Source organism: Podarcis pityusensis, assembly GCF_964106645.2.
Source record: "Podarcis pityusensis genome assembly, chromosome: 5".
Classification (NCBI taxonomy): Eukaryota; Metazoa; Chordata; class Lepidosauria; order Squamata; family Lacertidae; genus Podarcis; species Podarcis pityusensis.
Genome location: NC_138032.1, coordinates 18,221,584 through 18,365,762, shown reverse-complemented (window position 1 = coordinate 18,365,762; position 144,179 = coordinate 18,221,584). Strand labels below are relative to the sequence as shown.

General features: G+C 41.8%; 2 long non-coding RNA genes across 3 annotated transcripts in view; one reads left to right on the top strand and one right to left on the bottom strand.

Annotated features, from left to right (window-relative positions):
• Nucleotides 1-62,332: 62,332 nt before the first annotated feature.
• On the bottom strand, nucleotides 62,333-121,403 carry LOC308478560. Its single transcript, XR_013987153.1, has 5 exons — nucleotides 121,275-121,403; nucleotides 109,898-109,963; nucleotides 102,839-102,881; nucleotides 72,536-72,607; nucleotides 62,333-62,727 (listed from the first exon to the last, which is right to left on the bottom strand). It is a non-coding gene; the product is annotated as an uncharacterized lncRNA (long non-coding RNA).
• Nucleotides 121,404-126,133: 4,730 nt separating this feature from the next.
• Nucleotides 126,134-144,179, top strand: part of LOC308478574 — an 18,311-nt gene continuing 265 nt past the window's right edge. Inside the window, exons 1-3 of one of the 2 annotated variants that reach the window (XR_013987169.1) lie at nucleotides 126,134-126,180; nucleotides 126,275-126,353; nucleotides 126,757-126,919. This is a non-coding gene — a long non-coding RNA (uncharacterized lncRNA). Of the gene's footprint in view, nucleotides 126,181-126,274; nucleotides 126,354-126,756; nucleotides 126,920-143,697; nucleotides 143,791-144,179 lie in introns of those variants that run through there. The other variant, XR_013987168.1, reaches the window with a different exon arrangement.

Sequence of the window (144,179 nt, the reverse complement as noted above, 5' to 3'; positions counted from 1 at the left end):
CTTTATATGTTGTCCCATGACATATATCTAATATCTCTGATCATAACAAAGCAATCATAGAATCTTCCTTGCAGCAGGACAGTGGCAGGGAAACTTTTATTAGTGCAAGATCCACATACCCTTCTGGGAAACTTTCTGGGGGCAAAACTGACCAAAGGAACTAATACCTCTTTTACCTTTGTACAATAAGCTAGTTTCTACATGCACACACCATCTGTCCTCCTCAGACAAGTAAAAGATGAGGGTACATTGAAGCTAAGCAAGAACACCCAAGGAAGGTGCAAAGCAGGGCTTATAAGGGAGAAGAAGGGTCACTGGGGAGGAGGCATGGCCTGCATAGAGTCTCAAGGGCAGGCACCCCCAAACTCAGCCCTCTAGATGTTTTGGACTACAATTCCCATCATCCCTGACCACTGGTCCTGTTAGCTAGGGATGATGGGAGTTGTAGTCCCAAAACAACTGGAGGGCCGAGTTTGGGAATGCCTGCTGAAGGGCAATATAGAAAGACCCTGTGCCTGTTTAGTATATGAAAGTGCCTGTTAAAGCATTTAGTCAGTCAGTCCTCAACCTGCAGGTCTGGAACAGTTCATGCCGGTAACAGAACAGTTATAGACTGCCAGTTGCATGTTTTATCTCTAGGTCTTGCTTCCAGTCACCAAAACCGGCTCTGGATTTTGCTCCTTATGACTGTCAACCTGTTTTGTGTACAAACATGCTCACAGGTGTGATACAATCCTCAAGGTGGCAGCAGCACACAGCTGCAGAAATCTGCAGAAATCTTTCCTGAGAAGGGGGTGCATGCCCTGGTATCCAGGTTGGATTGCTTCAAAGTGCTGGACGTGCCTGACAAACGTGTGTGGAAGATACAATCCTAGTTTCCAGGTTTCTCTGGCAGCGAAAGACATCATGAGAAAGTGCCCTAGAGATGTGCCTCTGCTATTGATACAAGCCAGCAGATCTTCTTCATCCCAGCCTCCCTTCACAAGTTATGTTTTGAAGAAGTGGGGAGATGGGCTGGAAGACTTGGCAGTGGAGCTCATTACCAAAAACAACCAACCCTGCATATTCTTGAAAACTCTCACAGAGAAAGAACAAAAAAACAACAACCCAAAGACCTGCCCTGAAAATCCTTGCAGTATGTTGAGGGGGGACGGTGACTACTACTTATGGTATGAGCTGTGGTGAGCAGCCTCAGTCCAAGACATTTTGTTGCCTGAGGCAAAGGATGATATAGTCCACACATACCCCTTGCATATGCAGAGGCTGACTGAACTAGAGTTGAATCTCACTTCAGCACTGGCAATGGGACAGGTTCCTCCGTTGCCTGTGAGGTTAGCAAGTTAATTTTTTGGTGGCAGGCCATGTGGCACACACAATTCTGATCTCCAACAGAGGGGAATGACTGAAGAGCTCAAAAAGAATAGTGGGTGGTGGAGCTTCTTTCAGTATACAGTGGTACCTCAGGTTAAGTACTTAATTCATTCCGGAGGTCTGTTCTTAATCTGAAACTGTTCTTAACCTGAAGCACCACTTTAGCTAACAGGGCCTCCTGCTGCCACTGTGCTGCCGGAGCACAATTTCTGTTCTCATCCTGAAGCAAAGTTCTTAACCTGAAGCATTAAGTCTGTAACCTGAAGCGTATGTAACCCGAGGTACCACTGTACAAAGCCTGAAGTGAATGCTTCACTGTGCCCAATGGCAGAGCCGGATCAGGCATTGTGGTGGGTTGGAAAACTTTCCCATCTTTGGTAGGCCCTGGCAACATCTGGGGGGTCATGGCTGACCTCCTCCTTAAAAAAGAAGAGAGTCCTGGATTTTCTGACACCTGTCCTTGCTATCTGACCGAACACGGTGCGTATAATAGTAGAGGGGGAGAAAGAAGTTTTTCTCCTTCAGTTCAGGACAGATAAGATACTTCTTCACACACCACAAACTGAAAATTTGTGGGATTCACTGCCACGAATGTGATGGTTGAGCACCTTAGACAGCTTTAAAAGGGGATTAGGCAGATTCATGGAGGACAGGGCTATCAGTTGTCTAATAGCTATTTAGTAACAGAGGGAGGATGCATCTGAATATAAGTTGCTGGGAACACAAGTAGGGAGAGTTAATTTCTCTTATGTTCCACAAGCATTGGGGGAACAAATGCTAACCTAGAAGGGTCTTTGGTATGCAGCAGGCTCTTGTGTTCTTATTTACTGGCCAGAGTAGTAAAATACTGTCTGACTGGCAACCCAGCTTATGGGTTGGGAAGGGGATATTTGTTGAGAGCAGGTATTTGTTATTTGTATTTGTCCTTGAGATTCCAGACACTAAAGTATCTAAGCAAGATGAAGGGAAATTGAACTATCAGCTCTTGACCCTCCCAGCCATACTGACTTGGCTCCTGTCAAATGGGAAATGTTAAGCAATCTTACCTGCAGAGGTTATTGCCATTTCTCCCCCAGTACTAATGAACCATTTCTGGAAAGTGTCTGGCATTCTCAAGTCCCTTAACAGAGGCAGCCCCATGTGTAGAAAAGCGATGGAAATGAGACATTAATGTGTAATTTCATTGATAAAAGGGGAAAATGAACAGTTATTCATTTGAATTGTGAAACGTACATCATGTTCCACAGATGATTAAAAATACATAATGAATACTTACCTGGAGGGGCTTCTAGCTGAGGTCTGAGCAGGAACACATCAAGAGCCTTTATACTGAATGACTTTATAATGGCTACGAGAGAAATTATTGATTAGCTCATCAAATATAATGATGGCATTCATTAAAACCATTATTATGACACATAATTACTACCTCCAACAATGCTGCAGTGAAGCATGACTTCGGAGCTACCAAAATAAAATATTCAAGTAAATGTTTTTTCTTTCCCCCACAAAGAGGCTCAGAAGAAATGGATACTTGCTTTAAAGGAATATTAGGGCTAAGACACAATGTCTCAGAAAAGAATTTTTTGAAGAAAAAAAATCTCATCAGAATTTCTTTTTTGGCAGTCCTTTCTAAACTGCTGCAGAATCCAAGTCTCCCCCCCCCCCAAAAAAAAAACGCTGTTCAGCAGGAAGACCTGCCCAACTTCTCCACCAATATATTCTAAACCCTTATATAGTATTTATGGTAATATTTTGTGATTGGAAGCAAGACCTCACTATTTCAAGGCATCTTTTGAGATCTGCTGGAATCCATAATCAGACACCTGATTAGTCTTTGTCTTCTTCTTCATCATCATCATCATCATCTTCTTCTTCTTCTTCCTTCACTACAATTTATTATTGAAACCATATTGGCAATTATACACAAATTGAAAGACAGAGGTATACCCACAAGCTTATAGACAATGCTCAAAAGTTCAGGAATGTTTAGAGACAGTATCAAATCCTGAGAAGGTATCTGGCTAGTCACTGTTGAAAATAGGATACAGGACTTGAGAGACCTTTGCACTAATTCTGCAGGGTGCATCATATTTTCTTAGGGAGCCAGTCTAGCTTGGTGACTGACAAGATAGAGGCCACATTGCCTAATCATTCTCTACAGTGGGGACAGTGAACTTTTGGTCCACCAGATGTTCCCATCATCCCTAGCCATTGGTCATGCTTGCTGAGGCTGATGGGTTTTGTGGTTTTTTAAATTAGTTTTTCAAATATATAAGAATGTATACACAGACAAAAATGAACAACATTCTCTCTCTCTCTTTCTCTCTCTCTCTCTCTCTCTCTCTCTCTCTCACACACACACACACACACACACAAAAAAAACACACCCCTCAATATCTTCCTAACACAGGATGGGTATAAGGTTTTGGTGAAATCACAATATAGGCACTTTGGGGGAAAGAAGAAAAACAAAGTAAAAAGGACAAAGTCCATTTATGACAGAGGAGAGATAACTTTATGTCATCCAAACCCTGTTGTCCATGACTGAGATGTATTTCTGCATATTTGATGTATTGACATATGAAATAAAGTTCCATAATAGGGAACTGAATGTGATTTTTCTTTCCCTTGTGATAGCTGTATATTATGGGTAATTTTCTCCAGTATTTCAATAGTCCATATATTGCTATTCCCGGCTTTTAGAGACAAATGGTCCAGGTGTTTTCACTGTTCAACTATTATTTGATGGGAGACCTCCAACATCAGGGAGGGGGTGAGGCAAAGGCTCCCCACATGTGCTCTTTAGTAGAAAGAGAAAGAATCGATAAGAGGATAATGGTGATGATTTCTTAACCCTTTTTAAAAACAAGGCACCGTACAATAAATAAAACAGGATAAGATGCAACAGAGACCTTCCGGCAGGATTAAAATCTAAATAGATACACCAAAAATTCAGCAGGCTTACCATCTAAATAGATGCTCCAAAAGCCTATTTTGTTTAATTTCTTTAAACAGTTATCTTCTGTAACAGTTTGTTACATGTTACCCCTGGTGCTAGGAATATGTTATCTTGTAGCTCGGCATGCAAGGTCATAAATTATTTGCATTTATAAGCTCATTTGCAACATATTAGAAAGAATGGTTTAATAGTAGGTGGAAGTATCTGTGCATGTGACAGAGAGTGCCTATATAGTTATAACAAATCACTCTGCAAGTGCAATAGCTGCATTAGCTAGGAAAAGGCAACTCCTTGCTTTGTGGGGGTCAGGCAATGTTCATATGGCAATTGGTGGCAATTGTGAAGTAGTTGGTTAGTAAGAACCTCTTGGCTATCTCTTTCAAGTGATCATGGGAGAAGGGAAGGGAATTCCTGTCTTTACCAGTAGCAGTTAGTGGGGGCAGAGGCAAAGTGCTGTGACTGAGTGGGGAGCCACCACTGGTGAGGTGCAGGCTGCTGACATTAGTAGATTGATAAGCTAGTGTCCATTTCTATATCTGTCTATCATCTATCTATCTAATCTATCATCATCTATCTATTTATCACTTGATTGCATGACAGCCCCAGCCCCCAGGGATCATAAGAAAGGAATAAGGACTCTGACAAAGTTATGGATTTAAAATCAGGCCACAACTTTATTAAACTTCCGAACCTTGGCTTAGGCCTTGGGCGTGTATGCCTCCCAGCACATCACTGGGGCACATCAGGGTAAATGAGATATGGGGGTGCTCTGCTAGACGTAAGTGTAGGCAGGCAGCCAAGCCCATGTCCCCACACGCAGTGTACAGTGGTGCCTCGCAAGACGAAATTAATTCGTTCCGCGAGTTTTGTCATCTTGCGATTTTTTTCGTCTTGTGAAGCACGGTGTCGGGAAAGTTTTGGAAAAGCTTCAAAAATCACCAGTCTTTAAAAACCTCAAAAAAGGCTCCCACAGCGCGTTCTATGAGTTGCTCCTCAAAGTCAAGTCGCAACTGTATTAACGGTGTTAAGAAAAAGGAAACAAACTTGCAAGACGTTCCCGTCTTGCGAAGCAAGCCCATAGGGAAAATCGTCTTGCGAAGCAGCTCAAAAAACAAAAAACCCTTTCGTCTAGCGAGTTTTTTGTCTTGCGAGGCATTCGTCTTGCGAGATACCACTGTAGTTCACTGACAACCTTTCGGTGTATGGCCATATATATAACACCCCTTTAAGAGGAGCACCCTGGAATCACTGCAGCAGGGGGGTGAATCACCACTTCACACAGATACACACACACACACACACACACACACAATTATAGGGAAGAGAAGACTAAAGGATTCCATCCAAGGCCATAACCACCAAAGTTGTGATGGATTGCTATAGGGAAGACAAAACCTGCCAATGCAAGAAAATTTCTTCCCGGTTCTTCAACAGCGATCAGTCAAAGACCACAGCGGCGCCCACTAAATAGGAAGAAAAAGTTAACCTGCAAACAAGAAAACATTAAACAGAGGGAGGGTAGGGAGGGTGAATCTCCAGAGTCGACTGCCTGACTGTTGTTGACTCCACCCCTATTTATAAATGGGGCTGGCCCCACCTCCCAGCAAGAAACTTGATTACTGGGCATGAGCCTCTGAATAATAACACTGAGAAGCAAGCCAGCCCCCTTTTACTACTAAGTTCCCTGAGAACTGGAGTCCCGCGTCCGATCCCGCAAAGGGCACCCACATTATGAAGTGTGAGTGCTCATTGTCAAACAAATCTGGAAGCAGTTTACAAAAATGTAAGATAGAACACTGAGGGCACAAGGAGAAGGGGACGACAGAGGACGAGATGGTTGGACAGTGTTCTCGAAGCTACCAGCATGAGTTTGACCAAACTGCGGGAGGCAGTGGAAGACAGAAGTGCCTGGCGTGCTCTGGTCCATGGGGTCACGAAGAGTCGGACACGACTAAACGACTAAACAACAAAGATAGAACACTAAAATCATGGATAAGAAACATTTAAAACTTGTATTTAGAAATATTCAGAAGATGATTTAAACAAACTATCACCCCAAAGAAATAACACATGTAATGTATTTCCAGTATGGCAAATATGTAACATATTTTCCATATTTCAAAAAGTGAAAATCCAGACACAAAAGTTGCCAACTTTTTTGGTGAAATTGTTGTTGTTGTTGTTTATTTTTCCCCAAAATTGTTTGTGCAAAAAATGTAGTTTTGGAGCTATTTTTAAGGAAATTCGCCAAAATTTACACTTCCCACATGGGTTGGCATATGTGTGGATTTCCCCGGACATTACAGTGATTCCCATCCGGACGCTGTTTCCAACGACCAAATCCCGGCTATGTCTTGGAATTTCTGGACGTATGACAACCCTACGTAACATAGCCATGCCAGGATAGGCTTGTCTAAACAGGTATGTTTTACGCAGGCACCGGAAAGACAACAGCAGAGGCACTTACTGGATGTCAATAGGCAGGGCCTTCCAAAGTGTAGTAGATTCTGCCACATACTTTCATGTTTTAGTTCCAGCTAATCACTGTTTGCATGGTTTCCTCTTGAAAATGAGAAGGATGAAACTGGTGGGGGGTGGGTCAGGTTCCAGGAATTGCTTCTTGTACATTTTGTTTATATAATTCTACCTGAAAAATGATAAGCACATTGCTATCAAAAGAAAGCAGTTCTGAGGAAATTGTACAGTCCCTTGAGAATGATTGAGGAGGGAAAAGGTGTCAGTCTCTTTCACAGCAGAAGAGAAGTTTGATAAACTGGAGATGTCAGCGCGTCACTAGTTGTGTGCACCTGTAGGGTGAATTTTGCATCATCTGTAAAACTGGAATAATAGCTACATTTTTAGAGGCCTGATGAAGAAATAGCAAGATAAAGATTTGCCTATTTACAAAAGAGTTGGAGGGGAAGGTTATACATGAGTTTAATAATAAAGTCACTTGAGAAAATGCAAGCCATTATGAGTATGTAAGTCCTAGCTAATGAGCTCTTGTACGAAAACATTTTGAACTCATTTCAAAGAAAATCTCAGAATGGCTTACATAGCTCTCATGTAAATTGGACTTAATACTAGTCAATTTAAGTTTAGGAAGATGATGATGCAAATTAAAACTGAAGGATGACCTATATCACATGGTTGCAGACTGCAGTGTGAAAATTTGTTATTAGTGTGCAGTCCTGTTTGTAACATTCTTGCTGTGAATATTAATATATCTGCCCAAGGCTATGTGTCCAGCATTGTAACTTAGTCATTTGCATTAATGTTCTACGGTCTGCAATATTACATTAACCCAGGTTTCAAATTACTCCAAAACTGAGTGTGGAATTGTCTTTTGCTCAATAGCTAAGGACAAAGTTATCTACTCAGCGTCTTTCTCCGTACTTTGCTGTTATACAAATAGTCGCAGCAAAGGGCAAATTGAGTGAAGGGGACTTTTGGGGAAGGCCTACAGCTCTGTGGTAAAAAATCTGCTTTGTCTGCAAAAGGTTCCACCCCTAGCATCTCCAGAGAGGGCTGAATAGCGGCTGCCAGTCATTGCAGACTGTACTGAGGGAGATGGATCAGTAGTCTGACTACGTACAAAGCAGCTTCCTATGTTCTTGTGAGTGATGTGCCTAGTCTAGGACTGAGCCAGGTAGGAGAACTGCCCCTAGATTCATACATTCATCACACAACAGGTGGTTTGTAACCAAAACTAAGGAACAATTCATATGGCAAGCATTTTGTATAGTCTTTAGTTACTTATAGGAAAAATTCAAAACTCCTGAATCAAAACATCCACAGCGGTGTAACACCCTTGGGCATTACAGGAGGTTGTACTGGATCAGGCATGGCCAAACTCGGCCCTCCAGGTGTTTTGGGACTACATTTGCCATCATCCCTGACCATTGGTCCGGTTAGCTAGGGATGATAGGAGTTGTAGTCACAGAAACATCTGGAGGGCCAAGTTTGGCCATGCCTGTACTAGATGATGCTTGTGGTCCTGACCAACGCTATAATTCTATGATTCTATGATCAATTATATGCAGACTCAAGGGTTTTTATGTTATTGACACATACACAGATGTTATTGTTGTTGTTTAGTCATTTAGTTGTTTCCGACTCTTGATGACCCCATGGACCAGACCACGCCAGGCGCTCCTGTCTTCCACTGCCTCCCGCAGCTTGGTCAAACTCATGCTGGTAGCTTCGAGAACACTGTCCAACCATCTCGTCCTCTGTCATCCCCTTCTCCTTGTGCCCTCAATCTTTCCCAACATCAGGGTCTTTTCCAGGGAGTCTTCTCTTCTCATGAGGTGGCCAAAGTCTTGGAGTCTCAGCTTCAGGATCTGTCCTTCCACTGAGCACTCAGGGCTGATTTCCTTCAGAATGGATAGGTTTGATCTTCTTGCAGTCCATGGGACTCTCAAGAGTCTCCTCCAGCACCAGAATTCAAAAGCATCCATTCTTCGGTGATGGGGTTGTAGTGCTCATCTCACTTTTCAGGCCGAGGGAGCCAGCATTTGTCCACAGGCAGCTTTCTGGGTCATGCGGCCAGCATGACTAAACTGCTTCTGGCGCAGCAGAACAATGTGACGAAAGCCACAGCACATGGAAATGCTGTTTACCTTCCTGCCACAGCAATGCCTATTTATCTACTTGCACTGGTGTGTTTTTGAACTGCTAAGTTGGCAGGAGCTGGGACACAGCAACAGGAGCTCACTCCATTGTGGGGATTCGAACTGCCAACCTTCTGATTGGCAAGCCCAAAAGGCTCAGTGGTTTAGACCACAGCGCCACTAATAATAATAATAATAATAATAATAATAAAGTTCCTTCTTCCATTTATTTTCAGCATGCCTTTGGCAATAACCCTGGATGAAGCAGAAGAATCATTAGAGTGGCATACACCTGGAAACAGTATATAGACAATATTGGATGTTCACTGGAAGTCTTTAAGCAGAGGTTGGATGGTCATCAGTTATGGATGCTTTAGCCAAGATTCCTGCATTGCAGGGGGTTGGACTTGATGACCCTTAGGGTTCTATTATTCTAAAGTTGTTTAGATCATGTTTGTTTCTCCCCTTTTTGGAATATTGCTGTACTAGTTCAACTCAATTTTTGTTTATGCTATTTTAAACAACAACCCTGCCATGCTATGCACTATTATTTGGAAGCAAATACCACTGGAATTAGTCTTAAGGCGAGGATCAGGCTGTAAAATTGTTTCATTCCTTACAGAAGGTAGTTTTTGCCTCCTTCATGGAATCTGCAACGGCTCTGCATAATTCAGGAAGGAGAGCCTTTAGAATCGCTTTTGCTTCATTCATTTCACTTACCTACTACAAGAATTCAACGTCTGCTGCCTGATAATGAAAGGCTTTTCATGATTTAGGAACCACAAAATGAACTAGGCAGCGCCATTGCAGATTTCATTAACACAGCAATATCTTGCTTATTCATTGAATGTTTGAAATCTCACAATTTATTTTTTAAAATGTGAAGCCAACCGTAAGGAGCAAGAAATCATCCTTCAAAAAGAATTTGTGTTGTTGCACTTTAAGTCTTTAAAAAACGAAACTATATCCACCACCTTTTTATTAGCAACCGAGATTAGCCACCAAACGGCCCTTTTTATCTTTGACAGTCTCTGCACATACACCCTTTCAAAGTCACGCTGGCATCACGGACAGTGGAAGGTCCATTTCAGAGAAGATGATTGGATAAAAGCTCTTAAAGAATTGACAACTATTTTCATTAAAATTTTATATACTTAAGTCTCTGCATTTGAGGGGGGTGGGAAGTGACTTTGGCATCCTAATTCTAAAATTATCATTGCCACAAGACAGATATTTCTAAAAATAAAACCCTCAGCATTACAGAGCCAGGAAGACTTTCTTAATCAGAGCCGAAACTGTTTGGGGACATTGCAAAGGCATTTTGGACTGCTAGCTTTTACCACTTAATTTTTTTCCGCATTCCTGAGCCTTGGGGTATCTTCATTTTTTTGTTGATTGGACGTAGGTGGGGGAGAAACACATTCCCTGTCATCTATCAACTAGTTTGCACACTAAATGGGGGAGAGAAGACAATGGGATGCCCTTCAGATGTTGTTGAGCAGCAATTCTGCTTGGGTCCAGCCATCATGGTCTAGACATTATTACTAGTTAGTGCAAATAATAGTTTGTATGAGGGTTGCAATATTGTGGAATGTGAGTGGTTTATGTACGAGTGGTTGATAGAGGCAATGTTTTAGGTAATCAATGATTGTAGTGCTTGTGTAAAATGGAAGATCAGTGAGATTGGGTGAGTGATTGCATGTATGTATGTTGATTGAAATTTTTATATTATACTATCTTCTAGTGCTTTCTTATTTATTTATTTATTTATGTTTGTCATTATATAAATGCATATTCCTCATGTATTTTTTTATGTGAATCATTTGACATGGTTTTATTGTACTTATTGTGTATACACACACACACACACATTTATGTTTATCTGTTTTAATCTTTGAGGTTTTTTCAGGCAGTAATCAGTCTATAAATAATAAATAAATATAAATAAATAAAATTATTTTATTTATACTTTTTCTATCCAACTTAATATATAAAAGATTGCTAAAATGTGTACAGCAGATTAAAAAAAGCAAATATTATGAAAAATATGCAATACATCATTAATACAAATACAAACTTGGACAGTACCAATGAATCCATATTGATTTCAGCACCATAACTGAGTACAGATGTTAACCTGTTCTCCTAACTCATTTCCCTACTCAGCACCTCTCAGTGAGATCAGCCCAAAATCTCTCACAGCATTGAAGGTCCCTTGAGCATGCTGCCTTCTTCTTCTTAGTCAATGGTAGCTGACATGGTGCTCTCCAGATGTTGTTGAACTGCAACATCCATCAGTCCCAGCCAACATAGTCAATGGTCAGGGATGATGGGCACTGTAGTCCAGCAATGTCTGAAGGTGCCCAGTTAGCTATCTATAGGGTTTGTGGGTTGGCAACAAGGTCTGATGGAGCTGCCTCAGGCTGCCCACAGGTGTGTCCCATTCGGAAATCAATCACACACCCAGTGCTAGGCTTCAGTGGGCTTAGTGGGTTTCCTATGGTCACCAAATGATAACAAAAGGGGCTCCCTGCACTCAGAATACTTTTTCTGACCTCTGTGTGCCTCTTCTCTTCCAGCTGAATACAGGAAGTCCAAGAGAGTTCACTGTTCTTCTTCAATAGTTAAAATTGCTCAGAAGCTCACAGTCTAATGAGGCCCCTCAGAGATTTGGTTTATGTTATGTTTACGCTTATGATTTTTGAAATGTCCTCCATATAAATATAAAATGCGACTGTATCAAAGAAATGTTTGGAAAGACATGTATTGCATATGCATGCCCGTCAGATAACTCTGATTGCCTGTGATTCCCTTTTGAATGTAAATGCAGTGCAGACCCTAGGCTTGTTGCTGTACAATGTGTGAGAAAGCCTAAAGAGTGACTTGAAAATGAAATGCATGTTGGAAAAAAGCTCAAATCATTATTCATTATTTTCATGACAGTATTAGGCTGCTGTTTGAAAACCACAACACACACACACACTCTCTCTGTGTGGGTGTACACCGATCACAACAAAATGACTTGTATAAGAACATAAAACAAAACAAACCTGCTGGACCAGGCCAATGGTCTATCTAGTTCATTTTTAAAAAATATATTTTTTTAAAAAACTATTTTTTTCTTTTGCAACAATACATACAAATAAACAAACCCGCAAATAAGAACAAATCGACTTCCTGCCCCACCCCATCCATGGTTCCTTCAATTTTATCTCTACTTCTACATACCCACAGAATTCCTTAATTATTTATGTTCTCCAAAATTTCCTTAAATATTCTTTACTCCTTGTTTTAAATTAACCCTGCTAATGTTTTAAGTTGTTTACAATAAATGCTTCCCGATCTTTATTCTTTGTTTTTTTATCTTCCTGATTTCTTATTCTTCCTGTAAGCTTGGCCATGTCTGCACAGTCCATCAATTTTTATCTGCCGGCCCTCCTTGGTTGGATCTGTTCCTTCTTTCCATTTCTGTGCATATATCATCCTGGCAGCCATCGTTGCATATATAAATCGTCTTTTTCTGATCTTTGGGTTCCTCTTGACCTATAATTCCTAGAAGAAAAGCTTCTGGTCTCTTTATAAAAAAATATCAGCAGCATATATTTTTTTCACCTAATGGTCTCTTTAGTTCAGTGTCCTGTTCTCACAGCAGCCAACAACATACCTGTAGGAAGCCTGAAAAGACATGAACACAATAGCATCTTCCCACCTGTGACCCTCTAGCAACTGGAACACAAACCACAAGGCCTCCAACAGTGGAGGCAAAAGATATCCATCATGGCCAGCAGCTGTTAGTAGCCTCGTGAATCCATCCAATCCCAGCTATGCAAGCTGATAGCAAGCCCTGCTTCCTGTGTGAGTGAGTTCCATAGCTCAACAATAGGCTGTTTGACTAAGTACTTTCATCTGTCCTGAATCTTCCAGCATTCCACTTCATCAGATGTCCATGAGTTATGAGAGAAGGGGGAGACCAATTTTCTCTACTCACTTTCTCCATGCCATGCCTAATTTTATAAACGTCTATCGTGGCACCTCTTACTCGTCTACTAGTCAAAGGGAAAGAATGCCAGTCTGGTCTCAACGTAACGTAAAAGCTGAGAAAGGAATGAAAGAAGAATGGCAGACAAAATTAATGGACTATGCAGAATTGGACAAAATGACAGGAAGGATTTGAAACCTGCGGGACCGGAGATTCACAGAAGATTGGAAGAAGTACATGAACTAATTGAAGAGCAATTGTAATCAACAAATTACGCTAGTAGGACTAACAGAAGTTTTGTAAGGAGAAATCTATGAAACGTTACAAATTAGAAAAAGAATAGAGATATTAGTTATGAATTTAAATGTAATAGGGAAAGTAAGAAATGTATACTAAGAGATTAGATTGGAAAATTTTCAGATGAGTTTGATGGAAGTAAAAAAAATTGTATAAGACGTAAAAGTATGTTTAATTACTGTTGAAAATGGTATGTTAAAAAACTAATAAAAATTATATAAAAAAAGAGAAAGGAAGGAGACAGGTGAACATACAATGAGAGACATGTGGGGCTGGGAAGTGGGGGGGGGGTAAAAAACCTAAAAGATAAAGCCTTCTCCACTTAGAGACCCTTGATAAGCAAATTCTGTCTGAAAAGGGGAGGCTAAGTCATGATACCTCCGGAACACCTGTGTGTACTTAGCTGGAGGAAAACTGAGCTTTGGAACTCCTAGCTAAAAGGAAAAAGCTATGGCAAAGAATTTGGCAATTTTCAAAGGTGGATTAGGTATCAGTAGAAAATGATGCTAGTAGTTGCCAGATCGATTGTGCCAAATACTCTATCTGCCACTGCAGCATATTTTTGTGATTGCGGAGTGATGTTCTTCTTTCTCAGCGTTCTACCCCTGGGGGTAGAAAGTTTGAGAAGACCTGGTTTAGCACAAGTCCCCAGCACCATCTTTTGAGACTGGAAGAACCGCACAATACCTATTTCCCCCTCCTTTTCTCATAGGAGCTCAAACCTCCACCCTCCTCTGAACCCTTTTGCCTACATCATTCTTAAAGTGCAGCACCCAGAACTGACTGCAGTATTCCAGAGGAGGTCTGACAACTCTAGAATAAAATGAAGTCATTATTCATTTGCCTTGTAAACTATGGTGGTTTACATCTTACGAGCTTCTTCTAGCCAGTCATTCATGCCACACTGCTGACTCATTGTTAGCCTGTGTTCAGCTACAGCTCTGAGGACCATTTCTGCATGTCTTGCTGCCAAGCCAGGTATTCCCCAGCCTATACCTGTGGAGATTATGAGGATTCTTAAATAAACGGCTGAATTTCATTCTGCTAGTTTCAGCCAAGTATTCCATTCTGCCAAGGCAGTTGATAGTTCACTTTTGCTCTAGTTATATCAATCAGAGTATTATATCCTTCTTAAATAGGACTTTTCCCCATCAATTTACCTAGGAGTGAGGTTAGGCTGACAGGTTTTAATTACCTGGATACTCTCTGCATCCCTCTCTCTTAAAAGAAGTTACATCATCTATCTTCCAAATCCTCCAGTTCTTTACTACATGATCACAGCAATGCAGATTCTTCCAAATCCCTTGAAGTGTGGATTAAGCATTAAGGAAGTTCAAATTCTAAAAATAGCTGCAAGCTTCCTATTTAGGACATTATCCCCATATACATCCCCAGTCTTTATAATTAATTTATGATGAGTATACTATAATTATTTTAATAGCATATTTTAAAATTTTTATTTGGCTTTTTCTTTGAGCATTGAAATGAACACCCCACCCCTCTGCAATTTCTCTGATTTGCTGTTGATTTCACACCTGGCCTTCTGTTTGCTGGAACCAAACTGTTTTGTCCAGTTGGCAAAAGCTTTGCTCAGGCAGAAGCCCAGTTACAGTCACAATCCCCAAAGAAAAGGACTCAATCCTTCTCAATAAATCACTGGTGCACACAGACTAGCAGTATGCAAAGCTCGGAGTATCCAGGTGATGGGTAATAGTGAGTCCCTGACTTGTTTTTCTCTTTGGCACCATTGTAGTTATTTCTAGACTCCATGAATTCCCCAAAGTCTATATTGCAAAGCTGGTGAGAAAAAGAGCACTTAACAACTGTAATACATATGCTGTGTGTGCGGACCTTTGGCAATAATGAGAAATGTGACCAGGGCTGGCAACATTGTGTTGTGGAATTTCCCACAAGAATATTCCCACCACACATTTGGTAAATTGAAGGGGGAGGTTGGTGCCAATGGAAGGCCAGCTTCTCCAAGAGAGCCGGGGGCAGAAATCACTGCACTTAAGCCAACCTCTACTACCACCTGGTGCATGGAGTGGTTAGGTTGTTCTGTAAAATATCAGTTAATAGTCACATTCATTTCACTCCAGGAACACTTCCTGTTCCTCCAGGGAACAGGAAACTCCCTTATTCCAATTCAAACAGCCCTATACAGTGGTACCTCGGGTTACATACACTTCAGGTTACATATGCTTCAGGTTACAGACTCCGCTAACCCAGAAATAATACCTCAGGTTAAGAGCTTTGCTTCAGGATGAGAACAGAAATCGTGCGGCGGCGGCACAGCGGCGGCGAGAGGCCCCATTAGCTAAAGTGATACCTCAGGTTAAGAACAGTTTCAGGTTAAGAACGGACCTCCGGAACGAATTAAGTTCCTAACCAGAGGTACCACTGTATAGAGGTGACAAGAACTGAAGCTGAAACATTCTGTATGCACAAAATATGCTCTGTCAATGAGCTACTGTCTACAATGATACAAAGATCAATAAGGAAATAAAGAAAATATCATCATGTGAGGTGTGCAGTGGTGAAGATCATGTTTGTGGCATCAAACACCCTTCCGCCACCAAGATTCAAACGTGAGGCACAATATTTAGATAGAGGTCAAGCCATCTCCCAAAGCTCCTTTTATTCCAGTATAATTTTTTTTGATTAGACGGTAGAAAATGTGTAACGCCTGGTTTTGTATATGAAGTATAGGAAATCATTAGTTATAGAATGGCAATTGCATCACTGTTTATCGTTAAAATTTTGTATGGGCAGAATGTGCAATTGAATTGCAAAGGAGTTGGCAGCACAAAGAGAAGGTATTCCTTCAGTGGCTAATTAAAACCACCACAAATCCCTCAATGGTATCCAAACACGAAGCGAATCCATTGATTTTTCTCCCACATTTTTACTCACCTCCTTAGGTTGCTTTCATTTTAGACTCTTCCTTTCCCCATATTAATTACTGATAAGTCTTCCTCAGCCTTGCATTTGATTAAGAAAGTATTTTGAAAGTTATGGCTTTAGGCATTAATGTGATGCAGCCTCCATCTTTTCCTTTGACCTTAACTCGTCTGATATCTTTTTTTTGCCCACAATCCCACTGTGCATTTCCAGCGACTTTGGCAACCCCGTCCTTTTAAATTTGTGGACTTTCCCAAAGTTCTTGTTCAAAGATACAGCCTGAGATACAGAAACATCTGAAAGCAGGATTATGTGTGGACCTTAGCTGATCAGTCACATAAGGATTGCCCCAACGCTGGATGAAAGAGAGTCTAGCATGGAATTCATTTTTCCCTTGAATGCTGAAAATGTACAAAACTTTTGCAGCGGAAGAACATTTTAACTAGACACATTTGAACTCTGGTGGCATGAAAAGAGTCACAAGAAGCTTCTCAGCTTTCGCTACACGGAAGCTTGGAAGAAGGAAAGGTTTGATGGGCACCTTGCAAAGCTGTAAAAACACATTATCTGATAAAATGACTCTCTGTGGTACATTGTGCTTAAAAAAACCCTACAGCAATCTGTCTCCATTAGAGAATAAAGAAAGGCCAAACTAAAGCAAGAATCCTGTATATTTTTTAAAAGTTTCTTTTAAAAACTATTCTCCATCAATTAATGACCAAAAAAAATAAAATCACATTTGAAAATTATCAAAGGAGAGAGGATGTTTTGGTAGAATTCTCTTGCTTTTTGCTGCATTTATCTTCTTGTGAGATGGCCAAGGAATGATTTTGAGTGTACTTTCTTTCATTCTACAACTAATCTCTCTGGTGGTCTACACTTTGCAGCTTTTTCAGATGCTCGTAATGCCTGAAACCCACATGGTGTCCATGATTGTGCTCTCCTGTTATTGCAGGAAGCCAAGAAGACAGTCTACCATACTCCTGACAGCTATTTATAAAACAGTATTTTTGCTTTAAAAGAATAAGTGCAGGAAAGGTGAAGAAGCACTAGTCAATGTGGTACCCTTCAGATGTTGTAGAACACAACTTCTATCACCCCTGTCTGTTAGCCATGGGAGCTGGGCTGATGGGAGTTGGAGTACAAAACCGGTGGTGCTACCAAATATTGTCTGGATGGGAAATGAGTATTATTTCCCCAAATTATAAGAAAGGAGATAGGAAAGATCCACAAAACTATTGGCCAATTAGCTTGATACATTTCTGCTCAAAGCTATATGCACAGTATCTCCTTCAAAAGTTATAAGATTGCTTGCAAAATAACAACATTGTTCATGAAGAACAAGCAGGATTCGGAGGAGGACAAAGTACCATTGATCAATGTTTTACTCTGAACCATCTAAAGAAATACAGTAAGAGCACTGAGAATAATCTTTATGTAGCCTTTCTGTTGCATTTGGGTCTATTAATTGAAAGAGGCTGTAGGAGAAATCTCAAATTGCTAACATCAACTGCAGACTTCTGCTATTGATCCAAGAATTATGCAGCAATACAGAAATGAGGGTCGGAGTAGCTTTAAATGGTAGCAAGACTGATGCATTAAAAATGTCACAAGGAATGAAGCACAGTTGCATTCTGGCTCCCACTATTTTTAACTTTTATATTCTTGTCTTGGTTTCATATTTAGCCAATGCAAACGCCCTGTCTCCAGTAATTAGCAACAGCAAGATCTCAATCTTGATGTATGCAGAAATCTCTTGAAGGTGTTCATCACATACTATAAACAGGAAAGTCTATCTATAAAGTAGCGTAAGACCAATATTATGTTTTCCCCCAAACACAATCCTAGGTATAAATGGTGCTTAGATCAGCAAGCTATAGAACCTACTCGCTCATTTAGATAGATTCTGTAGTGAAATCCTCTCTTGGAAGTGTCATATGGAAGCAGTGAAAGTCAAAGCACAGAAAACCATAGGGGCACTGGTGAACGTCTATTACACTATGGGAGGGCAGCTGGTTGAAACTGTCATAAATATAATTGGTAGGAAAGTGTTTTCTCAACTGCTCTGTGATGTTGAAATCTGTGGATCTGATCTGAACTCCATTAAAGTCTTGGTAACTGCAGATCCCCACCACCACCAAAGCTATATTCTCTGCCATCAGGAATATCAGAAGTTCTTCATCATACATAATCCAGGTGGCCAACAATTAAGGCAAGAGTGGACTGTGCTCAGTTAAAGGATATTTTAAAAATTGTGACTATGCCTATTGAGCATTTTCCTGCACTGTGGTATATGGAACTGGGTGATAACCCAACTCTAGAAAGCAGCTTGTCAAGGTGTTTCAGTCTATTATTAGAACTAAGCTCTGCTTTGACCTTGAATAAGTATCAACCATGGGATTGACTCTTCTGGATAGAATCCAGAAGGGACCTACAACTAATTAGAAACACCCAATTTCCTGCTTGGTACCCGCTCTTGAGAACAGAGTATGTTAGATTTAGTTTCTCACCAGTTTCCTTAAGAAATGTCTTTATTGAGCTGTGTTTCCAAGTGATGCCCACTGCAGTCTTGGATGGCAAGGTCCCTTATGCAACAAGTCCCATATACAACAAGGTCCCATATTCAGATTTTGTGGTCAATCTCATGTGGAAGACATCATTCATTATCTGTTAGACCCCTTATATAGAGGTCCAAGAGATCACTTTCTGAAACCTTTGTTCACACAAGCAAGCAGGCATACCCCAGCAGAATTGGTTTGGATTCTTTTGAGTGACAACAATCCCTTCATAACACCTGGAGTGGCCTTCTGTGTACTGCTGGGGGGTGGGGGAATCAAGAAAAAGGAGTTAGATAAAATCACAATAAAATGTGGTGATTTGGAGGTTTAATCTGAAATCAAGCTGGATTTCAGTTTGTTGGTGTCTGTGGTAACTTCTCTATCTTACATCACGGGCATTGGAAAATTGGATTTTAAAAAGGCAAAATAATATTGTGGTCAGAATTCACCTCTACACCCAGCGGCAAAGCTGCATGCTCCGGCACTGGGGGCAGAGAGCAGGCGGGGGCATGTCTGGTGCGTGTCCCGGGGGCGTGGCATGTCTCCCATGGGGGCATGGCATGCTGCCCGCGGGGGCGTGGTGCCCGACGTGGTGGGGGGTGCGCAGAGCATGCCTCAGGGGGCTGTGATGGTACCCCCTTCCCCGATGGTGCCAGGGGTAGTACGCTCCCCCACCCCCCCATTCCTCTGCCAGTGTCTACACCACCTTATTTGTTATCCAGGTGAGAAACAACCACCTTTTGAGGAAGCCAGAGAACCAAGGCAACTATTTACAACTCCAGCATGCAGATTTAGGGACCCAGCATGCAATAGGACAGACCTCACTCAACTCAACGTGCCAGTTGAGAAGATCTGCCCCGGGGCACTTCAGAACAAAAGTTTATTAGTAGTTCAGAGACAGCAAACAAAGAGTCATAAGACATCTTCACATACATCAGGAATGGTTATAGGTCATGAGAAGTAAATCACACATGGCTCCATACTTCACCTCCCCCCATCACCTTAGAGTGGCCTCAATGTGCCCAGGCCATTTGGCCATTTTTTGTCTCAGATGTCCAGCATTACCCCGACAACCTAGCCTTCAGTGAGGGAAGAGCATCATAAAATCCTCTTCCTGGGTCTCAGATAGCTTCAAGGATAGCAGATTTACACTTTGGTGCTAAAACGTCCTGCCATTTGTACCACTTTCAGGGGTAGATAAGGAGAGATGGAATGCAGCGTCGGAGGGGGGAAACTCACAAATGCAGAACACACAAAAATCAAGCCTAATACATTCTAGAAGGTTAAATACAATTAAAGTGAAACATTATTAAAATAATAAAAAATATACGCCTGGGGTCTCTAATTCTTATATCAATATTAGAATAGCAGCTGTCAGAGGTGCACAAGGGAAAGTGTGTTTTAATGCTCAGGAACTTGGCAAAGTCTTTTATATTATGGATTTTCATATTATGGATGTATATTATTAATAATAATTATTAATACTATTGCCTAATACAAGTCTGTCATGGCCTTTGGCTAGAACAATAAACTTATGAACCTGAACTGAAATTTCACCCCAGAGTGATGCAGTTGACATAGCTTTGAGTGGAATGTGAACTGAAGCATCAGAAAGCCAACAGTGCTGAATGAGAAGAATACACAGAATGGAAAGCAATGTCACATTCCCATCATGCCCCCCCCCTCAACCAGTTAGGCCCCTTTCCCTCATTTATTATGATTGCCAGTGTGGCATAGTGCTTAGAATGTCATAACAGGTCTGAGAGAACCAGGTTCAAATCCTCATTAAGCCATGAAGCTCACTGGGTAACCCTGGAGTCTTGGATTATTCTCTGTCATCCTGACCTACCTCACAGGGTTGATGTGAGCATAGAAGGGGAGCCATGTCTGCATCTTTGAGCTCCTTGAAGGAAAGGCAGTATACAATAAATAAATATTTCTGTGTGCAGGCACACAGCTGTTTTCTGGCTTTGGTGAGTATGGCTGCTTCTGATATAGGAGCACTAAGTTCCTCCACTGGGCTCTTGGCACTTATGTTCATTCGATTGTATTTATAACCAGTTTATTTCCCCCCCCCCCCGGCACATAGAATTGGGTCCTACAGGGCATCACATACCATATGGAACTTACATCTAGGGTAATGAGAAATTGTCTTCAAGGAGGACATCAATGATGGGAAAACGTGGATGGGGTGGAAACAGCACCAAATAGCAGAACTCCTGTATAATGGTTCCCACTTCAAGAATCAAGATCAGGTGTTTTGTTTTGGCTTCTTGTCCCATCCCCTGCCCCCCAAAACTGCTAATGCTGGCTGCTTTTTCTTCTTTTCTTTCAGATCTAATGATGCCCTGCTTACATGCAACACATGCCCCTTCCTCGTAATGTGCTATGTTGTTTGGGGATATCACACCATCTATGATTCATAAAATTAGCCTGGAGATACAAGACAGACCTTGTGTACAGATCAGGAGAGATTTTGTGTGTCCTGATCAGCCACCATGAACAGCAATTGCTACGTATGTGGGGGTAGGCAAACATGATAATCCTGTGTCTGCAATGACCAGAATACAAAGTTGTCTTATACCAAGTCAGCCCATTGGCCTAAGTCAATATTGTCTGCTTTGAATGATAGTGGCTCTTTGAAATTTCAGAGACAGGCCCTTCCTAGATCTATCTGAAGATACCAGGGTTTGAATCTGGGACCTTCTGCATAAACTTCTGCTCACAAGGAGGAAAAGACAGCCAATGAGTTTTATCCATGATGGCTATGTTTTACTTCTACCAGTGGTGCATTTTCTTACATTCTTATGAGTTATGACCCTTCCATAAGTGCAATATTAGCTTCCATTTTGTATATGATTTGAGCAGCCCAAGCGCTCAAAAAAGTTGGCCAGAGGTTTTATCGCCTTACTTTAGTGGCATGAAAAAAAATTACGGTGTTGTTTAAATGTCGTTATTATGTATTTACTGTTTTTTATATTGCGATTTTACACTGTGAACCACCCTGAGATCTACAGGTATATGGCTGTATACAAATTTCAACAACAACAACAAATGGGCAGGAAAACTATTGCCCCTCCCGTCAGTGATTTTTATTTTTATTTATTTTTATTTTACAACAGACCAAACAGAGAGAGACATTTCTTGGATTCAGGTCTTTCCTAAAAAGGCAGTCAATGCACACGGATCCCACAGATTTAGAGCATTGGTCTTCAAGTGGGCTACATCCCAGCTTCAGCTGATCCCCACCTGCAGAAGGACCCAAAGCATTTGTTGTCCATTAAGCGTGTTCTCCTTCATGGAGAGCACGTGTTGCGGTGGGGGCCGCCAGGACACTCCAGAGTTGGGGGCGGGCTAATTGATCATTGATGCGATTGGGGCTTCCCTTGTTGTTGGGAAGAAGTTAATGTTGCCATTTGTGGATTGACAGCCAGAAATGCTAAAACTCCTTGCATGAGGCTAGGGCTTCCTCTTTTTGCCCGTGCATCGGATTGCCTGTCCCCCCTCCCTAGAATTAGGGTTGTTAGCTTTGACCTTGCTATGCCTGTCATGGGGTCGTCTGCTCTTGGGGCAGGGGCCTAGTAGGAATTTTGTCCATCTGGCTGATTGGCTGGGGCCATTTGGTTTTTGCCTACTGCGTAGCAAATCGTCACAACTTGTAAGGTTCGCGGTTAGGCATTGGTTTATGGTTTGGTTGGTTGAGGGGCATGGATTGGCTGTGCCTGCCCCTCTAATGCAGCAGCTGCTGCAAGGGATTCTGTTAAAGGAATCAGGGGCTAACTATTGCTTGTGCACTCTGTCAAGGAGGCTCGGGCCATGCAAAAACTCCTGGTTGCATTTGGGGAGGGCTGAGGGCAGCTTCCCTGCTCCGTCGCTACCCCAAGTGTATTCCCCTTTTCTGACTTTTGCATCGTGCGGAATGTCAGTCTGTCCCCCATGGTGGGGGCAGATAGTCGCAACCAATGCCTAAGCAACCACTCACATTTTTGTATTTTAATAAAGTTGTGGCCAAAATTATGCCAAAAACAAACAAAAATTCTGTGTGATGTGTGAGTTATTGGGGTGGCCCTGGGGACCTCGACACACAACACATTTTCAAGAGAAGGAGAGCATTGGAAACAGACAGGTGGTCAGCAAAAAGGAGAAAGACAGGCATAGATGAGGAAATATTGAAGTGGGTCTCATATTGCTTGGTTGGATTTACTTCCAAGCTGGAAAAAGAATAGCAGTGGCCTAAATAATTTGTGATTCGGTTAACAGAGCAGACTGCAACTATGTATGTTGGCCCAATAGGCACACCTGTTGCTTTTAGAGAACTCTAAAAATAGGTTCTCCCTTCCACAGGCTCTTAGAACAGAGGGGGGGGGGGGGTGCCAAGCAAATGAAAGGCCACATTTCATGGCATTTGGCTTGGTCCGCCACAACATGAGCAAGTAAGGACTAGTTTCTTGATAATGAATGTTGTGAGGTATTTGCATTTGAATTTCTTCCCCTGACCCTTTCTGTCACCTTCGCCTAAATTCTCAGAACGGACTCCTTCCTTAAGAGTTTGATTGACATGTATGTCAATACTTTGTGTGCTGCAACCCCACTCACCCCGAATGCACTGACAACTTGATGGACGTTGACTAATCAGAGTGATGACACTGGTTTCCTCCATTTTGAATCCTCCTGAGCAGGGATGCCTCTTCCTCCTGGTGATCTGAATCCTTCCAAAGGTATTTGATTGCCTGGGAGATTCTGTTTTCTTTAGAAAAGGCTTCAAGCCTCTATTAAAGCTCCCAGAATATTGCAGTTCTGCTTCAGGGCTTCATAAGAGAATATATTATGTTGAGGGACTGTCAATAAAGAATCAGACCGTGCTCTTGTGACACTTTCTGGGGGAACAGGAGCAGTGCTGCTGCTCTCGGCCAGATAAAAAATAAGAAATGTGAAGACACTGTACGTTTTAATGAAAGTTTTAGAGTGGAAGGCATTAATGCACATGTAACATTGCTGTAAATGCTTCTTATTATTTGACATTCCTGTCAGTCTTAATAAATAATAAAGGAAGTCATTGGCCTCATAGAATCATAGAATTGGAATAGACCCTTAGGATAATCTAGTCCAACCCCCTGCAATGCAGAACTATGCAGTTTATGGAGATCAGCCTTGACATTATCAGCACCATGCTCTAACCAACTGAGCTGCTCCAAGCTAAAAATGATTGCAGGGTCCAGGTAAATTCTTCTGGAGAGAGGTGGTCCTTGAGGTATTGTAGTCCTATACCGCTTAAGGCTTTAGAGGTCTAAACCAGTGCTTTGAACTGAGCCCAGAAAGTCATTGGCAGCCAGTGCAGTTGGGCCAAGATTGGTGTTATATGCTCAAACCATATAGCAATCTTGCTCCTGAATTCTGCACCACCTGAAGTTTCCAAACCAAGCTTCCTCAACCTCGTCCCTCCAGATGTTTTGAGACTACAATTCCCATCATCCCTGACCACTGGCCCTGCTAGCTAGGGATCATGGGAGTTGTAGGCCAAAAACATCTGGAGGGCTGAGGTCGAGGAAGCCTGTTCCAAACCAACTTCAGAGGCATCTCCGCATAAAATGAATTGCTGTAATTAACCTAGAGGTTCCCAGTGGATAAACAAAAAGTTAGCCTATCCCTTTCAGCCAACAGATGAAACAAACAGAAGGCACTCCATGCATGCTACCAAGGCCACCTGAGCCTCAAACATCAGCAGTTAATCCAGAAGAACTCCTAAGTTACATACTTGCGCCTTCAAGTGGCCACCTCCCATCCCTCCAGTCTAGGGAACCACCCACTAACAGTACCTCAAACTTATCTGGATTGAGCTTCAGTTTATTGGCTCTCATCCAGTTCATTACCAAGGCAAGACAACACAACACAACCACTGCCACAGCTACAGATGTAAAGAAAAGTTGTCAGCGTATTTCTCCAAAACTCCAGATGACCCACTCAGAGGTTTCATGTAGATGTTGAACAGCACTGGGGATAAAATTGAACCTTGAGGAACCCCATGCTGAATTCTCCATGGGGCGGAAGAGCAGTCCACAACAGCCAATAACTATTAGTTCTAATAGCAGGCAGGGCAATGAGTCATCATTCTAGCAGAACTTCCAGCCCAGGACTGGGGGTTTTGAGCTGAAGATGTTGGAACCACACCCCAATTTCAGCTGTTTCCTATCAACTTAATTTTCACCAGAAGTCTCCTGAGAGAAGGGTGTCAATCTCAAGGAGATTTTTAGTATGAGGAGTAATTGTCTTCAGTCAGGTGCCTCTTTGGATTGGCCATTGGGTTATTAAAGCCCGTTTCCCCCAAGCTTCAGGTGCATTCACCCTTGATGTCAGAGGCTGAACTCCTCCTGGATCTGGACAGCTGGATGTGTTCCTTGGTCTTTTTGCAGTATTGTGGCTCCTTGTCCAGAGACGGAGTCAGACCCAAAGTTTGGTATAAGGCTGGAACCTTCTGGGCCTCCTCTGATGAGGATCTCACACACCTCTGGATGAGACATGACATGGGTCTACACAACATGATTGGCATAAAAATGCCAGCCTGATCCCACCATTTAATCCAGAATCTCTCCAGTACCATAAAGCTAATTCTCCACAAGGTAGCTCACTACTTCTAGGTCTGTTGTTGTTGGTTATTGAATTTATATACCGTCCTATACCTGCAGGTCTCAGGGTGGTTGACAGAATAAAATCAGAATATAAAACTACAAGATACATAATCAAAATAACAACAACAACCCAATAACCCCCTGGAACCCAATAACCAATCACCTGGAACCTGTTGTAGGTGACTAAGCAGAAAGGAAAATACACAGAGTTGTGTGCATCTGTTGTGCATGTATGTATATACATTATATTCCCCCAATGGTTCTGCACTTTTAGAAATTGTTCTTAACTGGCCTCCTTATTTCAGGAGAGGATTTTCAGCTTTTCATGGCTACTGTTGGGGGCAGGGGAAACCCAAAACTAACACTATGTTCAAAGCTTCAAATAGCAGGAGAAAAGGTAGTTTTCCAAGAGAAACTGGAGAATGACTTTGTGAGAGCTGTAATAAGAAACAGACTTCCAGCTTCATAAATTCACAGTGAGTATTGATGTAGAGCCTACCTCAAGACATGCCATCTCCTGAAGTGCTAAGCAACTCTCCAAGACTATCCTCTGGGATTGACCATATAGATTGTACATGGGTCTTTAATAACCGGCAGACTAGAGTGCACTGTGGCTTCAAGATCTACTGTTCTGGGATCACTCCAGTTATGGAACTGAGAGCCACATTATGCTATCAGGAAAATCAAGTGGAAATATTTCCCTAGCCATTACTGTTTCAGACCGAAGGCAGAGAGTTGCATGTGTGAATAATTTACCACACACAAAAGAAAATCTCCCATGCGCATGTTGGGGGGGAAAAAGCACCTAGATGATCATGAAGAAAGTTTTTGTGTGGGCTTCCATAAAATTTATTTTATTGAGAAAACTTTCTGAGAATTTTTCTTGGGTTAGGGAGAGTGGGGAAAAGGACAGAGGGCTATTTGCCAAATATTATCCACCTTTTGGGCGGGGTGGAAACATGTATTTTCTCCCACAGTACCCTGTAATGCACTGTAAAGTAGGTAAAAGGCAAAAGACCCCTGGACGGTTAAGTCCAGTCAAAGGTGACTTTCAGGTCGAGGGAGCTGGCGTTTGTCCACAGACAGTTTTCCTGGTCATGTGGCCAGCATAACTAAACTGCTTCTGGCACAATGGAACATTGTGACAGATACCAGAGTGCACAGAAATGCCGTTTACCTTCTCACCGCAGTGGTACCTATTTATCTACTTGCACTGGTGTGCTTTCGAACTGCTAGGTTGGTAGGAGCTGGGACAGAGCAACGGGAGCTCACCCCATCATGGAGATTTGAACCGCCAATCTTCTAATCAGCAAAGCCCAAGAAGCGCAGTGGTTTAGACCACAGCGCCACCCGCGTCCCTTTAAGGACTGCCAGCATACAGTCCCTGTAAAGACTGGCACTTTAAAGAGTGCCAGCATAGTGGCTGCTTCTGCTGCCTCGAAGGAAGGAAGGAAATAATACAATAAAGTAAGAAGCTGTGTCACTGCCAAAAGTAAGCCCTGCCCTATAAGAAACTGCTAGACCAATTTCTCCTCCCTGGATAATATATGGGAAAGGGCTTCCAGATTTGTCTGGCAGCTCTGACTTGCTCCGTGGTTGCAATTTCTGGCTTGTCCCATGGCTTCTGGTTCCTGGCTAACCCCAGACTACTGCTTTCCGCCTAGCCCTGACACAATCACACAGTATGCACCTGTGAACCTTGAAGTGGAGAAGCTGGGGAGCCTTCTAGGTGGAATTAATGCTGGCATGGACTGTTTAAAATGTGCGGCTATGTACTGCATTATCATATGCATAAAGGTGATTATTGGTGCATTGATCATTGGCTTCTTATTCATCAAAATAGATGGTGAGGTTAGTTACCTTTGGATCTCTTGAAAAGTACACAAAACTCAAGGAGGAAGTTGGAAGAATGATGCTCTTTCAGTTCCACAAATGCAAAGTGTATTTACTAGTATTGCATATAAACTTAGCTCAGTGTTATGCCCTCACAGCCCAGAACCTACTATAAATGCATGAAAAGCATTGCACTATTTTTTTTTAAACTCTAAACTCATAATCTCCTGGCAGATATACATATTTCTCACTAATGAGTCATCCCAGCAATGCTTTCTGTCTGCTGTTTTTCAGTCTACCTATTCTACATATTATCCAGAGCCCCATTTTCTCTTGGATGCTCTGAATATAGATATTTCTTCTGTCCTTGCAGTTTCTCACATGCATTTCAACAGTTCCTTCCAAGTTCTATGTCTGTGTCCAATCAGGACATTTAATCAATTGAAATTCCATTTGTTTTTGGAGCTTCATTTCACATGCATTGCGTAACTAAATATATGTGCCTAATTTTTATGTCCTAATTTTATGCAATGCCTTGAAATTAATCTCCTTTAATATTGGAGAATTTACTAAGCTATAACTCATAATATTAGCTGGCACTCCAGCAGAGAGCAAGCCAAGCTACAGACACAATGGCAAGTTCTCAGCTTTGGTTTCCTTAATTTTCATTTTATGAAATGATTAGATGTTGCTTACATTAAACGGATTTCCAGTCCAAGGGAACGGTCCTAAGTATACTTACCCAATTCATACTTCCTGAAAAACTACAAACCAAAGCACAGCCACCCTTTGATTTAGTATATGGGTAAAAATTGTAGGGGACAGAAACAACTGTGACCTTACTGTGGGTGTTTGGTATAGAACTACAAACAATACTGAAGTGAAGGGTTATACCTTTCGAGTTCAGATTACCAAACATTCAAAATGAGAGATATAGTAGTTGTGGGAATGTTAAAGATAGTAGGAGAGGATATGTTGATTAAATATTATCCTTCCTTCTCTCATGCTAGTGAGTCATGTAGCAGAGCAGATTCCCCGCAATACAGCAGCAAGCTAGTTTGCAGATTCGTTTGAATCTCTTTAGTTAAGCAATCAAGTCTGGCTTGATCAGACTGGATTATTCCTGGTGACCCCTTTTATTCCCTCTTAAAAGAATAAAGACACAAGGGTCTTTCCTTAAAAGTAACACGAGGTTTGCTCACATTCACTTCACAGTATGATGAGTTAATCTCATATGGGGATTGAGCCCGTGTGCTGCTGGCTAAGAGCCAGCAGACAGAAAAATCCATTAAGAGAATGGCATCAAGAGAACAAAATGGCTGCAGGAGAGCAGCATGGCATCAAGAGAAGATGGTTGCGTGACTCTGCTCTTTCATGGAGTCAGCTAGGGTCACGCCCATCTCCCTGGTCACATGCAGGGGGAGGACGCTCCTGGCCAGTAGAACAGGAAGTTATACTGACTGGAGTAACACCCCCCTGCCTGTGTCCACTCTAGGGAAACAAGGAATGTTGTATTTGACTGTTCCAATGCATTACATCCCACAGCAGTCATGGAGAATTCAACTACCCCTACATCTGTTGGAACTCAAAGTGATTTTAAAAAGCTCCAGTGCTGTGAGCATTCCAGCATCTGGTGAAACAGAAGATAGGGAAGGTGAAGTAATAATTGGAATGTAAAGCATCATCAATGAATGAAATTAAGTCACAGGTTCATCACTAGGCCATTCTAAGTACTGAGGTAGGGAGAGCAATGTGAACCTCTCTTTCACAATAATGTTACACAATTAATGTTATCAAGTTCAGTTCATCGTATCTCATTTTTGCTGGAGAAAAAGGAGCTTTACGTTTGTTTCAACAGCAGCCACAATATCAACAGTACTTAACAGCATGCTTAAGGCTAACAATACCATGTCAAAACTACCACCACCACCACACATGATTTAAAGATTCATTGATGGCTTTGGGTTGCAGGGTCTTTTTAAAAGGACAGAAGCATTGCTGAAACATCGTTTATATTCACTAATTAGAATTCCTAATTATGGCTGTGGTATTGCATTTGCACGAATGGTCAGATTAGTTTTGAAGCCAAGTTGAAAGATAAAGGGTGGATTTCAGGGTCACACTCTCCCAATTGTTTCATCCTTGCAAGCATTCCTGTTTGCCAAATGGAATGATTCCCCCTCTCCTCCCCCTGTGTGCTGTTCTGGGGGTTGTCCAGCCCCGCCCCACAATGAAATTTGGTGAGCATGGAGCACATAGTGGGAGGAAAGGGGCGAAATTGTGCAAGTGAAGTGAATCCAGCTGAAAGAGTTGAAGCTAAAAAATACCATTTGCACCTTGGTCAAATCAATTTATGCCTTGAACCATGTTGCCAAACTGATATGCTCTGCCGTTTAAAACCACTTCTTTGGTTCCAACACAGAGCTCTTGTAGCCTGTCGACATCTATAATTTTTCTCCAAGGACAAGTGGCAATGGCTTCTGATGAAAATGAAATCAGTTTAAGGTGGAAGCAGCACCATTATCTATATTAAGGGTTGACCAAAGTCAAGACTTCAGCTGAGAAGATAGAGAGGAAAAGAAGAAATTATTCACATACTAAGTGCAGCTTTACATGGAATTAGATCAAGTGATATCTGGTCCAGCTGGAAGCATTCTCCAAAGTCCCTGGCACTGGTCTAAGTCCCCCACTACTTGCTTTATGCCAGCTTCATGTGCACAGGATTTGCCCCCAAATTCTTCCATGACTTTGACTAACACAGAAATGGATTACTGATGCGGAGCTCAAAATTTAAAACAAAAAATGTACAAAACAGGTGGATGAGTTTGATATTTGAACCCTGATATATCCTAGAAAGCTGCTTAAATAATTTTGGGCACTGTGTGTGGGAGTGATGGTGGGACAATTATTTGAAAGATAAGCACTGCAGCATGACTCATTGTCCATTTATCTTGCAAACAGGTTTTTCCGGCTCCTTTTTTATTTTTTAGCTAGGATGGGGGATTACAGCCTCAATTTTCAACTTTGTTACACACAGTTATTATGTTGTAGGAAATGGGGGGGCAGTGTTCTTTCTTTTGATTAAAGCAACTGCATCATGCATTTCACAACAATAGTTAAGAATTTGACTGATTTGCTAAGTCCCAGCAAGTCCCTGGATGAGGTCTGCCAACTTTTATATGAAAGGATCATTTCAGAATTTGCAACTCATCTTGGTAACCAAGGGTAGCTTTAAAGCCATTTCAGGCAACGAGTTTAATCAGTATGAAGCAATTTAAATAGTTTGCACATCCGGCCCATCGTGTAAAATATAATGAAGCAGCTACAAAGAACTTGAATTATTTTATAAGTTCACACAAACACCTCAATTTTTGAGGCAGTGGAGATTAAATTCTCAGGGCATAATTGGGAACATGATAGGGACAAAATAATTTCCCCCATGAGCCACCAAACCCCTTTCTCCAGTTTTCACCTGTACCAGATAACCAACAGACCTTGCAATGAGAAGAGCTGGAATTGGGGCCTCCTAGTCAGCAACTAGGGACGCGGGTGGTGCTGAGGGTTAAACCACAGAGCCTAGTGCTTGCTGATCAGAAGGTCAGCGGTTTGAATCCCTGCGACGGGGTGAGCTCCCGTTGCTCGGTCCCAGCTCCTGCCAACCTAGCAGTTCGAAAGCACGTCAAAGTGCAAGTAGATAAATAGGTACTGCTCCGGCGGGAAGGTAAACGGCGTTTCCGTGTGCTGCTCTGGTTCGCCAGAAGTGGCTTAGTCATGCTGGCCACATGACCTGGAAGCTGTACGCAGGGCTCCCTCAGCCAATAAAGTGAGATGAGCGCCGCAACCCCAGAGTCGGCCACGACTGGACCTAATGGTCCCATTACCCTTTACCCTGTATCAAGAATGCTGCCATAGCTGCTGACTCCTTAAATAATTATCCTAGGAAAATTATATTTCCCATTGATCCTGAAGCCCAGGACACTACTGAGATTGTTCACAACAACAGACTGAGTGTCAGGACTAGTTCTATAGAGAAACCTGACTGTTTTGTTTTGTTTTGTTTTGTTTTGCTTTGTTTGTGAAAAACTTTGATCCCTGCAAAAGAGGAGAGTGTATTTCTCTCCCTCTTTCACAGTTGTGGGGGGTGGGGATTCAGTGGCAGAGCTTCATGCTCTGGCACTGTGGGGTGGAGACCGGGAGTGGGGGTGGCTGGCACATGTCCCGGGGGCATGATGCGCACCTGCAGGGGCGTGGCACCCAGCACAGGCAGGGGGACCCGCCGCGATGGCACCCCACCAGGATCGCGCTGCCGGGGGTGGTGCACTCCTCCCGCCCCCCTCTTCCTCCGCCAGTGGGGGGATTTCCAATGACTTTTTGAGGAATGGGGCTGTGGAGCTGTTCTTAAGTGGTTGAGGGCTCTTTTCATTTAGCACAAACATTTTGAAAAGCACCCCGCACTCTCTAAGAGCAGTTCCTACTCTTTGGAGACAAGATTCCAAACTGGCAGAACTTTCTGTATTGAGATAGCATAGAAATATTCCACAGTGTGTTCCCCATACCAATTTACATTTCTTTCCAACTAATTATGCTGCTCAAGCGTTAGCTAAATAAGGAAAATGTGGACATACTCAGCAAAGTTTCTCAATCCTACCCTTCAGAAGCCGATGGATACGCCCTGATTAAGGCACCATCATGTAGCTTCAATTCTGCTAAAGGGAGAGTTCATTCTTCCTTTTGATAAAACAAGTCAGGAAACATTTTTAGTGCACATATAGGTTACAAGGATAATATTTTAATAAATGTTAATGGTTTTGAACATCATGATTTTTTTTCCCTGCAAGGGAACCTAATATAGTTCATGGGGTCTGTTTATAGCACACTATAAAATTCAAGATTTAGTGCAATGGGATTTCCCTTCCTGGCATTCTTTTCTCAGATCTGTTCCAGAGGGTTGGGAGGACCCTCAGAAAAGATATAGGGGGGCCCTGAGAGGAGGAGAAGAGGAGAATAGGAGAATATAATGTTGCACAAGGAGAAATTCCTGCTCTGACAGAATCACCTTAATGAATGAAACCCACTCTGTCGTCAAGATTCAGCCATTCCATCCAGGATATATTGTAAAATAGGAAACAGTGCAGAAAAAAATAGTGAGCAAAATCATCAGGGAACTGGGGCACTTTCCCTACAAGGAAAGATGAATGTGTTAAGGGGCCATCCATCACGGGGGGGGGGGGGGGAGATGACTGAAGAGAAATATGATAGAGCTTTATAAAATTATGCAGGCATCAGAAGTGTATAAAAATACATTCTCCCCACCCTCCCATCATCCAAATACTAGTATTCACAATCATCCAGTGAAATGAATTCTGGACAGACAAAATAAAGTGCTTCTCATAAAACATAATTAATTTTATGGGATTTGCTGCCACAAGCTGTGCTGATGGCCAGTGGCTTAGATGGTTTTAAAAATGGATTATACATATTCATGGTGAATAAGTCTATCAGTGGTCTTTTAATCAGCATTGCTGCAATGGATTTCCAGGTCCGGAGGCAGTCTGCCTCTGGATACACAGTCGCTGGGACTTAAAGAGTCGGAACAGGCTTAAGCCTTCATCTCTTGCCCATGGGCATCCTGGAGGCATTTGGCTGGCCACTATGGATACCAGGATGTGAACTTTATTGACCTTCAGTCTGATCCAGTGGTGCTTTCCTTATGTTCTTCACATCTGAACAGCGCTTGTGTGTGCTTTTTTGTTTCAATTAAGCAAATAATGATATTGAATTGTGGACTGAGATAATCTCTTTGCAGTTCATTATTCCCCCCGCCCAATTTGACTCATACAAAGGCTTCTTACCAGTCTCCCAAAAGCCGACTGCATCTTTCCCAAGCGCACCATTTCCCAAGCAAATCATGTGAGATAAGGATGAAGAAAGGGTGGCATGTTTCATCTAGACAAAAGGTGACAGGTTGGGAGTTTTAAAAGCTTATTGGATTGTCAGGAAGGAAAGAGGGACAATATTCAGTGGCTTGTAACAAGATGCAATGATTGTTTAGTTAGGTACATTACAGCTAAGTATCAGAAATAACTTTGATGTTTTAAAGATGATATAGATATAGATGATATAGATACACACATATACATATATATATTATTGTAAACTTCCTCCAAGAACTTTATTTTCATTGAACTTGGGAACTAGGAAGAGGTCATATCTTAGTGGTAGAGCATCTGCTTTGCATGCAGAAAGTCCCTGGCATCTCCAGGTAGGAGTGGGGAAAGACCCCTCCTTGAAAACCTTGAGGGTCACTTCCAGTCAGTGTAGACAACACTGAGCTAGATGGACGCAGCATTCCGAGAGGTTAATAATAATAATTATACCTTTATTGTCATTGTACAACCTGTGTACAATGAAATTAAATGAGCCTCCCCCCAAAAAACTCTCAATCTCTTATCAAACAACACACCACCTCACAAGTCAATTTTGCTATGTTATTTTCCGTTCAACAGCCTAACAGCCCACAGTCCATTTTTAGCCTCTTGGTACAGCTGATTATACTTCTATATCTCCTGCCCGGGGGTAGAAGATTAAAGAGGTGATGGCTGGGGTGTGAGTCATCCCTGATTCCTAAACATCCGGTCTGGGTACCATGACCTAATGTGTTGAATACTATGTGATGAGCAACTGAATGGTGAATTGCAACATCTGCTTAGGCAACTTATCATTTGGAGGCCAGGGACTCATCCATCCTGGTGCTTGCTGCTCATTAGATCCACCTGGATCCACCTCATTGGATCCACCTGTTTCAGTGATGGGGCTAGTCTTGCATGATAATCAAAGCTGGGAAGGCTTGACTTGCTGTCTATGCCGAAACCAAAGCCATGGCTTAGATAGGGTGGGGTGCCTGGAACTTTAATAGGGAGCAAGATCCATTGCTGTGAGCCCTTCTATCTTATGCTCAGGTTGTATATATGTGGAAATAAAACTGTATATCAAAAATACCTTCTTTCACAGGAAACCAAACCTGAGGTAAGTGATGGCACCCCTGAACAGTGCCGAATTTATGAATAAGCTAAACAAGCTATAGCTTAGGGTCCAGCTCTCCTGGGGGCCCAAGAAAAAAATTAAAGAAAAAAAACTGATGTACATTTCCAAAATATAAGATAAAAAACAAATAAAGTAAAACCTACATACAGCAACAGTGTTTTGTGTTGTGTAGGCTCCTATGGCAACATGTGCAAATGGCTTTAGATACCTGTTAGGTCCATAAATTACCATTTGGCATATATTCAACTCAAAAAACAGCGACAATTTGTTGTTGACAAAGGACAGCTGGACATATAAAGGGCCCCATTACCTTCAGTAGCTTAGGACCTCATCAAACCTAAATCCGGCCCTGCCCCTGAAGTCTCACATTGCTCAAGGTTTAGGGTGTGCATTAACATTACATTTTATATCACTAGATGTTATTCAGGGGAGGGGAGGAAAGGAGATGTGGAGTGCTGAGTTGCATCTGTGCATGAGTTGTGATATCTGCTTCAGCTTCTGGTGTGCCTCTAGAGGACAGCAACTCCTTGTCTATCAAGGTGTGCACATGCAAAAAAAAGGACTTGAAGGGACAAAGAGAAATCACATGCCTATTTTACATGCTGTTTGGGTTGTCTTCTACTCAATTTCTGAAGCAGAGGACTTGTTTCAAATAGAAAATATTTGCTATAGCTGTGAGGGGTGGGGTGAGGGGAATAGCCAGAAAGTTCTTACATTTCCACAGCACTTCCAGATGAACTGAGTAATAAAGCAAGGATAATAAACCAGTTGCCTATAATAGGCCAACTGTTTAAGAAGAGAAAAAAATTACTATTTGTGATAAGAAGGCATCAGAAGGGAATAGGATTGCTAAATTAGGGGAAGATTTGATAACATCTCATTGCGATTCCATTTTATGGCTATCACAGAGACAGTAATATGCCATCTGGACCATACAGTTAAAAAGCAAGCTTACTGGCAACAAAGTAGTAAACTTGGAAATGGGATATGGGGTAAGCCTGTCTTGCAGTTTTTCAAATGCCACCTTGTTTATGTGATAAGACAAGGTCTTTTCAGATCATTTACTTTTCTGCACCAGCTTGTCTACTATGGAGCACGGAAAACCTTCCACTAAATAAATGTTGTCTTCCTTTCCTACAGACTGGGCAGATTAGAGATTCTTGCAATGCAACCTGATGCCTTCACCAAGACGTATTTTAAAATTGAAAAGGGCAGCATAGTGAGATCCGATGTGAGGCCTACTTAATCAACTCTTTTTCCCCCCTTACCAGATGTGTGGAAAAGATACATCTGAAATAGAAATATCAAAAAGATTAACATACCCAGTTTTCTTCTCTCTGAACCACCACTGCAGTTTCATCCCCAGACCCAATCTGAAAACCAGCATTATCTCTAATACACAATCCTCTGGTTTAACTACAGAGTTATGGACTGGTGTGGTTTGCTGTGATTATATCCTGGCATTTACTCCAATGTGGTTGTTGGTCATGTCAAAAATATATGTGCTGCATTTCTGGGAAGAGTCATAAAGATTCGTTTTAAAACACTATGTAACACTTCCTTTGATTGCTACAGAACCTTGTGAGCATACTAAATTGTATGGCAAACATTGGTTGTGCTCTATAAGAGCCCCCCCCCCCCTCAGATTTGTTAGCTTTTTTCTGATTCATAATTGGGAAAGATATTCTGGGGGCTTAAAATGTTTGTTTGTACAATAACAGTAAGGAACATAAAGATCAGATTGGTTATGGCAGTTTCCTTTTGTTGTGGTTTATTTGTCCAGCTTTTTCTGAAATTAAACATCAGACTATGAAAACTTTCTCATGTAACAACCATCAATGGTGTTAGTTGGCCCACCTACATCATCCTGAGTTTTTACAGGCTAATATAGTCGTGAGGTCCACTTAGAACATCAGACAAAGCAGATATAGACCCAAATGGTAGGAGGAAGAGGAGGGAAAGATACATAACGCAATCAGAATCTAAGCAGAGATAGGAACACCTCGATTGACCCACAAGGAGGTCCAATTTAGCCCAACAGGTCATATTCCCGAAGCCATGCTCACCTAGCCATCAGATTTCATCAACAATGTCATCAGCTGATGGACAAGAGGACACAATTTAGCTGTGATTGGCTGTACCACCCTGTTGTCACCAGGAATAGGACCATGCAGCCTAGGCAGAAGGATTAAATCTTTGCTCATCAGCTGAGCACCTGAGGGGTGTGTTAGATGTGGCTTGCACTTTCTATTCTTCACACTTATCGGAAAGGTTTCTGCCACATCCCCTCCCCAAATGAGGAGAAAACACCAGAAGCCTACTTTTATACCTCTAGAAGAAGCACAGCAAAAACAAGTCACTGGTGCTCTCTGTCCACCCTTTTCTTCCCAGGCTTATTATCTTCCGATCTGAAACAGCTTAGAAGTGCAGAATAGCTTCTTCTTCACTGAGGTGTCTTACAAGGTCCAGAGATCCATCCGACAATCTTCTTGTTGGCGTTTTTCATCTTGTCACATGGGTGTCTGAAGTCCTGTTCTGATCATCAATAAGAGTCCTGCTCTTGTTTTATATACCTGCATTTTAGCATGCATTTGCATATTTAGACAGGGGAAATAGAGCTTATGATAAATAATGGGATTAAAATAATATAATATATTGCTGTTTCTTCATATAACTTATTAGGGCAAAGCCAAAGCCATGCATCTTACGGTGTCAGCCACAAGAGGGAAAGCATAATATAATTTGTCAAAAGACATTATACATTATTCATAATAATGTGTTTTGTGGATCAGGGTCATTTTTCTAACTTCTCTGAAAGGAGATTTCCCCACTACTTGGTATGAGTGCAGATATACTGCAATTCTCTCTGTGTGTGTCCAACATAACTGTGTTTTCATGTAGATTTGTGCTTCCTTTTGTGTTTGTGAACTATAGAAGGCTTACTGCAATGACTAGTTCATACAGGGAGCAATCCCATGCACAAGAAGCTGGTAGGAAGCCAGCCAGGGCAGGTTCAGCTGATATAAAGTTACACCACATCCAAGCTCCATTAAGCAGTGGCGCTGCTGCTCCTATTCTGCCTAAGCCTGGCAGAGGAAATTAAACCTCTTAAATAGTGTTCTAGGCTGGGTTGCCAGGTCACATAACTGAACTGAATGGGCTTAGGATCCAGTCGAGGTTCTGCCCCCTGGTCCCACCCCCACCGCATCCCCATAATGCCCCCTTTGGGGGAATAAGATAGACTGCTGTATCTTTGGCTGAGCCAGGGTTGGCAGCTTAATGCAAGTGGAATCCAGCTGAGCCAGGAATTAGCTGATTCCATGATCTGTTGCACCTTAATTGCTCATTCCAGTGGATCTTACTGTAGGATTGCCTCCACAGTATTTGTTATATTTTTCTCTTTCTCTTTCTCTAAGAACCTTAATGGAGTTTTCCAGGTTAACCCCCATCTTAGGTAAGTCCTAGAACTTCCAGATTCAGAAGGCTCTATCAGGCATCAAACATTCACACCAGGTCATGTTCACAGTGCTTGTGCCAGCATACAAAGCCCGCAGTAACCTTGGCCCACTATACTTTAAGGATCACTTTACCATGTACACCCCAAGTCAGTCACTGATACCATCTGAGGGTGTACTGTTTCCTCCACAGGCCAGAAGCACAACTCATGCCAATGAGAAGTTGTGCCTATAGCTTTCTGGGCCCAGCTCTGTGGAACTCCCTCCCAACAGATGTTAGAAAGGCGCTGTCCCTGCGGAGTTTCAGACAGGTGGTTAAAATTGTTTTATTTCCAGAAACCTTTGCAGGGGACTCAAGTGGACACTTCTCATGTGTTTGCATGCACCAACGTCCCCACTGTCTCACCCCTTCCCTCCTCTTTCCTCCTAAACAACAATGGTCAGGAGAGTGCCACTATCCCACCGCAATGTCTGCTACTTGAGAGGAATTGTTATCCCCAGCCCCCTCCAACAAGAACAATTGCAAGAGTGATAGGGAGATAAAATCAGGTTCCTGAAACTGTTGCCATGGATGTGTAAGGCATCCCCCCATAATTGAATTTTCAGAATAGGCACTAAAGTTATTAAAATTTCAGTGGCCCTATAAAATGATAGTAATACTTGCGGATCCCAATATGGAAGAACTATTTCGGCTCAGCTGCTCGCAATCTGGTACTCTATATTGCAAGCCCAGTTAAATTCTTCTCATTCATTTACTACTTCATTGGTGGTCCTTTATTTACTCACCGTTTTCAGCTCTGCTTTTTCCTCCTGTCCTTTGCCTTCCTTCCAGAGAGCTTACCTGCATTGCCTTCAAATAAAGAAGCAGCACAAATCCCTTTACTCCTTTCTCTTTCACCCTTAAAACAGCTTCTTCTGTTTAAAGCAGTTTTCTGCTTGAGATTTTGTCACAGACTCAAAATTAGTGGGTGACTGAAAACACGAGCATTTTTCTGTTGAGACAGGAACTGTCTCCATTCCATTTCTTCACCTTTGTTTTATGGTTGTAAACAACTGATTTGTATCAAATAATTGTCCAGTTTGTCTAACCTCTCTGCTCTTTTGTAATCTATGAGTGATGATGGGTGCCACTACCACTTCATCTGTTGAAACATTGATGTTTCTATCCTCCACCATTTACCTGGGGGTAAACTCAGTTGAATTCACTGAATAAGCATGCTTAGGGTTCTGCTCCTAGTTCTCTGTTTCCTCCTCATTTGGACACAGACTAAAATATTCATATGAAGTGTGTTGTGTTTAATTTAGTTCTGTGTTGGAAACCTGCCCTCTAATTTCTCAAATGAGTTCTTTTTCAGAGAAAGAGGCATTCATTTTTTTTCTCTCTCATTCTCAGAGCACTTTCAAATTTTATCAGAATTTTGGAGAGGGTTTATTGTTGCAAGATGGTCATGGGTTCTGTATGTTCCTCCACTTTTTCTCCAGCACTCTCAAGCCTTTAATTCCTGATCTGAAAAAGCCCCACAGGAGAGGTTATTTCATGATGTCTTCCCTTGAGTTTTCATTTAACCGGGGGAAACCAGAGAGGCTGTCTAACAAATGCCTAATTTGCATTGCTGATTTTGTTTTAGGTTCTTCCTTTTAGAGTGCCACACTGATTTCTTTAAAAGAAAGAGAACTCACTTAAAAAAATAGCAATGGCTAGTTTCCAGGGAAACAGTAGGCAACCTTCTAGGAAAGCCTGGATGAGAATGTCATGGGGTTTTCAAGAAAGGTGAGAAGGCAGAGAACCAGGGAGACTGAAAGGAAAGACACTCACACTCACCCCTCAGTTGCCTTGAAGGCAATATAAATGCAAAAAATTCCCACATCTCACCCATGAGAATTTCTCCAAATTTCTCTCTCTTCCTTGATCATTTTTGAACACAATTTCTTTTCTCATTAATCAATGGAGAATAGTCAGAGGAGATGCATGTATCACCTATATTAAGGTGTGCTTTGGTTTACCCTGCTGATCAAGTTGTTTTCATCCAATGGCGAGATGCATACATTCACCAGTTAAGTGCATGCCCAGTCTACAACAGGGATGTGAAGTCCATGCCCCACCAGATCTTGCTGGACTACAGCTACCATCACTTCAGACCACTGGCTATGCTGGCTGTATCTGATGGGAGATGGAGCCAGATCCTTCTGTAGTTGTTTGGCTCTCCTTTGAAACTTCTCCTGTAGTTGTTTGACTCTTGCATTAACTTATCTGGAGGACTCAAAATGAGGAGGAGCAGACTGTTGCACTCTTGTAGAACATACTTTCCTGTAAGAAGAAAGTTCCGCCCCCCCCCATCCTAAAACTTGTTGGGAGAATTTTCCGTCCTTCCAGAGAATATTTGGTGAACCTTCCCTTGTAACTTCACAAGCCAGAAATGTTAGGAAGAATTTTGGAGAGGTCATTTCCACACATCCCTAGTTGCTTTTATTTCATTGGAAAGATTTCACCCATGTTGTCTTGCATTTCTCGATCTGCCTCTTCATGTATTTCTTAGGGAGATAAACTATATCAGGGGCTGGTGTTTTGGTGTTTTTTGGGTCTATAGTTTTATTATTCCTTTTAAAAATAAACATTTAATATCAAATTTATTCATGTAAGTTTGCAGTTTATTCCCATAATGGCCTTTAATTCTCATTTCCTCCTCTGAAGTGACATAATGCAAGATTGGGTGGATTTTTAATTTTAGTTTAGATGTTCTTCTATTAAAGCTTCATATGCTATTTTCCTCCTGAAGGTTTCTGAGGACCTGTATATCACCCTGAGAAGTCATTGATTCAACAGATTTGTTTTGCTTAATAGAGTTCCACTACATTATACTCTGTAATTCTGCAGGAAGAGTGGAATATTTACCGCTGGCTTGTTCTTTTTGCATGCTGCAATATATATTTCTTATGCCCAAGAAGTAACTTTTTGTGACAGGTTTATTCTTTTAAAAGATATTTGTTTAGGAAGTGAGAAGAATTACATAGTGATCGAGATCTGTTTGATGGATGTAAAAGAATCCTTTCAGGCTCCAGTGGAAAATGTACATTTGCAAGTTTTGACAGAGTTAAATGATTTGTGGCATGCAGAGGGACCTCAAAATGCACTTGATCCCAGCATTCAGTTGGTTTCTAATGACATGGATAGGGTGACTGGGATTGCTTCTGCTTCCCACTTGCCTCCATGAATTCAAGTGTACGATTTGAACACAGGCTACAAATCAACACCCGGGCATGTGTAAAACCAAGGCTTCTGAAACATATGAACTTACATGTGTTCATACGGTCCTTAGAAATATATACCTGTGGCAGCCAGCAGAGGCATACTCCCTGCACCATGGCTATATATAAGAAGAGGAGGGTGGTAGCGAGACCAGCAGGAAATGCTGGGTAGGATTTGAACTAAAATGAGCTTTGGAATCATGGATATCTCAATAACAGTCACAGTTGGGTGCTTGTAGCATGGCAGTGCCCTCTTACTCAGCAGACCAGGGAGACAAAGGAACAGAGAGTGGTGAGTTATGGAAGTAAAGGAGACCATTTAGGATGGTGGTGCCCACTTCTTTAAAGCCAGGAGAGTGGTGTCAACAAAGATCTCCAGGAAGGGCAGATTCTGACAGAGGACAACCCAGCGGGGAGGCAGATAAAGAGGGAAGAAATAAAAAGAGGGCAAAAAGGAAGTGGAATTTACACTACAAATAAAAACCCTGTCCAAGAATTCCAGTCATGAGAAGGGTTCCCAAGCTCCTGTGGTAAAGAACCCATCTGCTAGACCAGATGGACCAAGGGTCTGATCCAGCAGCATTTTTTATGTTCTTAATTACCATTTTTCTCTCCCCCCCCACCATCAATGCTTTTTAAAAGTGCATTCCTGTCAAAGAATTATACCCAGTAAAGCTTTTCCCATCACTGCAACTCCAAGTTGAGGGAAAAAACAGCTTCTGTTGCATCCCTCCTGTGAGGCAGATCTTCAAAGTCTGAGTCCTGAGTCAGGAGGGGGGATACCTCTTGCTGTTTGAAATAAATCCACATGAAGGCAGCTCCACCAGATGATTTGGCAGAGTGAAAATACCTGAAACAATGGAGGGAGCAGCTTCCTCTGAATAGCTTACCTCAGGAGCTTGCCGCTAGGCAGTTCTGTTTGAGGCCGCTGATAGGCTGCAATTTGCGCAGAGCCACCCAAAGACGTTTTGTTACCCCAAGCAAAGGACAAGATGTTGACTGTCCCCATTCCTTGTACAGAAGACCACTTGCCTGGCACAGGAACACAAAAAGAGCCAGACCATTGTCCAAGAGTTCAGTAGGTAAAGGTAAAGGACCCATGGATGGTTAAGTCCAGTCAAAGGCAACTATGGGGTTGCGGCACTCATCTCGCTTTCAGGCCGAGTGAACCCATGTTTGTCCACAGACAGCTTTCCAGGTCCTGTGGCCACATGACTAAACTTCTTCTGGTGCAAAGGAACACCGTGACGGAAACCAGAGTGCACAGAAATGCCGTTTACCTTACCGCTGCAGTGATACCTATTTATCTACTTGCACTGGTGTACTTTCAAACTGCTAGGTTGAAAGGAGTTGGGATAGAGCAATGGGAGCTCACCCCATCACAGGGATTTGAACCATCAACCTTCTGATTGACAAACCCGAGAGGCTCAGTGGAATTAGGGAATACGGGTATTGACTCTCCAGGTTTTCAGATAGAGGTCATTCCTAGCCCTACCTGGAGATGCTGTGACTGAAACTAGGGCTTTCTGCAGGCAAAGAAGATGTTCTCCCACTTGAGCTACTGTCCTTCCCTTGTTCTTCAGCAACGGAACATTGCACAATCTTCCACTGCGCCTGAGGAATGCAGACTAGCTTGAGAGCCTCCGTGCAGAAATAATGACCAGGAGCAAAGCCACAACTGAGGCACTGGCTGACAAGGCTGGGAATGAGCAAGAGCTCAAGGGGGGAAGCCAGGAAGCACTCACCTCTCACTGTCTACCACCTGAGGCAGCTCTCTCACCCTAACACATGGTAGGGCCAGCACTGAAGGAACACTTTTTCATATGACTGACATTTTGCATATGCATGGGTTTGGGATAGATATAAAATTTGGTTTTAATCCATGAACCCACACTGACATTTGTTATATTAAGAGGTATTTATTTATTTATTTGTTTGTTTGTTTGTTTGTTTGTTTTAAAAGCCAGTACATTTTGAAGTCCCAGCACACACTGTGAAATTTCTATACAGACTCTACCCCTTCATTTAACTGTATGATAGACTTATTTTCTTCACATAAATTGCCTTCTGGAGTCAAGGAAACCATGCAAGCTGTGAGCAGCGTCTGAGAATATTGATTCCTATCGATGTTGATAGGATGTGATGCTTCTCTTTCTAAGCAAGTCACCGGAGTATTAGAACTACTCTTAAGTAGGCTCTGTGAGATATCCCTGGTGATGTATAGCACTGCTGGAGAGGAAGAATATTAGAAAAACACTAAGATATGAAAAACAGAAGTTTCCTTTCTGATCAGGCAGGTTTTTCGGGGGTAGAAATTGATATGTACAGCTGGTTGGCATCAAGGAGACAAAACCTATCCCCATCCCTAATTTCCATGTATCCAAGGGTCCAATTTACACAGAGCAGGGATGGGGGAAGCTATTGCCCTCCAGACATCATGCTACAGCTTCCATCATCTCTGACCACCAGCCATGCTGGATATACATTATGTAGGATCCTGTGCAAACAACTCGGTAAAAGCTAGGGGTGCCGCCACCTCTGCCAAATACTGAATGAAACAGGCTTTTGATCGAGTAAAACAGGTGTAGTTTTGATAGAATTCTGCCGGTTTATAAATGCATCAGAAAAAGGTGGTAGAATGCTGAGGTGGTAGAGTGGACTGTGACCACTTCAGTCTGCTGGTGGGATGTGGCATTTTTTAAAGCTTAAAGTAAAGGTAAGGGACCCCTGACTCTTAGGTCCAGTCGTGACCGACTCTGGGGTTGCAGCGCTCATCTCGCTTTATTGGCCAAGGGAGCCGGCGTACAGCTTCCGGGTCATGTGGTCAGCATGACTAAGCCACTTCTGGCGAACTAGAGCAGCGCACAGAAACGCCGTTTACCTTCCCGCTGGAGTGGTACCTATTTTTCTACTTGCACTTTGATGTGCTTTCAAAATGCTAGGTTGGCAGGAGCTGGGACCGAAAAGCGGGAGCTCACCCCATCATGGGGATTCGAACCGCCGGCCTTCTGATCAGCAAGTCCTAGGCTCTGTGGTTTAACCCACAGCGCCACCTGCGTCCCAGTAATTTTTAATGCTTACCTTGGGGTAAATCACCACCCCACATCACCCACAGTTGGAAGTGGTACAGGTCATTCTCCCATTACAGAATTACACTACCAAGGTCCTACACATTCTGCTGCACATGAAGGTCAAGACTTAGTGTTTTTAGAGGACTGGGTGGTAATTCTGCAACCAATGGATTTCCTTAGTGCTGCTCTTCTCAGGTCGAGTTACTGGAAACCATTTTGAGAGCTGCTGCTCTCATTAGGGATTTCGTAGCCACATACCTTCCTGAGAAATGAAGCATGTGCTATACATTTAGGAATGAAATATTTGAATTTCTTTGAGTAAGGCTTGTAAATTGTGCAATATACCCTGACAGGTATATAAGTACAATAATTCATATGGAGGTTTAGATTGTTGAAAAATGTCTGGCTGTGGTGATTCAGAGATGAAATACATAAAACAGATTAATACAGAGAATGTAAACGAGCTCAAGTTATGTGGTTTGATCAAACTACAAACACATACATACAAGCTTTTTGGAAGCAATCAGGGCAGAGAATGCAATTTTGAGAATCAGATATCAGGGCATTGATGGAAAAAACCCAAGTTTGATTATCTGTGGGAAGCCTGCAAGCAGGTGCCTCTAGAAAGGCCAGTAGTTGTGTGGTATAGTGTGTATTAGAAGATCCAGACATCTTTGGCTAACTTGGTTCATCTTCTGTTAAAACATGAAATTTAATCCCTATGTCATTATATCCTTAGAGCACATGTATGCTTATTTGTTGCATTATCAATAAAGAGGGAATATATGTCAAGAGTGGAGAGCCTCTCCAGATGTTGTTGGACACCATCTCCCATCAGCCCCAGTGAATATGACCAATGGTAAGGGGTTCCCTTAAACCCTGTATGTAAATGGCCCCCTTGGCTCTTTCTATCGGCCCATATGGGACCAGCATGGGTGACCAGCCTGGTGAATATTTAATATTCCTACCTTCATGGCTGTGATTTGTGGGTTGGCCACTTAATTTTATTCTGGTTTTATTGTGATTTTGAGCTGTGTTTTCATCAATTGTTTGATTTTTGTGTTTTTAATGTATTATATATTTGGGGCTAGCTGCCCTGAGCCCAGCCTTGGCTGGGGAGGGCGGAGTATAAATCAATTTATTATTATTATTATTATTATTATTATTGGAGATATAGTTCCAGAAGCTTTGGAGGGCCATAGGTGTTCCATCCTTGACATATGCACTATTAGGGTTTGGAGTTAATATTAATTATTTTCTCATTATTTGCATGTTTGGCAACATGACATTTTGAAACATGCATTTCCTCTGCCATTTTTCTTTGTCCTTTCCTATTTATACATGAGTGCATCAGGATTCTCTAATAAATGCTGGCTTTCGCCATTTCAGAAGTCTTCACATACGATTTCAAACAATCAGGTTAAAATTGATTTTTAGCTATTCCCCCCCCCCCTTTGAGATTTACCTACTTTCATCATGTGCTATGGGTCTTTCAGTTTTGAGAGGAATAATTTAAAAGTTCCGTTGAATGTCAATGTTAAAAATAAGTTTTGCCCTGATATCTGTTGATTCAATGTTTGAGAGCTGCATATGTATTTTTGCACAGCATTATGCGAACCTTAACAAGTGAGTCTGCAGTTCTAGAGGAAGAATCCCCCAACCATTTTCTTTGGGGTTTTGATATTTAAGTCTTCCAGTTCAAGGTTACTGGGGAGAAAGGTAAAATATTTGTCTATGCTCTCTTTTTGTACAGTCGGTTCAGGTTAAGAATTTCAGTTGCCAAGTCAAATCTTCAGTGATCTCTGCATGAAAAATTCTTGCCTAGAGGTGTCTATAAGCTGTGCTGAGTTTTTTTCCTGCTAAACATGCAGGTTTCATTTAAAAAAAAAAAAAAAAGAATGCAACTTGGGAATACAACATTAAGGCACCAAATATTCTGCTCTTTTCTGATTCACTGCCAGGGTTTGGTAGTTGACTCATTGTTGGAAAATATAACAAATCTTGCGGCGAGAGAGAGAGTTGTAATGGCTAAAATGCTGCCAGAGAAATGGCAACATTCATCTCCATAGAACAGAGATATGACAATTATTCCTTCTTTTCTTCCCAGCTGCACATGGCTGCCTGTAAAAAACAACAACAAAACGTCCTAGCTTTGAGCAGCATCAAGCATTTGTGGCCTCAAGCTGGGTGAAAGAATAATAGCTTTACATCAGCCCTAACAACCTAGGGACATTCAAACTCCAATAGATAAAGGTTACCAGGATACATTGGTCAAACCATGACAAGTCCAAGAGACCCAGTTCTCTTTACAGTCCACTTTCTCTGCTGCTTTATGTGCTCAGGGCAGCTTTGGAAGCCCTGCCACAAATCCTTGTTTCTGTCACCAGGTCAATTTTGGAAAGAGGAGAGTAGCAGGGGAGTTTCTCTTGGCCACAATATGCTTCTGAGTACATCTCTAGGAACACAAGGGGCTTAGGCTCAGAACACACATGCATTTTAATGATTTAATTCCTCACATCCAGCAAACGCAAGGCAAATGAAATACTTCTACCCAAACCCATCCCAAATTGGATGGTGGGACTTTGTAAATCACTACTCTCAAGATCCACCAACACCAGCCACAACATTTGAACCAACTTTGCAGAGTGGCAGACAGCAGATGCAAGCTGTGTGGGCAGTGGGAACTTCAGAAACAGGAATTTCATAGAAGATACATATAATTAGAATCTTTGCCAGGAATACTAGAAAGGCACTGCTGGTCTGTGTAGATGAATGACGGGAAAACTGTATGACTCTCTAGATGTTGTCAACTGCCAATATCCATGACCACTGGCCATGCTGCCTGAAGCTGATGGGATATGGAGACCAGCAACATCTGAGGGGGGTTACAAATTCTTCATGCCAGAGACAATACTGAGCTAGATGGACCAAAGGTCAAATTTGGTATAAGGCAGCCTCCCATTTTCCTAACAGAGCTGTCGTATGGCAGTAATTAATAAATTCCTGAGGTGTTTTCCCTCATATATTCAAACTCACCTTCAGTTCTTCAAGAGGATTGTTTGTGACAGTTTCTTTTGCTCAAACTTCCACCCACAAGTAGCAAATATCTGAAACTGAAGCCTATGAAGTATGACTATACCAACTATACCAACTAATGATATCATCATTCCTTTACTAAACATTGTCAGGTGCAAACAGAAAAGGTCCTTATATTCAAGAATCTTCTCCCTTGCAAGGCCGGGTCTTTTAAGGGGAAAAAAATCTCAATTGAGTGAAGAATGAGTTTACATTATTTGCTATACAACTTGTCTGTTGACTCTATTGAATGATAATTACTTCTATAAACTCCCCAGCTGTTTTCTAGTTAATAGCTGCATGTGAAATTCAGGTGGTTCTCAATATGTTTGCTTGGCTGACTCCACTCCACCTGGCTAATGAAAGAGCTCTTGTGTAGGAGAGATAACTCAGCTAGAATATGAAAAAATTGATCATTTCAATAGCAATTAGATTTGCCACAGAGACTCCTATGACACAAATTCACAGTACAGTACTTCTTAGGCTGAAACGCTTTCAAAGGGGAAATAGTGAGTAATTGTGAATTTATGCTCCATTAATGCAATCAGAAATATTGTACCAAACCACAATCTCAAATATTCTGTACCGGGAGAGGGTGAAGAAGGTACAACATCTACAAACACTGAATGTTGGAGCTGGTTTCTAAAGAGTACGTCATGATGAAATTGAGATTTTCATCTGTATACCCGCCCCCCTCCATCTTATTTTGTTCTTGAAGTTCATTTTACATAGCACAAGATCACACTATTATATTCAGAGATGAAGGTTGAATCAACAGGTCTAAAATAAATCCAAAACTTCTAAATAAGTCAACTTTCCCCCTTGTTCTTAGCAGGAGATTTTAATTGTTGTGAAATAGATGAGTTTAAACCAGGCATGGGCAAGCTCAGCCCGCCAGATGTATTTGGACTACAACTCCCATCATCCCTGACCACTGGTCCTGTTAGCTAGGGATGATGGGAATTGTAGTCCCCAAAATCTGGAGGGCCGGAGTTTGCCTATGCCTGATCTGGACACACACACACACACACCCTTTGTGGCAAATTAGATGAGAAATATTGTGCATAGTTTGGCCTTCGAGGTGGCAGTGTTGAAGCCAAATCTGTGATTGGCGTAAAAAAGAAGTGTGTGTACAAACAAACGCCAAACCCCAAATTAAGCTTGATGTGGACCTAATGAAAATTCCACTCTCTGCTGTCCATTTTCGTGCAATTTTCTGAAGATTGCAAGAGCTTGCCAGGAGGCTATAGCACTTTCATCACAAGTGCACAACTTCCCAAGAGTTGAGTCTCAGCAGTTTGTGAAACATCCACACGTGAGTGTGTAAGACCAAGATTGTCCTTTCTACCTCTGCATATTTCCCAGTAATTTATTAGTATACAAGGGGCAAGGGACGGCTGCAGACTCAGATGGATTTTGAAACGTATTTTAGCAGGAGAGGGGCAAAATGCAAAGCAGAATGTGCTGGTGGAAGATAGTAAAATAAATTGAAGTCACTGAGGTACAAAACCTCAGTGAAGTATTTAATTTCACACTATAAAAGGCTGTACTTAAGTGTTACCACTAAGCTAAATTAGCTGAAATGTACAATCTGCCTTTTTTGTGCTGATGAAACATTTAGCTTTACTCTGACACTCTCATCAGTCTACATATAGAAGAGCAACTTGCCTCATTGTTGATCATAATAAAAGACCAATGTTGCTCCTTTATGATGGAAAATCACTTCCTTTATATAAGGAGTGTTTGCAATTAGGGACTGGAAGGTGTTTTTTATATTATCAAAAGAGCCAAGTTTCAACAAGCTGCACAAATAAGGAATGGTATTTGATGGTGTTCATTCCAGTAACGGAAGATCTCTGTCAGAAAAACTAAGAGGGACGTGACTTTGGGTGAGTCTCTCTGCCCTGCAGGCACCATCTGCTCCAAGGCTGTGAGGAGCTCTCCAGAGCAGATTTGGGTGGGGAGCATTGGGCAGAGGAATTGCTGGAAACTGTATATCCATTCTGCTTTCTATCAATGGAAGTTGCAGCATTGGGCACACAACACATTTCTCATGGAAGTGGTAAACGTACATAGGATTTTAGGTTGCAGACCGAGATGGCTGCATGGTCCACCAGTGGCAATAACACCACCGGATATTTCCCATTTCTCACTGAAGTTATCAAGCTGTATACCAATGTAGGCTTTGAGGACTTATACGTACAGTGCTACCTTGGGTTACAGACGCTTCAGGTTACAGATGCTTCAGGTTACAGACTCTGCTAACCCAGAAATAGTACCTCAGGTTAAGAACTTTGCTTCAGGATGAGAAGAGAAATCATGCGGTGGCAGTGCGGCGGCAGCAGGAGGCCCCATTAGCTAAAGTGGCACCTCAGGTTAAGAACAGTTTCAGGTTAAGAACGGACCTCCAGAACGAATTAAGTTCTTAACCTGAGGTACCACTGTATACGTTCAAGCTGTTTCATTTTGCCAGGAACTACCCGTCTTCTCTGAGATCTGTAACTGATAAAACAATTCTTGCTTATTTTAGCGGAGGAGGCAGGGGGCTAATGCCCCCTTCTAGGGGCGGTGCTCGGGCTCCCGCCCACAACCACTCCCCTCTCTTCCAGGGAGGAGAGTCTTTGTGGAAATTTTGGAAGATACCATTTTAAAAAGTTCATTAGTGTATTTTCATGTGCGCCAGAACACACTCATTCCTTTTCTTTATACTCCCCATGACTAGATAGCACATGCTGAAGAATGTTTTTGAATTTCTGCTCTTCTATAGCACGTACAACCAGATTCATTGTGATAGTAAACATTCTAATGTTTTATGAAGAGTGAGGTCTCTTTTGCAGTGCCATTTATCTCCATCTAAATGTGTGTGTATGGAGAGATATTCAGAGGCTTTCATGGGTGCATATAAAGACATTTCTTCTTATCTTTTTAAATATGAGGTGGCCAAGGATTTTTCTCCATTTGTTTGTTTTGGTTTTTTATTTTTGTCACACTGCATTACTATTCCTGGGACAGAATGCCTCTGGCAACTCTGCTAATTCAGATTACTGAGCAGGTTGTTGCAGCATTAATGAATAAGTATATCGCAGGCAGAAGGACAACTTCAGCCATGTGTAATGTGTGTGGCAGTGAGGCTCTGATAGTGATTGTTAGTGTGAAAAGCAGGAGTGTAGAATGCTGGCAGATGTTCACGATATAGAAGAGTCTCTCCACATCAAATACTAGATGTCAGGAAGAATTGTTCTAGCGTAGATTTCTCCCTGATATGCTATTCTTCCAAGCACAAGGATTTCACTGGTGTGCATAAAATAGTGTGCCTTGGACAGCAAAATTGGTTCAGCCTCTCTGTATCCTTGTTTAAAGGACTTAACTCACCTTCATTGGCAGATATTTCTCCATACTTGACATGTGCTTGCTTCTGAATATTGAAACCACCCCTTTAGACAGTATATTCCCCCTTCATCTGTTAAAGGTCCATAACAAATTCCAGTTTCATATAACTTTTAATAGATGCTGCTGCTGGTGTGTTTATTTTTAAAGGAGAAGTTTATAGTTGGGTATTCACATGGGCAGTCTTTAAATGTCATGGAGAAAAACAAAATAATGTTTTTCTACTATGAAAAGCAAGCAATGTTATCTTGATTTTTTTAAGGCAAATGTGGTTTAATTCAAAAATATACTTTGTATAGTGTTTCTTTAAAGATTAACACACAGAGAGAGACAAAAGGTTGGCTCTCATCACGAAATGATCTGCATTGTTAAGTAGTGCAGCTGATTTCGATGCTCTGTAAGTATTAGTTCCTATTTGGATCATAGAAATATAGCCACGTTTTCATTTTACGGGAAACTTTATTTGACACTGACATCCGCCAGATAAAAGGAAAATCGAGAGTGCACATTTTAAATCTGTTTAAAATGATATGTCTTTCAAGGAGATCTAGGGAAACTGTCCTGCAATAGAATTTTTATAAAGATATTTTCACCAAAGTGATATGGAAGGCAAGCGGGAGTAGAAATTAGCATTTAGATTGAGACATATTGAGGAATAGGGAATATAGCAATCCTGGAGCACTCTTCTTTGTCATTGCGTAGATGCAGAGACTTCCCTGATGAAGGTATGATGGCTGCCTCTTTAGACATAAGCAAGACAAAGTAAGCAAAGTGAAACATTTTATAGGGTGTGCATCTTTTAGCAGGTGTCGGCAAGCCTCTTGAAACTCTCCTTTAAAGAGCTATAAAGTGGGAATTGAACTTAATGTCGGCTAGATATATCTTATGAATCCAGGAAAAACACAAACAGGGGGAAAACTAATAATCAGTGCCAAGGAAATAGGAAAATGGGGGCTAGAGAACAATATTTGTTACTCCTTAAGAAGAATTAACACAGGATCTTGTAGCAACTTAAATACCGATGTTTTGGAAGACGATAATCAGGACCTACGATGTTTTCATGGTATACATTTTCATAGGCGAGAGTTTATTTTGGCAGATATATGAAATGATAGCCAGTGGCAGACTTTGGGCTCTGAAATTTCAGCGGCAACCTGTGTGACGCTCAAATTTGATTCTTCTCCACGTCTTGTGCTTTGTTCTACAGCATTGTTGTGGCAACCCCTGCAATTTGGTGCCCACTGCAACCACACTGGTCATGCTACCTTAAAACCGCCTCTGTGATCACCTCAATTGTCAGAATGTTGACATGTAATAGTGTTGAACAACATGTGGCCTTTCAGATGTTGTTGGACTCCAATTCCAATCAAGCCCCAGCCAGCACAGCCAAGAGTTGAGGATGGTGGGAGTTTCAGTCAAGCAACATTTGGATGGCCACAGGTTCCCTACTCTTGAAATATACGTTAATTGGATGAGTGGCAGCTGGGAACAATGGAGAGTCTGAAGGAAATGAAATACAAAAGTTAGTAGTAAGTGTGAGACATTTGACACTTGAAAGCTTATTTCTGGAATTCAGGGATATTTAGTTGCCAATAGTTTTATGTATGATTAGCACAACCCAAAGCTTCAACCCTCTTGCCACTGTATTGGCAAGAACTCTTTTGCTTCATAACAAGAAGGTGGCTGAGATACCTGACCTTTGCATAAATCAATGAGATAATTCTTTGTACAAAGAAACTCTCTCTCCAAGGTTACATTTCGTAAAGTTTCCTCCATGAACAAGGAAACCCTCCATTTTTAATAAAGTTTTTGCGTAGTGCATTTTTTTCAAAGGCAGAGGGTAATTTTAGCAACTGTAAGATATCTTTCTTTTCTTTTACTTTCGGAAGAGTAGTCCATAACTGAGGTTTCATGCACATTAGTTGAGAAGAGCTATCTACATTTGCTCTGAAACCATCCAGATACTTGTATGCAGGTGTTACACTCCTCCTGTTTGTCAATTTGTTGGCACGCATAATAAAATTATATCAGACTGCAGTGGAAATGACAGTGTGCTTCTCCCCCTCCCCACCCCTTTTCAATACCCTGAACTTCTCTGTCAGTGCAATTTGCCATAATTTGGCTCAAGGCATTTTTTTCAAAACCATCATTATTCTGTGTACCACCTGCTAAACTTGAGAAACTCAAGAGTCCTATTTGACTGGATGCTGCCTTTTCTCCATGCCAACCTCTCCCCCAGATCATAACATGAAATGCCTCATTTTGAAAATGTTTTTGTCTTTGTTTGATCTGGTGAGGCTCTGCTGTAGCCTGCCAGGAGCTCATGCCGTTTGTCAGCAAAAGAAGGGTTGCACTCTCATCTATAAGTAAATGAAATGGTTTTTAGGCAAGTAGGTTAGTAAGAAAACCTACTAACCAGTAGGTTACTAACCAGTAGGTTAGTAAGAAAATATAGGTTTACTAGGGGCTGTGTCCACCCCCTCACTAAAGCCACCCCTCCCTTTACACCTCACCAAAACCACACTCTTACTTCTCCCCTTGTTGTTTAGTCGTCTTAGTCGTGTTCGACTCTCCGTGACCCCATGAACCAGAGCATGCATTGGAAACTCTCACTTTCTTCTCAAATCTTCTCCTTTTTTATGTCCATGGAGTTTTCTTGGCAAAATACTGGAGTGGATTGCCAGTTCCTTCTCCAGGTGGATTGCATTTAGTCTAAACTCTCAGCTATGACCTGTCCGTCTTGGGTGGTCCTGCATGGCATAGCTCATAGCTTCTCTGAGTTATTCAAGCCCCTTTGCCATGACAAGGCAGTGATCCATGAAGGGGACTTCTCCCCTTAGACCTCACCAAACCTCTGCTTGCTAATGTGCTTGGGCCACACACTCACTCACTGATGTCAACTACCTGCCTGCCTCTGTCTCCAGTTCTTTCCTCTTCACTCTCTGACATTACTGTCACGCTGTAGTTTATAGCGCCACATGCTGGTGGCCACGTGAACTGTGGTATGACGACATCCTTAGGAAAATATGTATTAGGAGATAATCTGATTTCAGTGCCACTACTATTTCTGATGTTGCTTTTGAATCATTAATGAATCTTAAATCAAAAACCTGGGTTTAAGTAACAAGCCTTTAATTGAATGATTTCGCCCATGCTTCCTGTTTTGCCTTATGAAACTGCTAGGGGGTCTGCCCCTCTCTCTTTTAAATTTCTAATATCTGTATCTGCTCATGTATAAATTACATGAGACCTCTCAGTGGGCCAACCTCAAAAGGAAGGCAGAAGCTAAAGAGCCTGTATGTCACAGTGTAAAAGAGGAAAATGTTCTTGGTGGCTTGTCCTTCCATTTTATTGTTTAATCAAGTCCCATATAAAATCACTATATAACTTTTTAAGCCTTAGCCTCACATGTTCACTCTCTGCCTTTTTTCTGTTTTTCAACTCTTTAAATCTTTCATTTGATGTAGTGTATTCCATCTTTGTAGGTTACTTTCCAGACAAAGTGTTTTGCTACAAATAGTATTAGCAGTAGTACTAGTACAGAATACTTCAAATATTGTGAGTTGTGGATACACAATAATTATAAATATGCCCAAACCTTTTGAATTACATTTGGAAATCTCAAACTAAAATGCAACCTGCCTGAAATTCTTTCACACTATTACTTTTTCATTCTGGATACAAGATGCTCTGCATATTTTATATAGGAGCTATGAAATGCCATTCTAGGAGCATTATTTGGGGAAAGGCACAATATAAATGTAAATTGAGGTTATTCTGACTTTTCAGAACTCTGTTAGGCCTTCATTAAAAGGTCTACTGTGGTAATCCTTCATAAATTGCTTGATTTTCTTTCCCGAATCCTTAGTTTCATTGATCTGAATCTTTGTCCTCTGTGTGGTTTAGTTAATAATAACCCTTCTAAACTGAGTTTTCAAAGGCTCAGTTATATTAGCAGGGCATATATTTTGACAGTTGATAGAGAAGGGGAAAGCAAATCAGTTCATTTCCAATTTGTTGTAAAGACTTAGGCTGATTCTTCAAAAAGTCTGGTTTAGAGTAGAACACAGTATACAGGGATATGACATATTCAGAAACGTTTACGCTTTGCCACTCTACCTCCAGCCTGATACCAGTGGTAAAATGATGCACGCTAAGGGGCTGTACCTGCACAGGAGAGTCATGTGCATGTATTCTGGGATCTCCAAGTAGGACTGGAAATGACTCTCATCTGAAAGCCTGGACAGTTGCTGCCAGTTATTACAGTATAAGCAATACTGATCTAGATGGACCAATGGCCTCAGTATAAGGTAGCTTTCTGTGCCATCCTACCACCGTGATGGTTACTATGTTTATTTTATTTCCATCTTTCTTTCTCTCTCTCTCTCTCTCTCTCTCTCTCTCTCTCTCTCTCTCCCACCATTCACCATATAGGTTCCAAAGTGGCTTGCAACAGTAAAATATACAAACAGTAAAACATAAATTAAAACTCCTGAAATAAAAGTACCTGTCTAACTTTTTAGAGAAGGGAGTTCCATAGAGTTGGGCCCCCAACACTGAAAGCTCTGCTCCTTATCAACTTGAGTTGTGCTTCTGGGCCATAGGGAGCCACAAATAGTTCTCCCTCAATGACCTCAACATGACCTGTACAGGGTAAATCAGTCCTTAGGGCGTTCCAGACTTTCCAAGTGTCCCTATCTTCCAGGGACAGTCCTGGATTTACAGAATCCACCCTGGTTTCTGATTTGATCCTGGAATGTCCTGCTTTTCCTTAGGACGTCCCTACTGTCAATGAACAGTATGGAGTTATGTGACCCCTGAGTCAAGGACATAAGTAACCATACAACCTTTAGAAGACATCTGAAGGCAGCCTTGTATAGGGAAGTTTTTCAATGTATTGCTAGATTTCAGTTCTCAGTCTAGCCTCAGCATTCTGCACTAGCTGAAGCTTCCAGCCAAGATTCAAGGACAGGCCCACATAGTGCACATTATAATAATATTGTCATGAGATTACCAGTGCATGAAATACAGTGCTCAGGTTATCTCTGTCCACAAATGGTCATAACTGATGTACTAGCCAAAGCCAACAAAAGGCAGTTTTAGCCACAGAGGCCACCTGAGCCTCAAGGGACAATGATGGTTCAAGGAGTATACCCAAGTTATCTGTCTGTTTCTTCAGGAAGACCACAACTCCATCCAGAGCAGGCAACACACCTATCTCTTGGGTCAGAGAACCACCCACCCACAAAGCCTCAGCTTTCCCATTGTTCAGTGGTGGACTGGCCCTCATCCAGTCCACCACTGCATCCAGACACTAATCCTGGTCTTTTACAGTCTCTCCTGAATCAGTTGTAATGGAGAACTAGAGCCGGCTATCATCAGTATACTAATGACATCTTGCCCGCAATCTGCTCCAAACAGTTCATGTTGGGGCAAAACAGTTCCCTGCAAGACACCATTACATAATTGTCATAGTCCCAAGAAACAGTCTCCGAGTGCTACTCTGTGGACATGACCCTGAAAATAGGAAAGGAACCACTGTAAAACAGTGCCCCCAATACCCATTGCATGGAGCTGGTACAGCAGGATACATTGGTCAATGGTCTCAAAAGCTGCCAATAAATCAAGGAAGAGATGTAGGGTAGCACTTCCCATGTCTATTACCCCAATAAAGGTTATCCCTCAGGGTGACCAAGTCTCATTTAGTCTCAAAGCCATGTCTGAAAGCAGATTGAAATGGAGCTAGATAATCCATCTCTTCCAGAAACATCTTTATTACCTTACCCCAAAATGGTGTGTTAGCAACTAATTGTTGTAGGCCAGACATGTTCAACCGGTCGACCATGATGAACAGTTAGATTCCCGGGTGATCCTGGTTGATTGTGTGATTCTTATTGATCGTGCGATTAAAAAAAGGGGGGATGAATGTCTCCGCCCCTCCCCCCTCTCTCTGTTCCTCTGTCATGTCCAGTGGGTGGTCGTTTGGCATTTGTTGATGTTGCTTGGGAATACGATGATTGGCTTTAGCACTGCGTGCGTTTGTTAGCTGTGGATTTTTCGGTGAGCGATGTATGGCATTTCCCCTTAAAAAAAGCTCAAGAACCCAGTTCTATCCTCCCCTAAAAAGCTCAATGACTCTGGTCAGTCCTCCCCTTCCACACATTCACCCCACACACGCTCCTTCTACCCCTAATGAGAATGCGTAGATCACTGCCAGTTATTTTATACTGGGAGTAGATTGCAGTCTCTCGGGAGTTTGGACGTGCCTGTTGTAGGCCACTGGGTTCATGGTTGGCTTTTGGGGGAGTGGACACATTACCACCTCTTCTAGGACAGAAAGCACCACCCCATCCCACAATGAAGGGTCTACCATACCCTGAACCCAACTAGTCACACCAACCCACTGGTTTTCACCAGCCATGATGGGCAGGGATCAAGGAGGCTTATGGTCAGACACAAAGCCACAAGTATCCTGTCCAGATCATCAGGCCGCATAAACTGAAAATGATCCCACAAGACAGAGGGAGTGCTTCAATTTTCTTCACATTGCCACTGCCTGACACACAGCGTGAGTCTGTCCCAGAGAAGCAAACTTCTTATTTCTTGCACATAAATTCATAATGTATAAAGGAGAACTCTTTTCTTATGAAAAGAAAGTATATCCATAGACGAACGGAAAGAGTAGCTGCTGAAGAGAAGCAATGCATTTTGGCTACAGCTTGACGTCTTTTCAAAGCTGGAACAGTGAGCTTAAAACGATCCCAAGATTGAGTTGAAATTTCAAGCAGTTCCTGAGGTATTGGCATTTAAGGAGACATCAGCATTTTTTGAAGAAAGGGAAATTGAGTTACAGATGGCATACTTTGAAATGCGCTAAGCTGGGAGAGATGGAGATTACTGAGGACCCATGCAAGCAAATTGAAAACTATAAAATCTTTAAAGAGCCTAAGATCCCCTTTCACTCTGGAGAGAATGTGTGAGATTACTCTGAATGTGTCACAGAGTTTTGTGTATAATTCACACTGCATACATGACCACTTACTTTCAAGTGGGATTCATTCTGCACCTGCAAAATAAAATGAATGCCAAGGAGCCAGTTAAAGAGGTGGTGAACCTTCTTTATGAGCGTGAGCCCATAAGACACTCTTTGTGCAAGCTGAAGGATTTAATTGACCATTTAAATGTTTCGTGAAAAGGAAAGGAAAAAGAGAAAAAGTTAGCATTTGGTCAAATGTAAATTATTGCCGTTCCTTTATGAAAACACTGTGGAGATTTGGGTTTGTTTATATAACTCAGGAAACAATATATAATAGAGAGCAAAATAACCAATATTCATCTTCTTATATGTATTTGAAGATTGGACTTCTCTGATGCATTATCTGGTTATTTGCCCTTGAAAAGCACATGGACATTTTATACTTTATATCTATTTATTATTTTATTTTATTAGAAGATTTATGACATGTACAGATGAAATTGGACATAAAGCACAGCTAAAATCCATGGCCCAATTAAAAACAAATATACAGAATACCATCACCATTAAATAAAAATAAAAATTGCTTCTTGGGCTGTGAGCAGTGTAAGTGTGGGGTTTGGTGCCGGCCACAAAATTCACCATCCTGAAAATAGAAGCATGTCTACAGCCCTTATGACTCATCATATAGGCTTGAAAGTATGTGGGTGATGTCTGCAATTATAAGCTGATATCTCTAGCAGAATTCTTTAGGCATATATCTTATGGGAACTATTCAAGTGATATATATCCCGGATAATGTAGCTACCTCTTGATCATTGTAAAGCTCTGACTTTTCTTTTCTTTGGTGGATAAATTGAATTGTAAGCCTCTTCCTACAGACAAAAGCCTTGAAAGTATAAACCTATTAGCTATGATGAAAAGAAAACGTACAGCTTGATTTCCAGGCTAACAACAGAGAACTAAAAAGCCTTCTTATTCTTTAAAAAGAATCCCTTCACCCAGTAATTTTCCTTAAACTATTTAGCACAACATATTTCCTAATATTACCAATATAAATATCTTCATATGCCAATGCTTTCATCATCGGGTTAGGCCCAATATCATCCAAAATGTGCATCTGGATACATTGCACTCAAAACACAGGATGAAAATATCAAATCACCTCGATTTCAATGCATTCTTCTCTTTGACCGCACTAATAATACATATAGAATCATTTTGTTCAGCAATATGACAGAGTTGTTGAGGTTCCACCACAGAGCAATCCATCAGTGGAATGATACATGATACTGCATTGGTTGGTTTGTATTGGTCTGTTGTGGAACTTCATAAGCCAATAAGAGGAATCATTGGAGGATGCAGCAAAGTTACTGTGCAACCCAGCCAATGTCTGCTGCCATAAATTTCCACATCATGTATGAGATTTCTCCAAAACACCTTCCTTCATGACATGACAGTCATTAGTGATCTCCTAGGGTTCCTACAGAGTTCTTCAGAGAAGTATGGCTTTTTTTGTAATACGAGTACATTTGCAAGTATATACAGACCAAAGAGAAGAGATAAAGCAGACACTACTAATATTTAAGGTAGCATTACTTCATTCTTTTTAATGTAGGTTGGAGCATGCCAAGCAAACTCTGCTGCCCTCTAGCAGAAGTTCACGAGATCAGGCCTTTTATGTGGTGGCCCCCCATTTGTGGAATGCTCTCTCCAAGAAAAAATAAAGTGCGAGACTGGCTCCATTATTTTCAGATAATGGAGGCATTTAAATTGGCTTCCAGGTGGAAAGATCAAAATTAGAAACTGAACTGTTAGAACCCAAAACTAAGAATTTGTCAAGAATGTATAACTTGCTGCTGAAATGGAATACTCAGGATGAAACAGTAAAATCGGCTATGATTAAATGGGCACAGGACGTTGGACATAACATTATGTTCGCTGACTGGGAACAGTTGTGGACCACAGGTATGAAATTTACGGCATGTAATGCCTTAAGAGAGAATATTATGAAAATGATATACAGGTGGTACATAACCCCAGTCAAGCTTGCAAAAATCTATCATTTGCCCGATAATAAATGTTGGAAATGTAAAGAAACTGAAGGTACATTTTTTCACCTTTGGTGGACGTGTCCAAAGATTAAGGCTTTCTGGGAAATGATATATAATGAATTATAAAAGGTATTTAAATATACCTTCCCTAAGAAACCAGAGGCCTTTCTCCTGGGCATAGTCGGCCAAATGGTGTTAAAAAAGGATAGAACTTTCTTTATGTATGCAACAACAGCAGCAAGAATACTCATCGCAAAGTATTGGAAGACACAAGAACTTCCCACGCTGGAGGAATGGCAGATGAAACTGATGGACTATATGGAACTGGCGGAAATGACTGGCAGAATCCTTGACCAGGGAGAAGAGGCAATGGAAGAAAATTGGAAGAAATTCAAAGACTACCTACAGAAACATTGCAAAATTAAAGAATGTTAGAGTGATGTTGGATTGAAAATAAGTGGTTTCCAGCTGTACAGGATAAAATTATAAAACAGACTAAGATTAAAGATTAGGATTAAAGAAGTTTAAGGAAATGGAAATTTGGTACTTAAGAGGTAAAATTTTAATGCTATATTACATCAAGATTAAAGATTAGGAGTAAAGAAGTTAAAGGAGGGAAATTTGGTACTTAAGAGGTAAAATTTTAATGCTATATTACACTAAGATTAAAGACTGGGATTAAAAAAGTGGAAAAGAAATTGCTGGATAAACAATTTGGACTGGAATACAAAAGAGGGAGGTATGAGGAAGTCCAGAAAATAAGTAAATTCAAAAAAGGAAATGAAAAGGTGATATTGATTTTAATTGTTCTGTTTCTTTTTCTGTTGTTTTTTGTTTTTGTTTTCCTTTTCTGGGATTTGTATTGCGTATTTGTGTATTTCTTCTTTATGTTTTTTCTGTTCAATTTTTTATTGAAACCTTAATAAAAATTATTATTATTATTTTTTAAAAAAGGAATGCTCTCTCCAAGGAGGCTCGCTTGACACCTTTGTTACATATCTTTAGGTGCCAGGGAAAATATTCCTCTTTTCCAGGGGTTTGGCAAATTAAGCAATCTGTGGCCTTTTAAACGGGGGGGGGGGGGAGTATTGTTTTATGATAACACTCGTGGCCACCTCAGAAACACCAGGTTAGTTGGACCCCACATCCACCAAAATTCTAAATAAATTCTAAAGCAAATGAGGCAGCAAAATGGAAACCTCTTTCACAATGAAAGAAAACCTATGAGTACAGTGGTACCTCGGGTTAAGTACTTAATTCGTTCTGGAGGTCCGTTCTTAACCTGAAACTGTTCTTAACCTGAAGCACCACTTTAGCTAATGGGGCCTCCCGCTGCCGCTGCGCCGCCGGAGCACGAATTCTGTTCTCATCCTGAAGCAAAGTTCTTAACCCGAGGTACTATTTCTGGGTTAGTGGACTCTGTAACCTGAAGCGTATGTAACCTGAAGCGTATGTAACCAAGGTACCACTGTATTGCTCACCGAAAAATCCACAGCTAACAAATGCACACAGCGCTAAAGCCAATCATCGTATCCCCAAGCGACATCAACAAACGGCAAACGACCACACACTATTTCTGGGTTAGTGCAGTCTGTAACCTGAAGTGTCTGTAACCTGAAGCGTATGTAACCCGAGGTACCACTGTATAGGTTTTGACACAAACCTCTCCAAAGCCATGGGGCAGTGGAGGGAAAGGGGCTGCCATCTCACTCTGGGAAACAATTCATTATTTGTTCTTGCTTAATTACATGTCCTTGAATGGTGTGACTAAGGCCTCAATCCAAGGCACAAGCTTCAGCGCACTAAACTGAAAGCAGTGGAACTTACTTCTGAGTAAACATGCTAAAGTTTGTGATGAGCAACTTCTTCTTTTGTAACTAAAACAGATGAAGTTAATGTAGCACTCAAAAGTGAACAAGGGGTTTTATTACTTTTATTGACTTTGTGGAAGGCGTTACTTTATTTCAAAGAAATAACATGATATCCACTTGATCAAACTACAGGGAAATTCTTCTTGGCTATTTTTAATTGCAATGATCATTATAGCAATCTTAACAGGACACCTTCTACCTGTAAATCAGAATTTGAAAGTCAGTTTTTTTACTTAAGGGCACTTCAGAAACCCTAAACCTGAGAAGCGTTCTGCGAAATTAACTTTTGTCTGCTTGCATTGACACAGCTTCTATAGAGGGGCTGAAGCCCACAGAAGACAATTAAGGCAAATCCCTTTCTTCAGAATAAACATGGTTCAGTTGTTTTTCTGCCCTGTTGAAAGTGAGTGGGATGGAAGCAAATGGATGTAAATCTGAACTCCAGTTTTCTTGCATTGGACTGCTCTTTTATTCTCCGTCTTGGACTGGGGTTATTTCCATTTCAAGCATTAGCAATAACAGAAGGCAGTATGGGGTGGTGGTGCTCACTTGACCTCCAGTCATCTGCATCACTGCTGCATTCAAGGACAGAGGTGGGAGGGGCAAGGTCATTGTTACATCAGTGTGGTGCAAACCTTCTACATGTGTGGTGATTTCCTGCTTAGGTATAAAGCCTGAGTAGCACTCAGCTGAGCTGACTGAAAAACCTTGTGTTTGAAGTAATGATTGAAGTAATGATTGTGGTCTTATCTTTGTGATAGTTCATGCACTCAACTATCACCCCATGTTGCAGTCATCAAGCACTGGAAATGTATGTGTGCATGGATGATCAGCCTGTTTTTCTGGTCTGCATCAAGTTCTCCATATGTTCAGTCCTAAATCCATTCCATCCTGACTTTTCATCAAACTGCTTTTACTTTTCTTTTTACAAAATAAAAATAAAAGTATCTCCCCCCAAATTGTGTATAAATATGTACTGTTGAACATATTGCTATAAAATATGCATATCTAGATGCATTTTATCCTGAAATATTTATTTATTCATTCACTTTAGATACTATTAATCAACAAAAACCCCCTCTAAGCTGTTCACATAAAGCGATATAAAATATTCATCAAAAACACTGATAAAATCAAATTTAAGCCATGCATTTCAAAATGCACATATCAGTGAACAACCACATCACAAAATTCAGAGTGGTGTAGGATAGCTGTGCGCTGATCTGCACTTGAGTTCAGGAGGTGCCGACTGGGTCAGTTCATATTGGAATTTGCAAAGAATGACTTTTTTCCAAGCATCCCTACTGTGAACCAGCTCTGAGAAATCAGGAGATGTGCATTCATATGTGAACCAGTCACTAGTAGTGACACAAAGTCATACCAATATACCTTCAAAGTAAGATACAGCCTGTAAAATCAAAACAAAAAAAAAGATCAGTCACTTGTACACCCGGGATTCATCCTTTCATCCCTGAAGCATATTGTACAAAATACCAAGGAGAAAAACAAATGTCTACTACATACAGTATATCCATATTTTTGGTACATGAGTTTATCCTTGAATTACTTGCACATTTTACTTATATTTATCATGCCCAAAAGCAATCAATTTAAGACAATTTCCCCCTGTCAATGTGGGTTGACTTAGCCATGCAACCATGGCCACATGCCTCTTTCAATAAATACTGAACTGTGTGTGAATCAGGTTGGCAGTGCCCCATTTTGATCATGCCCATCTGCCTGAATCAAGCCAATGTGAGTAGCACATGCAGTTTAGATGGGCTCCTTTAAGCTTGAGCATGTGTCTATTTGGGGTAGGGAGTGATGTGGCTCTCAGCCTCAGCCTCTAAGAACATCCACAGTCTGTGGTGGATCAGAATTTTGGGCTGTTAATTTTTCATCTCATACACATTGCTCAGTACATTATAAACCATCAGTATTCCTTTCATGTTATTGGTTGCACAATATGGTCCTGAGCACACTAAAGAAAACATGGTTTTCTAACAACCTCAGGAAAGATGTGACCTTTATGGTTATTTTACAAGTTTGGTTTATTGATGTTTCCTTTTGCACACTGAAAAGTTTACTCACTTGTTGCAAGTCATTTCTTCCTTTATTTTTAAATCTACCATTATTAAGCAAGATGATCTAGCTGAATTGTTAAATATTAACAACTGAACATTGGATCTAAAGTTTGTGCCTAAAATTCTCCATCCAATTTGTAGGTGAAGATGGAATAGAGGAACACTTTACTGGACATTCTACTGGGGAGATGAAATGCACCATTGGTTTGGGGATTGCAGTTGTAATTCCCAGAAACTGGGATACATATTGTCTACCACACTGGAGATGGTAGATAGCCTTCATAACTAGCATACATTAAGGATGTTAGCCTCCAAGAATGTGTTGAATCCACTTTTAAAGTCATCCATGTTGACGGTCATTGCTACATATTATTTGCTCTGTCTGAAGAATTTTTTTCTTTTGTCTGCCTTGAATCTTCCAACATTCAGCTTCACACATGTTTGAAAAGCAGCCACCTCGAAACCTTTCTCAAAAGGAAATGGATAAACAGAGATCTGGCCATCTGTGGACATTCTTTTACATGCTATAGACCAGGCATAGGCAAACTCAGCCCTCCATATGTTTTGGGACTACAACTCCCATCATCCCTAGCTAACAGGACCAGTGGTCAGGGGTGATGGGAGTTGTAGTCCCAAAACATCTGGAGGGCTGAGTTTGCCTATGCCTGCTATAGACACCCTCTCTCTTTGGTGCCTATACTAAGCTGGGGGGCGGTGGACAAGGATACTGGGAGAAATGGGGGTACTGTCCCTGTGGACCTAGCACCACTCTCTCCACTGATCATTTCCATTTTGGTTCCCGTTTAAATGGCAGCAAGTTGCTTTGGTTTCTTTTAAAAAGTAATCACTTGCATTAAATGAGTAAGCTCTGCAATGTGCAGAAGGAAAACATCAATAAACTATACTTGTAAAGTAGCCATAAAGGTCACACTTTCCCTGGGGAACTTAGAAAACAATGTTTCCTTTAGTAAGCTCAAGAGAGCCATGTCTACGTGCCTGTGGTGTGTGCGGTTGCTAACCAATAAAGTGAAAGGAAATGCTGACGGTTTCAAGTTTGTGGTCCTGAGCACTGGCCCATAAAGTATAATGAAAAACCAAGGGAACATGAGCACAGAATTATTCAGTGAATCATAGATGACAAGTAAAACAACTAAATTGCTTTTATGAGGAGGGGGGAGGCTGGCAAAATATATTCCAATGTTTCTCCCCCCCTCACCACCCTAATTAAAAGAAATCACTTTGGGGGTTTTCTTGTCTTGTCTTTCTACGTGCATATGTGCATGTGTGAATGATCACAAAATAGAAGGTTGCAGAATACGGCATTGTTATATTTTGTAGTACTGAGCAATAAGAATTACACTTCAGAGAAATGTCTGTGAACTTGTTTCAAAACAGTTTGCATGGACCACAGAAGAAGAAAAACGTTGCAGGCCTATGTAGATGGGTGCCACTGGATCTTTCCCTTGTCTCCCCAAATGCTAGGGGCAGTAGGGGCTGGTCTATTGGGGTAAATGGGGCTCTGCTCAATCAACCTTAGTCTGCCATCAGTTAGAACCCACCTTCTTGACATCTGCCTGCCATTGGCTCTGGCTCCACCTATTGCAGGTCTCCCTGCCTTCTGCCTTACTGGTTGGGCAAGCCAACTCCTGCAAGAACAGGTTCCCGCTCTCTATCCAATCCATTTGCACCAGACCTGGGAGGGTGAGGCACAGACTGGCTCCAGGTAAAATGGCTGCTTCTGCTGCTCAGGGTGCTTAGAGACTATCAAGGTGAGGTACTGTTTTGGAGTATTTGAAAAGGTTATGGAGGTGGGCATTTAAAGATGAACCTACCTAATTTGCATTTCCTGAAAGGATACACATACTGAAATGTAGACATCCTTTCATATTCTCACATATCTGAATTTTACAATACAGTAATCCGGCCATGTAATATGTACAAAAAATGCATATACAATGAATTTCGGTTATGAACTTAATTTGCTTCAGAGGTCCGTTTTTAACCCGAAACTGTTCTTAACCTAAGCCGCGCTTTCGCTAATGGGGCCTCCCTCTGCCACAGAGCCGCCGCACGATTTCCGTTCTCATCCTGGGCAAAGTTCTCAAGCCGATGTACTACTTCCAGGTTAGCGGAGTTTGTAACTCGTAGCGTTTGTAACCCGAGGTACCACTGTATTAGGGTAAAATTGCATTAGAATACATATATTAGCGAAATTAATTATATTAAGGAAATATGCAGCAGCAGCAGCAGCAGCAGCAACAACTTATTAGTGTTATGATATTAGCTGCTCTGAGCCCGGCCTTGGCCGGGAAGGGCAGGATACAAATACAAATTATTGTTGCTGTTGTTGTTACTATTTGCACCCTGCTCATCTAACTGGGTTATGTATGTATTAGGCAAAATTGCATACAAAAGTATGCATATGAGAATTTCACACTAAAATACTGATCAATCTACATAAAATGAAAACTGTTGTGGAAATGTGGAGAACTGAATTTAAGACTGAAAAATAATAAACTGATAAAATCTAAAACTGACTGATTCACCCACCCCTATTCAGAATTATTGGTCAAGATATACTGTTGTCTGGATGATATTCTTGTCTTTGTATTCGTAAACCTTTTTATGAATAATCAGTGGGTTGTTTAAATTTATTGCACATTTACAAATATGAAATAAGTTGATTACCTTGTTGTTTATATGACTATTCAAATTCTGTTGTGCCTTGCAATTCTTAGTGAGTTATCTTATGAAAACCCTTTGATGCTGTGAGCTGCTTTGGTAACAGTTTACCATGGAAAAGTACCATACAACAATGATTATCATGTATTTATTTCTCATTTATTACATTTCTGTCCTGCCCTTCATCCCAAAGGAGTCCAGAGGGGATGGTGATAATACCGAGGTGGCAGTGAGTCCTAGCAACTGCTCCTAACTCCCCACAGAGACAATAGTCAATTGGGGAGGGTCCCACTCTGCAAGGGAAGGGAAGCTTGCAATGCAGAGATGGTAGGATAGAGCCAGCCTTTAGAGGAGGAGGAATTACTAACAGGAGGAGGGGGGGGACCCAATCTTAGCCTAGTCTGAGACCTGGGCCAGACAAAGAGCAGCAAAGAAGGTGAGCCCCCTTAACTCCTAAAAGGGATTGATATTATTTAATCCCATTTCAAAGGTAGGAGGTGAAGGCTAGGAAGCCCTGGGGTTAAGCAGCTGCCCCTTTCCAGGAAAACAAAATAGCAGTCACTTACTCAGTCCCTACACTTATCCAAACAGTCCCAGCAGTAAATCACCTTTCACTGCTAGGGGAACTGTCATCTTGCTCCGTGAAAACTCAAGGATCAAATGGAATTTCAGCAGTGTCCTGTCTACAGACCAAATCAGGAGAAAGTCTGTAGTATGAGGCATTCAAAGCAAGAAAGCAAGAGAAGTAGCCTCAGCAAAGATGCACAGCAGGAATCCAAAGGAAGAGACCAAGACAAATTGAACACCTGCAGGACCTTGGAGAGCTCCTAGGGCTCCTTGGAACAGCTATACAGCTTCCTCGGTTTCTCATTTTCCCAACCTTAAATCCAGTTCTTTGCATTTCCACATCATCAGCATTTTATACCAATTTCTCCTAACACACACTTTTATGGATGCAGTTTTCCTTAATATATTTATTTTCCCCAATACAATGCATCGTGTAGCTTATGTTCACTACTTATATATGCATTTTTATGCACGTTTTACCCTAATATGTGCATTTTTGTACACATTACAGCTGTAGAACTGCATTGCAGAATTAGGAGAAGTGCAAATTCCAAAGCATGTCTCTCTTTTGGCTTGCATGTTTCAGAAAGTGCAAAGGAGGTAGGTTCACCGTTAATTGCAAACCTAATCAAAAATTATTCCCCCACCCACCCACCTAGTTCAGACTATAGGCATATATAAGGACAGTGCCAGATCCATACTCTAAACTGGGTCATCGCTACAAGCCTTGGATAAATAACTAATATTTAGCGTGTCCCCACTGTATGGAATATGCCACAGACTTCTTTCATGTACGAAAGCCTGTTTCTGCATATGCAGCAGCTTTGATTGTGATCATTACGCTAATGCCATGCACAACATGCTCAGAAATTATTTTAAACCTCTACACCTTTGAAATAGCTGACAGATTCTGATAGGAGCAAATATAAATGATTAAGTCTTCAAGGCATTTTCCTCAATTTGTCATATCAGCAAGTGTCTTAAAGCTCTTCACATTTTCCAGACCACTGAGCAGCAATAATCCGTTTATTCCAAGTAGGCATATCCCATATGAAACAATCAGTGGTAACAACTACTGATATAGGCTGGAAATGATTGCAAAGAGGAGAAAATGGGACCTGCTTAATTCTCAGATTGAAATAAATGGGACATTGAAGTATTTCTGGTTGGCTGGATCATGCACAAGAATTTTCACAAGACTTTTTTTTAAAAAGGCAGCCTTGCCCAACCTGGTGCATTCAAGTTGATTTTGATTATAATTCCCATCTTCTCCAACCAGCATGGGCTGCAGTTTGAAACATCTGGTGGGCACTAGGTTGGGGAAGACAATGTAGGGGTATAGCTATAGGGTGATATCCATCTAAATCATGTTCAGAGGAGACCCATTAAAATGAGTGGCAGGATTCAATTAAACTGTCCCATCATCACAAGCAATACAGATAACGCAACATGACTTCACCCCTTTCCTCCCTCTGCACATGCCCTGTGCCCTCCTAAGTTTGCTTCATTGCAGCACCTTTGTGATAATGTATTCACACATAAGACAAAGCCCAACCATTACATACATTAATAATCCATACATTCAGTTTATTTCCCCCCAAAAAATCCTCAAGAACATTCATCTGCATTTTTATCTGCTGTTTTGACCAATGTACACATTTTTGCAAGTGATTTTTTCCTAATACAGTGCCCTTTGTATGTTATTTTCGCTATCTTCATTTTTCTGCATGATTTCCATTAATATATGTATTTATGTAAACATTGATTGGGGAACAGCATCACAAAATTTGGATAACTGTGATTTCTGAAGGATAGCTGTGTGTTGGTTCATATATTGTTTGGGGAATTGTGAATGCGATAGATTCCATTTTAAATGCAAATGGAATTGAATTTTTCCTCCATCCTTAGACTCAACAAATTTGGATTTCAAACTGTCTCTGTCCAAGCTGTGTTTTCTATGACCAGATTCTCATCTCCAGTGTTCTGCCATACTTTCTTGCCATATCCACCACTGGCTTTTGTAAAACACAGCCTATTTATTTCCTTCTCAGTTCCTTGAATGTCCAAGTCTGCTGCTTGTTTTATTTTATTAATTGTATCTTCTATAAAAATGCAGAGCAGGAAAGGAGACAGTGAGCACCCTTGACAGACTCCATGACTAATTTTAGCTCTTGGATCAATGCAATTTGCTATAATTGTACTTTCCTGGGTTTTGTAATTTTCTGAGTTCATTATCTGATTACTGGGACTTCAGCTATCGCTTTGGATTTTCCTTGAAACAATGCTGGATCACAGTTTGGAACAGGGGAAAGTGCTAAACTTTGAGCATCACCAGGGCCAGACATACGTTTTGCAGGGCATATTCCATTGCAAGGAGCCCATTCTCAACCCCCAGAGCCTCTTGGCCCTGCTTCTTCTCCTTTCTGTCACTTCCTGTGCAGTTGTCCTCTCTGGGCATGCAAGCATTGGCAAGAGTGAGAAAATGGAGCAGAACATCTCCCTCTAGACCAGCTTTTCCTAACCTTGGATCTCCAGTTGTTGTTGGACTACATCTCCCATCATCCACAGCCAGCAGGCACAGCAGTCAGGGACGATGTGAGTTGTAGTATGACAACATCTGGGAACCCAAGATTGAGAAAGGTTGATCTTGACAGTTGAGTCGAGAGGAGAGGGCTATTAAATGGGTAGCAGTGGTACTGACAAAATGCATGGGACCCCACTGAAGGCATCTTGTCCAAGCCCCACAAACCCTGAAACCAGTATTGTATGTGACCTCTGGCGCCAATTTGAGATTTCTCCAGGGAATCTAATGTTGGGATAGCAGAACGACAGTCCTGCAAGGAGTAGTCTGCCTCTTTCATTATTCTGTGCCTTTATTTGCACATAAATTAAATTCCTCACCAGCTAGGGAAGAAAAGAGCACTGAACAGCACAAACTATATATTTCTCTATCTAATGTAAGGGGCTATTGTGTGCTGGTAACTTATTTTGATTTTGCCTTCTCAGAGGCCTGGCCTGACAGTGCTTGCTTAGTCCACATTGTTTTGGCTTGCAGATAGATTTGTGCAGAAAGGTGCACAATGGAGAACATTTTTCAATCTTCTACATCTAAGTTTACTAGCACCTGTATGGCACTTTAAATGAAAAGCCCAGTACTTAATTGAACTTTGAACGAGGACACCCTGCTCTATGATGACATCTACGAAGCCGGGATCACTCAAGGAAATATAAATGTATTTATTTATAACATTTTAACAGTCTTACTCACTTCGTGTGTGTGTGTGTGATGAAATCCTGTGATTATGGACTGAGAATTATGAAGATCTGAAAAAGAAGAGTTGCAGCAAAATATGTGCACTTTGAAATGAAGTTCCAATTAGATACTGTTTTTCAAAGATTTTCTCTCCTTTCTGAATTGGTATGCACTGCTTTTATGCTTTTGCACTCCTTGTGGTACAACCTCATTCATGCAGAAAATCCTTTCAGGGCATGAATATATGTTCTGAGCTCTGTTTTATAGAAACCACCATGCTAATTTAGCAAACCTGCATAAAACCATGTGTGTGTGTATGTGTGGTTACTGTCTGTTTTCCTAATTAAATTCAGCTGACCCCAGGAATAAAAAGTCCCATTTGCATGTAAACACAGGCTTTGGACATGCATACATGAAGATAGCTATGAGTGAAATTAGTTCTGGGGAAGCAGCGTGACTTTGCAGTTACTGTCAACACATTTACTGACATCATTATTTATCACTCAAGCTAAAATCCTCCTGTCACCTGGCAGCACTTTATGGAGCTGAGGAGTCATGGCAGCATCTGCAGGCCTGGCATGACGGTCAAGATGGAAGGTGGGGCTATAGCTGGAGAAGCCCTGTGCTGTCATGTGATGGCAGAATGGCTGACTTAGGATCTGATGGATCCCGAGATGTGTGGGTGGCAGGAGAGGATATATTGTTTATTAACATCTTTCCTAACTTGCACTAGCAAGTTCCTTATGTAGCAGAGTTACGTTCCCCTTCTCATGCACAGCAGAAAGCTGGCTGCAGGCTTGTTAGAACCTCTTACTATTATGCAATTCAATCTGCCTCAGACTGAATTGTACGTTCCTGGTAAGTTCCCTTGAATCCCTCTGAAAAGAATAAAGACACCACAATCCTATTCATAGTCAACAAAATGTAAGTTTACTCACGTTCAGGTAGTACATGGTATCAATCCTGAAGGCAGGCTTAAAGACTTAAAGTTACAAATAGCAACATGTGGCTTTACCCCATATGGGGGATAATTCCTGTGCAAGCCAACAGGGCAGTCCTAGCTGGAAGCAGACGGAAGGAGAAAGGGGGGGAGGGAGGGAGTGCTGTGTGACTCGTCCTTTTGTTAACTGGACAGGTAAGGTCATGCCCACCTCTGGTCACATGCAAAAGGAAGGATGCTCCAGGCCAGGAGGAACAGGAAGTTTTGACTGGCTGCACCAAACATTCCCTTGCATGTCCACTCTAGCATTGCAAGGAATGTTGTTCTTGACTGCTACCCGTGGATCACATCCCACAAGCTGGCTCAGCCATGCCCCTTCCCTGCTCCCAGAAAGCTCCATTTGGAAGGTGGATGCCTCTGGCAGGGGTTCCATTGATGACACCAGCCTGCACATTCAGGACATAAGAATTTATGAAGAGCTGCTGGATCAGGTCAATTGACCATTCTGTTCTCACAAGTGCGCTCTCCTCTCAGCACTCTCTCTTCCTGTGGTTTCCAGCAATTGGAATTCAGAAGCATTTCTGCCTTAGACCATAGAGGCAGAACATAGCTATGATGGCTACTAGCCACTGATAACGTTTACCTCCATTAGTCTAATCCCCTTTCAAAGCCATCCACCGTGGTGGCCATCACTGTCTTCATTGGGAGCAAACTCCATAGTTTTGCTTTCTCTTGTCTGTCCTGAATCCTCTAATCCATGGGTGGGCAAACTAATGCCTGGGGGCTGGATCCGGCCCAATCACCTTCTAAATCCGGCCTGTGGACAGTCCGGGAATCAGTGTGTTCTTACAGGAGGAGGAGGAGGAGGAGGAGGAGGAGGAGGAATTTGGATTTGATATCCCGCCTTTCACTCCCTTTAAGGAGTCTCAAAGCGGCTAACATTCTCCTTTCCCTTCCTCCCCCACAACAAACACCCTGTGAGGTGAGTGGGGCTGAGAGACTTCAGAGAAGTGTGACTAGCCCAAGGTCACCCAGCAGCTGCATGTGGAGGAGCAGAGACGCGAACCCAGTTCCCCAGAGTCTATCGCTCTTAACCACTACACCACGCTGGCTCTCAGGAATGTGTCTTTTTATTTAAAATGCATCTCTGGGTTATTTGTGGGGCATAGGAATTCATTCATCCCCCCCCCCAAAAAAAATAGTCTGGCCCCCTACAAAGTCTGAGGGATAGTGGACCGGCCCCCTGCTGAAAAAGTTTGCTGACCGCTGCTCTAACCTTCAGTGTGTGGAAGAGGGAGCTCTACACCAGCATCTTAAAACATGTTTATGTAATCCAAGAACTAAAACAGTTCATTTAGGAAGTGTGAAAGCCAGTGGGTAATGATGTTCTGATCTTCACATCAGTCTAGGAGCTATAGATCAGGTCAATTGGTATTAGCTATTACAGAGAAATCCTAAACCCTTTGCTGGGTTGGAATATTCAGTGCTCTCTCTTGGTCACTTTGTGTGTGGAGAGTCAGATGCACACAGCAGAAAAAATGTACTTGGTGACCATATTTGAATATCTGAAGTAATACCTTATTTTCTATTGCATTCACATTTTAATTAATTTTGCAGAACTTGTATTTCAGAACAAAACAGGGACAAAATTTCAGAGCCCAATGATTTTCAAGAAAAAGAAATGCCTCACCAGCTAGTATTCAATGTTCACCCCATCAAGAGTGTCGAAGCATTTCTTCGGGACACTGTTTCTATCATCATCCTGGAACAAATACAGGTAGATAACAACCAGCATTATCTGGAAGGTCAGGAACAGATGAAGTAAAAGATTGAGGCTGTCAGTAGTATAGATTATGCTCCAGAAAAGAACACAGTTGTGTAAAATATTATATTGATTTAAGGACATTATTGTCAAAGTCTTGTAGGTGAGATGAGATCCATTTACATGCTAATGACAGCATGTTGTCTTTTGTATTCAGGAGTGAGTCAATCATAGCCTCTAGAGATCTTCCATCCAGCAAAGTAGATAGTTATCATTCTGCAATGTTGTTCCATTATTATTTTTATCTATGAAAAAATACCAGTTTTGTGCACTAGCATCAAGGGCAAGAGTGGCAACTTTGTCCAGTCCTCTCCTCCATGACAGAGCAGGTTACACTTGCAATTCATGGTTCCAGTCAATTAAACATTATCTGTGACTAGGCCCCATTAACAACAATAGGACTTAATATTAGTTTATAGAATCATAGAATCATAGAGCTGGAAGAGACCACAAGGGCCATCGAGTCCAACCCCCTGCCAAGCAGGAAACACCATCAGAGCACTCCTGACATATGGTTGTCAAGCCTCTGCTTAAAGACCTCCAAAGAAGGAGACTCCACCACACTCCTTGGCAGCAAATTCCACTGTCGAACAGCTCTTACTGTCAGGAAGTTCTTCCTAATGTTTAGGTGGAATCTTCTTTCTTGTAGTTTGGATCCATTGCTCCGTGTCCGCTTCTCTGGAGCAGCAGAAAACAACCTTTCTCCCTCCTCTATGTGACATCCTTTTATATATTTGAACATGGCTATCATATCACCCCTTAACCTCCTCTTCTCCAGGCTAAACATGCCCAGCTCCCTTAGCCGTTCCTCATAAGGCATCGTTTCCAGGCCTTTGACCATTTTGGTTGCCCTCCTCTGGACACGTTCCAGTTTGTCAGTGTCCTTCTTGAACTGTGGTGCCCAGAACTGGACACAGTACTCCAGGTGAGGTCTGACCAGGGCAGAATACAGTGGCACTATTACTTCCCTTGATCTAGATGCTATACTCCTATTGATGCAGCCCAGAATTGCATTGGCTTTTAGCTGCCGCGTCACACTGTTGGCTCATGTCAAGTTGTGGTCAACCAATTGTTTTGAATGGGCAAAATAGACTAAATTTAGATAACTGGGAGAATTACTCTCAGCAGAGAATTGAAAGTTAAATCTATCAATGGCTACTACTCATGGACTTCAGACAGGAAAGATGAGAAAGTGAGAGAAGAAAAAATCACTAAACCAGACATTGAACCTGGAAATTTTGCTTACAAAGCATGGACTCTACAAACAAGCAATGGTATTGGTGGCAAGGGAAAAAAATAAGTATAAAAAAAATAATTCCTGGGTGCAAAAATTTGGTGAGAGACCCTTAGCTGAGATTTAAAATCACAAAATATGCAGCAAAACAAAATATACAAATGTAGACTGTTAGACCTTTAAAACATGCCCTTCTGAGTTCCTTCTAAAGTTTCCCTCTTCCCCTAGCATAGAAAAAAGAACTTCCCCAGGGAGGTGGTTCCAAGATCTTGGAGCAGCCACTGGAAAGGCCCTCTTTCATGTCCCTTCCAAGCATGCCTATGAGGGTGACAAGACCAAGAGAAGGGCCAAAGATCTCAGAATCTGGGCAGACTTGTATGAGGAATAGTCTTTCATATAACTTGGACCTAAGTTGTATATATATATTCATTCATGCAACATTCAGCATCCCATTCATGAGCAGAATGGTCCTTCAGCATGTTGAAGGATTCTTTTTTATCCAAACCTTTATGGGTATATGGCAAATGAAGGAGACCCCCAAGTTGGTTTAGACGACTATAAATAATTGCATAATCCAAAACATCTACCTAAGGAAGTGGGGAAAGAAGAAAAGTCATCCATGTTTCTCATTAAAATGAAGAAAAGTGGATCAGAAAGAGGAAACTTTGTCACCTTGAATTCGTTCAAAAAAAGTTGAAAGGCAGCCTTCACAGATGGTAAGCTGTCATTAATACATGCAGTGAACTCTCCACCACCACCAAAAGAGTGGTGATTTCAGCAATCCCTAAGTCTTTCTCAGGAGATGCTACTCTGTGAGCTTTGATCATTTGAACATCTAAAGAGGAAAGTAAAGGATGATATCCCTGGAGCATGGAAAATTAAGAATGATTGAATCAAGTATTTTATTAAGATGATTTTTTTTCTCCCTTTGTCCTCTAAGATATTATATATATATATATATATATATATATATATATATATATATATATGAAGTACAATTTTCTCTCTCAGAAAAGAATAACTTTATCAGGGCTGTATGTCAAATACATGCTTATGGTTTAGCAACTGCCACTTCATAATGTATTATCAAATGCCAGCAGTGCCCTTCAGCTCTCTATATTGGACAAACAGGCCAAACCCTACACCAAAGGCTAAATGGACATAAATCTGACACCAGGAATCACAAGACAGAGAAGCCAGTAGGAGAACACTTCAGTCTCCCAGGACATTCAATAAAGGATCTCAAAGCAGCTGTCTTATTACAAAAGAATTTCAGAAACAGACTTGAAAGAGAAGTTGCTGAATTATAACTTATCACTAAACTGAAAACTATGGAGAGACCTGGTCTTAATAGAGATATTGGATTCCTGTCTCATTACATATGCTAATCATCTACATACTATCCCTTGCTTTTTTTCTGTAGGACCAATTGCAGTCATTAACAGGTTTACCATACCCATTGAGTCAATCACCTATCTCCTACTACCCTCCTGAGAAAAACCCCACTCCACCCTCCCACTATATATAAGGATCTGGTGACTTCTGTTTCAGTGTCTCTGAAGAAGTGTGCATGCACACGAAAGCTTATACCAAGAACAAACTTAGTTGGTCTCTAAGGTGCTACTGGACATTTTTATTTTATTTTTAATATATTTACCTTTTCAGAGGAAGGGTAGATTCTTATCCCATAGGTCAAGCAACAGAATGTAACAGTTAGCCCTATTACTGAGCTGAACATTGTTCCAAAAATGAAGTGGAGCAAGACACGAGAAGGCTGCCCTAACAGAGAACTGATTTTACTGGACTCTCCAAGGCTGACAATGGAGTACAAAATGCCACCAGGACTTGGACATGTTAGGCTTCTTGGCACAAGTGAAAGAGGCAAAACCTAAGAGTATGAGTTAGAGGACACATTCATGCTCCTGTATATATAGCATCAAGTGATCGTCTGCATGGTCAACCAACATGGAATGTCTAGGTCACTCAAGGTCAATTCAGATAAAACTCTTCACTATAGTTGAAAGTCATCAATCCTCAAAACATCAAGTGATGCATGAATCAGTTGTCAAACTATGACAGGGGCTCAGTTTAAAAGAAGGGAAATTGAAAGGATGGGAGGGGAGAATCTTGAAACTGCTAACCAAACAGAAGCCCAAACACTATCAGAAAAGAACACTAAGAGCTGATGTAGGATGATAAGACCATCAACCTCTTGCAGCACCTAGAACATTCTGTGCAGTCCTTGTAGTCTTTACCTGGTCATAGAGCCAATGGAGGGCCTGATCTAGAGCTGAGGAGGCTGTGTCTTCCTTTGGTGACCCAACCCAAGAAGCTCCATGTCTGCCTGTGGGCCATATGATACATAATGAATGCTGCAGTCCTGCAGTACCCAATGGGTGAAAGGCGTAAATAGATATAATCTGGCAAGTTTTTGTTGTCTGTCAACACAGTTGTGGATGTAATTATTGATTATATTGTGATGCAATTTCTTGCAATATCAAGGAATGGCAACAACACTGGGACAAAAGGAATTGCTTGGATGAATATGTGGGTAAATTGTGCAAGGACTCTGGTCCCCAAAGTCTGGATGCTCACAATCCCATCCCACACACAGCAATATGCCCCTCGTGTTGCAATCCCTCCAGAACATGGACAAGAAAGGTCTATTAATTTAGTGTGATGCCTCCCAGCAGCAGTGAGGATGGAGATCAGCCAGCAATGGGAAAACAAAAATATATCGTAGTAATCAAGAATATAGAGCATTGGCTCATTGGAACAATGTATACAAGGAGCTTAGCTAATGAGGACTATTTCTTGACATTTACATTCCATTCCCGTTTTTGTTAAGAAGAGTGGGGAGAAAATGAGATTGCCACTGGCTTATGGTTAGAACTATGGGTAACCAGCTTCTGCATGTCTGTCTTTGACTGCATTTGAATGCTCTAGACTTTATATTGCTGTGCCACTGACCCATCAAGAATCTTGTCTTTGGGATCCACATAGAATATGCTTTTTCATTTTTCAGTTGCTGACTGTAAAAGCAACCGGTAATGCAATTTCATTTCAGTGCCAAGGTAGACCACTCTCCTCAAAAGAGCCATCTGTTTCCAGTTTCCACTTCTTGCATCTGATATGCATCCTGTCACTGATTTGGAAAAAAAACACCCTTATTTTCTTGACACCAGTCTTGTTACATTTTCGCCCAAGGCCAGCTCAAGGGTTTTTTATAAACACATACAAGATGGACCACATCCAAAGGTCTCCTTGCTACCTTTGGGGCTGGCCTTAACCAAACCAAATGCTCAGTAGAAATCTTTAGTAGATTTCTTACATCACTGAACCACTGCTGTTTTACTGGCACAGTTTTCAATCAGTGTAATAATTGAAAGCACAGGGAGAGGAGACCAAACACTGATGTTCTTTTACTAAGTTCTATAGAGTTTGTTGATTTTTTTATTTTAAATAAAGTGGGCTCATTTCAGTATTTTGTAGCACGCATTTTTGTTTCTTTTCCAAGTTCTTGTCATCTGCAAGGACACCGAAGGTGCCTATCAAAGGCAGAAGCAGTACTTACTTAGCTGTAAGTTTTGGATCGATATGATCTAAATTATAATGCATTCTGCCATTGCAGTGCTGAAACAGTTGGAGGCATGCCAGCTTTAAATTTATTATACTTTTGCCATGTCCACTATAATCTTAATGATTGGAGGGCCTGGAAAGAAGTATGCCCACATGTTGTGATTTGAGCACAAGCCAACATTCAAATGCATATAGGACTGGTGCTACACAGCTGCTGCTTCTTTATGCCATAACCCCCTCCTACGTTCTTTTCTCTGTTCAAATGTTATCAGAAGAGTTCGGGAGGAAGCTGGATCTCCTCCAGGTTTCAGGAGGCCTCTGGCAAACGACTATCTCATGGGCCTCCTCCAGTGTCCAGTGGATGCCCCTAACTTTCAAAGGTACCCATTGATTAGGGCTGCCATATGTCCAGATTTTTCCAGGCGTTACCAGGATTTCAAAGGCGAAATTGACATCTGGAGGGAATTTCTGAAATGTGGTGCTTTGTCCTGGATCTCAGGCAAGTCAATTGAAAAATTGCGCTCTTTGGGTGTTTAAAAAAACTCATCAACTTTGGGGCTTTTCTAAAAAAAGCTCCCCAACAAAAGTGTCCTGAAATATAGCAATCCTAGGCACAAGAAGCTGGTGTAAAGCAACTTGATGTAAGTTAAGCCAGTGTAAAGTTACAGCAGATTCAATCCCCATTCAGCAATAAGGCTGTTGCTGCTCTGCCCAAGCCTAGCAGAAGAAATATAAGTCTTGGAGGCTTTTAAACAGAAGTTGGATGGTCATCTCTCATGGATGCTTTAGCTGAAATTTCTGCATAGCAGGGGGTTGGACTTGGGATCCCTTCCAATTCTACAATTCTATGTTTCTACGATTCTATGTTCTATGCCGGGTTGCCAGGTCGGGTGACCAAACTGAATTGGCTTCAGGTAAAGCCTAAGCCCCCATTTCCTTGTCTTGCCCCAGCCATGCCCCCATCTCTCCTCAGCCAGCTTTGCCTTCCCCAAAGGGGGAAGCCTTATAAAGGTTTCTACACCTTCCTCCTCCTGTGGTGACCCATGGGAAAGTTTTCTCCCATGGGCCTATGCAGGGATCATGAGGTGTGCAGAACTCTGTCGCCGTTTGCTTCTCATTGGCCCATGCACCACCAGGCAAATGCGTTAATTTGGCCCAGAATGAGGCTTGTCAGTTAAGCAACTATTGCAATAGCAGCAGCTGCACCACTGCTTTCCCATCCAGTTCACAGAATCCCTGTTTCATTAATAACCTTTGTGTTATTAATCTATTCTTTGTCCCCTAAACTGCTCTGCAAATCCATCCAGTGATGGAAGAACTAGATTATACATTCAGATTTCTTGGTTGGCTGTAACTTACTAGTAAACCCACAGGTCCCTTGTTGACTATGCATCTAAAGAAATCTCTTGTGTATTGTTTACGCCCCAAAGTGTGTGAAATATCATATACTGTGGGGAAAATTCATCACAGCTTCTGGTATAAAAGTTTCTAATAGCTTTCTAATGCAAATGTTGTGTTTCTGACGCAAACGACCAAACACCCTGAATTCATCTGGGGCACATAGGAATTTCCAGGGTGTAACTAATAATAAAATTGAATATTATGTAACCCCAAATGCATATGTTATATGTAATAAAAAGCAAATTAGGAATGAACAGCGTTCTGTTTGGATAAAATAAGTATGAATCAAACGCCTGTTCTGAAGTTCCCTTGTTTCATTTGTCAGTACATGCAATCTCTCACATCTATAAAAGCTCAAGGTTTCTTTTTTGCTTTTGGCTACTGTTACATTTATCTGCAACCAAAGTAAAAATCAGTTCACACTGTAGAAAGGTGTTTGTTGCGTATGCACAAATGTTAGAAGCTGCAAACAACACAAAGGGCAAAGTAGAAAAGTGTGTTGATAAGCATGTAATAATCTTATGTGTAGGAACCACAGTCAAGCAGAATATTTCTCATGCAGAAGATTTCCATGTGTTCACAAACACACTTTTCTAACTTTTATGGAAAGGGCCCGAGACATTTTGGTGACTGGGACAGAAACCCCAAATCCCACCCCCACCCCCCGAGTGTGAAACAATCTTTATTTCTGTTTCTGATGTGCAGGCTAGGAGGGCCTTTGCTTATGTAGCCAAACAGTGCCAGGAACACACATGAGGGAGGTATTAGCATGGAAAACTGGACGGGGGAGAGTGGAATAGTGTAGCTGAAATCCGGAACTGCAGAACTCTGCACTGCACCATTTTGTTGCAGTTTCCCATTGTCTTTCATAAAAGGCAGTGTGGTGCAGCGCTTAGAGTGTCATGCTAGGCCCTGGGAAAACAGGCTACAAACACCCACCCAGGCATGAACCAGACTGGGTGACCTTGGGCCTGTCACTATCTCTTAGCTTAATGTGCCTCAATGTGAGGATAAAAAATGGGCGGGGGCGGGGGGCTGTGCACCAACTTGAGCTCATTGGAAGAACGGTAGGATAGACGTTTGCCAACAATTAGATGCACTTGCTCCTGGGGACTACGAGGGAATTTTGCCTGTGGCAGGGCTATTTATAACAACACTGCCTCCTGCCTCCAGCATGTGTTTCCTAAGCACAGACCTTTGCTATTAGAGGAAGAAAGGAACCAACAGCATAATCCCGGCCCCCACCAAACATCTCGCTGCAAAACCTGCCCATCCGAATACTTCCAAGCCAGAGCACGCTATCCATCTCTGTGAATTGTTCTCAGTCCCTGAGGTTTATCCAGTGAATTATGCAGGCTCCCTCCGTGTAGAACTTTATTAATAGCTTTCTGACAATTCAAATAAATTACATCATGTGAACTGTCATTATCACTCTTATCCATAACCTCCTCAAAATGTCAAGGAGGTTAGCCAGGTATGCTCTTCCTCCAATTTAAATGGTTTCAAATTACATTATCACCACTCCATCCCATATCGCCCTTCACTGTGGGCTCCATTATTTTACATGTCATAAGACCAGAACTGGCTAGTCCAGGTATTGTTTTAAGCTATATCATTAAGACTAGGCAGGTTGAGACTGCCAGTTCCTTTGTAAATCCATTTTTTAAAAACCCCATACGTTTCTTTCCTTTACTTGTAAACCACTTAGAAGCCGCTTCAGCCATTAAGCCGCATGTGCATTTAGTAATAGTAATGCTAACAATAGTTTCTTTAAAGCCTCTTTCTATAACAACAAAAATGGCTCCCGTTTATGCAGGAAGATAAATCAAATTTGCTATCGCAAGATGTAGTGATGTGCAGTATCTGAGACAGCTTAAAAAGACTGGACAAAATTCATGGTTGATACGTTTATCGCTAACTATGGCCATTGCTTTGTTGTAATGTACAATGTGCTGTCACCAGTTTTTTTGTCTATGGTAGCCATTTTGTGCTGGCATCCATTGCAGTTTTATCAAGTTGATCACGGACATGTCAGTTTTTACCAACAAGCACTGGCTCTATGAAAACTCCATCTTCAGGGACAGTATTCTGTCTTTAATACTTGCATGGGACCTTCCTAGAGTCATGTGACTAGCCACTTGAGAAGTGTGTTGCCAGACTAAATGGGTCTGATTCAGTATAGTTGTCCCTATCCATATTGAAAATGCATAGGGTCTCTTTCTTTTGATGCGCACAAAAGCTCACAATGCCACAATGAATGTGTTTTTAAGGTGCCGCAACTCTATTTCTGCAACAGATTTAACTCACCTATATTCTTCTAGATTTAGGTATTTCAAGTTCAGAACAGTAGAACTCATTTCATGTTGTTTACACTGAACAGATAAGAGTTGTTGAATAGGATGTAAATAGAATTCCATCTGCAAACTGAAAGGATTTATATTTGGAAGCAGTTCAGAAAAATTGCACAAACAATTGCTCCATGTTCAGTATAGTTGAGTATCTGCAAAGCCTATAGACTTTTCTCTTTAGATTGCAGTTGAGCAATCAAATGTGAATGCTATCAGCAACCAGGCATACTTCCTTTCTCAATCCAGCATAAGTGGTGTTGAATCAAAGCAAAACACTGCATTTAGGAACATGCAAGGCAATTTAAAGAAAGGTTTGGATGCCCTGACCACAAACTCATGTAGAAGTTTTTAGAACATATTCTGTGTGGAGTCTGAATTGCTCCCCTCACATGTGCAGCCATTTTTTGATGGATTCTTGGCCTCACGTCTGACACAGTTGGATGGCTGTTTCTCCTTAGATCTTAGCAAACATTAGCATATTTAAACCCTGCAGAATCTGGACTGTGAATATTTCTCTAGCTTTGATCCCAGAGCAGTTTGAATGTGCACAGAGATTCTATGTCACTACATCCTCTTAGTCACTACTTTTTAGATGTCATGTGTGCAAAATGGCATAGATTTGATTTTTTTCTGCAAGCAAATTTGATTCCTCCTCAAATTAATTTCTGTTCCACACACACAAGAAATACCTTTAAACTTTTTGAAACTTGGCTTCTCTCCTAATTCCTTCATATTTCCCAAATCAGATAATCTAGAGATATATGAAGGACCATTTCCCATCACCTCAAGACATTGTACTACCCCTTAAAATTATTTAGGATTTCTTTCCTATATATATTTAAAGAACAACAATGGGTTTTTTCCAAGATAGCAAAGGTGAAAATCAACAGTTTCAATAGGTCTATGCTGAGTAAAACAGAGCTGACTACCACCCACATAACTGAATGCCCAGACCCAGGAAGGAGAATTCCTGCAAATACCTTGGAAATGGAACAGTGTAGTTATTGCTAACAGAATGCTTATTTCTTTTAAGAACTCACATCCAACTCCCCCCCCCCATAATCACTTTACAAAAGCTAATAAAGGCTGGATTAAGCTACAGCTTTGAAGAACTCATCTCAAAAGGAACCCTGAAACACTGTCTAAAAGCAATATTATCGGTATTAGAAGCTGAAAAATTATGCCAAAAGATCTAGGTCAGTGCTTTATATATATTCAAAACAATAGTACTGATGCCAAAAATATCCAGTGTCCGAAAGAAGCCTCAGATAGTCTGAGGGTCTTTTGGTCTCCAAGTTTTATGTAAATGTTCATCCTTCTATGTGAGGTTTGATTCACAAGGACTGCTGTCTTAGCAGTTTGCAGTGAGGATTCAGTACTAGATAAAACCTGTACGAATCAGCAAAGGTATTTCCCTTTGTCTGTATTAGGGGTGTGTACCAGTCAGAAGATTTGACTTGTGTCTGTGGGCTTTGGGAGGGAGCTCATTGTGTTTTGGAGCTGCTTTGTTTCTTTCCAGTTTGCCTCATTATTCAGGACCAAATTAGGTAAGTTTAACATAAATCTCCCTCCTCCACATACAAACCCTTCACTGTAAAAGGAAATCTAAAAATGGTGACATTTTTCTCCTTTTCACAGAAGTGAATGAAATTTGCAGGCATTTGAGTATCTCCAGAGATGAATAAGCTTGCCAAACTATAGGCCGATGCTTCCACACATTCTTATTCTTATTTATTTTCTGCCAGACAGTTTAAAATATGCATTTGTAGTTGCCTCCATGTGAGGGCATGAAAACTGTTAAATTTCAGGATGATAGCTGTAGTAGTTCTTCGGCAACAACAGACATTACCATTCTGAGGCAGGGTAGATATAACAGGATTCATAGGGAGCATTTAAGCTATAGATATCTGGGAAAGACTGGGATGTGGAACATGCCATTCTGCTAGCAAGGACCCAATACCTCAAGAGTCGTGGGGTGGGGCTTCTTCTCCCCACTACAGCTATTTTGGAGGATTACTCACCTCAGTCACTGGTGTTGTGCAATGCCAGGTCTATAGGCAACAAAACCGCCACCCTGCGAGATTTCTTCACCTTGCAGCGGGTTGACCTGGCTTGTGTGACGGAGACCTGGGTGCGCGAAGGGGAAACTGTTATCTTACGAGTGATGGCGCCCCCGGGTTTCTCCGTCCTCCACCAGTCGCAGACTGTGGGCCGGGGGGGGAGGGGTGGCATTATTAATCCGGGAAGATTGTTCTTTCAGGGCTCTACCATCGCCATCGATCCCTGGCATTGAATGTGTTGGCCTAGTGTGGGGCTCCGAGGAGAGCTTGGCTGTCTGGCTGGTGTACCAGCCACCTAGCGCACCAGCAGCCACCCTGTCAGGCCTGCTGGAGGCGGGCCTTGGAGTTCCCTAAACTATTGGTATTGGGGGACTTCAACATCCATGCTGATGCCACTCCCTCCTCACAGGCTCTGGACCTGGTGTCTTCCATGGCAACACTAGGGCTCTCCCAGTTTGTTTCGGGCCCCACACATCAAGCAGGCCACATGCTGGATTTGATCTTTGGCGTCGGTATAGATGTGATCATGTCTCCTTCGATGAAGGTGCCATGGTCTGATCACTACGCTCTGAAAGCCAGGATTGATTTTCCACCCCCACCCTGCTTAGGTGGCGAGCCAATTTGGGCTCGCCTGCGGAGGCTGATGGACCCTGATAGATTCCGTCAGGCTTTGCAGGACCTTTCTCCCCCTGGCGACTCATTGACTGAGCTTGTTGAGGGCTGGAATATCCAGCTCCTAGCAGCCATCGATGAGATCGCACCTAGGCACCCTCTGCGACCCCGCAGAAACCGGGCTCCCTGGTTTACCGAGGAGCTTCGGAAAATGAAGCAGGACCTCAGATGGCTAGAGTGAGTATGGCGGGGTGCCCGTGACGGAGCCTCAAGAACATCTTATAGGGTTTTTATGAAAACCTATGAGATGGCAGTGAAGGCCGCTAAGAAGTCCTACTTCTCGGCCTCCATTGCCTCCACTAGCTCTCGCCCGGCGCAATTATTTAGTATAATTAGGTCTTTAACGTTCCTTGAAGGACAGCCAAATTTAAATAACAATTTGACACACAGCTGTGAGGCATTTGCGAGCTTTTTTGCGGAGAAGGTCCTGTTGCTCCGCCATGACCTCCCTGCCAATTTGGATACAATAAAGGAACTGGAGGCCCCTTGACTGTCCTCAGGTCCAGTATTGGACCACTTTGACCGGATATCCCCAGCCGATGTGGACAGACTCCTCCGAGCTGGAAAGCCCACCACCTGTCCTCTTGACCCGTGCCCGTCTTGGCTGATTAGAGCGTGTCCAGACGAGGTGCGGGCCCCCCTGGGTGATATCATCAATTTGTCCCTTGGCACCGGGATATTCCCAGAGGAACTGAAGGAGGCAGTGGTGCGCCCACTCTTAAAGAAAACATCATTAGATCCCTTAGATCTATCCAATTACCGCCCGGTTTCGAATCTTCCATTTCCTGGGTAAGGTGATTGAGAGAGCGGTTGCTGAACAGCTTGGTAGGTTTCTGGATGAAACATCGGCTCTCGATCCATTCCAGTCCGACTTCCGCGCTGGTCATGGGACCGAGACAGCTCTGGTCGCCCTAACAGATGATCTCCGCAGGCAGCTGGATCGAGGCGGGTCGGGGCTGCTGATTCTTCTAGACCTGTCAGCAGCCTTCGACATGGTCGATCATGAACTCCTGGACCACCGCCTTGCCGACGTGGGGATCCATGGCACAGTCCTTCAATGGCTGCGGTCGTTTCTCTCTGGTCGGGGACAGAGGGTGGCGCTTGGGGGGGAATTGTCATCACACGACTCCTTGGTGTCTGGAGTGCCTCAGGGTGTGATTCTCTCCCCGATGTTTTTTAACATCTTTATGCGCCCCCTCGCCCAGCTTGTCCGGAGTTTTGGGCTGGGTTGCCATCAGTATGCCGATGACACCCAACTCTATCTGTTGATGGATGGCCATCCTGACTCGGCCCCAGACACACTGACCTGGAAGCTGTGGCTGGATGGTTACGTGGGAGCCGGTTGAAGTTAAATCCTTCAAAGACAGAGGTCCTCTGGCTGGGACGGGGCGATATGGGATTGAGGGGGCAACTCCCATCTCTTGCGGGGGTGCAATTAGTGCCAGCATCATCCGTTAAGAGTTTGGGTGTAATCTTCAATACCTCCCTCTCTATGGAGGCGCAGATTACAGCTATAACAAAGGCGGCATTTTTTCATCTCCGCCAAGCTAAGCAGTTGGCCCCTTATCTCTCTCGCCCTGACCTAGCCACTGTGATCCACGCGGCAGTCACCTCCAGACTGGATTATTGTAACTCGCTCTACGTGGGGCTGCCCTTGAGACTGACCCAGAAACTCCAGCGGATGCAGAATACCACGGCAAGACTCCTTATGGGGTCTTCGCTGCGAGATCATATTCACCCGGTGCTATACCAGCTGCACTGGCTCCCGGTGGAGTACAGGATCAGGTTTAAGGTGCTGGTTTTAACCTTTAAGGCCCTATACGGCCTAGGACCCTCGTACCTACAGGACCGCCTCTCCTCGTATGTCCCACAGAGAAATTTACGGTCTGCAAATAAAAACATCCTGAAGATCCCAGGCCACAGAGAGGTTAGGCTGGCCTCAACTAGAGCCAGGGCTTTCTCGGCCGCGGCTCCAATCTGGTGGAACGCTCTGTCACAAGAGACTAGGGCCCTGCGGGACCTGACATCTTTCCGCAAGGCCTGCCAGACAGAGCTGTTCCACCAGGCCTTTGGTCAGGGTGCAGCCTGACCCCCTCCTCTGGCAATCTGCACAGAATTTTGCTTAATGGTTGCCATTAATTTGATTTTAATTAATTTTATAATGAATGTTTTTAGAATGTTGGATTATTTTGATTGTTGTTAGCCGCCCTGAGCCCAGCTTCGGCTGGGGAGGGTGGGATATAAATAAAAAAATATTATTATTATTATTATTCCTCCTCCTCAATTGACTTGCACAGGAGACAGGGTAGTAGTGGGAGAAAAACAGCAAAGAACGCCATGAAAAACAAACTCAAATTTTAAACCTTTCCCCAAATCAATGTGACTGGAGAGGCCACTTGGAAAATAATTCACTTTCATTTGCACAGTACAAAATGAGAAGCTTTTCTACCTTTAAAGATGGTACAGAATATGCTAAATAAATAAATAAAATATTGGGGCGGGGCATAAAAAGGGAAGAGCCAAAAAACAACAGTCCAGTTTGATTTCAGCAATCTATCTAGCCATGGAATACTGATCATCTGTTGGTGGGCAGAATCAGAAATCAGCAGGGGACTAAAATGGCTCAAATCCTGAACAGAAGCATTCTGTGCTGCAACATTTTGTTGCAGCCCTAAATGGTCCCATACAAATATTGAACTCCATATATACCAGGAGGGCAATTAGATAAAGTAGAGGATTTTGCTAGTCCTGAAGTTAAGTAGCCCTGCATTTTGTGGCCCTGTTTGAAGCACAGCACAGTTGTCAGGATAAGATCAACACTTTAAACTGAACAGTTTAAATCCTCCTTGTGTTGCATTCTAGGTTTCTGAACACCATATGAAAAAGAGGGACAGCATGGCAGTGATGGCAATATATATGCTTTAGGCCAATATATGTTAATGAATAATTGACCTGCCATAATATGCAATTACAGCAAAACTCCATGCACCATTGTATAATGGCTCTTCCATTAAAACGTCTCTGTCTTTTCTGAATGATGCATTGCATTGCTTCAGACACCACTTGTCTTAGAATCTTTGCGAACTGTTCTGCTGATGATACCAATTTGTGTCCTGAATTCTTTGTGGGTTGGGGTTATCATTAATGCATAACCAACCAGTGATGACCGAGGAAGGGCTTGGAATCCAATTCAGCACATGACAAACGAGCACTTTGCCTACCAGGTTTCCTAGATGCCTTCATTGTGTATAGTGAAGAACACAATGCTTCATTGTGCTATAGTGAAGATTAACAAATTATTTATGTCAGAAATCTTCTAAAGGAAAAACTAAAAGTGCTATCGTAGACATGTTGACTCAGAAGTAATATCCACAGAGTTCAGTGAGGCTTCCTTCAAGAAAAGTGTACATAACATCGCAGCCCAAGTCATCTGCTTCCCACAAGTATAACACATTAATACATGCTAATGGAGGAGTGTGCAACCTCCAACCTGTGAGCAGAATGAGGCCCTCAAAACATTTCTGTCTGGTTCTTAGGACTCTCCCCAGGTCATGCCTCTCAGTGAACAGCTGTGGGATCTTTTTGAGTGATGTTATCTGGCTAGAATGTGTCCTTGTGGTGTGGTAACGCATCTTTGATTCCTAGATGAAGGACAGAGAGGTGTGGAGGGGGAGTACAGAAAGCCTTGACATTTGGGTGGGTGGACTATTGTCTAATCATGCAGGGGTCAGCAAACTTTTTCAGCAGGGGGCCAGTCCACTGTGAGAGAATGAGAGGGGTGCTGTGAGAGAATGTCCCCCCCCCCCAAAGCACATCTTCAGGGCTCTGTGATCTTGCATGGGTCATGTGACCCATGTGCATCCCAGTTTTGAGACTCAACATGTTGGAAGGTATGCTAATGTAACAAGGTGAAAATTGCATTTTGCAGATGGTTGCAAAATGTGAAGAACTGGATTTAGGATTGGAAAAATGAGAAACTAATATAATTAAAATTGATAGAACCTTCCACCCTTATTTGAGATGTACAAGAAGGAGAGATGGGATGGGGAAAAGGAGGAGGAAAAGAAGAAAGGAGTAAGGCAATGGGTAGAAACACTAAAACAGAGATACCCTCTGAAATAAGAGAAACTCCTTTTCGGAATTTAGGAGTTTATTTTCATCCCTTCTACAGCACACTTAACATTGCTTATTTTTCCTTTAAAAATAGCACACAAAAAGAACAATGACCAGAAGCTAATCCATTCATTTTAAAATACCCTCAAGAAATATATTTTCTGCAGCTTTACATTTGCCTCTTTTTCTTTTTGCTAAGGAAAGCAATTTCTAAAAGAAGGAGAAATGCTTAGCAGGAGAACAACAGTGCCTTGAAAAGCTTATACAGAGATAAGTATTTATTATGCCTGTGGCAAGATGATGTATCATTTTGGACTAGTGTCTAATTTCATAAAGAATAAAAATGCATAGACTGATACTAATCCCAAGACTGATGGCAGGTATTTGGACATCTGACCATGTAAGCAAAACTCATGGTATAAAGAAAATAGCATGAGAAGATGGTTGTATGTCAGGCTTGCCTGTAAGGATGGTTGGATGGATGTGTAGAGCTGCCTTCTACTGGAGACATTCTGTTAGCCTTGGTGAAGGTCCCCCACCCCCACCCCCCTGGCCAGTGTTGTGTAGTGGTTAAGAGCGATAGACTTGTAATCTGGTGAACCAGGTTCGCGTCTCCGCTCCTCCACATGCAGCTGCTGGGTGACCTTGGTCCAGTCACACTTCTCTGAAGTCTCTCAGCCTCACTCACCTCACAGAGTGTTTGTTGTGGGGGAGGAAGGGAAAGGAGATTGTTAGCTGTTTTGAGACTCCTTAGGGTAGTGATAAAGTGGGATGTCAAATTCAAACTCTTCTTCTTAGTCATTCTCCCAAGCAGGGAGCTCAACATTAATTTTGGAAATTCTGACAGTGAGAAGTGGGGCTGGACCTACCAATAGGCAAAGTGGTGAGACTGTTTCAAAGTCATCATCATTATTTGTAGGAAGTTTCCAATAATAATTATCATTGGAAATGTCCTCCAAATAAGGGGATTGGTTAAAAGGAAGTTAAAAGGCAATGTCAAGAGAGTCAACTCACTCCAAAATGCTTGTAAGTTGTTGGAATAAAAAATATTGGAAGCTCAACAGCTGTGTGTTCCACAGATCAGAAAAAAATACCACAAGGGTCAAGAGGATGTCAGCATGGTTAATCAGCATGGTTAATGAGTCAAAAAATGACAAGCTAAATTGGGGCCTGAGCTTTGAGTTGGGTCATCTCTTGGTTTCCCCTGCTCGTGATTGACTGGCCAGGATGATCTGGGGCTGTGAGGGGGGGTTGGTGGCAAAGTTCCCAAAGTTCTCCTCCTCCTCTGCATGGTTACATGCTCTGGCTGCATCTACACAGCTAGAAGAAAACTCTCCGAAAATGCTCTGAAAACAACCATTGTAAAGCTCACAATGGAAAATTTCATAGAGTTCCCATTTCAGCTCTATAGCACCATCTGCTGTCACAATGAGTCCTCAATCAAAGTTTCAAATCTCCTGCGGGCTGTGTGTGTGTGGAGATGCTCCTTCCCCAGTCCTTAAGAAGATACAGCAGCTGTCTCTTAGCAGAGAAATTATACAAATGGTAGCTGACAAGGGTTTTTTCTCGGGTGCCGTCTGAGCTTCTACCTTTCCACAAGGATTCAGCATGGAATTCAAAATGGATGGCTAGAGTTCATCCTTCCCATTGTGAGCAAAACAGACAGTTAATCCTATCAGGAGAAAAGAGGTTCTTGTTTTTAATGGTCTTCAGAGGGATTTGGTGTCTGACATCTCGGCAGAGCTTTGCTTTGTAATGGCTGTCTTAGTTCATTGCAAAGTTGGACGTTTGCAAGACTGTGACAAATTAGCTCAGTGTACACGGAACTTTGATCATTTTCTGTACAGTACAGCAGGAAAGACCAGAATAGGGTCATTCTAAGTTCTTCTGATCCAAGAAGGAGAACAAAACACACCGAGGGTGTTTTTAGTGGCAGGATCGCTTTTGTCAGTTCAGAAATGCATCTCACTTATTTCTTCGTTGCTCTCAACCATAGCTGCCATGGGAGGTCAACTAAGTCACACCAGAGGGCATCTTTTATCATATGATGATATGATATTTCTGCAAATTGGGCAATTTACGGTTGCTTGTGAAAATGATCATGTGGTGTACATACTGTCCACAACAGTGGAAGCAGAGTATAACCCCAGGGCTAGTAACCATGGATAGGCCTATACTCCATGATTTTCCATGCTACTCTTTTAAAGTCATCCAAGTTTGTGGCTGTCACTCTATCTTGTGAGAGCAAAACTGGGATTTGTGTGGTCAGGTTTGCACTTTTCGAACGCAAAGTCCTGGATGTTTCATTCACATTCAGTTGAATCATAGCTGCCAAATTTAAAGAATCCCTCATTTGAATTCAGGCTATTCTAACTTGATATGATACTACAGTGGTACCTTTTGTTATGAACTTAATTTGTTCCAGAGGCCCGTTCTTAACCTGCAACCGTTCTTAACCTGAGGTACCACTTTAGCTAATGGGGCCTCCTGCTGCTGCTGCGCCGCCGCCACACGATTTCTGTTCTCATCCTGAGGTAAAGTACTACTAACCCAAAGTGTTTGGAACCCAAGGTACCACTATATAAGCATTTGTGAGAATATGAGACAAAATCCCAGTTTCCACACCCTAATTAGCAGGTTTCCATGATAAATCTGCCCACTTACTTCAATTTTAGCCAGTTTCCAATAAATGTTTTCACCTCTGATTGTTTCACAAATGGGTCCCCATGGTTCTGCTGCACTGCATGAGTTGCATAGCTGTAAGGCTAACAAAACATTTTTCTTGTGGGTACAGTTTTTACTTACTGCATTTGACATGGGTTAATATGAAAGGATTACCATCAGAGATGCTACAGAATAAAACACAACTCTGCTCGCCACCCACCATGGCAGGCTACGTTGTGCTGCCAGTGTGGCAGACAGGAGGAAGGCAATGAAAGCTGCAGGATCAGTGGTGCTGCATCATGAACTGGCTGTACCAGCAACAGGTGATGGGGTGGTGCCCAGGTCTGGAACTCTCCTCTACAGTGAACTGTGGGCATACATAAATTTCAAGCGAAGCCACGGTTCAGCCTCAGTGTTTGCTGTGACTTCCCTTCCTCCTTCTTCTGTTAGAAATATCCTTGCAGTGGGCAATGGACAGCTGCTGGTTCACAGGGATGGATTTTTTTTAAAAAAAACCATGATAACGTTCAAACACGTGGTAAGGTTTTTGCCTTCCTCAAAGCGGTATGCATAATTCTGCTGGAATTGTTCCTATGTCAAGTTCTATCGCAGCTTCAGGAGCTGGCAGGGAATGGAATTGGGCAGAATCCATAGAGGTCTGAGGCAAGGATGCCCCAAGGCCTTGGCTCCATCTCAAGGGACTAAGGCCGGCAGCATTATACCCAGTTTGAGAGTGGGGCTCACCAGAATGGCCTGGGCCAAAGTGGGCCCCTTCCAGACACCCAGCTCCTCCTTTCTGGTCTCCAGCTGGGGGGTAGGAAAATAGGTTTGCTTACCCTAAATGAATCCACGTGAAGAATGACAAACCTTATCTACCCTTCATTAAAACAGTGTAAGAATGCAAACAATTGGGTGCAAAAAGGATAACACATTACACTGCTGATGGTTCAGCACGAGAGATTTGGAATAGTATGAAGATGCTAGTTAGAAGAGAAAGCTTGTCAGAGTCCTGAACACCATTGAATTTATGCCTTCTCAATTTCAAAATGGAAACATCAGGGAACATTCTCTTCTGCTAATTTAATAATCTGGAGGCTAGGTTTAGCTAGAGAGCAGCAGAAGAGAGGCTTGGGAGGGGGGAACACACTGATAAATAATGCTAATAAGCTTGTCCATTGCTCTAAGAAGGTCATGTTACTCTTGATATGCACAAATCAAGTTACTCAGCTCAGATTTAAATTGAAGATGGAAATAATCAGATATGTTCTACTTTGTGTCCACTGGTAGACTTGTAATGCCATTGGAATGACAATACAAGGTGACAGAAATACATATTCCGTTTAGATTAGGTCATTATTTTATCTAAGTATTCACAGCACAGGTCATGTGAAATGAGATTTTACAGGGTCAAGGGGACTGAGAGTAAAATCAAGAAAATTACAGGAGACTGGGAGATTAGTGGGCAAAATTGCATTGCTAAGAACTATGATCAAAGTTTCTGACAAAAAGGAAGTGTGGGAACAGTACATAAAATGATTGCTCGGGGAGCGTAATGGCAGGCTGTGCAAATTTCTTTGTCCAAATGTCATTTTTAACATAGTGTAATAAAGGCAGCAATCCTATGGCAAGATCCACCAGGCTAATAATAATAATAATAATAATAATAATAATAATAATAATAATATTTTTTTATTTATTCCCCGCCCATCTGGCTGGGTTTCCCCAGCCACTCTGGGCGGCTTCCATAGAAACCAAAAATACACTAAAATATCACACATTAAAAACTTCCCTGAACAGGGCTGCCTTAAGATGTCTTCTGAATGTCAGGTAGTTGTTTATCGCTTTGAAATCTGATGGGAGGGCGTTCCACAGGGCGGGCGCCACTACCGAGAAGGCCCTCTGCCTGGTTCCCTGTAGCTTTGCTTCTCGCAATGAGGGAACCGGCAGAAGGCCCTCGGCGCTGGACCTCAGCGTCCGGGCAGAACGATGGGGGTGGAGACGCTCCTTCAGGTATACTGGGCCGAGGCCGTATAGGGCTTTAAAGGTCAACACCAGCACTTTGAATTGTGCTTGGAAACGTACTGGGAGCCAATGTAGGTCTTTCAAGACCGGTGTTATGTGGTCTCGGCAGCCGCCCCCGGTCACCAGTCTAGCTGCCGCATTCTGGATTAGTTGTAGTTTCCGGGTCACCTTCAAAGGTAGCCCCACATAGAGCGCATTGCAGTAGTCCAAGCAGGAGATAACTAGAGCATGCACCACTCTGGCGAGACAGTCTGCGGGAAGGTAGGGTCTCAGCCTGCGTACCAGGTGGAGTTGGTAGACAGCTGCCCTGAATACAGAATTGACCTGCGCCTCATGGACAGCTGTGAGTCCAAAATGACTCCCAGGCTGTGCCCCTGGTCCTTCAGGGGCACAGTTACCCCATTCAGGACCAGGGAGTCCTCCACACCAGCCCGCCCCCTGTCCCCCAAATCCTGTCTTGTCAGGATTCAACTTCAATCCATTAGCCGCCATCCAGGGTGAGCTGCTTAGGATGCAGCAGAACTCTGGCTCAGACAGCTGATTCCCGGCTCAGCCAGCACTGAGTTCCCAACCCTGGCTCAGCCCCCCCAAAATATGCTGGTGTAATTTGCTCATCCTGGCTCAGCTTGGGCTCAGCCTACTAAACTGAAGCTGGCTGAGCTGGGGTCTGTGTTAGTACCAAAAAGAGGGGGGGTTCTGGGGTGTGGCAGAGGTGGGAGAAGAGGGTGTGGGGTTATGCTGAATCCTTAATCCATTCAGCTCAGTCGTGCAACCTTACAATCTGACATAGAACCCTATTTTAAAGGCTTGTTCTCTCTCTGCCAGGTTTACGCAGCCTAGCAGCAGTTAGCTCCACTACTGAACAGGTTTTCAATCTGGTTTAACTGTACGCTGGCTTAACATACAAGAACATCCTTTATACCAGTTTACTGTGCATATGATTGCTAACTTAGTGGCATCACTAAAATATAATTCAGTCCCTTAAATGTGTTGTCCAGGGAATCCAGCTGATGAGTAGGGTTGGGGGAGAGGCAGACTCTGGTGGCTGTTAGAGACTCACAAAAACAAATGAGATGGATGGAATTAAATTCGAAGGAACACTTGTATGTTTCTGTCCTACCATGCTCATAACGTGAGAGAATAGCTGACATCCTGTCTCCAACAAAAGTAGAGAAAGACGCAGTAATAATTTTGCAGAATTGAAAGGAAAGGTCTCTTTATCAGTTTCCTGAAGAGAAACTTTGATTCCAAACAGAACATTGATGCTCATTTTTTGGATAAATTTATGACTTGGGAACAACAGCGATAAGACTTGTTTTCCTCCCAAAGTAGAATCTTGCTCTTTCACTTCAACCTTATCTCCATAAGATGCACTGGAGGTGGGTGGGAGCGTTATCAAAGGGTTGTAAGCAAGCCCTTCCCTTTCCACATAGGAGTCAGTAAGAAGAATAAGAAGAAGCGTTTGGATTTGATATCCCGCCTTTCACTCCCTTTAAGGAGTCTCAAAGTGGCTAACATTCTCCTTTCCCTTCCTCCCCCACAACAAACACTCTGTGAGGTGAGTGGGGCTGAGAGACCTCAAAGAAGTGTGACTAGCCCAAAGTCACCCAGCAGCTGCATGTGGAGGAGCGGAGACGCGAACCCGGTTCCCCAGATTACGAGACTACCGCTCTTAACCACTACACCACACTGGCTCTAAATATCTAAAAATTCTAAATATCTTTAAACTATAGATTTTGCCCAAGCAAATTGGCACATGTGCCCCATCTTCCTTCACATCACCCTCAAGGTCCATCCCTACACCTTGCTGGATGGGAACAGGTAAGAGATCTCTGTTGCTTGGGGGGTATAAGATACTTGGGGAATTCCACTTTCTATATCTCTCCATTCAGAGAACTGTCCTTATAATTTTGGTTTCAATTAATACTGTTCAGTTCATCAATCAACTAGATCTCATATGATTAATTGACTTAAATGATTAGACTCAACAGGCCACCACCCTCAGCATTAAATGCATTATGCGAAGACACAACTTTATCTACATTTCTATCTGCGTCTCGCCAAAAGTTGTGAATTAATAATTGGTTTAAATTTCTGTTTTCAAGTATTTTGCAAATATGCATTTTCTTGGTGGGGGAGACATTATTACTCATATAAGCTTATATACAATGAAATGTGAAAGTCATTTATATATGTCATCCATAAATTTAATGATTTTCTTTGCCTTTTCAAGCAATTCAATAGATGCCTTAAGGTTACCTTGTCCTTCTGGGAGGCTCAGAATTTCCTCTAACTTATAATTGCTCATGATAATAAAATATAACAGCTGAAATATGGAGCAAGCTCCTAATCTGAAATATCAAAAAAGTGATGCAATATTGTTCCTTAAAAGGGATGGATGATTACGGGTATTGGTAAGAGGATATATTAAATATATTTAGTCCTCTATGGACCCACATGTGTGGGTTAGTGAACAAAAGAAAAATGACTGGTGCCTGTTTTTGAAAACCATGGCTTGCACATAAAGAGCCCCAGTAGCAGAGTTTAAATCCCACTGTTAGGCAGATTTAGGAAGCACAGGAATAGGCCTTTAAACCTTCTTTTAACATTTTCCAGCTACTTGAGGCAACTGGCCCCCTTTTCCTCTGATGCAGAGAAACAGGCTACACGCCGAAGTACATTTAAAATATACTTTCCTTACATTGTGCTTAACAGCAACAAAAAAATGCAAGTAAATGTTCTTAGCTGAAAAATATAGCAAAGACAGAGCGATCTGTTGAGGCATGTCTAACCCTGTCATTTACAGCATGAAGGAAGAGGGAGAGGGAGGGAGACAGAGAAACTGGAACAGTGGCCATGCCACTGAGGCAGTGAGCAAAATCAAGAAGACAAGACTATCAAGGGGAAAGTTATTTTGAAAGTAATATGCTATACCGTATTTTTGCACCATAACACTCACTTTTTTCCTCCTAAAAAGTAAGGGGAAATGTCTGTGCGTGTTATGGAGGGAATGCCTACGGGTGGCATGCCTACGGATTTTCCTCCTCTAAAAACTACGTGCATGTTATGGTCGGGTGCGTGTTATAGAGCGAAAAATATGGTAACTGTGAACTGCCCTGAGACCTTATGATGAAGGGTGGTTTATAAGTCAAAGAAAGAAAGAAAGAAAGAAAGAAAGAAAGAAAGAAAGAAAGAAAGAAAATGAGGTGAATTATGTTCAAAATTTTATAAAATTGCCACTAAAGATAATATGATGGTTTCAGAGAAGGTAAATTTTATACAGAGTATCCTATTGGCTTTATTAACTAGAAGTTTCAGCTCAAGTGTTTGTGATAGGCAAGCTCAAACCAAGGGTGCACTGAGGTGAGATGAAAGAAAACTGTATGGTACCTGGAGGGTTTGCTCCACAGGTCAAAGAACAGCTCCAGGGTAGGGGTAATACTAAGGTAAGGCCATGCATGAGAGTTCTACCTTCACTGTCTATGATAGGCATAGGCAAACTTGGCCCTCCAGATGTTTTGGGACTAAAACTCCCATCATCCCTAGCTAACAGGACCAGCGGTCAGGGATGATGGGAAATGTAGTCTCAAAACATCTGGAGAGCCGAGTTTGCCTATGCCTGGTGTATGAGCAACTGGGAATCACAGGTGAGCAGACTGCTGTTGCACTCATAACCAGTGGCTGGGAAAACCCAGCCAGATGGGCAAGGTATAAATAATATCCGACAGACATTTGTAAGAACAGGATGCTGGACTAGATGGGCCATTGGCCTGATCTAGAAGGCCCACCTTCTTATGTACTTAAACCATTAAACCATAATTCTTCAACCTTCTTCAACCTTGTCTCTCCAGACACTATTGGGATTCAACTCCCATCTCTGAGCCATGCAGGCTGGAGGTGATGGAGGTTATTGAGCAACAGCATTTGGAGACCCAAATATGGGGAAGCATAAGTTAAATTCCTAGTGTCACAGCAATTTCTGCTGTTGCCCCTGTACCTTGGGCTTCCCTTCCCCCTACCCTATGTGATGCAGCAGTCATCAGACTGGACCACACTTTACGTCTTTGAATCCTCTGGTTTTCCATTTTTAACCACTTACATATACTTTTCTCTGTTTTTCTCTGTTACTGCGTAATTGGTTTTAGGAATTGCTTGTTTATTTTAGATTTTATTCCACTTATATATATTTTTTAAAAAAATTAAGTGGTTTATAAATGCTTTTAAATACTTAAAATAGACCTGCCCTAGATGCACTGACTATTACAACACCCACAGGTGTACAGGGTATCTGAGCTTAGTATCTCATCATCTCATCAAATTCAACGCAAATAAAATTTCACACACACACCCTCTCTCTCTCCACACACACACTATCAGGGTCTGGAAGACTATCACCTTTATCTCTGCACTGGTTTTGCAACCAATATTGATACACAAAGCATAGTGTTACATGTACAATAAAACAACATCATAGCTTGCAGACCAAACTTTCCACCAGAAAGTAGCTGTAGAAATGTGTCCCCCCACACCTTGTTTGTGCATGATAAAAAGCAAAGGTTTCTTGTCTACTTCTCTTGGACACAAAGATAATCAAACAGTCCCAATTCTTCTTTGAGAATGCTCTCTCTACAGTAAGCAGGAATCAGCTGCACCTCCAGGGATAGCAGTAGTGATTTATATTTATGAAAGAGCAAAGAACCAAAAAGGAAGGAAGGAAGACAAGAAAAAGTAATCCAAATACAGAGGAATCCCACATTGGGAAGCCTATAACTATTCAGGGGTGTATAATGTACACAGCTTGCATCCAGTAACAGATGCCGCTGCACTTACAATTACACCATTGCACCAATTTATTGGATTTCACAATACATACAAAATATAAGATTACCCACAGTTCTGCAACCACTGAGCACAACGGAAAGAGTTATGTTCGAGGCAGAAACCCTAACAATCTGGATTTCCTTCCTGAAGGCCCTTTAAATCAAGTCCTTCCTATCAACATCCTTCATGGGCTCTAATTTGTTTATTTATTTCATATATATTTCTTTGCTGTGGGAAGAGACAAATGAGCTCAAGTAATGACTCCCTTACACGGAGGAGCCTCTTTGCAGAGGGAGGGAGGAGGGAAAGCTCTTCAGCTGCTCTCTTTATTGATCAGCGGCTAGAAACCTAATGTATTTAATGTATGCCTTGGAGAAATCATGTGTCTGGGAAGCAAAAGAATGAGGCTCAGCATCTGCTTAAAGTCTTTAAGAAATGCTCCAAGTGAAGCGGCAAGATGCTTTGGAGGAGAAGGGGGAACAGAGGCATGCTTGCTCATCCACAAAGGGGGCAAATTGAAGTAGCCTTGAGAAATGATGCAAAAAGTGCCTGGTCCTTCTAGCAATTTTAACAATGTGATGAATGTAGCCCCTAAGCCTGGTATAGCTGGTGTAGAGCTCCCATCAGCCCCAGCCAGCATGGCAAATGATCAAGAATGATGGGAGATGTAGGTCAACAATATTTGGAGGACACAAGGTTGGCTAGCTTTGCCCTAAACACGGGACCAAGCAGGAAAAAACATCACAGAGTGCAAAGGATAGCCCTATCAGAGTCAAGCTGGGCTGAAATGCTCCCCTATTTTCTGTAGGAGCAACAGGGGTTAGGGGACATTCTGAGACTTTCAGGGCAAGCAGATTTTTACAATTTTCAGGGGGAGTGGTTTTTCTTTTCAATACAAAGATTATAGGAAACTGCCTATAGGAAGTCCATCGAGTCCTTCCATGTTGCCGTTATTAATATTGTGCAGCTTAAAGCAATTGGATGCATTGAAAATGGCTCCTTTTTAGGATAAAAATTGCCCAGACCCATAAATATTATTCAAAGCTTTACTAACCAGAACTTCTTCAAAAACACAGGTACAAAACAATCAAGATACTCCCAGAAATTTGTATAACGCTTATGCTTATCCAAAGTTCTTCTTAAATATATTTAATATAATTAGGATCAGAGTAAAAATCAAATCTCTCTCCTCCATCACTTGTGTGCATCTAGCCTATGGCTATGCAGCTCCAGGAGAGAGCTTCCTTATCACATCCTTTGTTGTCTCTGTGGCATCCAAAGAAAGATTAACAGGCAATTGCCTTCATGATGGCAAATTTGCAACTGAATACCTTAATCACATGGTCTAAGGTTAAACACTAAGTAGACCCACTGAAATTAATAGACCTAACATCATCAAGTTCATTCATTTCAATAGTTCCACTCTAAGTAAAACCACCCAATATTTTAGAAGTTCTTAACTGTATTTAGAATATCTTTTTAAAAGAATGTATATTATTGATGTGCTTGCTGTGATGGGCTCCTTTGGGAGGAAGGGCAGAATGTCAACAACAATAACAATACTAATAAACTGAGTTCAACATGTTATGTAGAAAACAGCCATTTTCATTTCAAATTCTTCTTTTGAATATTTTTGGAAATCTGGTTACATAATGAGCATCATTTGAATCATCATTTTTCTGCTTTGTGTAAAGAACTGTTGTACGTTTTATCACAGAGGAACACTCAGACCCCTCCTCCTGAGAACATGGCTTTTTCCACATGAGAAATTATGGGTACAATATTTTTAAGAGAACACAATCTAGAGATCTGTCAAAGCCTCTTGAGATATGCTGCATTTTGTGGCACTGAACATTTTTTTGACTTCCTGAAGGATTCCTACAGAAGTTTTACCTCAGCAGAAAGACTTGCCTCAAATTACCTTTAGGCAAAATATTGTTTCAACACTTGCAAAAGAAAGTGTTGGAATGTCTGTTGTATGAAGTTATGTTAAAGAGCTGTGGGAAGTTTTATTCAAGGGCTCCCTAAACATCTAGAACATACAAATGGCCTGATGAACCAGACCGATGGACCATCTAATCTGGCATGATGTTCTCACAGTGACCAACAAGATGTTTCAGTGAAGCCCATGAGCAGGACCTGAGCACAACAGCACACTACTCAAGATTCTCAGCTACTGGTTTTCAGAGGCATACTTCTTCCAATGTCGGAGGTAGGGCAGGCATATTCTAGATATTACTGGATGACCACCATCTCTGACCATTGGCCATGTTGGCTGGGGCTGATGGGGAGTCAATGATAGTCTTGACCTAGGGTCACCCATAACTGCATCAATGCTGAAACAACAACAACAACACCCACTTTGTGGAATCGTGGGGGGCCACACTGGACAAGTGCCACAGCAATTTTAGAGGCTATGGTGCTAGAAACAGCCAGCTGAATTACGCTGCAGTGCCCAGCATCCCATTCATTACATGAGATAAAACCAGGCAGGGAAGAGGTGAGACAGGGCAGGACTAGAAATGTCTCAGTGGACACTGCTGTCAACAGCTCTGGCCAGCACACAACCATTTTCCTAAGTGCATCAGGCTATCCATTAAATAAATGGGACAGCAGGCAAAGCTTTGTGAAGGTCAGTATGACTATGTTCATGGTGCTATATTTATTTGTGTGTGGTACAAGCAGCAGGAGCACACTGATCTTGACCAAAGATAATAAGCTATTGATTAGTGTAGGCACAAAAAGCCTAACAGAAAAAAGAAGGAAAAAACTTCATTCCAGAGAATTAAAATGAAAAGGCTTTCTTTAAAGATAGTTGTCCTTTCCTGTTGTTCAATTTAAGGCATTTTTGCTTCTTGTTGTTGTTCTTTTAACTCCTGGTGACATTTAGATGGATGTAAGATCAAAACTAATTTTAAAAAGTGGGCACGTTACCTGCTCATTTATCCAAAACAATGTGTGTGTTAGCACTTTTGTAACTCAAGGGTCAAAATATAGTTTTGCTCTGTTTTTCAGTCCACTATGTGCATGGAATAATAAATTATAACAAATTCCTTCTTGGTCCCTGTGCGTAATGCTTATGCACTTCACACCCCCATTTTTCTTGGGTGTCTGTTATTAGAGAGCCTCATATATCTCTGCAAGTGAATCCTGATTCATTTGGAGTAGTGGTGGGGAAAGTTTCCAACCCTGGGGGCCAGATTTTTATCTCCCTACCTTTTGTGGTCAAGGCTTGATAGGTGGGCAGAGCTACCCGTCTGTCAATCACCTGATGTCACAATGATATCAGATAACCTTTTTTAGTGTGCCTGTGGGGTCTTCAGAAACTCCTCCCAAAACATTGCTTGGCTCAGTACTTTGAACAGGTTTTCAGAAGACCTGATAAATCAAAATTTTGGGTAGAAGATTCTGATAAATCAAAATTTTAGAGAAACAATGCTGTTTCTCTATGTTATCTTGGTGGGCACCTCATTGGCTTCTGTTTGGCTACTGTAGAAAGAAAATGGACTAGATGGATCTGTGGTCCAAACCAGCAGGGATCTTATTATGTTCTTAATTCTGCTCAAAGGGGAATTTGACTGATTTGAGGCACCGCACACCACAAAACCATTAACCACAAACCGCATTGACCAGAATCTGGCAAATTAGATTGCAGGTCCAAAAAGCATTGACCTGTAGGACAATGGAACCATGTCATGTCGAACACAAAAAACCTATTTGCACGGCCTACAAAATCCAGAAAATCTCCTGTCTGGGAAGTTTGTCAGTGAAATGGGTGGATATGGAATTCATAGCAAATTTCAGAATAGTGGGGTGGGGGGCTTTATTTAAGGGTTATAAAATACGCCTATAACATTGATTTTCATGGATCTGCTTTGAGCATTGACTAACATTGAATATCACGCCATGCCTCCTGGACCTTTTTTCTGAATGGAAATACTGGGTATCTCCATTCATTTCTACTTTAGAAGTTATGGGAAATGTGGCTGAATTAGCCACTGGACTCATTCCCATGAGTTCAGGTAAAAGGATAATCAGCATTGTTTTCTAAAAATGCAAATACTAAGGTGCTTCATTGAGCTTAGGGTAGCTTGGATGTTGTGGGCATAAACATGTACATTGTGAGAGGAAAATGCTGAGTATCACTCAGCAACAAGACTATGTTTGGATTCCAGCACTGGTTTAAGGGGATGAATTGGTCACTTAAACTGATTCTAGGAGACTTACATTGCATTCTATAAGCCTTTGTCTGAGCACAGTAATTCAGCAGCCCATGTAGTGTTTAAAGTCTTGGACTAAGGCACAAGAGAGCAATCTGATCCAGCAAAGCAGTTGTTATGGGGGTTTATTTCAGGGAAATTTGCTTCCAGTGTGCTTAGGATTGTATCCATATAGGGAGAACTTTAATACTTCTTTTCTGTTCAGAAAACTGGAACATCTGTTTCACCCATGATGGTTTTGGTTGGGTTGAGCATATCTCTACTTTAGCAATTTCCCCTCTGTAGAAGCAAGGCTGACTTCGAAGCATTTGGAAAGATTATATTCTGTTTTTATGATTTCAGGCTTTTTTATTTCTGCTGTCCTCGATAGAAGATGAACAAATATTACAGTGGCAGATGGACTACATCTGTGTATGCTTGGCATTGGGGAACAAAGTCTGCATTCCCCCCTCAAGTGAACTTTTTTTTGCCCTCTGTTGGAAATTGGGTGGGTTGACTCTTTGTCCCCAAATAAAAAGCTGATGGTTGCTCAGGAAGCAGAATTGTAAAACTGTAGCTTTTAAAGTTGTCTTTCAGCTTATGTTGTAGATATAAATTTAGCTGAGTGAAATATAATGGATGATCCATTTGAATAAGTTCTACAACAGAAGATTTTTAGATTTGCATTTTAAATACTTGCTGTCTTACTCACTAATTGTGTCGTGAGCATGTGTAATAAAAGATAGTGTGGTAGGGTGGAGATGCTTACTTGAGCAGGGGGGGAAAGCCTGAAATCGTAAAAACCTGACCTCTGAGTAGGTAAGTCACTACTGGAAGCAAGGTTAGTACCATCCAAACACACTGACAGGAGTGCTGGATTGACTCTACTGCTGCATTATCACCCCCACCAACCTCACCACTGCCCCACTCCTTCCCCTCTGGGTTAGCAGCAGCATTTTTTAAAGAAGCAAAACCAAACTACATGGCCCTGGAGCAACATTACATTATTATGCAGCATCAAACTGAGTGTCATTGAATTTAATCTAATTTTTACTTACTGTATTTGTATTCTGGCTTTCTGTCCCATGGTGCTGAAGGCAGCTAATGACAATAATACAAATATAATAAAATATAAGATTACAATAAAAGTAGAAACATAAGACAGACAGACATCAAAAACAACAGTCAGCTAAAACCAATCACAACATATTTTGAAGTGTACATCTGTTGTTTCCCTGGTTCTTTATTCTAAATAATGGCAGCAGCAACAACAACAACCATTGCTATACCATTTAATTCCCCAAACAGGCATTTAAGTGGTCTGCAGGTATTAAAACCAATAAAACAATCATTAAAATTGTATGCCAAATAATTCCACCAAGTCCTTTTTTAGCCTTACTCTCCATTTTGCAGAGGAAGTAAATTAGATATCATATAAAAACTTGGTTCTGTTCCTTTTGGTAGTGGCTGTAGCCCAGCACTGGAATTTTACGCTGAATGATATGAAGTCTGGATTCCTGTGTTGCAAGAAAAAACTGACCCAACAAAGGAGACTTGGAAGGCAATCCTTGGGCAAGACCTGCTGGGACAAGCAGCTTAGGATGCAGCAGATCTCTGACTCAGCTCAGCCGGGCTCAACCATGTTTCAGCCAGAGATACACTGACATAACTTGTTCACGCCAGCTCAGCCAAAGCTGGCTGAGCCAGGACCAGTGTAAGTCCCCCAAAACAAGGCATGGTGGAGGTGGGACCAGAGATCAGGGACTTTGGCTGCATCCTAAGCCTGTACAGCTGTATAGCCTGTTCTTGATGCAAAGTGCAATTTCAGCAACATTTCGGCTGAATCTGAATTCCAATGGGCTTTGAAATGCAAGCACTCATCCATCACACCTCAATGCACAAAGGGTCCTGAATTCTGAACCCTTCAGTCCACACTTGGTTCTCTAGCCTCTCTTGAACTGCTGTAACGGCATCTTGTGCAGAAATGGCGAGATAACATAATCCTTCCATTTGAACTTGTTACCCTCTTCAATGCAGCAAGTCAAGCGGGCAATATGTGAGACAGGAAGCACGTTTGAACTTGACCTCACGATGCAAGTTCTGCAGGCTTCTGCCAAACTGTGCTTCAAACGTCATTGTAAGAAAGCCTTTTTTTTAAAAAAAAAACCAAAACCAAAAAACCTCATTCATGTTGATATAGAGGAAGACTATTGCTAAAAACTGTGGAACGCACACATCTGGGAAGGATGTTTATATGTTGCATGATGTGCAATCACACACTGATGAGCCTTTGCAGCTTAGAGTTGTGCATGTCTAAAGCTCTGTTCAAGCTTTCAGCTGAATGTGTAAGGGCAGAATGTGTGAGGATATGGGACTTTATGCTCCTGAGTCACCTGTTCTAAGCTTCCTGCATTAAGCAGAAAGGTAAAAGATAAAGGTAAATGTAAAGGACCCTTGGATGGTTAAATCCAGTCGAAGGCGACTATGGGGTTGAAGCACACATCTCGCTTTCAGGCCGAGGGAGCCAGCATTTATCCACAGACAGCTTTCTGGGTCATGTGGCCAGCATGACTAAACCGCTTCTGGCGCAACGTAACACCGTGACGGAAGCCAGAGTGCACAGAAACGCTGTTTACCTTCCTGCCGCAGCGGTACCTATTTATCTTCTTGCACTGGCGTGCTTTTGAACTGCTAGGTTGGCAGGAGCTGGTACAGAGCAACAGGAGCTTACTCCGTCCCGTCACGGGGCTTCGAACCGCTGACTTTCTGATCAGCAAGCCCCAAAGGCTCAGTGGACTTAGGGAAATTCAGGCCCAGGAGCCACATGCAGCCTTCCAGGCCTCTCTCGCTGGCCCTCAGAACACTTCCAAGAGTTCACATCCCTCAGTGGCCCCTCTTTGCCCCTTGAGTGCTTTATGCCTGGCTGAAATGTATCTTTGAATTCTTAACAACATCTCTTCCTTACCTAGATAGAAAACAGAGAGGTGTGTGGAAGGGTATGTAGAAGCTAACCTGTTGTACAAAGGTAAAAATGTACATTTGTTGTTTTGTCCACTTGTGCTTCTGACCACCATTGGCAGCTGAACCTCAGAAGTTTGGCCAGCAATGAATGAAGCCCTCAGGCTGAAAATGTTTCCCTACCCTTGAGCTACACAATGACCTTATTCAGGGTAATGTCAATGAGCAAAGCATACCTTTTCAGGAGGAGTTGGGAAAGTGTTATTCAGCACTGCCGAAAATGTTCACAGAACAACTCAGTAATTTCAGCATCAGCTTTCGTGATTATACACGTACCTGATTAACTTAACTAAGTGCAGCCGAATGTTCACTGTGAATTGCAGACTACATTTATTTCCAAATGTCTCGGATGATAGATGTTTAAAGTTACAGCAATCACGTTAAACACAGCCATTGTTTTTCTTTTAACACTAGCTGAGAAAGAACACATATTGTTCTTTTTGCAGTTATTATACCATCTCCAGGGAGTTTTGTCACACATTGCAACCAAATAAACAAAAAAGTGCACATTACTTAAGCAGCCACAAAAACTTTCTTCAATCCATTATACCAATTGTTTAACCAATGCATGGCCCATCTAGGCAGGTGCCTGTAAGCATTAATTCAGTAAGTATTCTTCAGAAGTTTATTCTTCTCTATTAGCTGTCAGCTGCTGGAGTCAGGAGTAGGTCAGCAATAAAGGACAGTGGTGTCAATGAAATTAACTCTTTATTCAAAGAAACCAAAACAGTGCAGGCCTAGTAATCCCAGCAACTCTTGCCCCACCAAAGGTCCCTGCCTTCCCACCACTTCCTTCCCCAGCAGCCTAAGGCTTTGATGTCTTGTCTCTCTTTGCTCCTCCCATTTCATTTATCTCTGTGTTTGGGGAGACCAGGGGGAAGGGGAGCTGGCCACAGCAGGAGAGGGAGATTCCCTGGATTCTTCAGCAGCCTGCCTACACTCTTGCCTCCTCACCCACCTCCACTCCTGCCTCTGAATTTAGACAGCTCTCAGCCACACCCTCTTCCTGCTCACGAATCCCTGTTGCCTCTTCAGCTTCCAACACCTCCTCCTCCCAGTCTGGTCCCTCTTCTCCCTCTGATCACAAACATCATCCCTCCACCAATCTCCTGGCTCTGAGCCAGATTCCCTTGGGGGTTCCCCAGCTGCTGCCTCCTACCACTCCTCTGCATCCAGCCAGTCCATGGCATTAGCCGTGTGTGTGTGTTTAAATTTAAGTGCCAAGCCAACTCTGTCCTTATTACAGTTGCAGGAAACCTTAATATAATTCAGAAGACATTGTAAATGTCTGGGTCTAATTAATTTCATAAATGTGTGTACATCTGCATGCACACACACACACTTTGAAGAAGTAGCAAATTGGTTCCTAAACCATATTAAGCTGAGTAAATCAGATCCCCATCTGTGATAGAAAGCATATTGAATAATACAGATTAAATGTAAACCATATTGAGCTGCAGAAAAGATGCCATATAGCAGATTTACAGTCTACAATGTGCGCAGAGAGCCTGTTAATATAGATCACTGCTGTCACACATCACAGTTTGCTTGTCTTCCCACACCTCGTCCCCTTCAACAAGAGCATAAAGAGCACACCACACCATTTTTTGATTCATTTGGCAAACTCTGCTCCCCACAGGTCCTAATTTCATGTGGCGAGGATTAAGGATGAGAATGAGAACTCTCTCACAGACATTTTGCCATTGCAATCCATCTAATAGCTGTGATCAATTTTAAGTCTTCACATAAAGGGAACTTACAGCAAACAAAAGGCTGCAGGTTTATGGGGATAGACTGGAGTTTCCCACAGGAAAATATGTTTGCGTGACATTTAGGAATTCAAACTGGAGTAGGTCGCTGACTGGATGCCTGGAGGATGCAATTTAGTTAGCCATGGTGGGATTTAGCCTGTGTGTAACCATCTACCCCTAGCCAAATGGCAGGCATTCAAGGAAAGGAGTCATATCATTCAAGGTCTGGCACAAAAATGCCAGAGTAGGCCAGTTAATTTTCCATGTGTTATATAAAGACATCCAGGGTTTCTTGCTGGTCTGACCAATGAGACCTTATTGCCTCACTCACCCATTACTGCATGGATGAGGATCCTATGAATTTACTGAGAATGTTGTTAGCATGTTCTGATTAGTTCTAATGTGCAACTGAAAGTAAACAAACAAGAAAGGAGATTCTGACTAAACATCAGGAAGAACGTTCTGGCAGTAAAAGCTGTTTGACAGTGCAACAGACTCCCTCGAAAGGTGGTAGGCTCTCCTCCACTGGAGGTTTTTAAGCAGAGGTCAGATGGCCATCTGTCATGGATGCTTTAGTTCAGATTCCTGCATCGCAGGGGGTTGGACTAAATGACCCTTGGGCCCCTTCCAACCCTACAAATCTATGCTTTTATCAAAATATATCATTGTTTCTGGAATGCAAGTAAATCACATAACCTTAACATCTGTAGGGTCTATGGACACTAATATTTAACTCTTACTGGAGCAATGAACATGGAGAAAATGACTTCCCTTCCTTTCACATATACTAATGCTGCTGAGGTCATATTTATGTACACCCACAAGTGGTGTTGAAATCATTCCACAGGAAATTGGTTCCCAATGTTTCCAGTCCTCACTTAAAATTGACTTCATGACAATGGCAGGTGGGCAGTGTGATTCGGTTTCATGATGACAGGGGTGCTAAGAATGTTCACCATTGTGAGTAACGTCAGTATAAGCAACACAAGTGATATTCAGTACCAGTTCTTATTTGTTCATGGCTTCATTTCCACCAAATTACAAAAGAGGAGTGGTTTGTGGTATGTGAATAGGACAGCAAAGCTGAGGGACCCTGTTCACCACCCTTTCTGTTGCCCCAGCCCTACCTTGTTCCTGTCACTTACTCATTGCCATGGGCTCTTGAGTTTGGTACGATATGATGGCATCATCTTATCAAGCACCCCAGCAAACAGAACATTGCTTTATGGTGTTCATGTATTTTATATAGGGCCAGGAAAGGGCAGAGAGGTAGTTTATGCCAACGGATCCACTACTGATTGGCAATGTAAACTGAAGTCTCTCGGGAGTTGTCCCTGCTGCCCAGCCAAGTCCACTGATTGAGCAATTGTTACACTGGAACAACTCCAGATTGTGGTATGTTGAAGCAACCATAGACCATGAAAGCAGGAATCTTGTAGCAGATTCATAAACCACAATGGGGTGTCTTAGAGAGGCCACATGCACATCTGTGTGTCCTCACATTAACATCAAAACCTCAGTGCTGATGTCAACTGGCGGGCATCACAAATGGTAGGAGAGGCAGCTGGCGGCAGCTGGTGCCCAGAGAACTCCAAACTTGCAACGGGAGCAGGTTTAGAAAGCTCTGAGCCAAAACCCACAGCAGCACAAGCAGTCCTAATTTATGTGTTCCAGATTCAATAAACCTATGAGTATCAGGCATGATAGCAAACTGTGCAGGCTATTCACTGTGCTATAAATAAAAGGGGCATGCTGTCGCCGTTCAGTGAGTGACAAATAGTATCCAAAAATCTCCAGTTCGGAAAATGATATGCCATCTGCTTGTCATTCATTTCTAAAGGCTTTTCTCCCTTCTCCCCCCACACTGGGAGGGGAAGAGATCTGATATAAATGATTATGGCCCCGTGAGCGGAAAAATACAGAGTTTATCCTTTTTAGACAGACAGGTGACAAGCTTCCATCTTTGATCTTAACCAATGCATACAGATTTCAAATTCTAAATAAATGCACTCTTCTCTTTTCGGTTGCTGATAGCTGTCAACGGTCAAAAGACAAGCCATCCTTTGAGGAGTCTTTCAGGCTCATCAGCGCCATCGTGCTAACCAAGATGATTGCTGATGACCAGGCACTTTGGGGTTCTGACGGCATGGTGGTGATTGATTAAAAGGCAGGCTAAGGGACAGGGAGCTTAACTGCTAAACAAAGGCGTGCCTTTGCCCTTTCCGTTCAGATTCCTTTCTTGACTAATCCATCCTTAAGTCTGTTTTGTTCCAAAACACAGGAGATATGAATATTGCATCGAACTGCTCAACCATTTAGAGAAGGCATTGGGAACCTCAGATATATCTGGACCTCAAAACTCCAGATCACACCTCAGGTTACACCTATCTTTGCACCTGGGTGTTTTGTTTTTTTCCAGGGTGAGGACTGAACTGGGTCCTTGAACTCTTGTTTGTCTGGATGAAGGTTAGGGATGTGTGTAAATATGAGTAGAAACTAGCCCACTGTACAAAGGTAATCTTTACATCCACTCCCCCAGCTCTGATCTCACCCAGGTGATTCATATACCACTTCATATTGGGGGGGGAGGATATCTAAGCTGTTTACTGCAAATGAATGTCAAATGCAAGAAAAAATACAGTAAATAATAAAAAACCCCAAAACATTCTGTAGTTTAGAGCAGCACAGTTAAGAATTAGATATACTCTAAAAGAGCAATATAAATGCAACCAACTAACATATGTGGACCATAATAATTACCAGCGTATCCTAAATACAGACATGCAGCATAGACAGTCAGCCATACCCAACAGATATACAAGCATGCATACATAGAGGTAACTGTCGCGAATTCCTCGCGGCACTTTAGCAGAATGCTCAGAGTCCCAGGTTCTTTAGTGCAGTATTTATTATTGTGAGCTAAATATATATACACATATCTACAGAAGCAGTTCATATAATCAGACAGAGTACCTGCACCTTGAGGCAAAAGAAGACTCCACACTCATCTACACCACCACCACCATTACTATTGGACAGGCTTTACTTTTAAACTGGTCACAGCCAATCACATTACTGCTGAGTCATTCTGACCCAGCACTTCCACAGAGAGTATTGCATCAGCCTGTTGCAAACTGAAGCCTGCAGACTTACTTACACAGCATCCTATGAATTCCAACAGTAACAGCAGTACTCTGACCTCTGCTGCTATCCAATGCCATATTGACATCCTAAAAGTAAACATATAGGGAGGGTGACTGAAGGACTAAGGCTAATCTCTTGCCAGAAGTTGGTGCTATGAAAAGGACCAATGTATATGTAATTAATTCACACCAATCAGTTCAATACCGTATCATATTGCCATGTTGTGGTCCTTTACACCACCCACTGTCCCACGCATTTTCAAGTTCATTTCTGCAATCATGTAGGATAAAAAAAAAGTTTCCCTTTATTTATTTATTTATTTTTTTAACGGCAGAATATAAGAAAGGCTTTGTAACAGTATGTCCACTCTTCAGATAGCAGTTTTCAGAAATCTGTGTTGTTGCGTGTGTAGGTCCCCAGGCCACCCCTCAAATAACTTCACACATAACACATATTTTAGTTTTGGTTTTTTGGGCACTATTTTGGCCACAACTTTATTAAAATACAAAATCAGTGAGTGGTTGTTTAGACATTGGTTATGACTATCTGTCCCCCCACCTGGGACAGAACTGACATCCCGAGGTCCGATCGGTAGCCAGTAGAAGGGAAAGTCAAACTTGGGGGTCATTTGAGCTAAGCGTCGGACCCCTGCTGCTCACCCCAGCAGCTCCCCGAAAGCTTGCCGGCCCAGATCCTATGACAAGGATTCCCATGACAGGGATTGGGCGGCCCTGGTCCCATGACAGGGATTGGATGAAATCATGGCAAGCCCCAGGATTCCTTTAACGGAATTCCCTTCAGCGCAATGGGAGGGGCAGGCACGGCCTATCCTGACCCCTCCACCACCAGCATATTATAACCAATGCCTAACTGCAACCTTACAAGTTGTGATGAATTGCTGAGTAGTAGGCAAAAGCCAAATGGCGCAACCAATCACCAAATGGCAAAATTCCTACTAGGCCCCTGCGCCAAGGCAGACGACCCCATGACAGGCAAAGCAAGGTCAACCGGAAAAGAGGGCGGGCGGGCGGGTGATCCGATGCACTCTGCAAAGAGAAAGAGAAACCAGAGTGCACCAATATTTAAAGACTATGGTCCCACCCACCCAATTTGCAACATACAATTTGCCCCAGCAACCCGGTTATCCAATCACAATGCCAGGCAACAACTATTAACCTGCCTGGCAACCAGAGGCCTGGCCCGGTGGCCCACACCGCAACACGTGCTCTCATTTATTGGAGAACACACTTTTCCATGAAAATAGCAAAGCATTAGTAAATGATATCATTTTTTTGAGGGGGGGGTTACTTTCAAGGAGATCAAGGCAGAAATGAAACTTTGGAAGCTTGCGATTCCCCCAGATTTATACACAAGGATATTGTTGCCTCCAGGTGCAGCCCATTTATTAGAAAAGTTGAACTGCATTTTGTGCTGACAGTGAAAACATTTGCTTATGAATTTTGGGACACAGAGAGAGGAGGAGGATGTTGTATCCAAAGAAATTGATTAATGTTGTATCCAGAAAGTAAATGAGATGATGGAGGAATGTAGATGGCAGATGGCATTGTTGTAATAATAATAATAATGATAATGATAATAATGCTTTTATTATTTATTCCCCTACCCATCTGGCTGGGTTTCCCCATTCACTCTGGGCAGCTCCCAGCAGAATAGTAAAAACACGATAAAACATCAAACATTAAAAACTTCCCTAAGAAGGGCTGCCTTCAGATGTTTCCTAAATGTTATATAATTACTCATCTCCTTAACATTTCATGGGAGGGCATTCCACAGGGTGGATGCCACTACCAAGAAGGCCCTCTGCCTGGTTCCCTGTAACTTTGCTTCTCACAGTGAGGGAAGCAGCAGAAGGCCCTCAGAAGAGGACCTCAGTGTCTGGGCTGAAAGATGTGGGTGGAGGCACTCCAGGTGTACTGGGCTGAGGCCATTTAGGGCTTTAAAGGTCAGCACCAACACTTTGAATTGTGCTCAGAAACGCTCTGGGAGCCAATGAAGATCCTTTAGGACCGGTGTCTCTGAGGTGAAAGACAGCACATCAGTAATTAGGAAGGATGGAAAGATCAGTCTACTCCTGGTTCATGTAAGTTTTGCATGTGTTTGTTTATAAATCATTTGAGTTAATCCAAAGTGAATCCTCCTTAAAAGAGATCCGCTGAAATCAATGGGCATGACTAACTTAGAACCATTATTTTCAACATGTCTAACCTGGACATAACTTAGTTCAATATAATCAGTTCTGCCCCATTCCCTTATTGAAAAAGAACACCATGTGAACATTGGTATTTAAATATTGGCATTTAAATGCATATCTTTGAACATAGAGTCTCTCATTTCAAAATTTATATCCTTAAAAAAACCAAAAAACCTTTCTGGTGTATTTTGGTACATTTTTGAGCTGTGAGCTTTTCACAAAGTTCAGAAAAGTGCCAAATCGGAAGACTAATTTCATTCTGATTTGCACATTAGTTCAGGAGATGTGGAACAAGTCAGCTCCCATCAAAATTTGCAAGGAACAAATTATTCAAGCATCCCTATTAGAGAGACTCAATAATTTCTATGTCCCCATCAAACTCTAGTCACTTCATACAGGCTATTTCCATTAGGCACTACAGAAATATTCATATTCCCAAATTATCCTCATTTTGTCCAGTTCCTTCCGCCAACCCGGACCGCACTTCTATCCAAATGTCCAGTTTGGAACACTGCAAATTTTGTATCTGTGAATGTAAGGGAATCCTTCTATCAATGAGCAAATAGCACAGGGGCTCATCCAAAAATCAAAAATCGGATTGTACTTCTAGGGGCATGTTGTATTACCAAGTAATAAAGAAACCAGAAGAAAGAAATCCTTCTGAGCTCGTAGAATAGTTGGATGTATTTAGATAAAAAGAGGAATCACATGTGTATACAACTTGTTTTCAAAGCTGGGATGATCCACTAGGGTTGTTAATCAGCTTCTTGTGGCAAACCAATGATGTTTAACCCTGTGAAGATCAGATGAGCTCATGTATTTTAATGTATTTTCAGAAGAAAATGCTTCCTGCTGTGCACTACAAATTCAAAATAGCATGGATCTAGCAATGTACACCTGCTTTTGGAAAAGTATTCACTTTGCACTGATGGAAAGAGTTCATTTTAAAACCTCAGTGCTGGGTGCAGTTCCTGTAAATCGCTAACAATTTTCCTTAAAATGTAGTTACTGTGCTTGAAAGAAACAGAGAGTTGGAGTGGCAATGTGGCTAAGAGACTCATTTAAAAATCAAGACGTCTGTGGGTTAAGCCTTGCTTCTGCAACAAATCCAAGAGCAGTTCTTAGACAACCCACTCACTCTCAGCTTCAGCCCACCATCTGCAACGTGGGGATAATAATACTCACTTGCTTTACAGGATTGTTCTATATATATATATTTACAAGAGCTGTGCATTTGCAATGTGTTCTGCCTGAATTGTGAGGTGAAGGGTGCTTTGGGTGAGGTGTTCATATACCTGAGTCAAATTGCACCATTAATCAGGTGTCTCAAGTCATACCAGGGACTCCCTGAAATGGCAAGTCACTCTGTGCAAAAGCCTCACTGAATTTTGTCATCTGAAGCAGAATGGCAATTGCCTTTTTTTAACAGCAAAACAGAGCTGACTAGGCAAATACCCTGAGCAAAACTGGGGAGGAAAAGAAGAGATGGAGAAATAGAGGCTTTTTTGTTTCTGTGGACTGGTCGAGCATTCGGTTACAACAAATTATGTTCCCAGGGCACTCCAATCACAGTGTTTTCTGAGACGGATCTTTCCAGGCTTCCAACAGAGCTCACTCCCCCCCCCCTCGATTCAGTTGTAGGAATTTTCACATGACTCCTTTGTTTGTTTTTATTCTAACCCCTTTCTCATTTTCAATAAGTAACACCTACTTTAATTGTTTATCATTCTGTTTATTTTTTCTTAGGTTTGTGCAAACAGCTCCGAGGGTCTGCTTGTCCATTAAGGAAACTCCCAGGTGTGTTCATTGCCAGCCTATTATTATCCTTCTGCAGGGAACAGCACAGAAAGAAGCACAATGGCACACCTGCGTCAGCACAACTGGATGCCTTCATCTGCCCCAGCTGCAATGAAGCATATCTCTCCTGTATTGGTCTCTACAGCCACACCATGCGCTGTAACTCTCCAATGGTTTGACTACACCCCTAAAGGTGCACTCTTCCATTGATTCCCAATACAGATGGATGCAGACAACAACAACTTTTATTGCCCACTTATCCAGGGGCACATTCTCCAGACCATTGTCCACAAAGCACTAGGGGAGGTTAACCCATCCCCAGTGGCAGAGCTTCATGCTCCAGCACTGGGCAGGTGGGGAGGAGAGCAGGTGGGGCATGGCTGGCACGTGCCCCGGGAGTGTGGTGCACCACCTGCAGGGGTGTGGTGTGCGTCCTGGGGCTGTGACATATCACCTGCAGGGGCGTGGAGCCCAGCACAGGCAGGGGGCAGCTGTGATGGCACCCCACCGGTATCACGCTGCCGGTGCCCATCCCCAAATGGTTAGCTACTGTAACTCAAATAAAACAGCATCCTTAAATGTTCAGATATTCATTTAGGAAAACACCAGAAGGTTTTCTATTGGGAACAGTACCAGGAAGTCTAAAGGAAGAAGACAAGACATTATATTTACTGTATACGGAACAGTAGCCGCAAGGCTATTGATTGCGAAAAATTGGGAAAGTGGTATTATACCGACAAAAACAGAGTAGCTTGCCAAATTATTGGAGTATTACAATATATCGAAAACAATGGGAGGAATGGGAAGGATCTCAAAGGAGAAGAGAGACAGGGACTGGAAGGTGTTTAAAGGATACTTGCAAAACCATATTGAAAAATCAGAACTCCTATTAGAATAAACAAGTTCTGTTTTAAATACTGAAATACTGAATAAGATGAATAACAATGTGTAACAGAAAAAGGAGCATGAAATTAGGTTAAAGGTGTGTGAAAGAAAGTAATAGAAGTGGAAAGAAATTGCAATTGAGTAGATTGGAAGTCTAACACAAAGGTGGGGTGAGGGGTGGTGGATGGTGATGGGGAAAAAGAATTATCTGTGGGATTGGGTGTAGGTATGTTTGAACATTTTTAAGGACTGTATGAAATGTATGTTTGTATGCTTGTATATTCGCAATATATGTGTATTGATGCTGAATTATTTTAATAATAAAAACTTTTTAATTTTTTTTAAAAAAACCCAGCATCCTTAGCTGATAAAATGATGGGGCAATTTCATTCTTTTTACATTTAGCGACTCAAGTAAAGGATGAATAGGCAAAAAGGGAATTCATTTATCCAGGTCATGTGTGCATTTCAAGTAAGGGACTGGGTGCTTGAGACATATCCTGCTTACTCCTGTTTCTCCTAATTTTATTGCATTATTGGTTTGTGTTTCAATACTCTTGTGATTGAAATTTGCTTGCCTGCTGCCATGAAATCCAATTTGGGATGAAGGGCATTTTATACATCAATAATTGGCTTCTGGGCAAATTTCTTAAATTTGTAAGATTTAAAGGAAGCGGAGGCTTAGCCTTGGGCCTTTCATCTCAGTTGCGTTGCAACTCCTGCCATCATCATTACCTGTATCCATTGAACAGAACATAGACTTCAGGTCAATTGGTTTTCTGAAATACATTAAGTCAACCTTTGGCTGACTATTGCATCTAGTTTTAGGTTGGGCTTTTGCGGTGCAAAACGAAAGTCCTCATCTCTGTCTGTGACTAGATGCCAATACATATTGAAAACCACCTGTTTACACCTTAAATGTGCAGTCAGGAACTTCTGAAACTTCTGTAACAGAAAAATTTGCTTCTCATCTGTGAAAAGACAATCAATGTTAGCATCATGCATATTTTTAACCTTGTCACAAAACTCCTGAAACTTTTCTAAAGTTTCTTGTGGTTTCTCCATCATATAAACCCAAGAATAATTAGTGAAACAATCCACACACAAAAGGTAATACTTTGCACTGCCTCTAGATGGTTCTAGAGGACCAATTACATCAGCATACACCCGCTGAAATGCTCTGTCGACCTTCTTGGTCTTAGTCACCTTCCTGGTGCTCACACTGGTCACACCTGCAAGAGAGATTTCGTTAGAAACAGAAGAATTACATTTCATGTAATCACTTTGATCAAAAGTCAACAAATACAGTCCATCTTTCTCTTTGGCAGTAAGAAACAGTTCTCCATCTTTGTAGATCTTGCAGCTTTTAGCATCATAGGACAGTTTCAGTCCTTTCTTTGCAATCTGCGACACGCTCAGCAGATTAAATCTCAGTTCTGGAACCAGGTAAACATCACTTATAGTCAAGTTCAGACTTTCAAGATACACAGTCCCAATTCCGGTTGCTTCCAACTCCTGACCGTTGGCCTGTTTCACAGTGAAGCTTTGCTTCTTCAACGTCGAAAACAGTCCTCTGTGCGGGCACAAATGTTTTGTACAGCCCGTGTCGATTATGAATGCGTTCCCAACATCTGGCGTGGTTCCTTTCGCCATCATAGCCTTTGCAGGTTTCACCTGGCACTTGGTACGGCTTTTGCCTGACGCCTGAGGCTTCGTAGAGCTGCTCTTTGCTCCTCTTGACTGGCGCGGCTTCTTACAGTTTCGCTGTAGATGCCCAGTCTGTCCACAATTGTAGCATCGGACAGCACTCAATGCTACACCATGCTCTCCAGTAGCATCAGCAGTGGGGGAATTAGAACTCTGTTCTTCCCTCCCCCTGTCTTTTTCTTCCAGTGCAGCAAGTCTGTCGTGTTCATTCAGGACCACAGCACAAACTCTCTCCGCGGTCAGCTGCGCGGCCGGTAGGGAACCAAGCTGACTGGCAACAACCTTGTAGGTGCGGCTAAGGCTGTTTATCATCATGAAGCAAAACACTTCCTCCTGAAGACGGAAATTGCGTTCCACCATCTGTTGACGCAGAAACTTCATTTCTGTCAGGTGCGCTTGAACATCTCCATCAGGCGCAAGTCTCAGATTGGTCAATTTCTCAAAATACAGCAACGCTGAAGAACCAGCATCTCTCTGATGCGTTGTACGCAGCGTGTCCCATACCTCTTTCGCATTTTCTAAATGCTGAACATGCACCAACTGATCATCTGAGACACACAGAATTATAGCAGTCCTGGCCCTTACATTCTGTGACTCCCAACCTCTGGTTGGTGCTGCAGGGATGGGGTTTTCAATTACATCAAAAAGCCTCTGATTCTGCAGCAGGGCCTTCATCTTTACAGACCAAGATGAATAATTGTCATTGGTTAAGGGAGGTGGGCAAGGCAAACCTCCCCCTTTCTTGGCATCCATCTTGAAGCCAAGCCTCCAGCTCACAATGTCAAACAAACTGTAAAATCCAACAGTTGTTTTTTCCTTTCTCACGCAGCAAAACTGCAAGTTGTTTGTGCTTTTTGCACCTGGCAGCTAAATTCAGGCTGCTATTGAAAAGTCCCTTCCAAGAGCTCGTAAACTTGTAGCCAAAACATTCTCTGGTTTTGTTTCGCTTTCCCAGGCTCACACTCAGAGTCCAGCCCCTTTGCCAGTAATTTTCCAGGACCGTTACCTAGCAACAATGCATTTCAATAAGACATCTTATCTACCACAAAAATGTGTGGAATGCAGGCTTCAGCCTTCAAGCTGCAGGCCTCTTCTCCCGGAGCTCTTGTTTTCTTTGAAACGCAGCTCCGTGAACCAGGGAATTAATCTTCCTGCGTTCACACTTTTAGCCCGAAATGCAGCATACCTTGAACTTTGTTGCTCTGGAAAACACCTCTTCTTTCCATCAGCTGTCTGTGGAGCCTCTGGCTTCTTTCAGACGCTTCTCTTCCTCCTTGGAGCAGAGGAGGACAATCCACCAGCCTCTCATGCAGATGTCCGATGAATCGCAACCATCCGAAGGCTGCCACTGTTGGAATTCTGCCTGGGTCAGAGGAATGTGCCACAGCGTAGGCACCGGCAGATATTCCTGTCGACCTCCCCGCGTCTCCACTCTGCTGATAAGCAGGCGAGGTCCGGCGATTCTTCTCAGATGTATGAGAGGAACACACCGTTCTTCTTCTCTCCCCTTTGGTGTCCCCAGGGAGGGGAAAGAAGCAGACAGAAAACTATTTACATCATTTATTTCTGCCTCTTACATCAGTACAGAGAATCATGTCTGCACTCAACAACAGCAAGAAGAAACTCCTCCCAAGTACATCCAGTACGGGTCATATGACACACACACACTGAGCTAACATCCGGTGCTCAGTACAGAATGGACTGCCCCTTTGTTCCCATGGCAACAGTCACAAACATCCTGTCTGGCTTTCCAGCCACAAGCAGCTGGCTGAGCTGCTAGAGCCTTTGCTTGCTGCAGCATTGGTGCTTTATGGTAACAAATACTACTACAAAGGATGTGGTCATTTCAGTATATCTGAGATGGGGAGGAAGGCATAATAAAAGATAGATTCATAAATTATGCATTTTTTGACATTTGGATACATCACAGACACTATCAATGTGCCTCTCTTCGATATTGCAGAGCATAGCTTTCAAAACTGGCTGGGTTTATTTGACAAAGTTTATATATTTCTTAACCCAGACTACCCTAGCCAATCTCATTAAAAGCTCCAAATTAGCTAACTTTCCCAAAATGTACTTAATCTAATTCAACTTTTATTCAGCAGCCTTTGGATTAGAGATATCCATGTTATTATGGCATTACAGTTGAACCTACCTGCTAATATTTCATTGAAACTAGAACTCCCACAGTGCCTTTGATTTTTAGGAGTTTGGCAGTGGTTCACAAAGTGAAAAGGTTAAAACAACCTTTATTAAGCAAGCAAACAAACTGGGGGTTTTCTGAGCTAGAGTTGGGAGGCTGGTTGATTTGCATGTAAAATACTAGCAACTATTTGACCACACTGGAATATTCTCTGAACCAAAAATAACTTATGTAGTTGGTGTGTTTAAACACATACAAAGCTCACTATGCCCTGCGGTACTATAACCACAACTGCCTTGAACAATCTTTTTTTTTTTTATCAACTGATATATATGTGTTATCTGTTCAGTTTCACTGTAAAAGAAATTTATTTTGGCAATCAATGGCACTCAGTGTATAGGTCTAGAAGAACTGTTCAATTTCTCAAATGTTGTTCACATATATTTGCATAAATACTAATTGTGACAATAGTACAAAATTACTAATACAATAGCAAGTGTCCAAGTGTCTCTATTTTCCAGGGACATCCCTGATTTAGAGAAGCCATCCCAGTTTCTGATTTGATCCCAGAATGTCCCGCTTTTCCTTAGGATGTCCCTATTTTCATTGGAGAAATGTTGGAGGGCATGGAGTTATGCAACCCCGAGCCGTCTGAAGGCAATCCTGTATAGGAAAGGTGTTTCTTTTAATGTTTAATGTTTTGTTATGCTTTTACTGCCCAGAGTGCTGGGGCAACCCAATAAGATGTGTGGGGTATAAATAGTAAAATTATCATTATGGAATGGGACGTCACTATTGTCATCAAAGAAATGTTGGAGGGTATGCAATAGTATGCAATTGGACTAGTGACTATAACAGTTAACTAAATTGGATTTGTGTGTGTGTGGCTTTTTTGTGTGTGACAGTAGCAACTGGTACATATTTTTCGTGCCAATGGCAGCCATTTTGTCATATTTCAATATGTGCCTCCCGGCACCTCACTGTTTACTCCAGAATGCACCACATGCACCCTTGACTGTTATTTGACAGTATTTGTCTCATATGCCATATTTGGATCAAGATAATCTGGCCACTCTAGTCCCTGCATTGCTAAACCTGAGAATGGATTACCCGGCCGGGGTCAGCAAACTTTTTCAGCAGGGGGCTGGTCCCCTGTCCCTCAGACCTTGTGGGGGGCAGACTATTTTTTTTTTGGGGGGGGGGATGAACGAATTCCTATGCCCCTAACCCAGAGATGCATTTTAAATAAAAGGACACATTCTACTCATGTAAAAACATGCTGATTCCCGGACAATCCACGGGTCGGATTTAGAAGGCGATTGGGCCAGATCTGGCCCCCGGGCCTTAGTTTGCCTACCCATGGATTACTGCAGTGAGCTGTATGTGGGGCTGTCCTGGTCATGAAGTTCCAGGTAGTGCATCTAATGTAGTGACTAGATTGCTGATGGGGGCAGATAGCCAACATCATATTTAACATTGCACTACCAGGGTTCAGGGAGAAATTCAATTCAGTTTTCATTTAAAGGCAGGCCTAACTAATGCCATGCTTTCCAAAACAATACATGGACCAAAAGCCTGCCATTTGCATTTCTCCGAATTTTGCAGTATCATTCTCCAGCTCAAGTTTGCATGAAAATACATTATAGTCTGCAAATGTACAAAAATGTGTATATTAGGGGAAATTGCATAAAATGTATACATATTAGAAGAAATTCACATTTACCGTACTTTTCCGTGTATAAGACTAGGTTTTTTTAAACTAAAAAAAAATGTTGAAAGGGGGGGTAGACTTATACATGGGGGCAATCTCCCCACATTTTCTTAATTTTGAGTCCCCCCAAATAGGGGGCGTCTTATACACATGGGTGTGTTATACACAAAAAAATACGGTATATGCTGGTGAATTTTCATGAGAACTTAAAAAAAAATATGCAAACTGATAAGGACATGTCTAGATCTGAACTTTTTGGGGGAAAGTGAGATTTGCCCATCGCTAAGCACTAGTTCCTAAGACTTCAAATGCTTATTAAAGCATCCAGAAAATATGGGGAACTATAGACTGCACAATCCCAGAATCCTCTGAGCATTTGCAGCAGCACCCAGGGACACTACATTTCATATTGCTCCCCAAGTCCCTGGGCTCTCCAACACTTATCAAGTCATAATTATACCCAGAGAAAATGTAGAGCCTTCAAGTTTGCCAACCTTACTGTTTTATGAGAACAGAGTGAAACAATGCTTTATAGCTTTATAGATTCCCTAGCCCATAGTCTACATATGCTGCTCCAAACTTCCTTTAATGTATGACAACACAAGAGAATGGAAAGAAGGCTGCTGTTATTGTCACCCATTCACAATAAGTGCAATATATTAGCTTAAACCTGTTGTTAGAAACTTATCGAAAATCCTTTGTGTGATGAAGCACAGCGGCCACAAAAAGTGTCCTTAGACTTTGCCATCATTTTTCCTCCTGTGACTCCAGAACATGTTTGATCTTCAATTTAGGTCCCTATTTTTCTTTCCAACGGAGATTTAATGACTACCGCATGCCAGTTAACAACCTTTATGTATTGTGTTCCTTGCAATGTCACTTGTGCTGTTAAATTCCCGATGATGGCTTGAATAGCAAGCAATAACCTTGGGTGGAAAACCTGTATTCCGTTACACACAAAATGGTGAATATGTAAGGAAAACAGAATAACAACTGGGCTGCCTGGAGTTTTTTTTTCCAGAACGAGAAAAACAACAATCCATAATTAGGGAGAAGGTCAGGTTCAGAGTGGGACAAAAAAAACTTCTCTGAAACTTTCAGTTTTGGGGTAGAGTTCTACTTACCTTAAGTCTTAAATGAGGTGACGATATTTATTTCATCTCGTTTTCGTTTTAGGTACAAAATATTAAAGCAATAGAGAGGATCTTCAGTATGCAGCAAAAAATTATGTAAGGAAGGAGCCAGATATAGCTTTGCAAAGCTGGTGTTTCAGAGCTTAGAGCTGCCACAGAGAATGGTCTCTCCTGGGCAACCTCTTCCCAAACTTCTGAGGGTGGTGGAACTACCAAGAAGGTCCCCTCTACTGCTCTTAACATCTGAGATGGTCTGCAGGGAAGGAAACAGTCTTTCAGATATTTGGGGCCTTAGTTATTAATAGCCTTTCCATAGTTATCTTACGTTGATAAAATTAGCAAACTTTCTTGGCCATTTTCCAGATGCAAGCAGTCTGCAAAGCATGCACAATCCCAAGGTATGTTTGCTGTTATATCAGAAAACTTTTTTTTTTTTTGTATAAACTCATACAGTGCAAGAAAACATGGAAACCATTTGAGCAAAACAAAAATCAATTAAAGAAGTACACCATCACTTCTGAAGTGTGGTTTATTTTTTGCTTAAGGACACAGATAAAAGGATTTGTAATCATATTTTTTAAAAAAAAAATCCCTTTGAATGGAAGCTCCAAAATGATGGTTCTGAATTTTCTACCCTCAACCCCATCTTGCCACCCTATAATCCTAACTTTAATCGCATCTATTGTCTGCTTTCCACTTATTTCAGTCATGGGAGTGATGAGGCATTTTGTCCTGCTTGTGATCATGAAGATTAATAACATTAAGAAAGCTGGCTGATAATATTTGCACTCATTTAATTATTTTTCTAGAATTGTAGAAATCCCATTATAATTAGGAAAGGGCATGAGGGAATATACACCAGGGAATAATCTGCCGCTGACAACAAAATGAGTTCAGTGACCCAATTAGGTCATTTCCATTGCTAATTCCACTGATTCTGAACATTATGGGGGAAATTTCTTCAGCGACAATCTATTAAAAACAAGATCACCCACACAGGGTGAGTATGGCCTAATATTGATTAATTTTCTCTTGCAGAAAGGCGAAGTTGTGGCATCATATCATAAAACAATTAAACACAGTGGCAGCAAATGCCTTTCTTACTGTTTCATGTCAACTGAACCAGGAAAAAAAAGTTGCAATAAAATTAGAGATGTGTTCAATTATCCATAGGAGATTCCAGGACATTATTAGCCTATTCACCCTAACACTTATCTTCAATTGCACACAGCAGCAAGAGAAAGGATTTAGGTTACATTTTAGTAATCCTAAATCTTGTGCGTAGTGGGTTTTATCAAAAACTGGAGCACTTGTTACTATAATTTAGCTACAAAAATATACAGCGTTTTTTAACCTGACTTCAATGCAGAAAAGCAGCTTTTAAGCAGTATGAGGAAGTTTGGGTTGTCAGATGAGATTTCCAGCCTCGGTTGTGAGTTTCACTGATTTTGGGTGGATTTGTCAAATATTAACGTTGCTTAAGTCCCCAACACTGCCCTTTTTTCTTTTTCTTTTTACTTTACAAAAATAGCATCTTAGGCTGCAGTCTTAACCACGACTGCTCAGAAGGTACTTCTTATGCAATTCCTTGGTGCTTACTTACAGGCAAACGGAGTTAGAATTGTAGCCTAATGCATATATAAGAATTTCACACTGGTGAGAGACAGTGTGGTGTAATGGTTAATGTGTTAGGAGACCAGGCCTCCTAAGGTAACTGCCACCCAAACACTGGGATAGTTCAGTCACTAGAGTAAGGACTCAGCTCATTAGAAAAAAAAACCCAAAACAAACAGTGCTTTGAATGTGTTATAAAGATGCAACACCAGATGGCGATGGAGAGCAAAAAAAAATCTTTGCGGTTTTACATAGAGCTTTCCCCCCTTTTGTTATAACAATTTATGACTTTATAGCATCCCCCCTCCCCCCGGGTGTGTAGATTCATCCCAAGAGACTCTTAATCTCAGGATCATTGGAGGTTTTTAAACAAAGGTTAGACGGCCATCTGTCAGGGATTCTGTAGCTATGATTACTATATTGTAGGGTGTTGGAATAGAAAATCAGGAGTTAGCAAACTTTTTCAGCAGGGGGCCGGTCCACTGTCCCTCAGAACTTGTGGGGGACCAGACTATTTTTTTTGGGGGGGGGGAGGAACAAATTCCTATGCCCCACAAATAACCCAGAGATGCATTTTAAATAAAAGCACACATTATACTCATGTAAAAACATGCTGATTCCTGGACCGTCCACGGGCCAGATTTAGAAGGTGATTGGGCTGGATCCGGGCCCCGGGCCCGAGTTTGCCTACCCATGTAATAGATGGTTTCCTACTCAAAAATTATATGACTCAGTATATGAACAAGACAGGATATTGCTGTTTTACATGTTTGCCTTGGCACTCAGCCTTTGTTGTGAGTCTTTTCCGAGATCTCAATAAGGAGCTCTGTTTCTGAAAATATATAAAAGCAGAGTAAAATTCCACAAAGGGTTCCACTGTTACATGAAAAGGAAGTGCCGTACTGCTGAGCTGAACCCACTCCCCAAATCCACAACATGGATGCAGCACTTTATGAAAACCTAACGCAGAGCCCAGCGTTTATACCAAGCACCCTGGAGCCTCTTTTCCATTTCTGTATGACGGGTCTTCTCAATTTCCTCATTTCAATGTAAATTTTGTGTGAAGCATCACTTTGTAAAACCAGGTAAAAGATCTGGTGGTTTGTTGTTTTCTTGTCACGGGGATGGTTGCAGTCTATTACTTCCCGTTCCGAAGCAAAATAACATGTTTTTTTAGGAAACTGTGCTTTCAGATTTGCCGGCTGCTCAAAAAGCATGTCAGTTCTGATACAACTCCAGGAATGCATACATGGTTTGGGGGGAAAATTTATTCCGTTGTAAACAGAATGCTAAAGACAAAAATCTATGAACCTTGAGACAGTCAGTTATGCACCTGCAGCTAGAGAAGCTGACTTCAAATGTTAAGGCTGGGCTAAAATCTCCCAACCCAGTTTCGGGGGTGAAAATATTCTTCCTCTGTGAAAATGGGGCCAGGGCAGTAATTTTCTAGGGATTTCCTGGAATTTTTTGGGTGGCATTAGTTGCTTGTCTGTACTTTGCATGTACTTTACATGCACTCATGTAATCTCATGTACTCATGTAGAATCATAGAATCATAGAATCATAGAGTTGGAAGAGACCACAAGGGCCATCGAGTCCAACCCCCTGCCAAGCAGGAAACACCATCAGAGCACTCCTGACATATGGTTGTCAAGCCTCTGCTTAAAGACCTCCAAAGAAGGAGACTCCACCACACTCCTTGGCAGCAAATTCCACTGTCGAACAGCTCTTACTGTCAGGAAGTTCTTCCTAATGTTTAGGTGGAATCTTCTTTCTTGTCGTTTGGATCCATTGCTCCGTGTCCGCTTCTCTGGAGCAGCAGAAAACAACCTTTCTCCCTCCTCTATGTGACATCCTTTTATATATTTGAACATGGCTATCATATCACCCCTTAACCTCCTCTTCTCCAGGCTAAACATGCCCAGCTCCCTTAGCCGTTCCTCATAAGGCATCGTTTCCAGGCCTTTGACCATTTTGGTTGCCCTCCTCTGGACACGTTCCAGTTTGTCAGTGTCCTTCTTGAACTGTGGTGCCCAGAACTGGACACAGTACTCCAGGTGAGGTCTGACCAGAGCAGAATACAATGGCACTATTACTTCCCTTGATCTAGATGCTATACTCCTATTGATGCAGCCCAGAATTGCATTGGCTTTTTTAGCTGCCGCGTCACACTGTTGGCTCATGTCAAGTTTGTGGTCAACCAAGACTCCTAGATCCTTTTCACATGTACTGCTCTCAAGCCAGGTGTCCCCCATCTTGTGTTTGTGCCTCTCATTTTTTTTGCCCAAGTGCAATACTTTACATTTCTCCCTGTTAAAATTCATCTTGTTTGTTTTTGCCCAGTTCTCTAATCTGTCAAGGTCGTTTTGAAGTGTGATCCTGTCCTCTGGGGTGTTAGCCACCCCTCCCAGTTTGGTGTCATCTGCAAATTTGATCAGGATGCCCTTGAGTCCATCATCCAAGTCGTTGATAAAGATGTTGAATAAGACCGGGCCCAAGACAGAACCCTGTGGCACCCCACTAGTCACTCTTCTCCAGGATGAAGAGGAACCATTGATGAGCACCCTTTGGGTTCGGTCAGTCAGCCAGTTACAAATCCACTGAGTGGTAGCATAGTCAAGACCGCATTTTACCAGCTTCTTTACAAGAATATCATGGGGCACCTTGTCAAATGCCTTGCTGAAATCAAGGTAGGCTACATCCACTGCGTTCCCTTCATCTACCAGGCTTGTAATTCTGTCAAAAAACGAGATCAGGTTAGTCTGACATGACTTATTTTTCAGAAATCCATGCTGACTATTGGTGATCACAGCATTCCTTTCTAGGTGCTCACAGACTGTTTGCTTAATGATCTGCTCCAGAATCTTCCCTGGTATTGATGTCAGACTGACTGGGCGGTAATTATTTGGGTCCTCTCTTTTCCCACTATTGCCACATTAAACTGCCATAGCTCTCTCCCCAGTTCTTGAGAACTGTTAAGGGTGTTGAGAGTTGTTAAAAGACCTCTGCTCTCCTCACAGAGCTGAATTTTCAAGAGTGGTTTCCTGGGAACTCTGGGAATTGTAGGTGTATGGTGGGGGGGGATTGAAGGGGGTCTCCTAACAATTCTTAGCACCCTTAACTCAATGCACTTTCCAGCATTCTTCGGCAGAAGCCACAATTGTTGCATCATAGTGCTTGAAATGTGTCACACAGATGGGGCTTCCAATCTAGTCTATCAATTGTGCATGGGATTAGACTGATTGCACCTATCAGTATACATAGGTTTATCCTAGGGATGGAGGTGAATTTCATTTCATTTCACATTTTTTAAAGGAAACAGACCTAATGTCCACGTCCCAAATTAATACACAAATTGTCGTGTGATTATTCTTCAGATTTCACATGCCTCTGAATTTTGTAATCCACTTTCCATCCGAAAAAGCTTTTGGAAATGCATTTAAAATGCATTTGAAGGTAAAAATGCATGTAGAATGTGCACATTATAATACATATTTTAATGCATGTTTTAATATGAATTTGTAACTTCTTGCATTGTTGTTGGGTTTGTGTGTTTGTTTTTTAAAAAAATGATATGTGGATATGTATGATAGAGGCTGTTTTATTATGTTTTTATATATAATGGAAAACACCCAGAGTAGCTGGGGCAATCCAGTCAGATAGGTAGAGTATAATAATAATAATAATAATATATTGACCTTGGGAATGGTACAGCATTTCTCAATTGAATTTCCTGAAACCTATTTCCATAAAGAACAACTGAAGAATTCCAGTGAAAATGAGCAAATTATATATTCAAAAAGGATGCCTGGAAATGATGCCACTGTATTCCTAGTTGTACTTTCTCTCCTCTCCACAGCGTTCTAACAGTCTCCTCCCTAATTATTGCTGAAGAGAAGTTACAGTAAGGATCTCTCAATTAATAGGAAACCCAGAGAATGAGTGGACTGGCTGCCAAGCAAGGCCATGTCTTCCAGAGCTTGCATTCATTAATTGGCACCACCTTTGATTTAAGCCATGTATTATCACCTCACTTCTGTCTTTCAAGCTTGCCAGATTTTGCTAATTTAATGCCGTCATGCTGAAGTTAATTAGGATTTGATGGCATCTCAGTTGGGTAACATTGCCTGAATTCGGGGAAATCAGAAATGACATCTTACGTTGACCATAAAGTGAAATTCAGAGTTGGCGCTATCCCCAGTCTCAGCTGACAAAGGAAATGATCCAAAAAGAGGTTTGGTACCTATGCAAACCTATTTATTCAGAAATAAGCTTCACTGAAGTCAGGGACATATAGCAGTAACAGGAGGGCACAGTGGAGCATTGCAGTCTTGGGACACAACCTGCTCCACTGCTAGGCCTTTATTAGGCCACCTAACAGAGTACTACAATTTAAAATTAAGAATAAAAAACAAACCACAGAGCCCAGGGCTTGCCGATCGGAAGGTCGGCGGTTCGAATCCCCCTGACGGGGTGAGCTCCTGTTGCTCAGTCCCTGCTCCTGTCAACCTAGCAGTTTGAAAACACATCAAAGTGCAAGTAGATAAATAGGTACTGCTACAGCAGGAAGGTAAACGGCGTTTCCATGTGCTGCTCTGGTTTGCCAGAAGCGGCTTAGTCATGCTGGTCACATGACCCAAAAGCTGTACGCCGGCTCCCTCGGCCAGTAAAGCGAGATGAGCGCCGCAACCCCAGAGTCGTCCGCGACTGGACCTAATGGTCAGGGGTCCCTTTACCTTTACCTTTACAGTAACAGGCATAGGGCATAGCTGTCAACTTTTCCCTTTTCTTGCAAGGAATCCTATTCGGAATAAGGGAATTTCCCTTAAAAAAGGGGAAACGTTGACAGCTATGGCATAGGGTGAGCCATATATGTATGTATATTACACACACATACATTAACCCAGCTTTCTATGCACATATGTTTCTCAAGGTGGCTTAATAATTGAGATCACAACAATAAAACATCTAAAAACATTAGGTAAGGTAAAAAAGTTAAAGGGCCCCTGGACAGTGAAGTCCAGTCAAAGGTGACCATGGGGTTGCGGCGCTCATCTCACTTTTCATGCTGAGGGAGCCAGCATTTGTCCACAGACAGCTTTCCGGGTCATGTGACCAGCAGGACAAAACTGCTTCCGCCGCAATGGAACACCGTGACAGAAGCCAGAGCGCACAGAAATGCTGTTTACCTTCCCGCCGCAGTGGTACCTACAGTATTTATCTACTTGCACTGGCATGCTTCCGAACTTCTAGGTTGGCAGAAGCTGGGACAGAGCAACAGGAGCTCATTACGTCATGGGGATTCAAACAGCCGACATTCTGATCAGCAACGCCCAAGTGGCTCAGTGGTTTAGACCACAGTGCCACCCGCATCCTCCCTAAAAAAATAAATAACAGAGGTATGACAGATCAAGAAAGAGTCTTCAGCAACTTCTTTCTAGCCAGGGAAATGAAAACTCTGCCAATTTTTTTAAAAAAATAAATTTACTGGTATAATAACCTATAGTTAAGAGATGCAGAACTGAGACATGTAATGTTGTATCATCACAGACAGAGGGGAAGCCAATAGTGTACATTTACTTTGAACAAAGATTGAGCAACAAATAGGAAAAAAATTGAACTGTAGGAAAGAGATTAGATGATATAATTGGTTGTCCTCCATCCCTAACTTTTTTCACTCCATCCTAATTCAGAGTGCTATGTGATAGTAGTGATCTATTCCAAAGAAAAATAGACTCGAAACAGATTAATGAAGGTTCGAGACACATTAATGAAAAGCTGTATTGCTGATGTATAGCCTAGTTACTGATTTATCTCGTCAGCTGAAGAACTTTGAGTCTTTCAGACATCTGGTAGACGATTGTCATGGTATCAATAAATGAAATAAATTCTGTGAAGTGAAACTTTTTGGATGAAAATATAGCCCGAGTTAAATGTACACTTTTCAACAGAAGCTTTGCAAAATGAGCAGGAAATATTACAAATAGAATGAAAATGATGTATAGATTGCATTTGACACCATCTAAACTGGCCAAAATGTACAGGACAAGTGACAAACTATGTTGGAAATGTAAGGAACATGAGGAGTTTTTCTACCATATGTGGTGGACTTGCACCAAAGGTAAAGCTTATTGGGACATGATATACAATGAACTAAAAAAAATGCTTAAAAATACATTTCTGAAAAAAATCAGAGGCCTTCTTATTAGGTATTATTGGGGATGAAATCCCCCAAAAGGACCACAATTTATTCCTTTATGTCACAACGGCAGCAAGAATACTCTTAGCCCAGAAATGGAAGCAACAACATTAAGTGAATGGCAAAGTAAGATGGTGGAATACGCAGAACTGGCAAGATTGTCGAGGAAGATTCGAGACCGGCGAGACCAACTGTTCAAAAAAGACTGGAGTAAATTTATAATATATTTAAAAGATCATTGTAAAAATCTGGCAACGCTAACAGGATTGATCTAAAGGTTTTTGCAAATAGAATTTGGAACTTATTTACAATTGCATAGTATGTGGATTTAAGTAAGATAAAGTAAACAAGAGGAAATAGAAATGTGAAGAAGATAGGAAATGTAATTAGAAAGCTATCTAGGGGGAAGGGAGGAAGGAGTGGACTCGAGAGAGTCAGAATATATGTGAGGATAAGAAATGTTGATGTTCTTTGTATTGAAATGGAAAACTAATAAATATTATTGAAGCGGGGGAAAAGAGCAGGAAATATTACGAGGTTGTATCCAATGTAGTGCTTTGGAGATTGTTTCATTGGTGAAAGCATTTCTGCATGCTCGATGGAAAGATTCCCTTTTCTTTCCCCCACAACTGGCGGTTCTCATGACCTCCCAGAGCACATCTGGGGATGGTGCAGGAAGCACACAATGGGAGAAGAGGGGGTAAATCCTGTTGCCCTAGCAGGAATCATTGCGTTGGCTTCCACTACTGCAATGATTTAGTTGAATATGGCCTAAGTATTCTGGTTGTGCATATACTGTACAGACTAGAACTTTCATAGAGTCCAACCCCCTGCAATGCAGAAACCTCAGCTAATGCATCCATGACAGATGGCCAACTGTGGTGTTTGCCCTCCTAGGTGGGTCATAAGGAAAGGGTTAAATGGGTGTGAAGTGATTGGCCAGTGGGAACCCAAGGGGAGGAGTTAGAGTTAGAGTTAGAGTTGGAGTTGTTTGGAGGTCAGTTGGGAGTTGGAGAAGGAAGAGGGAGGATAAGTCTGTGGGTTGGTCGAGTTGTGTTGTGAGAGAGTGAGAGAAACTGATAGGAGGCGTCAGATAGACAGTTGGGATAATCAGTTAGCAGTTATTAGGAAAGGTATAGGCCGGTATAGAAACTAAGATTAAGAAACTGACAAGAAAAATTATCTGAAACCATAAACTTGTTAAGGCTTATAAAATAAACTTGCTTATTTGATTTAATGTTAACAACTGTCTGGACTCTGTGTGTACCCGAGAGAAACGGGTTGGTGGCAGCGGGAAAGCAAGCACAGTGGTGGTACAGGGATCAATAGACCATCAAACGTCCGGGGACCCTGTGTGATCGCCACACCAACCAACCTCCACTTTAAAAAATCCTCCAAGGAAGGAGAATCCACAACCTCCCGAGGGAGACTGTTCCACTTGCACCGTTGCATGCACTTTGAGAATTCATGTAGAAATAATTTGTAAGGGGAAAGGCATTGGGGGAAAGGGTCATATCTCAGTGGTAGAGCACATGTTGTGCATGCAGAAGGTCCCAGATTACGGTAATCCCCGTTATCTACAGGTAGGGTCGGAAGACTATGGAACCCTGGACAACCTGAGCTAGATTGGCCAATTGTCTGATTCACCTTTGTTCCTATGTGTGGGGATTTACAAATGATTGCATATTTATGTTCCAAGCATGCGGCACAGAAGCCACGTTACACTATAATTTTGTTGGCACAGGGATCAGCATACCGTACTCTAACATCTGATTAATATCACTAGCTTTGTCTGCACCCCTGTAACAAAGCCAAGCAAAAAGGATGGTGAACTTGCAGCCCTTTGGATACTGTCAAACTACAACTCCCATCATCCTTTGCCATTCTAGCCATACTAGTTGGGGCTGATGGAACTCTCATCCTTTTTTACATGGACAGAGCAACTGTATCAGTTTCCAAAATAGCACCATTATATAAGATTTTCCCTTGCATTCATTTTATACTACTTTGTTATTTTAAGGTTTGTGGGAGCTGAGAGATAGGATGGCCTTTACCAAAGCCTGGTTGAATCTGATTCCTTCAGCTATTTTAGAAGGAAGGTTCAGAAATATGCCAGACTCTGAATGTGCCTGTCCTTGTGCTTCAAACCAGGATGAAGATCTTGTACACATTATTATATATTGTCCTTTATAAATGCATTGAGAGAGCAATATCTGGACAAGATATAAGGATTTATTGGAAAATAAAACTCCAAGGTGGTTGTCACCAATGGAAGCGAAGGCTCAATATGGAGGCCAAATGGCCGAAATATTGGGAAATTTTGGAACAAGAAGGAGACAAATTGAAACTGCAGAGTTTTGAGAAACTAAAAGATAAAGTGAGAGATTGGCTTCATTATTATCAGATAATGGAGGCATATAATTTGGATAAGAAAATTGGCTTCCAGGTGGAAAAATCAAAATTAGAAACAGAATTGTTAGAACCCAAAACTAAGAATTTGTCAAGAATGTATAACTTGCTGTTGAAATGGAATACTCAGGATGAAACGGTGAAATCTGCTATGATTAAATGGGCACAAGATGTTGGACATAATATTATGTTTGCTGACTGGGAACAGTTATGGACTACAGGTATGAAGTTTACGGCATGTAATGCCTTCAGAGAGAATATTATGAAAATGATATACAGGTGGTACATGACCCCAGTCAAGCTTGCAAAAATCTATCATTTGCCTGACAATAAATGTTGGAAATGTAAAGAAACTGAAGGTACATTCTTTCACCTTTGGTGGACGTGCCCAAGGATTAAGGCTTTCTGGGAGATGATTTATAATGAAATAAAAAAGGTATTTAAATATACCTTTCTGAAGAAACCAGAGGCCTTTCTTCTGGGCATTGTCGGCCAATTGGTGCCAAAGAAGGACAGAACCTTTTTTATGTATGCTACAACAGCAGCAAGAATACTCATTGCAAAGTACTGGAAGACACAAGATCTACCCACTCTGGAAGAATGGCAGATGAAGGTGATTGACTACATGGAACTGGCGGAAATGACTGGCAGAATCCGAGACCAGGGAGAAGAGTCGGTGAAAGAAGACTGGAAGAAATTTAAAGACTATTTACAGAAATATTGTAAAATTAAGGAATCTTAGAAGGATGTTGGATAGAAACTAAGAGCTTTTTAGCTGTAATGCTTTAAGAGATATGAAAAAAGGCTTACAATTGGGCAAAAGTTTAATGGTAAGGATTTCCTGAACTAACAAACTGAACTGGAATACAAAAAAGGGAGGTATGAGGAGGTCCGGGGAAATAAGTCTAGAGAAGATAGGTTTAGAAAATTAATGTCTTTTTAACGGTTTTATTTTGTATGTTTCTTTTTTATCTTTTACTTTTTTGTTATATTTTAAAAAAAAAATTACTCTTTTTTCTGTATTTTGTATTTCTTCTATTTCTTGTAACTTTAATAAATATCATTTAAAAAAGAGAGAGAGCAATATCTGGGATGGATTTTAGGGAGAGGACTGAAAATGAGTCTGCAATTTATATGTTGAGTGTTGTTGTTTTTTGTATCTTTATCTTAGATCTTGTGATTTATGTCAAAAATATTTGCATTTGTTTTATGCTTTTATTCATTTTGTTTTTTATATTATTTTATTCCGTTCTGCATGAATTAATCTTAGTTCATCCTACTTCGTTTTATTAGAAAATTTTGTTTTAACATGTGTTGAAAGAGGAAGAATATTTCCTTTTTAAAGTGGCATGCTGTGATCTGTCATGGAAATATAGCATTTTATGTTTGCTTATGTTACAATTTATTTGGGTCAAAATAAAATTGACTTCTACTGATATTACTTGGTGTTACTTTCATTCTATTGTTTTGTGATAGTCTAGTGACTAGATACAATAGCTTGTTGGTGCTGGACAGCCATATAAGGTGGCCCCACCCAAGCTTCTACCCTTCTTGAGTTTTTTGCAACATCCCTTCTCAAACTCTTACAGCAGTATGCTTGGCACTTGAATTTTGGGTGCACCTCAATAGATCTTTAGTGCACCTTTCTCCCTACTTTACACTATTCTTAATTTGATTGCATGCTAAGGCCCCAGGCCCCACAGTTCCGTTATATAATAAACACATGGATACAAAAATTTTAGGCTAATGGGATAAAAATAGGCCACAACTTTATTTGGTACAGATGTGAGTGGTTTGGCTTTGGCCAGGCATGCCCAAAGTCCATTTTGGGAGCCTAATCCGGCCTGCCGGTCGGTTTAATCTGGCCCCTGTGGCAGTTTATTTCCTAGTGTAGCCTTATTGGACTTTCCCAATTGGTAGGGTGAGCGTTGCTCCCGGACGGGGAGGAAGGAAGTCAAACCGAGAGTTGGTTCAGAGAAAGCGTTTATTCTGCTCTCCGGATAGCAGAAGGCACTTGCGTGGTCAGCTCACAGCAAGTCCAAAGAAATGAGAAATTCCATGCAGTATATATATCCTCCAGGCACCCTCTCCCCCCTTCCCCAGGAATCCAGCCACGTCAGCTTATACACGCAGGTTGACATCACAGATGTACCTGCTCCGGTACTTTTAACCATAAAAGGGTGTTCCTCTTCCTGTACTGACCATATAAGGATATTCCTGTTCTAGCACTCTTATCCTAAAAAATCCTAAAAAACCCCCAACCCCAACAACTTCAACCCTAAAAAAAGATAAACAACTTAAAAATCATAAAAAAAGCTCAACAACTTTCGTCGGCCCTTTGGTCAGCCCTCACGGCCCTTCACTGCCTGTCTGCAGGGAGTCTCACTAAGGGTAAACCAGCAGTAGGGGGAACCCTAAGACATACATAAAATCGGGGCACCCCGGGGTCCCCTATGGGGTTATGGCATGGCCTTAGCCCACACCCAAGCTATGGACAGGATCCACACCCCTGGATCCCTTGAACAGGATACCCTTATCGAGAAGGGGCAAGCGGACGCTAAAATCTCCCCTCCCATAAACAAAGGCTTACCCAATGCCTAACCTTACAAAGTTGTGGCGATTGCTACAAGGTAGACAGAAACCAAATGGCTGGTGCCAATTTGTCAAGTGGAAAAATTCCTACACAGCCCCATCTTTTTTTATGTATTTTTTTTAATCCTTTATTGAAGTTCATAGATATCATACAGTATCTTAAATCCACACATACAAAGAAAAAAAAACCTTACATAAATTTACCGTTAAATATTAAATTACTCTTTCCACATATTTCCTAACCAAACTAAGATAAAGTAATTAAAATAAAATAAAATAGACTTCCCATCATTTCCCAGTGTAATTAACATTTGTAATTTTGAATGTACTTATAATTATTACCTTCCTCTTAATATATTTTCTAACGCTTTCTTACAACGTGTCGTACCATTTCCCCTTATTTCTTAATATTTACTTTACACAAGGGTCATTCAAACGCTGCCATAGATGTTATATCAGTTACATTGTTACACAGCCCCATCAATATTGCGGCCGACATACCAAGGTCGCTGTCACAGCAATGCATAAAAAGAGGGTGGGTTGGCTGGGAGATCTGGCAAGGATCCCCCCCCCCACTTGCCATGTAGAGGGTTTTGATTTGGTTGTTTAATTTTATTGGCATTCAGGGTAGGCAAGAAAGCTGAATTGAGTATTGGTAGGCACACGAAGGCGTGTTTGGGTGGAAAGCCACTTCCTAGCATCATCTGCCTTCAGGAGCTACTTGCTGTGGTGATCTTATAGCCTGACTGGTGTCACCTGCTGAATGGTGAAGCATGGGGGTGGCTGGCACTGGTCATGTCAAGCACAACCTTTCCCGCCCCGACCTGGCCACAGTGATCCATGCGACGGTCACCTCCAGGCTTGACTACTGTAATTCGCTCTACGCGGGGCTGCCCTTGAAGCTGTCCCAGAAACTCCAGCGGGTGCAGAATACTGCAGCGAGACTCCTCATGGGGTCCCTGCCATGGGAGCATATTCACCCAGTGCTTTTCCAGCTGCACTGGCTCCCGGTGGAGTACAGGGTCAGATTTAAGGTGCTGGTTTTGACCTTTAAAGCCCTTCACGGCCTAGGACCCTCGTAACTACGGGACCGCCTCTCCCGGTATGCCCCACGGAGGACCTTAAGGTCCATAAATAGCAACACCTTAGTGGTCCCGGGCCCTAAGGAAGTTAGATTAGCCTCAACCAGAGCCAGGGCCTTTTCAACACTGTCTCATGAGACCAGGGCCCTGCGGGATCTGATTTCTTTCCGCAAGGCCTGTAAGACAGAGTTGTTCCACCTGGCCTTTGGCTTAGAATCAGTTTGATTCCCTCCCCCTCTTTCTTTTTCCTTTCTCCTCCTGTGAAGAGGCTGCATCCTAATGTTCTAATGTTGTATTTTAATCTTGTTTTTTAAATTGCATTTTAATTGACTTGTTTTTATTATTGGTTGTTAGAAGCCCTGAGCCCGGTCTTGGCTGGGGAGGGCGGGATATAAATAAATTATTATTATTATTATTATTATTATTATTATTATTATTATTATTCCATTTAAGGGAGATCAAAAATTTGCCTCCCTTCATGGCAGCTTGGGTGATAGAATCTGATCTGGGGTTGGTTTTGCCTTTTTCTGCCGTCAGGAGATAATTCCTCATTGCCTGTGCAGGTTACACCTGCCCGTACTTGTTTTGTCTAATTGGCATAAGTTCATTTTTGTTATGTTTTATAATAATAATAGTAGTAGTAGTAATAATAATTTATTATTTATACCTGCCCATCTGGCTGGGTTTCCCCAGCCACTCTGGGCAACTTCCAACAGAATATTAAAATACAATAATTTATTAAACATTAAAAGCTTCCCTAAACAGGGCTGCCTTCATATAACCTCCACCCAACTCTTGTTGAGTCTTCACTTTGGCTGTGGGACAAATAAAGTAATTTATTGAGTCCATTGAAATTCCCCAGATACTTAATGTGAAGGTGAACTGCAACAATTTTAGATGATGGCATCTTCCTAAAAGATATCTGTGTCCTGTCCTAATTGCAAAAAATCGGTCCGAAAGCTGTGCTTTAAGATTGGTCTCTTACCTCATTTCAGGACATGCCTGAATTGGCAAATGTGATTCCAGTTCAAAATCACTGCTCTCCACTCTTGAGCAATATGCAGTCCATTAATAACACAAATGTCAGACTTCTTGGGTCTGCCACATACTATCCTCGCATCCCACTCCCAAGCAAGAATTTAATAAGCAATTAATTGCTGAAATGATGCATAGCTATCTGCAAGAACCAATTCTAGAAACTGCAAGGACTTCAATTCTATTAGAAAATAAAATGGAGTTTGTGTGCTATTTTTGAATGTGTGAGAGAGCACAGAAGTCAAGGGAATCTAGTGGATGATGTTATTATTGTAGGGTTTCAAATAAGAGAAATGACCAAAGTTAACTTTTGCTAAACAAACTTTAGGATTTATGAATGAACCCATAGGCACAAGTCTTTCCGAAGATGGCTTCCAGCAATCTTCAAGAAAATACGGCTTTGTGAGACTGGTGTTGTATTTTTTTAGCACATTTATGCAAAAGTAACTCTGAGTTCAGCGGGACTCATTCTCTAGTAATTGTGTCTGTTGGGATAAATTCTGATTGAACTCAGGGGGACATGTGTCATACATTCAATCTACTGGGGTTATTGCCTCATAGAAGTTATTCTGAGATTTTGTTGTTGGCATTCATCTGTGGAAGAGTGCGCCTTCAGGGCTGATGTCAAACTGTTGGAGAGTTGCAGTACTTGCAGTGGCTATAGACAGATAATACTATATGTTCACACAAATTGAGAAATCCTTTTTATTTCAGCCACACAGCTACCGGCTATCTGAGAACTTTGTTAGAAATGGGCCAAAAGTCCAAAACTTTGGCATTGCCAAAAAGGAATGGGGGAGGGGGTGCGTATTCAGGACTCATTGACCATGCTATGAATTGTATTCATTGGCTGCCAGTTCCATTGACATATGACCAAATTTGATTGACAGTGTAGCAAAATGACATTATCCTGTTCACTTCAAGATATATGATTGGTTGAGATTGTTCATGGGATTATTCCAGCAATAAGATCATTTTATAATACGTAAAAAGGGGGGGGGGGAAGCATTGGCATGAAGAACAGCAACAGCAACTGGTAAAGGATACAATGGTAGTGATCGGAAGCTACAAATGTGAACACTTACGCAAGTTGCTTACAGAAAACTTGCTTATTCGGCATTCAGCCTGATTCCTTTGCAGAAACCACTTTGGTTATTTATTGAACATTCATTCTGAATTGTTTGTGGGGAGATTATAGAATGCTACAGCAAACAATTGTTATTTCACACTTCAAAGTGCATTTTCCAGTGCATTTTCCAGTGCATTTTCCCAACACTTTCTAGATCACAGAAAGCATGTTCTTTGGGGGAAAGCAGGTTTGTTGTGCAAGAGTGCTCTGTCAATTTTAGTTGTACAACCTGAATTTGCTGGTGTGTGATTTAATTGCACCTGGAAATAGCAGCAGTTTGGAAGCACGCTCAATCTAGAGCAGGGGTCAGCAAACTTTTTCAGCAGGGGGCTGGTCCACTGTCCCTCAGACCTGGTGGGGGGCCGGACTATATTTTGAAAGGGGGAAAAATGATGCAAGAGCACTGGTGGCTGCTCAGGGGCTGGCGGCTGCGGCGGAGGGACAGTGGGTGGTGCCCAAAAGGGCTCCAGAGAGGGTCTCAAGCGCTGCTGCTAGCACTAAGAAAGCCCAGCCCCCTTCTTCCTCTAGACAGGGCAGGGAGAAGCCAGGAGGAGGGTTGGAGGAGGCGGCGGCGGTGGCGCTGTGTGAGGGAGAGGGAGAGGGAAATAACAAGTGCACCAACAATCCACGTGGTGGTTCCCGGACCGTCCACGGGCTGGATCCAGAAGGCAATTGGGCCTGATCTGGCCCGCGGCCCTTAGTTTGCCTACCCATGCTCTAGAGTTTTGTTTGGAAATATTTATCAAGTCAATTTCTACTGAAAGCACTGGTTTCAACAAGAAGAATGAACTTGAAGGGCATTCCACCCTAGATATTATGGGTCTGGAACCTCCAAATATTCAGCACAACAGATCTGCTATTGTTTAAGCTAGTAATTCCCAAACTACAGTGTCGTAAGAAAACTGCCAATATGGTTCAAGAAACAATTTAAGGATTATTAAGGATTAAGTATTTATTACTTTGCCCTCTTTTCTCCAATGTTATTTCATAAGAACCCTGTAAGTTGGCAAGGCTGAGAGGTAATGATTGGCTCACGGCCTAGTCAGCTTCATGGCAGTGCAGATTTCAACCTGGGACTCTCTAACCACTACAGTCATACCTTGGAGATATTGTGGGTTGAGTTCCAGACCACCACAAGAAAGCTAATATCACAATAAAGCATGCCTTAAAAAAAAAACACAACTAAAGTTTGTTGTTGTTGTTTTTTACTATAGTCTATTAAGGCAGCCCCACTCCCCACCTGGCTTAAGGGGCAGGAGAGGGAAAACTCAGCTCCAGCTCCAGACCCAGCCAGCTCCACTCCTGTGGCCAGAAGAGGGGGAACTTTATCCCCACTCCAAACCACAAATTAATAGAAGAAAGCAATGCCACTGGAGAGTAATACACCTCAGGCCACCTTCATAAGTGCTCAGAGAGGCTCCTGTGATTATTTCAAATGCAGCTGTGAGCACAAAGTAGCCACCCACAGATTCATTTTGAAATATACAGGCATATCTTGTTTTATTGTGCTTTGTTTTACAGTGGTACCTCAAGTTAAGAACTTAATTCATTCTGGAGGTCCATTCCTAAACTGAAACTGTTCTTAACCTGAGGTACCACTTTAGCTAATCGGACCTCCCACTGCTGCCCCACCATCGCCGTGCAATTTCTCTTCTCATCCTCAAGCAAAGTTCTTAACCCGAGGTAGTATTTCTGGGTTAGAGGAGTCTGCAACCTGAAGCGTCTGCAACCTGAAGCATCTGTAACCCGAGGTACCACTGTATTGCCCTTCACATGGCTTTACAAGCTGCAGGCAACCTAGCTGCTTCCTTCACTGGAGGTTTTTAAGCACAGGTTGGATGGTCCTCTACCACTGATGCTTCAGTTGAGATTCTTGCATTGCAGGGTGTTGGACTAGATTATCTTCAAGATCCCTTCCATGAGTCTATGATTCTATGATACTTGTATGGAAAAGTTTTGAGTGTATGTGTGCTGGTGAGGAACATCATCCTACTTCACAATAAATTACATGGCAATTGTGGGGACGAGTATTTAAAAAAAAAACCGCCAAAAAAATCCAGGCTATTGATTTCTGTGAAATATGAGGTGCTGCTGTTTTTTGCTTGGTGTGGGGATGGGAGAATATGGTGGAGATAAATCAATTGCCTTGATTTAGCTAGATCATTCAGTTATCATACAACAGTAAAACTAAGTTAGCCAAAAGTTATATAATCTATGAAGGCAATTCCCAAGGTTATTATTTTTTCCACACAAAAATGATTATTAAAACCATTAAAGGAGTTTCTCCCCTCCCCCAGCAGCAGCCTAAAAATGTAAAGTATAATCAGTCAAATATTATATATATATGCACACATACCTCTGCTAAAGGGGAAGCTCTTAGCACAAAGCCGCGCTGTATTGATTTCCTTTTAAACAAGAAAAGGGAAGTGCCATGGGCTTAAAACTGAATACTCCAGCACAATTCCGCCTCACTGTTCAATACATGGAAATAAAGAAAGATATTAGAAGTTCTATTTCCATCTTCTGAGGCTGGGTGGAAATTAACTGATCAACAGGGAGGAAAATGGAATAAAAGTAGAACCAGGTAACTTAAAGTGAAAAGCAGTACACCATATTACAAGTGGCAAAATAAACTGAGTTGCTAGTTCACAATACTTGCCCTTCACTCAGGAATTGCAACCTATCTGCATGTTTCAGTTGCATGGAATTAACAAAATCCACAGATTGGGTGGCATCCAGACTTTATGTGCACAGAACTTTGGTCAGGGGGCTTTCCAAGCAGAGGGGATAAGGGTGCAAATTTTGCAGAGTCTGCCTTCGCTCTGAAGCCCACACCTCTGAATTCTGTAATTTGGTTCTCCAACCAAGAAATGTGTACAACAAATGCATCAACTAGGGCAAAATGTGTATAAAATGCATGCTAGTGAAAAGATTATATAGAAATGCATGGTGTATATTGGGCAAAAATGACTGCTAACATGTATATTTAGGAGAAATTAGCCCTAAAATGTTGGTGAATTTTCATAAGGGTTTTCAAAAAATGCAAAATGCTGTGGAACTGTAGAGAACTAAAGTTAAAATTGGAAAATATGAGAAACAGAATTGCCCATCCATAGCCTGCCGTGAACAATCTCGCCCGATGAGAAGACTCCACCCCTTTGAACTGTATTGATTCATTGTATGTTAACTTCCATTGTGCTCCATACTTACGTATTATGTTTTAGATTATTTCTTTGCAATACTGAATTTATTCATTGTTGCCTTTGTCCTATTTGTTTTGAAATTTTTTACTTTTTATTTAATAGTAAGTATATGTTTGTTTTAAGCTGCTTTGCTCATTGTGGCAAATCAGCATATAATAATAGTACTGAAAGTAGTCAGGAACATGCTACCCAAAAGATCCTGGATAACATGCTGGGCAATCTGAGAGGGCATACCAAGTGTGAAAATTACCCTCCAGCATCACAATAAAAGATTATGGGCTAACTGCACGCTTTCTTTATTTTTGATTGGTTAAGTGTGTGCTTCCCCCATTTAAAGGGCCTGTCTCACCAGGTACTGATGGAGCCTTTGTCATTTCCTTCTAAATAGACCCTCATGAAACATCCAGAGCTACTGCAGTTCTCCTTACTACTCTGAACGCTTGCTTAATGATGTCTTATTCTGCCTGCTGGTTGCCACATCTCTTTGAAAACTATTGTATTAACTTGGTCATTTCATTGCTCTTTTTCTGCCAGAAAAGTTCTCAAAATGACACTCCATTACATACCCTCCAACATGTTTCCAATGAAAATATGGAGGTCCCATTCCATAATGATAATTTTACTATTTATACCCCACACATCTTACTGGGTTGCCCCAGCCAATCACTCTGTGCATCTACCAACATATATTAAAACATAATAAAACATTAAAAAACACACACTTCCCTATACAGGATTGTCTTCAGACAGCTCAGGGGTCAGATAACTCCATACTGTCCAACATTTATCCAGTGAAAATAGGGACATCCTAAGGAAAAGTGGGACATTCCGGGGTCAAATCAGAAACCGAGACAGCTTCTCTAAATCAGGGAGGTCTCTGGAAAATAGGGACGCTTGGAGGGTCTACCATTATGACTGCTTCTAATTTTGTTAAATTGTGGTTCCAGCTGCAAGCAGTTTAATGAGCATCATCAGTCCATGCAGATTTACAGTTATACGCATTCTGAATTGGCTGACAACAATGGGCAGGACTAAATTAGATTTTATTGCAATGCCTCCTTAGTTGTTATTGGATTAGCACATGATATAAATGTTCTGTAACCAGTATAAGACAAATGACTAGAAGAACTGGGCTAACTCTTCACAAGTTGATTGCAAACAACCTCTTCTTTCTGAGTCTTTTTAGAGACTTCATAGGAGAAGCTTGGGTTTTTCCTGAGAGTTTTCTGAAATTTCAGAAAGATCTGACTCTTCCAGTTCTTTCCCTGCCAGCTTCATTGTCCCTTGTTGTGGTGTGCAGAACAGTTTTGTAAAATAGTGTTGCTGTCCGTTTTAAAGAATTATTTCTGGTTGTTGGGTCTATAGTAGGGTTGCCACCTTTGGTCGGGGGGGGGGAATGGAACAGGTGGGGAGAAATGGGGGGCTAAAAATTAACTTTACCTGGTGTAGAAATGACAAAAGCAACCCATTACAATGGCACGCAGGGTTTATAGTGGTTTATTCCATGGCTGCACAGCAACTCTCTTTGCACCCCCAGCTCTCTGCCAGAGCAAAATCAAGTCAGTACAGACTGAGAGCAAAACTTTTCAGGGAAGTCACACAGATACTAGCACCATAGTAATATTCAGCTAATCAGATTCACTGAAGGGTAAATTTCAGAAAGAAAGCCAAAGAAAGCAATGCAAATGAATAAGCAAGCACTTTTAAAGAACTTGCAGAAGAAGAAGAAGAAGAAGAAGAAGAAGAAGAAGAAGAAAGTCGCTTTTACACTGCTGAAAATATTCCTGGAGACTGAGTATTGTCACCTTCCCCATAATATTCATACCAATGCCAAATGGATATTATCATGATCTTGAAACTAAGACCAAAAAAGAAAAGTGTTGAACTGTCACAAGCTTCTCTGCACAGTGCTATAACAAAATTGATCTGCCAGCTGCTCTTGTCTTGCCTTTTAATCTGTCTGGGAAGTAGACTTGTTTGATAGCTTATCAAGCACCAAGTGGTTAGCATTTGAAAGCATTTGAGAAAGAACCTGATAAGGAAAACAGCACCTTTCCAATAGTGTCAATTAGGGAATGACATTTAGGGGTGAAAGATGTATTAAAATTTGATCTGTGCTTCAGTTAGCTATATAGTGACTGAATCTTCTTTGTAGTCTGTCTCAGCTGTAGTCCACAATTTCCCCAAGTTCCTTTTATGGATTTAGGTTAATTTGGAAACATCAAAAACCCAGTCCTAGCTTAGGTTACATTATGCTATGGAAAACATAGCATATTGTCTCCTTATTGTTCTGTGCTTTAGGAACATCATGTTATATTTGACCACTGGCTGGGTAGATGATCTAATTAGTGCAAATACTGCTGCTAGGCCAAATGCCCAAACAAGAGGCTAATAAATAATATAATATATTTCTTGCAGTTGAAGCTTACAAAAGAATGTTTTTTTAAAAGGAAGAAATAAAGAAAACCACTACTTGGTTTGGGTGCTCTGGAAGGATTATGAAACACTGAAGGGTATAAGAATTTTACAAATTTAGATTCACACTGGGGTTTTTAAAAAAGAATATGTTGCCCCCCCCCAAGGGGATTAAGTTGCAGGTCCAAAAGGAAGACCATCATTGAAGTATGCCTGCAGAATGTCACTATTTGCCTTGTATTTGTGGTCTCCCCCCCCAAAAAAACACCACACACACAAACACACAATTGAGTCGCTCAGTCCTTTCTCTGCTTCTGTGATTTGGGTTTCTGAGACACTGTATAACATGAAAGTCTGCACACTTTCTTAAAGGGAATCTAAAAATAACTGTAGGGTTTCTCCTCCCTTTTGGCAGAAGCAGATGAAATTTACAGGCAAAGGATCCCCTAGAGAGTTGATTAAGTCAATCAAATTGAACCCTAATCACACAAGATTTCCAGTCGCACAAAGGACTGCAACAATGTTCAGCTGAACACGCTTGCCTCCCTTCTGATTTTGAAAGAAGGCCATAATGGGGGTGTGGGCTCTATGTAAAAAAACAAAAACAAAAACTCTCAGGCCCCTCCACCTATTTTAGAATGCTAGAATCAGGCTATTTTGCCTACTTGGCCTGTTCCTTCATACCAGTCCTATTGGGATGAATGTCCCTTTTTAATGTAACCCTTCCCATTTTCAGATAAAGCATGAATTCCCAAGGAAAGGCAATGCTTACAAGTGATTTCTTGTTGAACACTACTGATCTAAGCACTATCCTAAAATCGAAAGTTATGTAAGTATGTCTTGCATTTTAACAGTTTACAGGCTTCTAACATGCTCATTAAAATAAGGTCATTGCTTGAGTTTGAAAGTCAATTAACTCAGAAGGTGGAATGAAAAGTTCATGTTAATCCACTAATGTGCATCTCAGTGGCAATTAATTCAGATCTTTGTAGTGGTTCCAAGAAAGTAATTTACTCTTCTATAGGAAGCGTCTACAGATTCCCCCCCCCCATACTGGGGCATTCCATTATAATGAATAAATAATTGCTGCAGATTCATTTTACAAAATTAGTATGTAAGCTTAGAATAACTCTGATCGATTTGTATCAATATTGATATTGTACCAAGCCAAGTAATGCATAAGGATCAGGTCTTTTCTTTCTTTTTTCCTATTAGATT